Source organism: Oncorhynchus gorbuscha, linkage group LG26 (assembly GCF_021184085.1).
Source record: "Oncorhynchus gorbuscha isolate QuinsamMale2020 ecotype Even-year linkage group LG26, OgorEven_v1.0, whole genome shotgun sequence".
Lineage (NCBI taxonomy): Eukaryota > Metazoa > Chordata > Actinopteri > Salmoniformes > Salmonidae > Oncorhynchus > Oncorhynchus gorbuscha.
Window position 1 is genome coordinate 20,666,983 of NC_060198.1, and position 144,179 is coordinate 20,811,161.

Sequence of the window (144,179 nt, forward strand, 5' to 3'; positions counted from 1 at the left end):
GTAGACCTTACAGTGAAATGCTTACTTACAATGCAGTTTTAAGAAAAATAAGTGTTAAGTAAAAAATAGATCAGTAAAAAATGTTTAAAAAAATAACAAATAGTTCAAGAGCATCAATAAAATAACAGTAGTGAGGCTATACGTCACATCTGCTCCTGCAACGCCCTCTACTGCTCATCCTGTGTCTACTTGATCTGCCGCCACTCCCCCAGTACCCTCTCCCTCTCCCTCTCCCTCTCCCTCTCCCTCTCCCTCTCCCTCTCCCTCCCTCTCCCTCTCCCTCTCCCTCTCCCTCTCCCTCTCCCTCCCTCTCCCTCTCCCTCTCCCTCTGTGTGTGTGTGTGTGATTGTGTGGGCGGAGACAGGTGTGCTGGAGTCAGAGCAGATCCCCACCAGCTACAACCTGTTCCATAATCAAGACCTCTACAAATACTCAGTCCTGCCACTTCCACGCTGACAGATCGTAATCTCTGCTCAATCAGTCTACGCTTCTAGCCGTTTGTTACGATTATATCCTGTTGTACCTGTTTTCCTTGCCTGACACTGTTTTCCTCTTCACTACAGTTCCGCCTGCTCTGACTCTGGTGCCTGTCTCCAGTTCCACGTCTCGTCATCCTGCTACTCTGTCCTGGATTCCCCACTCTACTTCTCCCTTGGATTCCCCTCTGGACCTGCTTACCCTGTCCCAACCACTCTAGCTCCAGCCTCAGCCTCTGCACATGGTATCCTCACCTGAGCTTCCCCTGGCCTGCTCCATCTCCCCCTTGTGTTTCAATAAATACCTTGGTTACTTCATCCCAGTCCCCTCGTCTGAGTCTGCTCTTGGGTTCCCCTGTTCCACTCCACTCCGGTGCACTGGTTAGTCAAGGTAATTGAGGTAACATGTATATGTAGGTAGAGTTAAAGTGACTATACATAGATAATAACCAGAGAGTAGCAGCAGTGTAACAAAGGGGGAGACACAATGCAAATAGTCTGGGTAGCCATTTGATTAGCTGTTCAGGAGTCTTGGATTGGATCTTGGATTAGGGGTAGAAGCTGTTAAGAAGCCTTATGGAACTAGATTTGGTGCTCCGGTACCGCTTGCCGTGCAGTAACAGAGAGAACAGTCTATGGCTGGATTCTTGGACAATTTTTAGGGCCTTCCTCTGACACCGCCTGGTATAGAGGTCCTGGATGGCAGGAAGCTTGGCCCCAGTGATGTACTCTCCCTATTAAGATAATTTATGACCGAGCCAAGGCCATCCTGTGTAGATAAGCCTTCTTGCCAGTCTGGCTATAAGTTCATTCATTTCTACCATGGTACAGACAGTCATTGTTCTAATTCGTGATTATATTTACACACATTATATTCAGTACTAGGATTAAAAATAAAATTCATACATATACAGTAACATAATAGTATTCTGATTAGTACATATACAGTAACATAATAGTATTCTCATTAGTCAGTCCTGATTGAAATGTATACATAATTAGTCATTATTGATAAAAAATTCCTTTAACACATATCTGATATTGGCAGAAGGCTTAAATTCTTGTTAATCTAACGTCACTTTCCAATCTACAGTAGCTATTACAGTGAAAGGATACCATGTGACTGTGCGCAAGGAGAGTGTGCAATTTTGAACCTGAAAAATTATTCATAAAACAAATTAGGCACATTTGGGCAGACTTGACACAACATCTTGAACAGAAATGCAATGGTTCATTGGATCAGTCTAAAACATTACACAGTGGCCAAAATCTGAATTGCACCTGGGCTGGAATAATACATTATAGCCTTTCTCTTGCATTTCAAAGATGATGGTACAAAAAAATACAAAATAACGGGGTTTTTTCTCTTTGTGTTATCTTTTACCAGATCTATTGTGTTATATTCTTCGAAATTCCTTTCACATTTCCACAATTTTCAAAGTGTTTCCTTTCAAATGGTACCAATAGTATGCATATCCTTTATTCAGGGCTTGATCTACAGGCAGTTAGATTTGGATATGTCATTTTAGGCAAAAATTGAAAAGAAAAGTTGTTTTACTAAAAAATTGTTTCACGAAAGTAAGAGTCAAACTGAAAATGCTTGATAGATAATTAAACAATGTATAATTTGTTATTCAATACATGTTGTTTGGATTTGACTGTTTGCCTGAAAGAAAATACATTTTACCCTGTAGCATTCTAAGGAGGCATGGTCAAATTTGACAAAGGTGTTCTTTTAGGATAGTTATAATGGAAATTACGCAACTTGTTATGCAACAGCCAGTTGTTTCAACACATTTTTATTAAGTAACTAGTTCCATAGCCTTTTTTTTTTGCTTACTCAACTTTTCAGTCCAAGTGTTACCTGAACTAAAAAAAATGTGTTGGCCAAACTTATCTCCAACTTGAGAAATCGTAGGCCAAAATTAAGTTAACTTAAAATGATTTGTTTGCTCAAATTGTGTCATATGTTCATTCAACTACAAATGATTATTCGGGCATTTTACCTAAAAATGGCAGTGGAACTAGTTACACACCCATAGTGCTTTTAACATGCAATGATTACATACATGATTACATTGTGCATATTCATTTAGACAGTAATTCATATTCAACATTGGATTTGAAATCACCACATCTTGGTTTACAGTATTCCAATCTTCCTGCTTTGTAACTGTGTCAATTACTGATTTCACCTGTATTGCTAGACTTTGCACTTCAAAGTAAATGTTAAAAGTACACTCACAAAATATATTTTATTTATCATAGTGATTAAAGGAGTAACATTAAAACAGAGCAATATGTCCCACCAACATTAGACTATACAGAAAACCTAACGTTGCAGAAAAAAGTAAATCAAATCAATAATGAGATAATAGTCAGATTAAGTGGCAATTGTAACAGACATGGTGGCATAGCAGGAAGATCAGAATGTCATGTTGTTAGTTCAAATCCCTGTTGAGGAAATGTTAAATACAAATAATTGTATAAATGAACATGCACAAAGTAATCATGTGTGGGAAATATGTAAGTTTACATTATATGTTAAAAGCACTGTGTGCGTAACAGGTTCCCTGCCAGGTTAAGAAATCCCCTTCCCGGCACACAATGATTCCCTGTAAACAAATCTGTGCACCAAGAAGCAATTTGATTTTGATCACATTCATTTATTCAGTTTAAAAAAATGGATTTTAGTCAATTACTCAATCAAGGCAGGGTCCACCAGTTACCCATGTGGCCCCTTACCTATTCTCCTCCCCAATCTGATTATTAGCAGAGTGGCAGCAGGCTGCAGGCTGTCTACACTCATTGAGAGCGGGCTCCTAAGTCTTCCTGTGGTTGGCGGTCGCAGTGAAAAAATATAAATCATATACTGTATACCTAATAGATAATGTATATATTTCCATTACATATGACTGGTACTGTATGGTACATACAGTACCAGTCAAAAGTTTGGACACACCTACTCATTCAAGGGTCTTTCTTTATTTGTACTTTTTTCCCCTACATTGTAGAATTATAGTGAAGACATGAAAACTATGAAATAACACATATGGAATCATGTAGTAACTTAGAAAGTGTTAAACAAATCAAAACATATTTTCAACTTTAGAATCTTCCAAATTGCCACCCTTTGACTTGATGGCAGCTTTGCACACTCTTTGCCCACTCAGCTTTGCACACTCTTGGCTACTCTTGGCCAGGTAGCCACCTGGAATATTTTTCCAACAATCTTCAGGGAGTTCCCACTTTGCTGAACACTTGTTGGCTGCTTTTCCTTCACCCTGTGGTCCAACTCACCCCAAACCATCTCAATTAGGTTGAGGTCAGGTGATTGTGGAGGCAAGGTCATCTGACGCAGCATTCCATCTTCTTGGTCAAACTCTCCTCTTGGTCAAATAGCCCTTACACAGCCTGGAGGTGTGTTTTGGGTCATTGTCCTATTGGGAAACAAATGATAGTCCCACTAAGGGCAAACCAGATGGGATGGCGTATTGCTGCAGAATGCTGTGGTAGCCATGCTGGTTAAGTGTGCTTTGAATTCTTAATAAATCACTGACAGTATTACCAGCAAGGCACCCCCACATCATCACACCTCCTCCTCCATGCTTCACGGTGGGAATCACACATCTGTTCACCTACTCTGCGTCTCACAAAGACAAATATCAAATTTGGACTCATCAGACAAAAGGACAGATGTCTAATGTCCATTGCTCGTGTTTCTTGGTCCAAGCAAGTCTCTTCTTATTATTGGTGTCCTTTAGTAGTGGTTTCTTTGCAGCAATTCAACCATGCCTGATTCACGCAGTGTCCTCTGAACAGTTGATGTTGAGATGTGTCTGTTACTTGAACTTTGTGAAGCATTTATTTGGGTTGCAATCTGAGGTGCAGTTAATTGTTGATTTCTGAGGCTGGTAACTCTAATGAACGTATCCTCTGCAGCAGAGAATTCCTTTCCTGTGGCGGTCCTCATGAGAGCCAGTTTCATCACAGCGCTTGATGGTTTTTGTGACTGCACTTGAAGAAACTTTAAAAGTTCTTGAAATTTTCTGGATTGACTGACCTTCATGTCTTATGATGGACTGTTGTTTCTCGTTGCTTATTTGAGCTGTTCCTGCCATAACATGGACTTGGTATTTTACCAAATAGGGCTATCGTCTGTATACCAACCCTACCTTGTCATAACACAACTGATTGGTTCAAATGCATTAAGAAGGAAAGAAATTCCATTAATTCACTTTTAACAAGGCACACCTGTTAAATGAAATGCATTCCAGGTGACTACCTCATGAGCTGGTTGAGAGAATGCCAAGAGTGTGCAAAGCTGTCATCAAGGCAAAGGGTGGCTACTTTGAAGGATCTCAAATAAAAACACATTTTGATTTGTGTAACACTTTTTTGGTTACTACATGATTCCATATGTGTTATTTCATACTTTTCATGTCTTCACTATAATTCTACAATGTAGAAAATAGTCAAAATAAAGAAACCCCCTGGAATGAGTAGGTGTGTCCATACTTTTGACTGGTACTGTATATATTTATTTAAATTCAAAATGGTTGCCTCTTGGGCCCCCCATGAGACTGGGCCCAGGGGCTTCGACCCCAGTAAGCCCATGCATTAATCCGGCCTTGCTGGTTCCACAGCCTTTTTTTACGTAAGATGCCCAAATACATTTTTGGGGAGATAAATGTGCACCAAATCATTTTTTTGTGTTCAGGTAGGCCTAACACTTGGACTGAAAAGTTGAGTAAACCAACAAAAAGGCGGTGGAACCAGTTACTTAATAATAATTTGTTGAAAAAACTAGATTGTTTTCTTCATTATATAGTTCGAAGTCTAATAGTACCTTACTATTACATAGTAATAACAGAATAGTAATTGATTAATAGCCTATGGATTGCTTATAGAAATTAAGTGCTATATGCATGTGAAAGTAGGGCGGCAGGTAGTGTAGCTGTTAAGAGCATTGGGCAAGTAACTGAAAGTTTGCTGGTTCGAAGTCCCCGAGCTGACTGTGGAGGTCGGTCACTTAACTATAATTGCTGCTGTAAGTAAGAGCATCTACTAAATGACTAAAATGTCAAGTGTCATGGGATACATTTGCTTCATTGTTTACATTTTAATTGGGCCTAGTGACCCACTCTTTGATGGTATGCACGTAGAGTACAGACTGTGGCTCGCGATACAGAAGCTTCTATCGTATCTTCGCTTTTTACGCATAACCCCCATAGCCAATCAACGACTGTATTTAGAAGAGAAGCAAAGGTTGTCCAATGGAAAGAAATCTGCAATGTGAACAAAAGAGTGAAGACGCACGCACAGGGGGGCGTATTGGGGGGTGACATTGCCGTCAATTGCGCACAGCTGTCAGAATTCTAGTTCGCTTGGTCGACATTTTATCGTAGAGCCACATGCATGCAACTTTCTGGACTCCTTTTTTTGTGATTAATTTCTCAGGTGGGGAATTAATCTAAAACCAACAAATAATTGTATTCATCAACAATGTCTCTCATTGAGGAATACGAGGAAGGGGAATACGAGAGAGCACCTAAGCGTCTCAAGACGATGGATGTGGAGGAGGGGGAGGATTCAGATACAGCTTCCGCGGGGCTGCTAGGAGACGAAGAGGATGCTACGGGGACCCCCGGGGAAAACAGGGCACGGTGGTCAACAACAAAATATGGGTCTGGAAGAAAGGTGGGTGTAGACATAGCATTGCTCATTGTCTTGTGTACCTTAGATGCTTGGCTTGGAAAAAGAAAGTGACCATATTAAAATAAAAAAGTCAGTGTTGTTTCCTATCTCTCATACATTTATTGGGCAAGTGACAGTCTTCAATAAACTTTTTGGACTAGGATTGTCAGATGGGCAAATGATCCAGCCGCAGTTCTGAGCATCTTAAGGCTTCTTGATTATTTATGGCCTGATTTCCAATAATGACAATTTAGGTTTGTGTCAAATATATTATGCTAGAGCCAAGAAATGTTCTTCAGAAAGCATACAAAATACAAATGAAAGATGAAAGCATAGACTATAGAACGTGTGTGGAGTTGTGTACAGTTGCTCATGTCTATGAAAACACAAGACTTTAGAGTTCTCAACCGAACGAAGCACGCTATTTAACTTCGTTACCCCGTCATTTGATTTTACATTAGTGTCCCCGACAGTCTGGCGGTTTGAAATCTATTTTGTCTCAATAATAATGAGACAAATAATACGCAGGTTATCAGCGTTCATCATCAATTTAGAGACTGTCCCCGGAAGCAATGTATCCGTGGGTGTTTTGCTTAACCACATTTAGACAAACGCTATGAACTGGGGCTTAAGATATGTATAATTTGGATGAATGTCACTGTGAAGAACCATATCCCATTTTTCACCCAAGGCTAACATTGTTTCACCAAAGAGGATGACAGAGATGCTCACATTCACAGTCACAACATAATATTTTCCTCATAAATAAGTATTTACATGGTTATCTACATAAGTATGAACACATGTTTATCCACATGCTGAAATAGACTTCAAACCCCATGGTATTCTATATGTAGATTTGTGGTCTAGGATCCTTTATGAGAAATACAGGAGGGTTTGCTCAGGATTCCAAATCACACATGCTGCATCAGGTCCATCTTCAGAGAGAGCTGTAAGAGAAATGTAACCATTTGAATACAGAGTGAGTACTGGTTGAGCACTGCTTATCTGGATGTATTAGACCTTCGCTGCTTATTGTGAAGTCACAGACAGTGCTGTCACTCGTCCAATCTACCGAAAACACACACTCTTGTGCAAACTGTGGACCAGTACCTTTGTGTCCGTCCTGGCATTTCTTAAAGACCCACAGTCTAAATAAATTAAACATTAATTTTACATATGTGTGGCCTAGTCCTGGAGTAAAAAGCATTCTAAATGGAGATTTTCAATTGAAAAGGCTTTTTAGTCCAAGACTAGACCTAATCTGTGTCTATAAACCTGGCTCAAATATTCTCAATCTTGGATTTTGGATATCCCTTCCCCAAGCTGTTGCTGTAATATGATAATGTAATCTTAGTCAACCTACCTCATAAAATAAGGGTTAATAAAATAAAATAGATTTTTGTGTACTTTGCCTTGATGGTCATTTGGTCATTTAAGAAAAAGTCCAATCAAGAGGGAACACTCTTCCTCTTTGGCGTGCTTTTACACATCACACACCTCGCCTGTGTTCAACAGTAGCATGGTAACATGTTTGTCTCCCTTCCTCTTTTGATAGATTGTCCATTAAAGGATTATCAATAAGGGTCCAATCAAGGGGAAACAATTTCCCACCATGGCATAACATATGACATCACACCCTCTCATGTGTTTAACAGTAGCACGTTGTTACGGTTACCTCCGCTCCTCTTTTAATAGCCTGGCTGTTAACGGATTATCACCAGTACCCTCTGGTAACGGATTGTCTATCATTTTTTATTGACACAAGGAAGGTGGAAGTGGAGACTTCCGATATGGTTTAATTCGCTACACTTTTATTGGTATATCAATCTCCTACTTAGCTTTGGAACAATATCTCCTCAGTATATCTCCTCAGTATATCTCCTCAGTTTGGGCAGTGACAGAGGCTGCATATCAAGGCCCTGGTCAAAAGTAGTGCATTATATAAGGAATAGGGTGCCATTTGGAATGGAGCCAGACAAGCACATCGAAAGAACCCTGGTGGGCGACGGTAGGCTTTATCGTGGCCCAACAGAACATTAACATGTTTATTATGTGCCTAGCAATGAGGCTCGTTGGTGTGTTTGATAGGGAGAGATAGTTTGAAGTGCAGTTTGCATTCTTAATTGTATCCCATTGGCATATGCAAAGAGGGAATTACATTGTGGTCTCTTGGATGGTAGTAATGCCACTACTGGCGCGACGCTAGGCACTATCTCATAAAGCCAAGGGCCCTGGCTGATAAACATCTGGGTGCGCGGCAAAGCTTGGTTCAGATGCCGGGATGAATCTCTGAGTCATTGTATGAGTCCCAAATGGCAAAATATTCCCTTTATAGTGTATTACTTTTGACCAGAGCCATATGGACCCTGGTCAAAAGTAGTGAACTATATAGGGAATTAGGGTCCCATTTGGGTTTCCGTGTTTCAGTGTATAAATAACCGTTTGGCATTTGTGGGCAAAAAAACAAAGCAATTTTTGCATTTTGTGACTCGGAATTAATCATTTCCACAAAATATTAGTATGTTACAAATGTTTGCTCATACCAGTGTGACGAAAGCCTCATCTTTGGGCTGCATGGAACCTGCTTTCGGAGATAGGACTGTGGTCGTTTGGCTAAGAAATTAGCTTCAGTGTGGAACTGGGTGGCACAGCTCTGGGTGAACTTTGACTGGGACTATATTCCAATATCCATACTAACTATGGACATTAAATCGAACACTAGAAACAAATATTTTCCCCTGTACACATGTAATTATTTTACTGTAAATTAGTTTGACTGCCTTCCTTCAAATCAAAAATCAAATCAAATTTTATTTGTCACATACACATGGTTAGCAGATGTTAAATGCGAGTGTAGTGAAATGCTTGTGCTTCTAGTTCCAACAATGCAGTGATCACCAACAAGTAATCTAACTAACAATTCCAAAACTACTGTCTTATACACAGTGTAAGGGGATAAGGAACATGTACATAAGGATATATGAATGAGTGATGGTACAGAGCAGCATACAGTAGATGGTATCGAGTACAGTATATACATATGAGATGAGTGTGTAGACAAAGTAAACAAAGTGGCATAGTTAAAGTGGCTAGTGATACATGTGTTACATAAGGATGCAGTCGATGATGTAGAGTACAGTATATACATATGCATATGAGATGAATAATGTAGGGTAAGTGTCATGTTTTGTCTTATATTGTCTTGTCATTTTGCTTTCCCTTCTGTTCGTTTTCCCCCTGCTGGTCTTGTTGGGTTCGTTCCCTTTTTTCTCTCTCCCTCCCTCTCTCTCTTCTCTCTGTCGTTCCGTTCCCGCTCCCAGCTGTTCCTATTCCCCTAATCAATCATCTGGTCTTTTCACACCTGTTCCGTATCTTGCCCTCTGATTAGAGTCCCTATTTCTCCCCTTGTCTTCCGTTTCTGTCCTGTCGGATCCTTGTATATTGTTCACCGTGCTGTGTCTTTGTCTCGCCCTGTCGTGTCGTGTTTCCCTCAGATGCTGCGTGGTGAGCAGGTGTCTGAGTCTGCTACGGTCTGTGCCTTCCCGAGGCAACCTTCAGTTTATGGTCGAGTCTCCAGTCTGTCCTCGTCATTACGAGTGGAATTGTTTTTCATGCTTTGTTTACCGCTCCGATTTGTCTAGGAGTATTGCATATTTCCTTTACTGGATTAAAGACTCTGTTTTCGCCAAGTCGCTTTTGGGTCCTCATTCACCTGCATAATAGAAGGATCCGACCAAGAATGGACCCAGCGACTATGGATTCTCTCTACTCTACTCTCGAGTTCCAGGGAGCGATGCTCGGCAGACACGAGCAGGAATTGTCTGCTGCTTGGCATGCCGTTGAGACCCTGGCCGCTCAGGTCTCCGACCTCTCAGGACAGTATCAGAGTCTTCGTCTCGTGCCACCAGCTACTTCCGGGTCTTCCGAGCCTCCGGAACCTAGGGTTAATAACCCACCATGTTATTCTGGGCAGCCCACTGAGTGCCGCTCCTTTCTCACCCAGTGTGATATAGTGTTCTCTCTCCAACCCAACACATACTCAAGAGAGAGAGCTCGGATTGCCTACGTCATATCACTCCTTACTGGTCGGGCTCGGCAGTGGGGCACAGCTATCTGGGAGGCAAGCGCTGATTGTTCTAACAATTACCAGAACTTTAAAGAGGAGATGATAAGGGTTTTTGATCGTTCAGTTTTTGGGAAAGAAGCTTCCTGGTCCCTGTCTTCCCTATGTCAAGGTAATCGATCCATAACGGATTACTCTATAGAGTTTCGCACCCTTGCTGCCTCCAGTAACTGGAACGAGCAGGCGTTGCTCGCTCGTTTTCTGGAGGGACTCCACGCTAAGGTTAAGGATGAGATTCTCTCTCGGGAGGTTCCATCCAGCGTGGATTCTTTGATTGAACTCGCTATTCGCATTGAACGACGGGTAGATCTTCGTCACCGAGCTCATAGAAGAGAGCTCGCGTTAACTGTGTCTCCCCTCTCTCCGACACTACCATCTTTCCCCACTGACTCAGGTGTTGAGCCCATGCAGCTGGGGGGTATTCGCATTTCGACTAAGGAGAGGGAACGGAGAATCACCAACCGCCTCTGTCTCTATTGCGGTTCCGCTGGTCATTTTGTCATTTCATGTCCAGTTAAAGGCCAGAGCTCATCAGTAAGCGGAGGGCGACTGATAAGCGCTGCTAGACGGTCCTCTCCGTCAAGTACATGTACTACCTTACCGGTCCATCTACGCTGGACCGGATCGGCAGCTTCCTGCAGTGCATTAATAGACTCTGGGGCAGAGGGCTGTTTTATGGACGAAGCCTGGGCGCGGGAACATGACATTCCTCTCAGACAGTTAGGGAGCCCACGGTCATGTTTGCCTTGGATGGTAGTCCTCTCCCCAGTATATTATATGAAACACTACCTTTAACCCTCACTGTATCTGGTAACCATAGTGAGACCATTTCTTTTTTGATTTTTTGTTCACCTTTTACACCTGTTGTTTTGGGTCATCCCTGGCTAGTGTGTCATAATCCTTCTTTTGATTGGTCTAGTAATTCTATCCTTTCCTGGAACGTTTCTTGTCATGTGACGTGTTTAATGTCTGCTATTTCTCCTGTTTGTTCTGTCCCCTCTTCTCAGGAGGAACCTGGTGATTTGACAGGAGTGCCGGAGGAATATCATGGTCTGCGCACGGTCTTCAGTCGGTCCAGAACCAACCCCCTTCCTCCTCACCGGTCGTATGATTGTTGTCCTGATCTCTTCAAGAAGCGTTTTGCATCCGCTCCTATCCTTGTTGCACCTAACGTCACTAAACCGTTTATTGTTGAGGTTGACGCGTCGGGGGTGGGCGTGGGAGCCATTCTGTCCCAGCGCTCCGATACTGACGATGGGGTCCACCCTTGTGCGTATTTTTCTCATCGCCTGTCACCGTCGGAACGTAACTATGATGTGGCTAACCGCGAACTGCTCGCCATCCGTTTAGCCCTAGGCAAATGGCGACAGTGGTTGGAGGGGGCGACCGTTCCTTTTGTCGTTTGGACTGACCAAAGGAACCTTGAGTACATCCGTTCTGCCAAACGACTGAATGCGCGTCATGCTCGTTGGGCGTTGTTTTTCGCTCGTTTCGAGTTCGTTATTTCTTATTGCCCGGGTACTAAGAACACCAAGCCTCATGCTTTATCCCGTCTCTTTAGTTCTTCTGTGGCTTCTACCGATCCCGAGGGGGATCCTTCCTGTTGGGCGTGTTGTCGGGTTGACAGTCTGGGGAATTGAAAGACAGGTTAAGCAAGCACTCACGCACACTGCGTCGCCGCGCGCTTGTCCTAGTAACCTTCTTTTCGTTCCTGTTTCTACTCGTCTGGCTGTTCTTCAGTGGGCTCACTCTGCCAAGTTAGCTGGCCATCCCGGCGTTCGGGGTACGCTTGCTTCTATTCGCCAGCGGTTTTGGTGGCCTACTCAGGAGCGTGACACGCGCCGTTTTGTGGCTGCGTGTTCGGACTGCGCGCAGTATAAGTCTGGTAAATTTTTTTCTGCTTCTGCTCCTGGTCTTGCTGGGTCTCAGTCTGTTCCCTGCCATCGCATCTCTCCTGTTCTTGTTCCTGCCCTTGCTGTGTCTCAGTCTGTCCCTAGTTGTTACTCTCCTGGCCTGTTTGGTCCTGTTTGCTCTAAAGCTTTCAGTTCTCTACCCGTGTCTCATTTTTTTTAGAGTAGTACCCTAGTTTCCCTTTTTATCGTTTTTCGTTACGGTCCTGAGGAGAGGAGTTGGGTTCTTTCTCGGGACGTGCTGGACCGTTTGTGATCTATGATTTCCTCCGTTGCCGCCAGTGTTCCTCCTCGAGAGCGCCAGGAGGCGCTCGGTGAGTGGGGGGGTACTGTCATGTTTTTGTCTTATATTGTCTTGTCATTTTGCTTTCCCTTCTGTTCGTTTTCCCCCTGCTGGTCTTGTTGGGTTCGTTCCCTTTTTTCTCTCTCCCTCCCTCTCTCTCTTCTCTCTGTCGTTCCGTTCCCGCTCCCAGCTGTTCCTATTCCCCTAATCAATCATCTGGTCTTTTCACACCTGTTCCGTATCTTGCCCTCTGATTAGAGTCCCTATTTCTCCCCTTGTCTTCCGTTTCTGTCCTGTCGGATCCTTGTATATTGTTCACCGTGCTGTGTCTTTGTCTCGCCCTGTCGTGTCGTGTTTCCCTCAGATGCTGCGTGGTGAGCAGGTGTCTGAGTCTGCTACGGTCTGTGCCTTCCCGAGGCAACCTTCAGTTTATGGTCGAGTCTCCAGTCTTTCCTCGTCATTACGAGTGGAATTGTTTTTCATGCTTTGTTTACCGCTCCGATTTGTCTAGGAGTGTTGCATATTTCCTTTACTCGATTAAAGACTCTCGCTTTTGGGTCCTCATTCACCTGCATAATAGTAAGTAACATTATATAAGGTAGCATTGTTTAAAGTGGCTAGTGATATATTTACATCATTTCCCATCAATTCCCATTATTAAAATGGCTGGAGTTGGGTCAGTGTCAATGACAGTGTGTTGGCAGCAGCCACTCAATGTTAGTGGTGGCTGTTTAACAGTCTGATGGCCTTGAGATAGAAGCTGTTTTTCAGTCTCTCGGTCCCAGCTTTGATGCACCTGTACTGACCTCGCCTTCTGGATGATAGCGGGGTGAACAGGCAGTGGTTCGGGTGGTTGATGTCCTTGATGATCTTTATGGCCTTCCTGTAACAACGGGTGGTGTAGGTGTCCTGGAGGGCAGGTAGTTTGCCCCCGGTGATGCGTTGTGCAGTCCTTACTACCCTCTGGAGAGCCTTACGGTTGAGGGCGGAGCAGTTGCCGTACCAGGCGGTGATACAGCCCGCCAGGATGCTCTCGATTGTGCATCTGTAGAAGTTTGTGAGTGCTTTTGGTGACAAGCCGAATTTCTTCAGCCTCCTGAGGTTGAATAGGCGCTGCTGCGCCTTCTTCACGACGCTGTCAGCTTCACGACGCTACACTCTGTTTTCAAAGTAAATGTGTTTTTATCACATTTTCTGTGGAAAGTCCTAAAGTTGTATGGTTTGTTTAACTTTGCAATCAATGGTTTCTGTTTGGCATACCTTTAAAGTGGAAAAGTCAGAGTGTCAGTGTCATTCTGTTACCGTAGAATTGCCCATTTCTAAAAAGAGGGGCTGAACCCTCTGTCTCTGCCTCCTTCTGACATCCTGTCAGCCTGAGGCAGACTGAAGTATACCAACCAGTCTTTGTCTTGGCCTGTACCTGTATAAAGTATGCCGATTTGCATTGAAAGTGATCCAGTGTTGTCTTCGGTCAATATAAAATCTCAAATCGTATGCTTTTATCCTGTCATAAAGATGTGTATCAAGGACAGGCAATCGTTAGAAACACACAAAAACTACATTTGATATGAGATAAAGGAAACTCCAAGGGTTTCATGTTTGACAAACCAGCAATCAACACTGTCAAAGGCTGAAGAACACATCTGTGTGTTGTCCTGTTCTCTCAGCTTGTTTTTCACATTCCCCCACAAGGTAGTTACAAAGCAAGCATCTGTTGACCTCTGAAGAAATACTACTACCTACGACAGATGCTGAAGATGGCAAGATGGTTTATTTTAAAGTGGTTGTGGCTCTCTATCTCTCTCTTTACCTGTCTGTCTGTCTGTCTGTCTGTCTGTCTGTCTGTCTGTCTGTCTGTCTGTCTGTCTGTCTGTCTGTCTGTCTGTCTGTCTGTCTGTCTGTCTGTCTGTCTGTCTGTCTGTCTGTCTGTCTGTCTGTCTGTCTGTCTGTCTGTCTGTCTGTCTGTCTGTCTGTCTGTCTGGCTGTCTGTCTGTCTGTCTGTCTGTCTGTCTGTCTGTCTGTCTCTCTCTCTCTCTCTCTCTCTGTTTCTCTCTCTGTCTGTCTGTCTTTCTCTCTCTGTCTCTCCTAAATTCATTGAGCTGTAGTGGAAAGGCTTAATGCTCCCAGGGTGGTGTTTGAAGTGAATCCGAGACATAAGTTTAATTATTGTCAGTTCTATCTTCTTCTTCTTCTTCTTCTTCTTCTTCTTCTTCTTCTTCTTCTTCTTCTTCTTCTTCTTCTTCTTCTTCTTCTACCCTGCTGACAGGCTCTTAAGCAGATTCCCACTGTGCTGATGTTATCAGGAGTCACTTAGGAGCTTATAAATTCAACTCAGTCGAGGCCTGAAACAAAATTCTCCACCTGTCCCCATTCTCTTTCAGTCTCTCGATCTATCCTCTCTTCCTTTTACTCCAGGAGCTTAGCTGGCCCCATAAATGTCAAGCAGTGAGGCAGCTATGCCCGCTGTGAATGCCTTTCTGTGGACACTGTCAATATTTTCTATTTGATATAAATCTATATTGCTCCCAAATCAGTAGGGAAAAAGAGGTATACCAGTCTAATCCCAGAACTGTTTGTGCTCTGTAGCCAACTCCTATCACTAGAAAAGCAGGGCCTCGAGGGACCCCACTCTCAGCCAATGAGCATTCATTTTGACTGCAACATTCAAACAGTGTAATAGATACATTTCATATATGCTATTTGGTTGTGTTTATGAAGGTATTGGGTAACATTAGAATAAAAAATATATATATATTTCAAAGAACACAATAGCATTTTTATTAGTTTACTGTAGGCTATCTGCTACCACATGCTCATATGTGTAGTGCATGGAACAGTGGTTATTCTTGGAAAAGGGATATTTTGAAATAGAGCTCATCTCTTACATTTTGAGACTTATTTTCTACGGTTAGTGTTTTGGAAACTGGAATCTGCTCTTTCTGATGCTATATAGAAATCAAAACATCTTACCTTCGTGTGACTCTGTAAGAGGATTTGATGCTCCGGGGGAAAAAATGACCTCTTGTACTCTTAAAATTGCTAATACAGTTTTTTTTGATTGCTTAAGCACGATTTTCAAAACAGGGCCCGTGTTTTCAAAACACTACACACAATTAGCACAACCACACACCCAATTAGCAAAACACTACAGATCCTTTGCAAAAGTAAACACTCTTGTAAAAACTATACACTTCTTTTTAAAAACCACACTTTGTTACAATATGAAACACACACGTTTCACATTACTATACTCTGTTTGCACGAGTTACACTCTGCTGTGATAAACCTAAAACACTTTTAGCACTTCTACTTCCATATGATTAGAGTAGGCTACTATCAACAAAGTACAAATATAATGTAAATTCACCAAACACTACACAAGACCAATGTTGCAGACTGAAGAAACTCATTTATTTCTCAACACGCCCAAAATGTTGACATGGAGATTCATAATACTGTAACCAAATGTCACTTTACGTATTGTAAGATCAAAAAAATCAAATAAAAAATAACTAGACATTGTCTCTTCGCCTAGCTGGATCTGGCCAGAGAATTTCATCAACATCGCAGGCAATGTTGTCATTAGCAAGACACCTTGGAAAGAAACGTCTTGAATGACCAATCCATCCTTGCATTGCTGCTACCTCCATCTGGTCACAGGCCTCCTCCATGGCTTGGATGAGGGGTACCTCAGCCTGGAGACGGAGATCATATACCTTCCACCGCCATGCTGAGAAAAACTATTCTATAGGGTTGAGGAATGGAGAGTATGGTGGAAGATATAGGACGGTGAAATGTGGATGTTGCTGAAACCAGATCTGAACCAGACCAGTGCGGTGGAAAGACACGTGTCCCAGACAACAATGTATTGCATATGATCGATTTGTGCAATTGGTCCAAAAATGTAAGTATGAGTGCTGTGTTGTAAGGGCCCATATGGGCATGGCTTTGGAGGACCACATTCTGTGTAATGGCTGCACAGTGTTATATTACCCCCACGTTGCCCTGGGACATTGACTATAGCCCTGTGGCCAATGAGGTTTCTTCCCCTCCTTCGTGTTCTCGTCAGGTTGAACCCAGCCTCAACCCTAACCCTAACCCTGACCCTCAATCCTGTGTAGAGAAAAACTCAGTATACAATAGTACAGTAATTTCACAGGAAAAGGTAACGGAAGTGCGGATAGTGCATAGAATACAGTACTGTAAGCAGTTACTGAAACCGTGCAGATGTTTTTGATATGATGATATTTTTACAATACCTATTTTCCAGTCTAAATGTTCTCATCACACTTGCCACTGTATATCGGCTTAGATTTGGCTGTACTCGCAGTCCAGCCTCCCTCAGCGTCAGGCCGTGGTTGACAACGTGGTCAACCAATGTTACCCGGATCTCATTTGTCAGATTTGGTCCTCTTTGAGCACCTTATTATCTTCCTCTTCCTCCCCTTCCTCCTCCTCCTCGTCTTCCTCGTTCTCTTCCTCAGTCTCCTCGTCGTCCTCCTCGTTCTCCTCATCCTCCTCATTCTCCCTCGTCGTCCTCCTCCTTGTCCTCCTCCTCCTCCTCCTCCTCCTCGTCTTATTCTTTCTCTGACTCTTTCCATTGTGTTTGAAGACCGATGAACTCACCTGCTGCTTTTTATAGTGCTTATACACCTGATTGGTGTGTCTACAATTAAGCAAACGAGTGTTTGCACACCTGATGACTGTGTTGAACCAATTGGTTGGACGGTGTGGTAATTTGACAGTTAGTGCTTTGGTATTGCAAGGACGTGACTTCATGATAGATTTTTGTGTGTAATGTATGTTAAGTGTGTTTAGTGTTTTGCAAATCACTGTGCGAAGAGTTTTGCAACAAGTGTGAGGTTGACAATGTGCTTGTAGTTGTGCAAATATGGGCTTATGTTTTGCTTCTTGAGTGTTAGGTTTTGCTAATAGTGTACTACTTTTAATTTTAGTGTGTAAGCAATCCCAAAAAACTGTAACACAAATTCTGTTAGCGATATCGAAATTCTAAGAACATACCTGTGTGAAATAGACTTATTTAGGGAAAGTCGAGTAAGGTGGGGAGGGGATGACTTTAATAAGAGATATTTACATTTTAAATTAATATGTAGTCAACATTTTGTGCTTCTAGTGCTATGTCCGTGCTTCTAGTGCTATGGCCGTGCTTCTAGTGCTATGGCCGTGCTTCTAGTGCTATGGCCGTGCTTCTAGTGCTATGGCCGTGCTTCTAGTGCTAAGGCCGTGCTTCTAGTGCTAAGGCCGTGCTTCTAGTGCTATGGCCGTGCTTCTAGTGCTAAGGCCGTGTTTCTAGTGCTAAGGCCGTGCTTCTAGTGCTATGTCCGTGCTTCTAGTGCTATGGCCGTGTTTCTAGTGCTAAGGCCGTGTTTCTAGTGCTAAGGCCACGCTTCTAGTGCTATGGCCACGCTTCTAGTGCTATGGCCACGCTTCTAGTGCTATGGCCACGCTTCTAGTGCTATGGCCACGCTTCTAGTGCTATGGCCACGCTTCTAGTGCTACGGCCACGCTTCTAGTGCTACGGCCACGCTTCTAGTGCTACGGCCACGCTTCTAGTGCTATGGCCGTGCTTCTAGTGCTATGGCCGCGCTTCTAGCGCTATGGCATGACAGCACAAAGAGATCTGGGACCAGGCTACAGGTGTAATGCCACAAAAATACACATTTTGAAACCTAGTTGGTGAAGATGTCTGTAAAATTGAGATCGTCTAAAGCTATTGTACCTAAAACACGAAAACAGTACTACTGTCCAATTGAAGAGTGTAACAAGGACTCAGAGGCTTGTGCTGTGAAACGTATTCCCATTGGAAATCACTGTGCAAACAATTGAAAAGGCAAACATTAACAGACGACTGTAGTAGAGGGAGAGAGGGATAGGATTTTTGCGGGTGGCTTTGTTGACCGACTCTCCTCATTACCAGGATAAGGCTGTGTTTCTCTCTGTCCAACTCGCCCTCTCTTTTGCAGAGGCCTCCCCGTCTGTCTTAGGCCTCTCCCTTCCTCTCGTTCTCCATCTCCTTTTCACTCCCTCCCTTTCTCTATCCCTCTCTCTATCCCTCTCTCCCTCCCATGAACACAGTACAGCAGTAGTTGCAGCGTCCTAGCCAGAGTATGCCCCAAGTTCCATTAAGCTAGAGCTTGATCAAACCACTGCTGTGAGACACGGGGAATTAGGGTGGGTCAGAGTCAGGTCACCCTTCCAAGACTGACATGATGATGTTCTAGGAAATACTGGTTAAGATCTCTGTTGATGGTTGTAAAGCTTGAAATGTCGGCATTCAATAAATAAGTGATACTCTGCAAGAGCAATGAGAGAGAGCTTCTTTTCTTTGAACTATTATTCAATGTTTCCTAGCCTACACACCTACAAAGCAATGCCTAGATGTAAAATTGCAGTGCAGTTCACTTATAGGAAATGTTGTTTCCTGACTTGTGTTCATAATATACATACAGTGGTTTTTGTGGCCATTGGCCATTTTCAATGGTGCCAGTCCTAACAAAGAAACATGGTAAATCTATTGAGGTAATACTGGTACACCAAAAATGGTTCTACAGCAATTCAATGGTAACATTAGTATTGGCTGCTATGATATACAGTACATTTGGAAAGTATTCAGACCCCTTGACTTTTTCCACATTTTGTTACTTTACAGTCTTATTTTAAAATGGATAAAACATTTTTTTTAAATCCTCATCAATCTACACACAATACCCCATAATGACTACATTTTTGCAAATGTCTAAAAAATAAAAAACTGAAATATGACATTTACATAAGTATTTAGACCCTTTATTCGGTACTTTGTTGAAGCAACTTTGGCAGGGATTACAGCCTCGAGTCTTTTGTGTATGAAGCTACAAGCTTGGACCCCACTCCACCATAGTCTTAGTCCGCTTTTGTGGCCTCCTAGGAACGGCGACCCTTGTCGCTAACCTAGGACTGGCAACCCTACTAAAGGGCCCCACTGGAATGAGGGGCAGCTCCGGATTGAGGGGCAGCTCCAGACTGAGGGGTAGCTCAGGACTGAGGGGTAGCTCAGGACTGAGGGGTAGCTCAGGACTGAGGGGTAGCTCAGGACTGAGGGGTAGCTCAGGACTGAGGGGTAGCTCAGGACTGAGGGGTAGCTCAGGACTGAGGGGTAGCTCAGGACTGAGAGGTAGCTCAGGACTGAGAGGTAGCTCAGGACTGAGAGGTAGCTCAGGACTGAAGGGTAGCTCCTGTCTGGCTGACGGCTCTGGCAGGTCCTGGCTGGCTGACAGCTCTGGCAGCTCCTGGCTGACTGACGGCTCAGGACAGACTGGCGGCTCAGGACAAACGGGAGACTCTAGCAGCTCAGGACAGACGGGAGACTCTAGCAGCTCAGGACAGACGGGAGACTCTAGCAGCTCAGGACAGACGGGAGACTCTAGCAGCCCAGGACAGACGGGAGACTCTAGCAGCCCAGGACAGACGGGAGACTCTAGCAGCTCAGGCCAGACGGGAGACTCTAGCAGCTCAGGACAGACGGGAGACTAGCGGCTCAGGACAGACGGGAGACTAGCGGCTCAGGACAGACGGGAGACTCTGGCGGCTCAGGACAGACGGGAGACTCTGGCGGCTCAGGACAGACGGGAGACTCTTGCAGCTCAGGACAGACGGGAGACTCTTGCAGCTCAGGACAGACGGGAGACTCTTGCAGCTCAGGACAGACGGGAGACTCTTGCAGCTCAGGACAGACGGGAGACTCTTGCAGCTCAGGACAGACGGGAGACTCTAGCAGCTCAGGACAGACGGGAGACTCTGGCGGCTCAGGACAGACGGGAGACTCTGGCGGCTCAGGAAAGACAAGGCGCACTGTAGACCTGGTGCTTGGTGCCAGTACTAGTGGTACTGGGCCGAGGACACGCACCTCAGGGCAGGAGGAACAGGAAGAACTGGGCTCTGGCGATGCACAGGAAGCACGGTGCGGGGGGCTGCCACCTGTGGGCTGGTGCGTGGAGATGGCACCGGATAGACTAGACCGAGAAGGCGCACTAGAGATCTGGAGCACTGAGCCTGCCCAACCTTACCTGGTTGAATGCTCCCCGTAGCCAGGCCAGTGCGGCGAGGTGGAATAGCCTTCACTGGGCTGTGCAGGCGAACCGGGGACACCATGCGTAAGGCTGGTGCCATGTATGCCGGCCCGAGGAGACCTACTGGAAACCAGATGCGTAGAGCCTGCTTCATGGCACCTGGCTCGATGCCCACTCTAGACCGGCCAATACAAGGAGCTGGAATGTACCGCACCAAGCTATGCACACGCAACGGGGACACCGTGCGCTCCACCGCATAACACAGTGCCTGCCCGGTGCAACGCCCTCTCTCTCCACCCACGGTAAGCACGGGGAGCTGGCACAGGTCTCCTACTTGACTTCGCCACACTCCCCGTGTGCCCTCCCCCAAGACATTTTTGGGGCTGCCACTTGGGCTCATACCGGTGCCTCTCTGCTTCCGCTGCCTCCAGCTCTGTTTTGGGACGGCGATATTCCCCTGGCTGTGCCCAGGGTCCTTTGCCATCCAGAATCTCCTCCCAAGTCCAGAAGTCCTTTGATTGCTGCTGCTGTCCGTTACCACGCTGCTTGGTCCATTGTTGATGGGTTATTCTGTCACGATCGTTGTATGGAGTAGACCAAAGCGCAGCGTGGTTAGAATACATTCTTCTTTATTAATGAAGAACATGAAGAACACTTAAACAAAAACAATAAAATGTATAAGATGAACGTGACCGCTATATAAACAATGTGCTAACGTGCAACATAACATAGAAAATAACCCACAAAATACCCAAAGATGGCCTAAATATGGTTCCCAATCAGAGACAACGATAAACAACGCTAAACAATTGAGAACCAATCTAGGCAACCATAGACCAACATAAACACCTAGATGAAAACAACCCCATAAATATACTAAAAACCCTAGATAGTACAAACACCCTTAGAATAAGAAAAAAACACACATATCACCCATGTCACACCCTGACCTAACCAAAATAATAAAGAAAAAAAAATACTAAGGTCAGGGCGTGACACTTCTCTGCAGATCTTCTCAAGCTGTGTCAGGTTGGATGGGGAGCGTCAGTGCATAACTATTTTTAGGTCTCTCCAGAGATGTTTGATCGTGTTCAAGTCTGGGCTCTGGCTGGGCCACTCATGGACATTCTGCGTTGTCTTGGCTGTGTGCTTAGGGTTATTGTCCTGTTGGAAGGTGAACCTTCGCCCCAATCTGAAGTCCTGAGCACTCCAGAGCAGGTTTTCATCAAGGATCTCCCTGTAATTTGCTCCGTTCATCTTTCCCTTGACCCTGACTTGTCTCCCAGTCCCTGCAAGCTGAAAAACATCCCCACAGCATGATGCAGCCACAACCTTACTTCACCACAGGGATGGTGCCAGGTTTCCTCCAGATGTGACGCTTGGCATTCAGGCCAAAGAGTAACATTTTGGTTTCATCAGACCACGGAATCTTGTTTCTTATGGTCTGAGAGTCCTTTAGTTGCCTTTTGGGAAACTCTAAGTGAGCTGTCATGTGCCTTTTACTGAGGAGTTGCTTCCATCTGACCACTCTACCATAAAGGCCTGATTGGTGGAGTGCTGCAGAGATGGTTGTCCGTCTGGAAGGTTATTCCATCTCCACAGAGGAACTCTGGAGCTCGGTCAGAGTGACCATCGGGTTCTTCCTCCCTGACCAAGGCCCTTCTCCCCCTATTGCTCAGTTTGGCTGGACGGCCAGCTCTAGGAGGAGTCTCGGTGGTTCCAAACTTCTTCCATTTAAGAATGATGGAGGCCACTGTGTTCTTGGTGACCTTCAAGGCTGCAGACATTTTTTGGTACCCTTCCCCAGATCTGTACATCGACACAATCCTGTCTTGAAGCTCTACATACAATTCCTTCAGCCTCATGGCTTAGTTTTTTATCTGACATGCACTGTCAAATGTTGGACCTTGCATAGACAAGTGTGTGCCTTTCCAAATCACGTCTAATCAATTGAATTTACCACAGGTGGACTCCAATCAAGTTGTAGAAACATGTCAAGGATGATCAATGGAAACAGGATGCACCTGAGCTCAATTTCGAGTCTCATAGCAAAGGGTCTGAATAGTTATGTAAATAAGGTATTTCTGTTAGTTTTTTATACAGTTGCAAAAATGTTTTAAAAAACTGTTTTCGCTTTGTAATTATGGGGTATTGTGTGTAGATTTTTATTCATTTTAGAAAATCCTGTAACTTAACAAAATGTGGACATAGCAAGGGGTCTGAATACTTCGGAATACTTTCTGAAGGCACTGTACGTGGTGTTGGATGTTGTCTGGCTTGTGGCCACCCTCTTCCTTGAAACCCCCTTTATAACCATACAGCGGCTGGTCTGGCAACTCTCTCAACGCAAATCAAATCAAATGTTATTTGCCACATGCTTTGTAAACAACAAGTGTAACTAACAGTGAAATGCTTACAACAGTGAAGATAGAAATAATAGAAAAGTATTAACACATTAAGAAAAGTACTAATAAATACTCAATGAATAATGATAACTTTGCTATATACACTGGGTACCAGCATGACTTCAAGGCTCCCCGACCTCCATCCCCTTCCCTCCTGCACCCCACCCCCACTGGAGTCGCAACATTAAACTTTAATGAAGACAGACAGGGCAACAGAGGTAATATGGAGCTGCGCTGGACTTCTGGACTTTCCAGAGAACTGGAAAGATAGGTGGCCAAAGGAAGTGTTGGCTTTGGGGATCACCAGTGAAATATACCTGCTGGAGTGTGTGCTATGGGTGGGTGTTGCTATCATGACCAGTGAGCTGAGATAAGGCGGGGTTTTACCTAGCAAATACTTATCGATGAGCTGTAGCCAGTGGGTTTGGCGGCGAATATGTAGTGAGGGCCAGCCAACGAGAGCATACAGGTCCCAGTGGTGGGTAATATATGGGGCTTTGGTGACAACTGATGGCACTGTGATAGACTGCATCCAGTTTGCTGGAGTAGAGTGTTGGAGGCTATTTTGTAAATGTCATCGAAGTCAAGGATCGGTGGGATAGTCAGTTTTACGAGGTTATGATTGGCACCATAAGTGAAGGAGGCTTTGTTGCGAAATAGGAAGCCGATTCTGGATTTCATTTTGGATTGTAGAGTTTACAGTCTAACCAGACACCTAGGTATTTGTAATTGTCCACATATTCTAAGTCAGAACTGTCCAGAGTAGTGATGCTAGTCGGACAGGCGGGTGCGGGCATTAATCGGTTGGAGAGCAGACATTTAGTTTTACTAGCATTTAAAAATAGTTGGAGGCCACGGAAGGAGTATTGTATGGCATCGAAGCTCGCTTGGAGGTTTGTTAACACAGTGTCCAAAGAAGGGCCAGATGTATACAGAATGGTGTTGTCTGCATAGAGGTGGATCAGAGAATGCTGTGCAGCAAGAGCAACATCATTGATATATTCAGAGAAAAGAGTCGGAGAATTGAACCCCCGTGGCACCCCCATAGAGACTGCCAGAGGTCCGGAAAACAGGCCCTCCAATTTGACACACTGAACTCTATCTGAGAAGTAGTTGGTGAACCAGGCGAGACAGTTATTTGAGAAACCAAGGCTATTGAGTCTGCCGATAAAAATGTGGTGATTGACAGAGTCGAAAGCCTTGGCCAGGTCAATGAAGGCGGCTGCACAGTACTGTCTATTATCGATGGCGGTTATAATATAGTTTAGGACCTTGAGCGTGGCTGAGGTGCACCCATGACCAGCTCGGAAAACAGATTGCAGATTGCATTTGTAAGTCGCTCTGGATAAGAGCGTCTGCTAAATGACTTAAATGTAAATGTAAATGCATAGTGGAGAAGGTACGATGGAATGGTCGGTGATCTGTTTGTTAACTTGGCTTTTGAAGATTTTAGAAAGGCAGGGCAGGATGGATATAGGTCTATAACAGTTTGGGTCTAGAGTGTCTCCCCCTTTGAAGAGGGGGGTGACCGCGGCAGCTTTCCAATCTTTGGGGATCTCAGACGATACGAAAGAGAGGTTGGAACAGGCTAGTTATAGGGGGTGCAACAATTTCAGCGGATAATTTTAGAAAGAGAGGTTCCAGATTGTCTAGCCCAGCTGATTTGTAGGGATCCAGATTTTGAAGCTTTTTCGGATCATCAGCTGTCTGGATTTTGGTGAGGGAGAAGCAGGGAGGGCTTGGGCAAGTTTCTGCAGGTGGTGCTGAGTTGTTGGCCGGGGTAGGGGTAGCCACGTGGAAAGCATGGCCAGCCGTAGAGAAATGCTTATTGAAATTCACAATCATGGTGAATTTATCGGTGGTGACAGTGTTTCCTAGCCAGTGGGCAGCTGGGAGGAGGTGCTCTTATTCTCCATGGACTTTACAGTGTCCCAAAACTTTTGGGAATTAGTGCTACTGGATGCAAAGTTCTGTTTGAAAAAGCTAGCCTTAGCTTTCCTAACTGACTGAGAATATTAGTTCCTGACTTCCCTGGAAAGTTGCATTTCGCGGGGGCTATTCGATGCTAATGCAGAACGCCACAGGATGTTTTTGTGCTGGTCAAATGCAGTCAAGTCTGGGGTGAACCCATACAGTATCTGTTCTTAGTTCTGCATTTTTTTTGAATGGGGCATGCTCGAAGCAGGATGTGCTCGAAGCAGAGATACATTTACAACTAATTTACATTTTGAGGAGCCTTTATTTATATATAGTAGCTGTTGGCATTTTGTCAATACAACTTAGCATTTTACAATGCAAGAACACCAAACAGAGAAGATGAGGGGATTACAGTTCATATGATGTTATTGCTGCTGACTTATTTATACATTTGTATTATCTTCTTTGATTTCCTGTTTGGGGAAAGTACTGCATTCATATTGTAAATTTAGAAAGAGAGAAATAATTAAATAAATAATTCGATATGAGGGTATATTGCCACCCGGCTAAATCCTGTCCGAATGATGAACCAGCCGGTTCTCGAGATTCCTCATCCAGGTGTGACTTTGGTAGTAGTGGCAACATGCCATAATGTAACCCACTGTGAGATTGTTTGGCCGAGCCCTTCCCTTCACTATCATCATCACTCCCAAACGTGTTTATGTATTTCTTTTTGTTTTTTTTGTTTTTGTTTTACATGACAGAGATAGTGAAGAGAGACAGGAAAGTGTGGGTGCGGTGCAAACTAAATTCAAACGCCGACAACTTCATGTCATATCTTAACTTACTGCAACTCGCTGTTGGCTGGGCTCCCTGCCTGTGCCATTAAACCCCTTCAACTCATCCAGAACGCCGCAGCCCGTCTGGTGTTCAACCTTCCCAAGTTCTCTCACGTCACCCCGCTCCTCCGTTCTCTCCACTGGCTTCCAGTTGAAACTCGCATCCTCTACAAGACCATGGTGCTTGCCTACGGAGCTGTGAGGGGAACGGCACCTCAGTACCTCCAGGCTCTGATCAGGCCCTACACCCAAACAAGGGCACTGCGTTCATCCACCTCTGGCCTGCTCGCCTCCCTACCACTGAGGAAGTACAGCTCCCGCTCAGCCCAGTCAAAACTGTTCGCTGCTCTGGCCCCCCAATGGTGGAACAAACTCCCTCACGACGCCAGGACAGCGGAGTCAATCACCACCTTCCGGAGACACCTGAAACCCCACCTCTTTAAGGAATACCTAGGATAGGATAAGTATTCCCTCTCCCCCCCTTTAAGATTTAGATGCACTATTGTAAAGTGACTGTTCCACTGGATGTCATAAGGTGAATGCACCAATTTGTAAGTCGCTCTGGATAAGAGCGTCTGCTAAATGACTTAAATGTAAATGTAACTTGACCAGTTTCTCACAGCAGGAATGTATGTACTCACTATTGTGTCTGCTAAATGACAAAAATGTAAATGTAAGAAAATATTCCTGCAGTAACAGGAAATGTTAATTTTCATTTGGATTATAATTCATGGATATTTTGGTTGATCCATTTTTCGTTTTAAGGTGGAAATTACTAACTTTAAAAGCCTTTTTAAAACTCTAATACACAACAAGTTTGCATTTCCTGCAGGGCAGGAAAATTATCTGCAACAACAGAGCTGAATCTGTACATCAAGTAAACCTGTACATGTGCTCTGAAGACGGCAGCAACAATTACAGCTAGACCAATCCAAGCCACTGTCTTCACTGTTTCTGTCAGCCTCAAAACAATGGACCAACATCATCAAAGTCTGACAATCAATAATCAAGTAAATGCTTAGCATTTATTGGCCCTTTCAGCTTGAAGTGCAATCGGGCTACATAATGGCATGTCTGACTTTGGCTTAAACTGAGTAAGAGACGGACACACCTCACTGGCCCTTCTGAAACATTTGGAACATTAGTTTATTTTGAATAGCTGCCTTTCAAATGGCTGTTTCAGTATGGTTCCAACCAGGGTTCGAAGCAGGGTCTCTCGTGTGTCACAAGACTGCTAGCTCGTGAGCTAAAGCCAAGGCTATTCATTAGCTCGGGAAGTTAACACAAATCCTCAGGCCTCTGGAAAGGTTAGTCATCATGTGAGCATGGTTTCACCTCATTACACCTTCACTCATCTAGTAGTAAAGGTCCTCTTCACCTTTTCCCTACTGTATGTTTTAGACAGCGTTTGATGAGAATAATAATCGTTTTGTTATCTCTTCGTGTGATTAGGGTGATTATGCGTTTGAGTGATTAAAAGCACTCATCTGATATGTAAAAATATGAGAATTAATATTCCACCACATCTGTTGACAAGTTTGGCCCTTTTTAACATTGGCATAATTATAGAACATTTGCATTTCAGACAGACCTGCAAGCCAATGATGTTACCCAAATTAAAATCGGACGATAGTTTTTTCTTTTGCGATAAGTGAAAGGCACATTCCACTGAGGCATATGGCTAGTGTGTGTGCGTGTGTATGTGTCTCTGTGTGTGTAGTGTTAGGGTGTATGTGAAGCATGTTCTCTCTAATGCTAAGTAGTTTATTAACCTCACACTCAAAAGGTATGCTGATCAGTGGGGACATTATTTAACTTCAAGGTTGAAGGTGAAATTCTCAAAGGAGCAATGGTATGTATTCACTCTGAATACATTGAAAGCAAAGAGAGGAAAAGCAATATGGTAGTAGAATTAAATTCATAGAAAAGTGTCATATTCAAACAGCAGTGTCGGGATTTTTTCAATCCATGCAACTGGAATCTTTACACAAAAAAATCAAGATCTCAGATCTTGGATCACACCCCCTCGCCCCACCCATATAATCTTACCATGATCTAAAAGGCAAAACTGATCCTATGTTAGCACTCCCAGACCCTCTCCGAGGAGGTCTCAGGGGGATTTGAATATGCAGAATAACTTACACCTGTACAGGTTACCCACTTGTACATACAGTGAAACAAGACTATATACAGTATAAGCACGCTCAAATAGTTATTATTATTATCATACAGGCCCTGGTCCATCAGATAGGACCTATGAACAGTTATCATGTTTTTCAAGAAATGTTCTGTCAAAGGTCGATGATCAATTTCATGGTGAATATGGTGATTGTGACAGGCCTTCACAGATAACGACCTTGAATGATTAAAAAAAATACACACATTGATTGCAATGCACCGTGCGCACCGCAGTCTATTTAAAGCCTAGTTTTTGCATGTGCCAAAACCCCACATTTTCATTGTGCGGACAACATCCCAGAAACAATCCAAAAGCCTGCAGCCTTGTGAAATTAGGCTTCCCCTTTGACGCGCACAACGTTAAAACAATATAGAAAAAGCGATGAGGGGAAAGAAGTCTCTGAAGATCATCAAAGCGGGTGAAAATTCCTGCCCAATGTCAATGTGTCATTTTAAAAGTAGGGCATAGAATCCAATCATATCCATATTAATAACCTCTGTGGCTGCATGGGTGAGAAGGAAATGAGAGAGAAGGTGTACATCCCCAATGGCACCCTATTCTCTGCACTACTTTTGACCAAGGCCCATAGACAGAAAGGGCACGGGCAGCTGGATGAGGGGCATATTTTATGCCTTTCTCTTGTCGTTTGATGATGGTAACCACCCATGCTCTTTTCTTTTATATATTTTATTTTACCAGGTTAGTCTAAATATAATTCAAAATCTATTTTACAAGAGAGACCTGGCCGAAATAGTAGCACACACAGTTTCAGACACTTTTACAACATAGAACACAAAGCACTACAGTTTAAAAACATACATTTACACATTGAGCAGCAAGATGGTTTGGGGAGGTGTGGAGCAACTAGGTTTAAATGTATCTCTGGTCAAATGGGAGCTGTCTCAGTTTGGCCTTATTCATAAAAACGTACCAAGACCAGCCCACTCTCATACAGTGATGAGTTCTAATTTATTGGATGGTGCTCTACCTTCAAGTGGGCGAAAGTCCAGCAATGACAACCTAACCCCTAACCTCTAACCCCTTGCACTAATGCTAGTTAGCATTGTTGTATGTATGTATAGGTGCGTGTGTGTCTATTACATTGCAGGGTTGTGTGCTGTCCCTATTGCCCTCCAGGTGATTGTTTGAGAGAATAGCCATCTATTTAATGAAGAAGGATACAAATAATAGCCTCCAGTATTAACTCAAAGGACGTTAAGCATAGGGATCACACTATAGCCCTTTCTTGAGTTGTGTTTGTGTCTGCTGTGGCCTTAGCCTGATGACGCTAACACGGTTTGAACATTGTTGATTACCGTGGTTGCGGAGGGGAGTCGACATTGGCCAATGCAGTGCAGTATTTCGAAGGCATCCCTAAGTGATGTATTGTGCATGATATTGCTTGCTATGCCCACACTCTGCAGTTCTGGGTTGAGGAGTTGAAAGAGATTTGGCTGTCTCTCTGTGTGTGTGTGTGTGTGTGTGTGTGTGTGTGTGTGTGTGTGTGTGTGTGTGTGTGTGTGTGTGTGTGTGTGTGTGTGTGTGTGTGTGTGTGTGTGTGTGTGTGTGTGTGTGTGTGTGTGTGTGTGTGTGCGCGTGCGAGAGGCACACACAAATGCCAAAATATCTACTTACATTTTTGGGGGAAGTGTCTTTAATTGAACCAAACGAACAATGGTCTTTTCTCATATGAAAGACTTGAAGCAGACCTCTGTTCTGTTTGTATATTGTTCTGTTTGTACATCCTTAGTTTGTATATTTCATGAAGGAGTTTTAATGGAAAGATATTGGGATTCTGGAAGTCACATTGCCAGAGGCACTTACCAGAGTGCCTGAAACACTAGTGGAATTCATAAGTGTCTGCGTTCTCCCTTTACCTGAAAAAACACAGATAGGAACCGGGAAAGAACAAAAGCTTCAAAATGTCTTCTTGTCTCATCTTCTGGCCTCTGGAATTCTGCCTGAAATACGTATTTGTCCAAAGCAGGAAAGATGGTTGGGTTCAATATCCTGTGCATGGTGCAGACCTGGGCTCAAATACTATTTGAAATCCTTTGAAATACGTAATCTGTGCCTTATTGAGCTTGCCTAAAAAGTAACACAATGCAAATAGTCCGAGTGGCCATTTGATAAATTGTTCAGCAGTCTTATGGCTTGAGGGTAGAAGCTGTTAAGGAGCCTTTTGGGCCTAGACTTGGCGCTCCGGGGACCACTTTACCATGGAGTAGCAGAGAGAACAGTCTATAACTTGGGTGACTGGAGTCTTTGACAATTTTTTTGGGCCTTCCTCTGACACACCTAGTATGTAGGTCCTGGATGGCAGGAAGCTTGGCCCCAGTGAAGTATTGGGCCATATGCACTACCCTCTTACGGTCGGATGCCCAGCAGTTTCCATACCAGGCAGTGATGCACCGGTCAGGATGCTCTCGATGGTGCAGCTGAACGTATGTGACACAGTGGCATCAGACAATAAGGAGGCTGAGGAGGTTTGTTGCACGACAGGTGGCTAGGAAGCTAAATAAAATATTTAACCAGGATTGTTTTAACAGAAAAGGGGCTCTTCTGAACCCAACTGGCGAGCAGAATAATTTAATATGATGGGGGTGTTTAATATGTCCGCTGTGTCATGTTTGTCATTTATTATCATGTCTTGTCCCTGTGCTCCCCATTCTATTCGTTTCCCTCTGCTGGTCTTATTTGGTTCTTTCCCTCTTTCTATCCCTCTCTCTCCCCCTCCCTCTCTCACTCTCTCGCTCTCTCTTCTCTCTATCGTTCCGTTCCTGCTCCCAGCTGTTCCTATTCCCCTAATCATCATTTAGTCTTCCCACACCTGTTCCCGATCCTTTCCCCTGATTAGAGTCCCTATTTATTCCTTTGTGTTCCGTTCCTGTCCCGTCGGTTCCTTGTTTAGTATTCACCATGCTGTGATTGCGTATCGCCCTGTCCTGTCGTGTTTTTGCTGTGATTGTGTATCGCCCTGTCCTGTCGTGTTTTTTGCCTTCATCAGATGCTGCGTGTGAGCAGGTGTCTCTGTCAACTACGGCCTGCGCCTACCCGAAGCGACCTGCAGTCTGTGGCCGCTTCTCTTGTTATTCCCCTCTACAGACTAGAGGATTTCTGTTATTCCCTGTTTGGACTTGAATAAACTCTGTTTCTGTTAAGTCGCTTTTGGGTCCTCTATCACCTGCATGACAGAAGGAACCGACCAAGGAATGGACCCAGCGACTTCAGACGCTCGTTACACTGCCGTCAAGATCCAAGGAGCTATGCTCGGCAGACACGAGCAGGAATTGTCTGCTGCTCGCCATGCCGTGGAGAACCTGGCCGCTCAGGTTTCCGACCTCTCTGGACAGTTCCAGAGTCTACGTCTCGTGCCACCTGTTACTTCCTGGCCTGCCGAGCCTCCAGAACCTAGGGTTAATAACCCACCTTGCTACTCCGGGCAGCCCACTGAGTGCCGCTCCTTTCTCACGCAGTGTGAGATTGTGTTCTCTCTCCAACCCAACACATACTCTAGAGAGAGAGCTCGGGTTGCTTACGTCATTTCACTCCTTACTGGCCGGGCTCGAGAATGGGGCACAGCTATCTGGGAGGCAAGGGCTGATTGCTCTAACAAGTTCCAGAACTTTAAAGAGGAGATGATTCGGGTTTTTGACCGTTCAGTTTTTGGTGGGGAGGCTTCTAGGGCCCTGGCTTCCTTATGCCAAGGTGAACGGTCCATAACGGATTATTCTATTGAGTTTCGCACTCTTGCTGCCTCTAGTGAGTGGAACGAGCCGGCGCTGCTCGCTCGTTTTCTGGAGGGACTCCACGCAGTGGTTAAGGATGAGATTCTCTCCCGGGAGGTTCCTTCAGATGTGGACTCTTTGATTGCTCTCGCCATCCGCATAGAACGACGGGTAGATCTTCGTCACCGGGCTCGTGGAAGAGAGCTCGCTTCAACGGTGTTTCCCTGCTCCGCATCGCAACCATCTCCCTCCTCTGGCTTTGAGACTGAGCCCATGCAGCTGGGAGGGATTCGCATCTCGACTAAGGAGAGGGAACGGAGGATCACCAACCGCCTGTGCCTCTATTGCGGAGTTGCTGGACATTTTGTTAATTCATGTCCAGTAAAAGCCAGAGCTCATCTGTAAGCGGAGGGCTACAGGTGAGCGCAACTACTCAAGTCTCTCCATCAAAATCCTGTACTACTTTGTCGGTCCATCTACGCTGGACCGGTTCGGGTGCTACATGTAGTGCCTTGATAGACTCTGGGGCTGAGGGTTGTTTCATGGACGAAGCATGGGTTCGGAAACATGACATTCCTTTCAGAGAGTTAGTAAAGCCTACGCCCATGTTCGCCTTAGATGGTAGTCATCTTCCCAGTATCAGATTTGAGACACTACCTTTAACCCTCACAGTATCTGGTAACCACAGTGAGACTATTTCTTTTTTGATTTTCCGTTCACCGTTTACACCTGTTGTTTTGGGTCATCCCTGGCTAGTATGTCATAATCCTTCTATTAATTGGTCTAGTAATTCTATCCTATCCTGGAACGTTTCTTGTCATGTGAAGTGTTTAATGTCTGCCATCCCTCCCGTTTCTTCTGTCCCTACTTCTCAGGAGGAACCTGGCGATTTGACAGGAGTGCCGGAGGAATATCATGATCTGCGCACGGTCTTCAGTCGGTCCCGAGCCAACTCCCTTCCTCCTCACCGGTCGTATGATTGTAGTATTGATCTCCTTCCGGGGACCACTCCTCCTCGAGGTAGACTATACTCTCTGTCGGCTCCCGAACGTAAGGCTCTCGAGGATTATTTGTCTGTGTCTCTTGACGCCTGTACCATAGTGCCTTCTTCTTCTCCGGCCGGGGCGGGGTTCTTTTGTTAAGAAGAAGGACGGTACTCTGCGCCCCTGCGTGGATTATCGAGGGCTGAATGACATAACGGTTAAGAATCGTTATCCGCTTCCCCTTATGTCATCAGCCTTCGAGATTCTGCAGGGAGCCAGGTGCTTTACTAAGTTGGACCTTCGTAACGCTTACCATCTCGTGCGCATCAGAGAGGGGGGACGAGTGGAAAACGGCGTTTAACACTCCGTTAGGGCATTTTGAGTACCGGGTTCTGCCGTTCGGTCTCGCCAATGCGCCAGCTGTTTTTCAGGCATTAGTTAATGATGTTCTGAGAGACATGCTGAACATTTTTGTTTTTGTCTATCTTGACGATATCCTGATTTTTTCTCCGTCACTCGAGATTCATGTTCAGCACGTTCGACGTGTTCTACAGCGCCTTTTAGAGAATTGTCTCTACGTAAAGGCTGAGAAGTGCTCTTTTCATGTCTCCTCCGTTACTTTTCTCGGTTCCGTTATTTCCGCTGAAGGCATTCAGATGGATTCCGCTAAGGTCCAAGCTGTCAGTGATTGGCCCGTTCCAAGGTCACGTGTCGAGTTGCAGCGCTTTTTAGGTTTCGCTAATTTCTATCGGCGTTTCATTCGTAATTTCGGTCAAGTTGCTGCCCCTCTCACAGCTCTTACTTCTGTCAAGACGTGTTTTAAGTGGTCCGGTTCCGCCCAGGGAGCTTTTGATCTTCTAAAAGAACGTTTTACGTCCGCTCCTATCCTCGTTACTCCTGACGTCACTAGACAATTCATTGTCGAGGTTGACGCTTCAGAGGTAGGCGTGGGAGCCATTCTATCCCAGCGCTTCCAGTCTGACGATAAGGTTCATCCTTGTGCTTATTTTTCTCATCGCCTGTCGCCATCTGAGCGCAACTATGATGTGGGTAACCGTGAACTGCTCGCCATCCGCTTAGCCCTAGGCGAATGGCGACAGTGGTTGGAGGGGGCGACCGTTCCTTTTGTCGTTTGGACAGACCATAAGAACCTTGAGTACATCCGTTCTGCCAAACGACTTAATGCCCGTCAAGCTCGTTGGGCGTTGTTTTTCGCTCGTTTCGAGTTTGTGATTTCTTACCGTCCGGGTAGCAAGAACACCAAGCCTGATGCCTTATCCCGTCTGTTTAGTTCTTCTGTGGCTTCTACTGATCCCGAGGGGATTCTTCCTTATGGGCGTGTTGTCGGGTTAACAGTCTGGGGAATTGAAAGACAGGTTAAGCAAGCACTCACGCACACTGCGTCGCCGCGCGCTTGTCCTAGTAACCTCCTTTTCGTTCCTGTTTCCACTCGTCTGGCTGTTCTTCAGTGGGCTCACTCTGCCAAGTTAGCTGGTCATCCCGGTGTTCGAGGCACTCTTGCGTCTATTCGCCAGCGCTTTTGGTGGCCGACTCAGGAGCGTGACACGCGCCGTTTCGTGGCTGCTTGTTCGGACTGCGCGCAGACTAAGTCGGGTAACTCTCCTCCTGCCGGTCGTCTCAGACCGCTCCCCATTCCTTCTCGACCATGGTCTCACATTGCCTTAGACTTCATTACCGGTCTGCCTTTGTCTGCGGGGAAGACTGTGATTCTGACGGTTGTCGATAGGTTCTCTAAGGCGGCACATTTCATTCCCCTCGCTAAACTTCCTTCCGCTAAGGAGACGGCACAAATCATTATTGAGAATGTATTCAGAATTCATGGCCTCCCGTTAGACGCCGTTTCAGACAGAGGCCCGCAATTCACGTCACAGTTTTGGAGGGAGTTCTGTCGTTTGATTGGTGCGTCCGTCAGTCTCTCTTCCGGGTTTCATCCCCAGTCTAACGGTCAAGCAGAGAGGGCCAATCAGACGATTGGTCGCATACTACGCAGCCTTTCTTTCAGAAACCCTGCGTCTTGGGCAGAACAGCTCCCCTGGGCAGAATACGCTCACAATTCGCTTCCTTCGTCTGCTACCGGGTTATCTCCGTTTCAGAGTAGTCTGGGTTACCAGCCTCCTCTGTTCTCATCCCAGCTTGCCGAGTCCAGCGTTCCCTCCGCTCAAGCGTTTGTCCAACGTTGTGAGCGCACCTGGAGGAGGGTGAGGTCTGCACTTTGCCGTTACAGGGCACAGACGGTGAGAGCCGCCAATAAACGCAGGATTAAGAGTCCAAGGTATTGTTGCGGCCAGAGAGTGTGGCTTTCCACTCGCAACCTTCCTCTTACGACAGCTTCTCGTAAGTTGACTCCGCGGTTCATTGGTCCGTTCCGTGTCTCCCAGGTCGTCAATCCTGTCGCTGTGCGACTGCTTCTTCCGCGACATCTTCGTCGCGTCCATCCTGTCTTCCATGTCTCCTGTGTTAAGCCCTTTCTTCGCACCCCGTTCGTCTTCCTCCCCCCTCCCGTCCTTGTCGAGAGCGCACCTATTTACAAGGTACATAAGATCATGGACATGCGTTCTCGGGGACGGGGTCACCAATACTTAGTGGATTGGGAGGGTTACGGTCCTGAGGAGAGGAGTTGGGTTCCGTCTCGGGACGTGCTGGACCGTTCACTCATCGATGATTTCCTCCGTTGCCGCCAGGATTCCTCCTCGAGTGCGCCAGGAGGCGCTCGGTGAGTGGGGGGTACTGTCATGTTTGTCATTTATTATCATGTCTTGTCCCTGTGCTCCCCATTCTATTCGTTTCCCTCTGCTGGTCTTATTTGGTTCTTTCCCTCTTTCTATCCTCTCTCTCCCCCTCCCTCTCTCACTCTCTCGCTCTCTCTTCTCTCTATCGTTCCGTTCCTGCTCCCAGCTGTTCCTATTCCCCTAATCATCATTTAGTCTTCCCACACCTGTTCCCGATCCTTTCCCCTGATTAGAGTCCCTATTTATTCCTTTGTGTTCCGTTCCTGTCCCGTCGGTTCCTTGTTTAGTATTCACCATGCTGTGATTGCGTATCGCCCTGTCCTGTCGTGTTTTTGCTGTGATTGTGTATCGCCCTGTCCTGTCGTGTTTTTTGCCTTCATCAGATGCTGCGTGTGAGCAGGTGTCTCTGTCAACTACGGCCTGCGCCTACCCGAAGCGACCTGCAGTCTGTGGCCGCTTCTCTTGTTATTCCCCTCTACAGACTAGAGGATTTCTGTTATTCCCTGTTTGGACTTGAATAAACTCTGTTTCTGTTAAGTCGCTTTTGGGTCCTCTATCACCTGCATGACACGCTGAACCGCATGCATGATTGGAGAATGATCCAGAACCATTTTTTTTTTATTTTTTATGAAAGTGTGTCAAACTTTTGGCATATGGAGACTTCATGGCGTAATTTTTTGGTTGTAAACTGGTTCTGGTTGAGAAGACCTCACATAACCATATTGCAACCAATTACTACTACAACTACTACAGATTATAAGAACTACTACAACGTAATGGTATCTACGTTTAGGAACCAATTCATGTTATGTCTTTGTTATATCTGTATATGACTCTCTATATCATCTTCAAATTCACTTTCAAATGTGGTTATGCAGTCTCTACTACCCGCCTGCCAGGTTTGCTCAATAAAACAATGTCAATTGTTCATGACCAAAATATATCAATTCAAATGTGGTTTCTTGCAGTAGAAGACATTTACATTTACATTTAAGTCATTTAGCAGACGCTCTTATCCAGAGCGACTTACAAATTGGTGCATTCACCTTGTGACATCCAGTGGAACAGTAGATGCACTTTACAATAGTGCATCTAAATCTTAAAGGGGGGGGGGGGGTGAGAGGGATTACTTATCCTATCCTAGGTATTCCTTAAAGAAGAGGAGCCTTGTTTTCATATCATCCCCAGAAAAGTAATTGCTTTTGACAAAATAAAGCCAAAGATACTTCACACTACTTGTACCTCCTGATTTTCTTCCATTCTATCCGACAGCCGAAAGGGAATCTTCATCTAACATTTCTATTTACACTCTACACTAAGGATGTATCTCAAATGGCACCCTATTCCCTATATAACACACTACTTTTGACTAGAGCCTTATGACCCCTGGTCAACAGTAGTCCACTTGGGACGCAGAGGCTGAGACAATAATCAGAATGGTTCAATTAATGACGACTCTCGAAAAACGGCACTAAAACAAATGTTCCCCCGTCAGATTGTTTGTTCCGTGGAACCCTGGCTGTTGGCGAGATAAATTATGCATTACCTCTGCCTTGTTAGCCACGTTTGTGCAGAGTTTGACCTGGCAAATGTTTACCGCTCTTGTTCAGCGGTAGCAGACAAGGCCAGGTTTAATGAGAACATTCTGGAAGAGAAGGAAGGAGAAAAAAATGAGAGAAGAGGAACCCGGTTTAGTTATTGGCCCTCGATCAGCAAAACCAAAACGCCTGTTAGTTGCAAGTCAACGGGGGCCTAGAAACTAAGTACCAAGCCAGGGATGATCAGTATGTATGTTAAAATGGAAATTATACATCAACATCCGTCCTTGATCGCAAATGTCACTGAAAGGGATTGTCACTGCTTGTCACCCCCTTACCCCTCATTCCTACAAAAAAAGCTGAGATCCTGTTGCTATGGAGGGGAGGGGAGCGGGGGATGGTACTTAATGCCCTTTGCCGCGGTCGTGCCGCGAGTATGAGATACCTGTTCAACTGTCATGTCCACTCTGTTCTATCTGATAGTGGTGGTGGTGTGTGTGCATGAGGGGTATGAGGGGGGACAGCAACACTCAGGGGTCCTAACCCTAAAAAAGTCAAGAAGATGTTCTTCGCTCAGCAGAAACATGGTCGTCTCGCCTGGCACGGGCAATAAAACCCCGACCCCCTACTAGTGTCATGTGAAACAAACTGCCACAGTGATTAATGCCACAAGCTTTACGGTTGTCAGGAATGTTTCACTGATGACCTACAGCTGGTATCTCCCTCCTCTGCTGCTCTGGTCCCAAAGACTAATTCTAACTTTATTGTTTTGAGACAGTTAACTGCTTTGAGACAGTTAATGCCTTATAAAAGGCTGTGTTCCAACTTCCGACTCAACCCTTTGGTCTGAGTAGATTCGGTTGGTGACGCTCAACCTGGCCCGGATGGTGACTGACTCAGCAGAAAACCACATCCTGCCAGTGAGACGAGAAGTCGTGCTTCAGCAGGTGAGCACAGAGTCGGAACGAAGAAGTAACACTGTACGGTTTTCGATGCATTTGGGCTGGTGGGCCGTATAGTTAGAGAAAGTATTGGATATTTGTGGCTCGAAGTTGATAATCTGTTGGTTTCTAGATTGGTTCCTCTCTAATGAAGTACTCTACCGTTGATTTTATGGTGTAGACACACACTCTCTCACATATACAAACATACACACACATAACCTGGCACACTCTTTCTCTCTCTCGCACGCACACACGCACACACGCACACACACGTACGCACGCACGCACACACACACGCACACGCCCACGCACACGCACACGCACACGCACACAAACAGTATGTCAACCCTGTATCTGGCCTACAGTTACACAACACTGTTAAACATGTGTCTTTTCTCTGACAGAGCCCTGTTCTCCCTAAGTTGCTCTTTGAGTGTCTGCATCATTCTAAATATAACATGTATGAGTGGAGAAGAGATATGTGATGCTGACACCTGATGTTAAAGGGTACACTTTGCTTAGAAGGCTTCTGGAGAGGTTAGTTGTTTTTGGGGACGGTTAGTCAAATTATTCTGTATTGAACCCTGTAACACCTAAATCTGTAACACCTAAAAAAGACTAATCAAAAGTGTGCGTGTGTGAGGATTTTATGTGAATTGTAAAAAGTGGTTCTTGAGATGTACTTTGTGGCAGGCAATGGTTATATCTACACTAGAATGGTTTTAAAGTGTACTTTAAAGAACCTTCATGAGAGTTATCCCAAAAGGTTTGCTCAAGCTGCGACAAACCAAAGTGTCTGTGCGTGTATGTGTTTAGTGTTGGCAGATGGTTGTCTCTCAGGTTTTGTACTGTGTTGTGAGATGAGGGTAAATTGGCCTCAAAAGCCTTCAATTCAGTTGCCGGAAACAAGGTCGCTGTCTGCATCGAGCAAAAAAAGCTCTCGTGCTTTTTCTCATGCTAAGGTGTTAGTGGCAAAGCTTTGGAAGTTTGACATTTTGTTATTTCGTTGTTTTTTTTACCATTTTGAGTGAGATGATTTTCCAACATCAACTACCAGCATTGTTTAAACAAACCAAAAAAGGACTCCTGAATTAGCGGATCTTTCAGAAGACACAAAGTTACTATTTCAACATCACAGGGAGTAAAGCATGTACCCCCTAGCTTCAGAAAAAAATGTAATAAAATAAACAAGACACTTGCCAAGAATATCACTCAATAGTATTGGCAGGGCATTGTTCTGCAGAGTGTAAGCCAGAGGGACATGGCTTGCATAGCAGTAGAGGTGGATCAGCCTTTGATGTAGCTACGTTTCAGACTAAACTGCAAACAGAGCTGCGTAGATGTGTATCCTGTGTGTGGCCGGCGAGGCCCTCTGCCGCAGCATGCTTCTGGATGCTGTTTCACACCCGCAGCAGCAGTAGCTTGTGACTGCGGTTGAGTCGGAATCAGTGAGAATTGTCATTATCAGCTACTGTGGGAGAGGAGTGAGACATTCACATGTGGACAAAAACAATTTATGTATCTCTTTGGAAACGCAATCGTCTGATCCAGCGGTCTTATCCAATGTGTGTGTGTGTGTGTGTGTGTGTGTGTGTGTGTGTGTGTGTGTGTGTGTGTGTGCATTAAACTTTTGTGACATTGCATTTTATCGCCTCGGCTGGCTGCAGTGGGGTATTTGCTGGATTAATGGGATGAATCGTTGCTCCGAGACCCCCTTTCTTGTGGACAGAACTTTTGCTCACGTTTCCTCAGTGCTATTTTTAAAGGAGGGAAGAGGCAGACTGAAAATGTAATTTGGTGAAAATAGCTTTGGGCGTGGGACTGACAAAAGGGGCCACGGTCTGTCGAGGTGTGAGAGAGAGGTGAGTGAGTGAGTGAGTGAGTGAGTGAGTGAGTGAGTGAGTGAGTGAGTGAGTGAGTGAGTGAGTGAGTGAGTGAGTGAGGAAATACAGACAGAGTGAAAGACAGGGAGGAGGAGGAGGAGGAAGAAATAAAAACAAAAGACAGGAAGAGTGTATAGATAGTAAGAAAGAAAGAAAAAAATGAACAAGGAAATAAAGAAATGGAAGAAGGAAAGATACAGAGAGATACTTTCAACTTTGAAGACACCCTTGAAAGTTTGGGTAGTTAAAGTAGTGGTAGGTATGCCTGACTGTGTTCAAGTGCAGGCATCAAAAGAAGACAGCTCAGATATTTTCCAAATAGCAACTGCTCGAGAGCCAAAAGGTGGCTTTGAAATAGTTTATATGCTTAATTTTACCACAGCGAAAAGCACACCACTTATTCTATTTTTTCCTTTACCACTGTGACAGGCGACAGTTTTGCATGTTTTTTTCCCCACTCTCCAATATCCTGAGCATTAAAACAGATCACCAGGATATGAATATATCAATGTCTTTTTGTTGAGCTACATGTTGAATTGAAGTTCTTCTTCAGACAAACACTGTCCATGGATTGTGGTTGTCATTTCTAGGGCTTCTTTGAGTTATTTCCAGGGATGTTTGTCTGTGTCCTGTTTCTCTACACTTTCACTCACAAACTCCCGTCATGGATTTAAAAGCTAATGATCGGTGTAAGCATTGGCTGTAGGGAATTTCCATCCTCGTTAAATCCATGGAAGAAAGTGTGCAAGTACATACTTCGGAAGAAGGGTGCTGAATTAAAAAAAGAATTAGCCTTTATTTAACTTGGCAAGTGAATCGGGACACAGCCTATCTAGGGCTGGGGGTAATAATGTGGTCAATTGTAAATTAATCTCGTTTTATTAAGCACAGTGACTGTCTGCGAGGATTCAATTTGTCTCTGTGTCTGAAGTAGAGCGGTGTGGGGCTCGGCATTGTCCCAGAGCGCATAGAGGACTAGACCGGAGGAATTCATTGTGAAGGACAGCTCCCGTAATCAACAGTCATGGGCTTCTGGAAGAGCTAGCGTTGAACGAAGAAGAGGGCCAAGCAATTGGTTGCCTCGGACGTGCTGTGGTCCTTGTCGATGCGGTTTCTCCAAGCCGGGCTATGGTGGATACAAGGGGATACAAGGCAGCCCAAGTTGTTTTAAGAAAACGAGAGACTGGATGTCAGACAATCTGTTTTGTTGTAGAGCAGACGCTTTGCAGTCTGATTACAATTACTGTTAGCTTATTTTCTTATGTACTATAGCTCCAGTCTCATCAGGGTGACTTGTTTCTTAATTTAGACAAATTATATCCATTTGGAAGATTATACGAATGGATGCTATAACCTGTTCACTGCAGCTGCTGTTTTTTTGGTTCATTGTGATTATGAAAAAAATCTAATTACTTAAAATCTGGCTGAGGTCATTCATTCATTTTGAAGGGGTTTTATTGTAATTTCATATTGGTCTCCCCAATTTTACACCTCTCGTTTCCTAGCGACCTTTAGTGGATAATTACTTTTAATTTGGTTCTTTTTTATGTGCTTTGCATCATTGTTTGTAATCCTTTTTCCAATTTAATTGGAGGCTAAGAAAAGAATGTACAGCGTTCAATTCGCAGATTAATTGTGTAATTTTTAGGTATTGGCTTTTGCTGCATTTTCATGGTTCATCTGTGCAGCATATAAGCAAAACTTTTATTTTATATTTCAACATACATATTTGAATGCCTGAATAGCCAGTCCAACATGAATGTATCAGTGAGCGTTCAAATATGTTCCCTCTACTTTCATGAATTTTCAAACAGAGCTTTCAAAGATGTTGCGCAACAATTTACAAAGTGATTTGAATGCTCTGCAAGTTGCTATTTCAGAAGTCCTTCCCCCTAAAGATTTTCATCATTAGCATATTTTCTTCACTTTGAAACAAGTGTGAAGGGTGGGTGAATTGTGAAGCCACTGTATGAATTAACAGCCTGTGCTGTGATTTAATAACATCCAGCTGCAAGACAAGGGGCCACAGTCTGAAGGCTTGCAGTAGAGTTGGGTATAAATTATGTTTACATTTAGATTGTGTGACAGACCATGATATACTGTACAGTGCATTCGGAAAGTATTCAGATCCCTTTTTCAGATCCCTCTTTTCCTTCTTCTAATCGGTATATGTCTTTGCTTTTCGCTCTTTCACCTCTGCTGGACAACGGCCCCTCTGAAAATCAGTAGTTCTACTAAGAGGGCCTCAAGTTGTTCACCTAAAATGAATGAATGAAGTACAGTGCATTCGTCTGTCAGGTTGGATGGGGAGTGTCGCTGCACAGCTATATTCAGGTCCCTCCAGAGATGTTCGATTGGGTACAAGTCAGGGCTCTGGCTGGGCCACTCAAGGACATTTAGAGACTTGTCACGAAGCCACTCCGGCATGGTCTTGGCTGTATATGCTTATGGTCGTTGTCCTGTTGGAAGGTGAACCCTGTGTGCTTAGGGTCGTTGTTCTGAGCGCTCAGGAGTGGTTTTTCATTAAGGATCTCTCTGTATTTGCTCCGTTCATCTTTCCCTCGATCCTGACTATTCTCCCAGTCTCTGTTGCTGAAAAACATCCCTACAGCATGATGGATGGTGCCAGGTTTCCTCCATATGTGACGCTTGGCATTCAGGCCAAAGACTTATCAGACCAGAAATCTTGTTCCTCATGGTTTGAGAGTCCTTTATGTGCCTTTTGGGAAACTCTAAGTGGCTTTCATGTGCCTTTTACTGTGGAGTGACTTCTGTCTGGCCACCCTACCATAAAGGACTGATTGGTGGAGTGCTACAGAGATGGTTGTCCTTCTGGAAGGTTCTCCCATCTCCACAGAAGAACTCTGGAGCTCGGTCAGAGTGACCATTGGGTTCTTGGTCACTTTCCTGACCAAGACCCTTCTCTCCCGATTGCTCAGTTTGGTCAGGCGACCAGCTCTAGGAAGAGTCTTGGCAGTTTCAAACTTCTTCCATCTAAGAATGATGGAGGCCACTGTATTCTTGGGGACCTTCAATGCTGCTTCACAAGATCTGTCCCTCGACACAATCCTGTCTCGGAGCTCTACGGACAATTCCTTTGACCTCATGGCTTAGGTTTTGCTCTGACATGCATTGTCAACTGTGGGACCTTTTATAGACAGGTGTGTGCCTTTGTAGAAACATCTCAAGGATGATCAATGGAAACAAGATGCACCTGAGCTCAATTTCGAATCTTATAGTGAAGGGTCTGAGTACTTATGTAAATAAGGTATTTCTGTTTTTTATTTGTAATACATTTGCTAACATTTCTAGAAACCAGTTTTCAATTTGTCATTATGGAGTATTGTGTGTAGATTGATGACATTTTTTTATTCAATCCCTTTTAGAATAATGCCGTAAAGTAACAAAATGTGGAAAAAGTCAAGGGGTCTGAATACTTCCCGAAGGAGCTGTATTTGCTTGCCGGTCTGTAAGTGGCTCTCGTATCAAAGAATCTGAAGAGGCGGAATTTACTTAGGCCTCAATAATGAGTGAAAAAAGAAAAAGAAGATGATTGAAGTCATTCAAACCAAACCAAATCAAACATTGCCACAAAACACAAACAAATTCACTATAAACATTCAGAAAAGAGTGTTAAGGGATTGACAAGAGAACATGCCGCGATTTCACTCCGTGTGCACCCCAAAAGCATGTCAAAGGCGCTCAGTGCCAATGCTGACGATAACTTTGATGTTTGGTTACATTTACATTATGTTAAACCTTCTTGGCTGTGAAAGCGGCCTTCTTATGTATCCATGTGGTATACCTCATTTGACCTTTCAACCCAATTTGACCGGTGTCCACCCCTCTCTCCTCCAGGACAATGGGGAGGATGCCCACAGGATTGCCCCCTCTCCGGTGGTCCACGTGCGGGGGCTCTGTGAGTCAGTGGTGGAGGGGGACCTGGTGGAGGCCCTGGAGAAGTTTGGCAACATCTGGTAGGTGATGTTTCTTTTTGTCTGTTCTGCTTTGAGGGACAATCCTTTGCCTGATTTCCATTACATGGATGCATGTGCGTATGATTATTTTAAATGTACTATAGAACGGTAGTCCATTACATAACTGTATTCATAGTTCAGAGTGGCACTTATTGTAACTGAATTTTCACTTACCAGGAAAAGCCAACTACTAAATCACTAAACATGTCAGTTAGGATTCTCATACTATTCTGCGTCTGAGCAGCTCACTGATTGAATGCATCAACAGAATGTATTGAGATGCATATTCTTTCCCTGTTTGCAGTCTGATATTTTTTCTCCAACAAAGCCAGTAGGATTGTGACTCTTAGTCCTCTTCGAATACAACTCCCTTTTTCTGGATTTTTATCTCCCATTAGCCATTTCTTCAGTGTTGGAAATCCATTTTTGATGCATTTAAATCAGTGGTTCTTAACCTTGTTGGAGGTACTGAACCCCAACAGTTTCATATGCGCATTCACCGAACCCTTCTTAATTGAAAAAAAATCTAATTCAAAACATAGGTATATATTTGACTGGTGCACAAAATGAACCGTGCATCAACATCACTGTGTTCAAAGAACAAAATCATCAAAACATTTTCACACAGATTATCATTTTCACACAAAAACAAAAACATAATAATGAATATTTACTGCAAATCAGTTTGACTTCTGCTGTATCCTTTCAGAGACCAGTTCAGAAATGCGCGGCTTCACCTTGGCAAGTGCCACTCTCATGTCATTTTTGCAACAAAGTCTGTTCCTTTTCTTCGTTTTTATGTCCAGCATCCTCGAAAAGGATTGCTCGCAAAGATATGTTGTAACAAACGGTATGAAAATCTCCAGAGCTTTCTTAGCAATAACAGGGTACGCTACCATTTGTTGACACCAAAACATTGAAAGCGTTGTTGTTCTGAAAAGTTGCTGTTTAACCTGGCTCTGCTGAATTTCAATGATTTCATCGAGGTATTCATCATTGACATCTGTTGTCTCAACACTAAACGTGAACGGCTGTCTCACCCATGCTGGATATGACTCTCTTGTAGGGAAGTATCCGTCGAGAGACTTTGCAAGCTCATCTAAGTGCGTGGCAATTGCTTGCTTCAGTTCAGCGGGTACAGAAATGTCTCCGATTCCAGATACATCTTCGATCTTACTTACACAGTCGTCCAGCAGGGGAAAGTTTGCGAAGTTATTGTTCTCTGTTCGTCGTTTCCATAACAGTAGCTTTTTTTGAAAAGCCTTCAGGTTTTCCTCAGCTTCGATGATGTTGACTCCACCACCCTGCATCTTTTGATTGAGAGCTGCGAAGATATCTGCCATGTATGCTAAAATGAGAATGAACTCAGAATTTTTTAAGCAATCTGCATGACAATGTTGGTGCTCTTGCAAAAACAGGGCTAATTCCACACGCACGGCAAAAACACGATTCAGCACCTGTCCCCGGGATAACCACCTAACGTTAGAATGGTACAGAAGTACCTCGAATTCAGAGCCCATTTCTTTACACAGCTCAAGAGACTTTGAAGAAGTCATCCACAAGTTTCTTCACATCGGCTGCCTTGGTTGTTGTTGTAAGAGGCTTACAAAATAAAAATTATTCCTTTATCACGTCGTCTTTCACATAGCGCACGAATACAGCAAGCTGGCTTAGATTGGAAACGTCTGTGGTCTCGTCGAGTTGAAGGCTGAATTTTGCCAGGCTTGAAATCAGATCTGCAACTACTTGAGCCAAGATGTCTTTGCTCATGTTCTCTATTCTGTCGCTGATGGTGTCATTTGAAAGAGGAATTTGGGATAACTTAACTTCGGCCTCTTTTCCCAGCATGATATTCGCCATCTTCAACACAGCTGGTTTTATGAGTGTTTCACCAATGGTGTGTGGTTTGCCCTGCTTTGCGATCAGGTAAGCAACTTCGTACGATGCTGTGAGGATCGGTTTGTTGATGGGTACAAAGCCGAGAACAGGCAGAGTAGCCTTTTCATCGAATCTGGCTCTCTTCACCTTGAATTCAGCGAGCGTTGTGTTCTTGTATTTTCCATCTCCATGCAGCTTAAGGAAGTGTTCTCTTAGTTTTGAAGGTGCTAGACTAGAATTGCTCAACTTGGCATTGCAAATCATGCAGTTAGGACACTGACTCCCATCACGTTCGGTTATACATGTAAATCCATATTGTACATATTCGTCCGACCACTTTCTTTTTTTGCTCGACATAGTAAGTATGAAGGGATTAAAATATTAAGAAAGAAATCACAAGACGTACCATCACCACAGTCATAAACTGACCGCACCAAATTCCCTGCAGCACAGATAGGCCAAGCGATGTAGCGTGATCACCTGCAGCCAATGATGGCCAAGCGGAGCGTGTCATCACGAATCATATGAATCGGATGTTTGTCTTGACCTCCGCCGAACCCCTGAGACCGACTCACCGAACCCCTGGGGTTCGATCGAACCCAGGTTAAGAACCACTGATTTAAATGCAATAACAATCTCTCGGGTTATCATATTTCTCGTAGAACAAGGACCATTAAGGGCTTGGAAAACGTTGTTTGACATTTAGGACCTGTATTTTTAGCTCATGTCTGTCCTCTAAATTGCCTGCTTTTATCATCAGACCACACGTTTACCCAAAGGGTATAACTGCTCCGGGGACAAACATATGATTCTCTTATTGCCTGGGGAAGCCTCATTTGGGGCACTCACACAACAGTGAATACACAGCAGAGGCTTATTTGCAGAGCCACTTCACGTTCACTTAGAGAATCTAAAAAAAATGATTTGAAGTTGAGGTGAATTTCGGTGAAATTTGGTAAAAGACAATGACCCCGTAGACACACTCAAGTTGCACAACTGAAATACAATGCATTCGACACAACGCTTGTAACACAAGGGAGAGTTTTTCTGCGCAAAAGTATTGATGCACGCATTTTCTGGAGACACCGCACAATGGTTGTGTAGACTTTTTTTATGTAGACAAACTCTCCATTATATCACAAACATAGCAGTTGTATCACAACTGTAACGGCGTTCGTCTGTTGTAAGAAGAGAGTCAGACCGAAATGCAGCGTGTAGGTTACTCATGACTTTAATGAAATATATCACGGTATGAAAGATTAGTGGAATCTGTGTGGGTTGCTGGACAGGTAGGATGACTGACAGTGAAGGTGAACAGGTGGTCACGTGTCAGGTGACAGAGGAATGTATGAGACTGAGGCAGGAATTCCTTTAACCATAAAGTGGTATATTTACTGGTAGTCTGTGCTGCATCACAAAAGAAACAAATAACATGTATACAATCAAATTCATAATCAAAGATCAAATCATAGCAGTCATTATTAACAATTCACATTACACAATATGTTTGAAGCGTGCGCTCCAAGCCGCGCTCCGCGGTGATAACTATAAACAATAACTGAATGGCCCACTCTCCCGATCACCACAGATCATTCAGATGAAAGGTAAGAGTCGGTGGACTTACGTGGATTCATGGACGCACAGAACTTCTGGATCAGATGGATTTAGGGAAGAGAAAGCAGCGAGATCAGGCGATGGCAATTTCCTCCTTTTATGGAGTTGAGATCTGTAGGACATTTCCACCTGACCTAATTAAAGCGCCCCTGGCCCAGCTGAGTAAATGGCAATGAATTAAAGGAGTATTCCACCAACTCCATGGGCCTTTTCTACACAGTACATGAAATAACTGAATAAATACAAAAACAACAAATGGAACGTGAAACCTATTACAGCCTATCTGGTGAACACTACACAGAGACAGGAACAAACACCCAACAAAATACAAAGCGAACTCAGGCTACCTAAATACGGTTCCCAATCCGAGACAACGAGAATCACCTGACTCCAATTGAGAATCGCCTCAGGCAGCCAAGCCTAACTAGACACACCCCTAATCATACACAATCCCAATTAATACAAACCCCAATACAAAACACAACATATAAACCCATGTCACACCCTGGCCTACCCAAACATATACCAAAAACACAAAATACAATGACCAAGGCGTGACAACAACCATTGTGTCAAATGTGTACGGGGCCAATATGGCTGTGATTATTGTAAATATCTCCCTGCCACCATCCATCCTAGTGTCACTTGATATTTATGTAACCTGTGGAGTATTATGGGATGTGGATTTGATTGCAAGGACTTGACTTGTGCGCTGGTAGAGTATGTTCCCCGGTGATGTAGTCGGAATTTAAATCGGGCGACGGTATTTTTAGGTTGGTGTAATATCGATATACTGTATGTCCCTCCGAGTATGCCATAGGCAGACATATTGGGACACGGTCAACATGAGCTGTCAGCTCCACTCAAACAGTGGCCTCAAGGACAGCATTCACATTATAATGATGGGGAGGCTTTATTGTGCAATGCTATTTATGAAGGTGGAGTGTGCTCTGTCTGCAATTTAAGTAGTGCATTATCATGCAGTTGTAATATAGGGATGACCACCTGATAATATCTTAGAATCCCAATCATCCAAACCAGCCATTCTTAGTAGATAATGTAAGATACTAGCTAGATGAATAGTTGTTGACTGTAAAATAAAGCATAACCTCTTGCGACGTGCAATCCCGGATCCGGGATCGTAATCATAGCCTCAAACGAATTAGCATAACGCAGCGGACATAAATACCACTAGTAACTTTTCCTATTCATGAAAATCGCAAATGAAATGAAATAAATATATTCAAACACAAGCTTAGCCTTTTGTTAACAACACTGTCATCTCAGATTTTCAAAATATGCGTTACAGCCAACGCTAGACAAGCATTTGTGTAATTTTATCATGGCATAATGCTATGCTAGCTCTGCTGGCAGCAGGCAACATTTTCACGAAAATAAGAAAAGCAACCAAATTAAATAATTTACCTTTGAAGAACTTTGGATGCTTTCACTCAGGAGACTCCCAGTTAGATAGCAAATGTTCCTTTTTTCCAAAAATATTATTTTTGTAGGCGAAATTAGCTCCCGTTTGTTCATCATGCTTGGCTGAGAAATCGACCGGAAAATGCTACCACTACAACGCCAAACTTTTTTCAAAATTAAAAAAAGACGTCACAATGCTGTAGACACCTTGGGGAATACGTGGAAAACGTAAGCTCATTCGTAGCTCATTCACAGCCATATAAGGAGTCATTGGCATGAGGCGGTTTTAAAAAATGCGGCACTTCCTGGTTGGATTTTTATCTGGGTTTCGCCTGTAACATCAGTTCTGTGGCACTCACAGACAATATCTTTGCAGTTTTGGAAACGTCCGAGTGTTTTCTTTCCAAAGCTGTCAATTATATGTATAGTCGAGCATCTTTTCGTGACAAAATATCTTGTTTAAAACGGGAACGTTTTTCATCCAAAAAATGTAATAGCGCCCCCTAATGCATAACTGGATAACCAGGGGGACATTTTATTTTAACTTATGTTGAACTCTTTCTAGTTCAACAAAAATAGAATGCGTGGCCCTAACAAGCAAAAAGGCAGTAACTGCTCATAGCATTAAACTGAGAAAAATGGCTTTTATTTACCTTGGTTTTGTCACGCCCTGACCTTAGAGAGCCTTTTTATTTCTCTATTTGGTTAGGTCGGGGTGTGATTTGGGTGGGAATTCTAGTTTTTCTATTTCTTTGTTGGCCGGGTATGGTTCCCAATCAGAGGCAGCTGTCTATCGTTGTCTCTGATTGGGGATCATACTTAGGCAGCATTTTTTCCACCTTTAGTTTGTGGGATCTTGTTTGTGTGTAGTTGCTTTCTGCACTGCATGTAGCTTTACGCTCATTTTTGTATTTTGTTGTTTTTTCGGTGTAATTTAAATAAAAGTAAAATGTACGCCTACCACGCTGCACCTTGGTCCAATCCATCTCTAAACGATCGTGACAGGTTTCACAGTAACTTTATGCAGTTACTGCTAACATGACCCCCATTATCTCCAAAACACAATACAATAGAGGCAGGATAATTGTCCACATGATTAAGCATGTATTTTATGTAGCAAAAATGACGTTAACTCATTTTTGACCAAATGAGCAGTTACTGCCTTTTTGCTTGGTAGGGAAGAATATCAGCACCTCAAGAGAGGTGAGAACTTAAAAAGAGTTTGGTTTCTATCTGGCGTCTCCACACATGTTGAGTTACAAAGCAATTACCTCAGTGTGGTTTGAGAGACAAATCGAGGACAAATCATCATACGAGCATCTACTTTTATTTTACCATCACTGCATTGTCTGTATAAGAAAAACATTGAGATATCTAACTAGGGAATTGAGGAGCTAAAATTGAACATGGGGTCACTGAGTGAAACACTGGCTAGGTCTTCAGTGTATGAATGTTTTCCGTGGCAGGATGTAGATGATTCCTGAATGCTGATTCTGATCGATACAATTGTTGCCAAAGACTTGTTGCTTACTAATTCTAAAGTTGAGGATGATAGTATGGTTATGGATTGTGGATTGTACATCAATGGAAAAATGTGTCTTCCTTATAGGGAGTTTTTTCCTTTTGCTTGCTTTGGGGGGCTATGCCAGGTAAAAGCATTTTGTGACAAAGGTTGTTGTAATATCCCCCCCCCCCCCCCCATTGATTGAGAAGTAAAAACATGGATTGTTGCTTGACACTCATCAAATGTCTGTAACATGACTGAAACAAGGTTTGTTGATTGATTTATTGATTGACTGAATTTATTAGATCATTAAAAGTATCAGGCTGCTCCAGCCGGAGCCAACATTACATACATAAAACATGATTGAGAATAAAAACACATTAAAGCCATGAAGTTTACTTCCATTGAGGTCCTCTTTGGCAGCAAGATGACAGGTAGTTTCCAGGTAGTTTACACAAACACTGTTTTCGACAGATATTACATGTCCGTCTGATTTGTTTGTCGAAGGTTGCACAGCATCCAATAAATAGGGAAACCTTTTCTCTGTCATGAGACAAAATGACGAAACTCCCACAACAATCATGTGCCTTATATTCACATTTCATGCTAAGTAGCTATCAACATTTCCTACATTTTGTCAGTCACTAGAGATCAGCCTCGATGTTGCGGTGGGTTACTAATTGTGTCTTTGTCACTGGGTCTTCATTTGACAGCTACGTCATGATGATGCCGTTCAAGCGTCAGGCGCTGGTGGAGTTTGAAGCCATGGAGAGTGCCGATCAGTGCGTGACATGCGGGGTCAACGAAGCTGTCTACATTGCCGGCCAGCAGGCCTTCTTCAACTACTCCACCAGTAAGAGAATCACGCGGCCAACTAATGCCGATGACCCCAGTAGTGGCAACAAAGTCCTGCTCCTCTCCATTCAGAACCCCCTCTATCCCATCACCACTGTAAGTTCATGAACTTCATGCCAGTTCAGTGCAATGGTTGAGTTTACAATGTTGACAATATTTGTGTTCAGTATGGTTTAGTTGACGATTGTTTAGTTTACAATGGTTTAGCTTTCAATAGTTTAACTTACGGTAGTCAACCCACTGGGCACAAGCTGGTTAAATCAATGTTGTTTCAATGTAATTTGTCAACATCTTGTGATGTGGTATATGTGAAAAAATACATTGGATTTGAAAACAGTCATGAACTGTCATCAACTGTCGTTTTGAGGGGTTACATTTGAACCACAGGATTATGTCATCATGGTAACCAATTTTCAACGTAGACAAACCTTGTATAAAATATGTTGGATTTTTACCTTTCAACAACATCAGATCTTCAACGTAATATCCACAATAAGAAAAAAAACAATAGGCTGGGCAGCTGCTCCTACTGGACAGTTAATCTATCTACAGCTATTCCTTCTGTCCCATCCAGGTTTTTAACCAAACCCAGGTTAGCATTAATATTTGTCACTGACTATTACCATAATATAATAATATATATACCTTTTAGCAGATGCTTTCATTCAAAGCAATGTACAGTCAAGCCTGCATAAATTTTACATGTGGGTGGCCCAGGGAATCAAACCCCCAATCCTGCCGTTTCAAGCGCCATGCACTACCAACTGAGCCAAACAGGACCACTTCATTGGCGCCGCATGTCACGGCCTGTCGGCACTCTCCATGGCGTCGAACGCCATCATCATGACATAGCTGTCAAAGGAAGAACCAGTGACAAAGGCACAAATTAGTAACCCACCGCAACATCGAGGCTGATCTCTGGTGACAGACCACATTTAGAAAATGTAGATAGCTACTTAGCATGAAATGTGTTTATGGGTTCAGAGATTACAACTATAGAATACGGCACACGATTGTCATGCAAGTTTAGAGATTCTGTCTTTACCAAGGTGCTATCGTGAGAGTGATTGTTGAAATCTCATTGTTGCCATCGAACTCATTCCAAAGGGTAGGTTCACAGAGGAAATTAAATGTAACCATACTTTATCAATCATTCTGTATATCATCAATGAGGCTCAAGCCCAGGATTCAACAAAAAATAGACAATACATATAGGCATCAAGCTTTGGTTGATTTGAAATGGAGTCTACGAGTGTCACGCCCTGGCCTTAGTTATTCTTTGTTTTCTTTATTATTTTGGTTAGGTCAGGGTGTGACATGGGGGATTTATGTGTTTTTGGCTTGTCTAGGGGTTTTGTATGTTTATGGGGCTGTGACCCTTTCTAGGTAGTTTTGTATGTTTATGGGGCTGTGACCCTTTCTAGGTAGTTTTGTATGTTTATGGGGCTGTGACCCTTTCTAGGTAGTTTTGTATGTTTATGGGGCTGGTCCCGTTCTAGGTAAATTGTATGTCTATGGTTGCCTAGATTGGTTCTCAATTAGAGGCAGCTGTCTATCGTTGTCTCTGATTGGGAACCATATTTAGGCAGCCATATTCTTTGGGTATTTTGTGGGTGATTGTTTCCTGTGTCAGTGTTTGTGCCACACGGGACTGTTTCGGTTAGTTCACGGTTATTGTTTTTTGTGTTCATGTTGAGTTTTTCGTATTAAAAACCATGGACACCTACCACGCTGCATATTGGTCTGATCCTTGTTTCACCTCTTCAGAGGAAGAGGAGGAAGTCTGCCATGACAATGAGTTAAACTGTATTTAAAGTGAATTTAAAGTATGATTTGATTTAGTCCTATTTTTTACATATATTGGTTTGGTTGAACTTGAGACGTGAATCCAATTAATTATTAATATCAATTAATAATTTGTTGACAAACTGGAATTGAAGCCAAACTAAGTGGCACAGATATCCAAGCAGATGATGCATCTCCTTCAAATGTTGATATCTGGTTGTGTTGACAACCAAACACAATTCAATATCACTTTTGCAATACGGTAAATAGCCTATTAACTTGTCGACAAGTTAACAAATTATCATTTGGATACACGTCACCATTTATACCAAAAATAAAAGTTAAAGAATAGGATTAAGCCAGATGGAACTATCCAAGCAGTTGAGACTGTAACGTCCAAAGAGTGAGTGTGTGTGTGGAGTCAGGCGCAGAGAGCCAAGGATACGGGAAAAAAACACAATATGTCCAACCAATAAAATGTACAAATAGGTGACTCCGAAACACAGGCGTAAAACACCACCTAACATACACACTGGTCAAAAACGGACAGCGGAAAACCCACAATAACAAACACCATAATTTAACAGAAGCAAGCCCGCACAAACACAAGCGGGCTAATCGAACTTAAATAACACCAACCCAACAAGGAAAAAGTGAAAACAATTAGACAAAACCAAACGAAAAGGGAAAAAGGATCGGTGGCAGCTAGTAGATCGGTGACGTCGACCGCCGAGCGCCACCCGAACGGGAAGGGGAGCCACCTTCGGTGATATTCGTGACAGATATATATCCTTTAAATGTTGATATTTAGTTGCATTGTCAACCAAACACAATTCAATATTACCTTTGTAAGACAGTAAATAGCATAATGTTAAAGCTATTTTGCAAACCAATAAAACAGTGTTTATTCAACCTTAAAATGAGTAGCACATCCATGGCTACATTATGAGGTTACTGTAACAATAAATGTCTTCTCATGTAATCATAGAAAGCATTCAGGGTCGTAGATCTGTATAAATCTTTGCAATTGCAATAATAATCTGTACAAAAACTCGGCATCGATCCACCATGTACTTTAATGTCATCTCAGGTAACGACAATCCAGGTCATGTGGTTGTGCTATTAGATCAAACACAGTGATAACACATTAAGTTGTGTTACTTGCGACTAGCAAACCCGTATCCGGGAGCGTAATCATAGCCTCAAATGCATTAGCATAACGAAACTTTTCCTATTCATAAAAATCGCAAATGAAATAAATATATTCAAACACAAGCTTAGCCTTTTGTTAACAACATTGTCGTCTCAGATTTTCAAAATATGCGTTACAGCCAACGCTAGACAAAGCATTGTTGTGTAAGTTTAGCATGGCGCAACTTTTCCTATTCATGAAAATCGCAAATAAAATAAAATAAATATATTCAAACACAAGCTTAGCCTTTTGTTAACAACATTGTCATCTCAGATTTTCAAAATATGCGTTACAGCCAACGCTAGACAAGCATTGTTGCGTAAGTTTAGCATGGCATAATGCTATGCTAGGCTCTGCTGGCAGCAGGCAACATTTTCACGAAAATAAGAAAAGCAACCAAATTAAATCATTTATCTCAAGAACTTCAGATGCTTTCACTCAGGAGACTCCCAGTTAGATAGCAAATGTTCCTTTTTTCCAAAAATAATATTTTTGTAGGCGAAAACTTTTTTCAAAATTTGCTCCATAATATCGACAGAAACACGGCAAACGTTGTTTAGGATCCATCCTCAAGGTGTTTTTAACATATATTTTCGATAATATATCCGTCGAGGCAATTGTTTTCTCATAAGAAGTGATTGGAAAAATTGCTACCTCAGTATTTTACGTGAGATTTTCTCAGGGAGACACCATGTGACCACTTGCCAAATATGGTCCCTTACAGCTATTCTCCAATGGAAATGCATAAAAAGACGTCACAATGCTGTAGACACCTTGGGGAATGCGTGGAAAACATAAGCTCATTAGTAGCTCATTCACAGTCATATAAGGAGTCATATATTGGCATGAGGCGGTTTCAAAAAATGCAACACTTCCTGATTGGATTTTTATCTGGGTTTCGCTTGTAACATCAGTTCTGTAGCACTCACAGACCACATCTTTGCAGTTTTGGAAACGTCAGAGTGTTTTCTTTCCAAAGCTGTCAATGATATGCATAGTCGAGCATCTTTTCGTGACAAAATATCTTGTTTAAAACAGGAACGTTTTTCATCCAAAAATTAAAATAGCGCCCCCTATATCCAACAGGTTAAACTAAATATATGACATTGTATTCCCATTTGAACTTTGTTGTGCTTTTAAATGGTTGAAGCACAGTGAAAACACATTTAGGTGAAAACTAAACCAAAAATCAGACATAGATTTTCCATTAGAATTTGGTTGTGCTTTTAGGGTTAGGGTTAGGGTTCTCTGGTTGAAAGCATAGTGATAACACATTGGGAATTAAACAAACTTTTGGCTGTCTTTTTGAGTGGGTGAAAATAGGTTGGAACCACATTGATCAACGTATCTACCAAATATCACCCAATTCTCCACGTTGAAATGACATGGTGTGTCCAGTGGGAAGCTTGCAAGGATTTTGTTCACAATGGTTTCGTTTAGGATGGTTTAATTTAAAATAGTTTATTGGTTTGGCTTACAATGGTTTCAGTCTTAATTCATGATAGGTTTGTTTATGATGGTTTAGCTAACCATGGTTTAGTTTATCATGGTTTATTACACAATGCCATGGTTTAACTTATGGTCTTTTAGCAAACAATGGTTTAGTTTGTCATGGTTTAGTACACAATGCCATGGTTTAGCTTATGGTATTTTAGCTTATGATGGTTTAGTTCATGATGCAATGGTTAAGTTTGCGATAGTTCAGCAATGGTAGTTCACAATAGTTTACAATGTTTAAGTTCACAATGGTTTAACTTTACAATGGTGTTGCTTACAATGATTTAGTTTACAACACTTTAGCTTGGATTTCCTGAAAGCCTTGTAGCTAATGTGGTATGTGATTTATCTCGGCAACCCAGCAGCTCAGCCACAAAACGTAAAGTCTAAAATGTATGTTTAACTGACAGCCAATCTTCTATCCATGAACAAATATAATTAAAAGAAGCAAGAAGAAATTAGTTTCTACTTGTGGTGTCGGTCTGGGTCATCTAGAAAAATACCACACGAACTACTAAGCGTTTAGGAAACTGTTCCTAATTATTGTGTTCATTACAGCATTAGTCAGAACCCAGTCGTTGCTCTTCTGTCTTCTAGGATGTTCTGTACACAGTCTGCAATCCCATAGGCAACGTGCTGCGCATTGTCATCTTCAAACGCAATGGAATCCAGGCCATGGTGGAATATCCTTTCTGGAGTCAAGCTGGGCTACTGCAGGCGTGTGTGTCCGTGCATGCACGGGTGGGTTTGTGCCGAGGATGCATGTAGAGTGGAAGCATGTGCATGTGTATTGATTCAAGAGTCTGTCTGTATGAGTGATTTTGCGTAAGTGTCTGTGTATGTCTCCCTGTGGGTTTGTATGAGTATGCACACCTGTATCAGTATGTCATTTTGGAGTGGGAAACAAGCTGTCAGTCAGTGCTGGCCCCACACACAAACGCACTCAGGCTGTAAAAAGCTTCAGAGTAGAGGAGCAGAGCCCACTCCACTCGACCGGGTCCTCGAAAGCACTGAATCAGCATGAGCAGCATTCCAGCGGACGAGATGGCCCTTCATCAAATATGGATGACTGTCTCTCGGCATCACACACACACACTCTTGGCACACACACACTTCGCATGAATAAACACCTGACAGCACTAGCGCTCACTTATATGTCGGAAGCAGTGTGTGTGTGTGTGTGTGTGTGTGTGTGTGTGTGTGTGTGTGTGTGTGTGTGTGTGTGTGTGTGTGTGTGTGTGTGTGTGTGCGTGCGTGTGTGTGTCTATTATGGTTTGCACACCTCCAGTATGTGTAGTGGGTTAGTGGCCATATTTCAACACAGTTTTCATTATGCAAGTCTTATATCAGATTAACATCCTATGTAATAATTAGCATGTTGTAGGCCAGTCAGTGCATGCAGTTCTGGAGTGTGAACCACATTTGTGTTCAGTTTTTGTATCTTCTTGGAAAAATTATCAACAATGGGAGTTTTTAACTGATATACTGAAGTACTGATACTGTTCCCTTATTTATAATCACATTGTAACGCAATGGGCAGTTGTTTATATTTACTGTCTGGCATTGTAAGACATTTCACTTTGTCTCCAAGTTGGCTCATTATGTGGATCATGTACAGCTATCAATCAAGAGTTTCTTGCTAATGTTAACACTAGGAGCAGAGATTGGCCAATGGGAATTCAGGAGACAAGGGATTGTTGTCACTGTTGTTTCAGGTTTGGGTTTTATGGGAGATGGATGCTTAAAACCCCTGTTTTATTGCCACTGGGATGTGGTTGCCGCGGCAATGGGGGTTTCTAAGGTGCTCTGTGTTGCATGTGTGTTTGATCTGATCTGTGTGTGTGTGTGTTCCAATGGGTGTACCATCACATAATGCATTTTATCATATAATATTTGAAGACAGGCTCAACAAGAGATAAATAGAAAGGCAATTTCGCCCACCTCAATTAGATTTCAATTCAATTATATTTAACAGAGACATTTTGGACCTTTTTTAGGTTTGTATAGTGCATTTGACTTTTACTACCGAATTTGCATAACGATCTACTCGTCTGCAAGCTGGAAGCAGAGCAGCTTGAAAAGATGTCATGATGTTGGAGACTACAGTCACTACTCAGCTACACTAGAGTAGCTGTAATCAGCACAGTCATTGCCAATAAGGTTATAGAATAGGGCCTCGTTCAAGTACTCTTAAAATGAATCCTTTCTTCCTATCTTCAACTAATTACTGATCTGACATGAATGGATTGATGTAAGCAAGCTTTCCATTGTAATTGCACCAGTTATGCCTTGTCAGATGAGGGATTACTGACAAGGAAGCGAAGGAGGAGAATGTATTCTAGGAGGATTCGAAAAGGACCCTATTCTATAAACTAATCTGCAATTTCAATTGCTGAGCTGATTACAGCTTCTCTGAAGCAGAACTACATTGGGCTGAGTGACCCAAGAGTATGCGAACAGCCTTAGTCGTCTGCAGGGTGGCTTGTAGTTCTTGCTCCATCTCCTATGTTATTGCCTTCTGGTCATTGTGATTCTTTGCCAAACAATGTTTTGAATTCCAATGAGATCCTCCCGGTTGCTCTTCCTTAATGGTGTCGCCACGTTCGAAACTGTCAAAAACGCCCAGAAGGCGAAATCGGCTCTCAACGGAGCAGACATATACGCCGGCTGCTGCACCCTGAAGATCGAATACGCTCGGGTAAACACACACACTCACAAACCCACATACACACACAGTGCTCACACACACTCCACCAGGATCCCTGTGGACCCCTAACACACATGCAGCGGTGCTCTGCTCTCTCTCCCCATGCAGCCCACGCGACTCAACGTCCTCCGCAACGACAATGATAGCTGGGACTACACCAAGCCCTTTCTCGTCAGGCGAGGTACGATATCCTTCCTTCTCTGCTGAATCTCTTCCTGTACTAGGGTCATATTCATTAGGTAGCAAACTGAAGAAAACAGACTGGAACAAGGAGAGACTACATGGACTTGTCCAATAAGAAACGCTCATTTTAGATCTCTGTTGCAAAACGTTTTAAACCATCCTCCGTTGCATGCTCTAATGAATACAACATTTGTGTGTGCGTTGTGTATGTCACTTCTGTTTTACAAAGAGCTGAAATTAAAATATGTTGAGCAGAGAAACCATCAAATCTGTAGCCATGGTTGTCAAACCATTTCAAAACCCTTTCAACCTTCACACTTCTACAGACCCATAATCAGTTGAAATGAGCTGTGACAAGAAATGAGTTCCGCCATTGTGGTTTTACATTCGTTCCTTAAAGATCGGTCATGAATCTCAATTTGAGAGTTCGTCTGTTGTTTTCTCTTCAACATTAGGCCTCAGTCTTTGTCCCTGCCTAGTCTTCTTCATTTCCTAACTAAAATGAGTCAAAATAGCCTCTCTGTTAAAAAAATATTTTTTCTTTCAGTCATTTGCACTTGTGCCATCAACGAATCTTGGTAACATACATATCCTTTTGTTTTATGTATTAATTGCCAATAGAAATGTCAGATTTAGCTGTTTACCACTTCCTGTGCGTGTAGTGTTGTAGCTTGCTGTTGCTTTAACGCCTCCTACTGCTCAGTGCTGCAGGTCAGAGTGGCTACGGCCCAGTCGTCAGTACAGGGTTTCCCAAACTCATCATCAAGCTTTGATTATTTGAATCAGCTGTGTAGTGCTAGGGCGAAAAACTAAACGTGCACCCAGGGGGGCCAGGACCGAGTTTGGGAAACCCTGGCCTAGTAGTACCTTCACGTTTTAATCACAAATGGTATTTTATCCACTAACCCCAACTTTCCTTATCCAGATATCAAATGTTATTAGTCACATGCACCGAATACAGCCACCTTACACCTTAAGCACCTTACATGCAGATGTGTTTACGTACTTAGTTAGGAAGAGAGACATCTGATTGTGTATACATGCTCTAAGAAGCAATTCAATATTTTATTGCAACCAATCAATCACATTTATTTTATAAAGCCCTTTTTACATCAGCTGATGTCACAAAGTGCTGTACAGATACCCAGCCTAAAACTCCAAAGAGATTATAACAGTACATGATCGTTCTTCCAGACGTTCATAGATGACCAACAGGGTCAATAGTTTAACACCTCAGGAGTAAATGTTAGTTAGCTTTGAAACCCAATGACATTTCAAAAAGGGGCAAATCGTTTTTAGGACAAGCTTTTGTCATCATTGTGATCAAATCAAATCAAATGTATTTATATAGCCCTTCGTACATCAGCTGATATCTCAAAGTGCTGTACAGAAACCCAGCCTAAAACCCCAAACAGCAAACAATGCAGGTGTAAAAGCACGGTGGCTAGGAAAAACTCCCTAGAAAGGCCAAAACCTAGGAAGAAACCTAGAGAGGAACCGGGCTATGTGGGGTGGCCAGTCCTCTTCTGGCTGTGCCGGGTAGAGATTATAACAGAACATGACCAAGATGTTCAAATGTTCATAAATGACCAGCATGGTCAAATAATAATAAGGCAGAACAGTTGAAACTGGAGCAGCAGCACAGTCAGGTGGACTGGGGACAGCAAGGAGCCATCATGTCAGGTAGTCCTGGGGCACGGTCCTAGGGCTCAGGTCCTCCGAGAGAGAGAAAGAAAGAGAGAATTAGAGAGAGCATATGTGGGGTGGCCAGTCCTCTTCTGGCTGTGCCGGGTGGAGATTATAACAGAACGTGGCCAAGATGTTCAAATGTTCATAAATGACCAGCATGGTTGAATAATAGTAAGGCAGAACAGTTGAAACTGGAGCAGGAGCATGGCCAGGTGGACTGGGGACAGCAAGGAGTCCTCATGTCAGGTAGTCCTGGGACATGGTCCTAGGGCCCAGGCCAGTTGAAACTGGAGCAGCAGCATGGCCAGGTGGACTGGGGACAGCAAGGAGTCATCATGTCAGGTAGTCCTGGGGCATGGTCCTAGGGCTCAGGTCCTCCGAGAGAGAGAAAGAAAGAGAGAAGGAGAGAATTAGAGAACGCACACTTAGATTCACACAGGACACCTGAATAGGACAGGAGAAGTACTCCAGATAAACAAACTGACCCTAGCCCCCGACACATAAACTACTGCAGCATAAATACTGGAGGCTGAGACAGGAGGGGTCAGGAGACACTGTGGCCCCATCCGAGGACACCCCCGGACAGGGCCAAACAGGAAGGATATAACCCCACCCACTTTGCCAAAGCACAGCCCCCACACCACTAGAGGGAAATCTTCAACCACCAACTTACCATCCTGAGACAAGGCCGAGTATAGCCCACAAAGATCTCCGACACGGTACAACCCAAGGGGGGGAAACCCAGACAGGCCGACCACAACAGTGAATCAACCCACCCAGGTGACGCACCCCCCCAGGGACGGCACGAGAGAGCCCCAGCAAGCCAGTGACTCAGCCCCGTAACAGGGTTAGAGGCAAAGAATCCCAGTGAAAAGAGGGGAACCGGCCAGGCAGAGACAGCAAGGGCGGTTCGTTGCTCCAGAGCCTTTCCGTTCACCTTCCCACTCCTGGGCCAGACTACACTCAATCATATGACCCACTGAAGAGATGAGTCTTCAGTAAAGACTTAAAGGTTGAGACCGAGTTTGCGTCTCTGACATGGGTAGGCAGACCGTTCCATAAAAATGGAGCTCTATAGGAGAAAGCCCTGCCTCCAGCTGTTTGCTTAGAAATTCTAGGGACAATTAGGAGGCCTGCGTCTTGTGACCGTAGTGTACGTGTAGGTATGTACGGCAGGACCAAATCAGAGAGGTAGGTAGGAGCAAGCCCATGTAATGCTTTGTAGGTTAGCAGTAAAACCTTGAAATCAGCCCTTGTTTTGACAGGAAGCCAGTGTAGAGAGGCTAGCACTGGAGTAATATGATCAAATGTTTTGGTTCTAGTCAGGATTCTAGCAGCCGTATTTAGCACTAACTGAAGTTTATTTAGTGCTTTATCCGGGTAGCCGGAAAATAGAGCATTGCAGTAGTCTAACCTAGAAGTGACAAAAGCATGGATTAATTTTTCTGCATCATTTTTGGACAGAAAGTTTCTGATTTTTGCAATGTTACGTAGATGGAAAAAAGCTGTCCTCGAAATGGTCTTGATATGTTCTTCAAAAGAGAGATCAGGGTCCAGAGTAACGCCGAGGTCCTTCACAGTTTTATTTGAGACGACTGTACAACCATTAAGATTAATTGTCAGATTCAACAGAAGATCTCTTTGTTTCTTGGGACCTAGAACAAGCATCTCTGTTTTGTCCGAGTTTAATAGTAGAAAGTTTGCAGCCATCCACTTCCTTATGTCTGAAACACATGCTTCTAGCGAGGGCAATTTTGGGGCTTCACCATGTTTCATTGAAATGTACAGCTGTGTGTCATCCGCATAGCAGTGAAAGTTTACATTATGTTTTCGAATAACATCCCCAAGAGGTAAAATATATAGTGAAAACAATAGTGGTCCTAAAACAGAACCTTGAGGAACACCGAAATGTACAGTTGATTTGTCAGAGGACAAACCATTCACAGAGACAAACTGATATCTTTCCGACAGATAAGACCTAAACCAGGCCAGAACATGTCCGTGTAGACCAATTTGGGTTTCCAATCTCTCCAAAAGAATGTGGTGATCGATGGTATCAAAAGCAGCACTAAGGTCTAGGAGCACGAGGACAGATGCAGAGCCTCGGTCCGATGCCATCAAAATGTCATTTACCACCTTCACAAGTGCCGTCTCAGTGCTATGATGGGGTCTAAAACCAGACTGAAGCATTTCGTATACATTGTTTGTCTTCAGGAAGGCAGTGAGTTGCTGCGCAACAGCCTTCTCTAAAATCTTTGAGAGGAATGGAAGATTCGATATAGGCCGATAGTTTTTTATATTTTCTGGGTCAAGGTTTGGCTTTTTCAAGAGAGGCTTTATTACTGCCACTTTTAGTGAGTTTGGTACACATCCAGTGGATACAGAGCCGTTTATTATGTTCAACATAGGAGGGCCAAGCACAGGAAGCAGCTCTTTCAGTAGTTTAGTTGGAATAGGGTCCAGTATACAGCTTGAAGGTTTAGAGGCCATGATTATTTTCATCATTGTGTCAAGAGATATAGTACTAAAACACTTGAGCGTCTCTCTTGATCCTAGGTCCTGGCAGAGTTGTGCAGACTCAGGACAACTGAGGTTTGGAGGAATACGCAGGTTTAAAGAGGAGTCCGTAATTTGCTTTCTAATAATCATAATCTTTTCCTCAAAGAAGTTCATGAATTTATCACTGCTAAAGTGCAAGTCATCCTCTCTTGGGGAATGCTGCTTTTTAGTTAGCTTTGCCACAGTATCAAAAAGGAATTTCGGATTGTTCTTATTTTCCTCAATTAAGTTAGAAAAATAGGACGATCGAGCAGCAGTAAGGGCTCTTCGGTACTGCACGGTACCGTCCTTCCAAGCTAGTGATGTCGCCAGATTTACTTTAGATACAGTATAACTTTATATTGAGGGGAGAGCACTAACATTTTAGCAAGCTAACATTAGCATTGCTAGCTATTTCTGGCAAATATTTGTAGCTGATGACAAAATTGCCATCTCTCTAAAACAAACGTGACGACAATAATGGCAAAGTTGTTTTCTACAAATGATTTGTCTACTTTAGAAATGTCATCGTATTTCCAGGCCACTATAATGTACATTTGATTAAACAGTCATTAGCCCCCGTTTCGAAAGACTAGGCATAAACAATCAGACATCAATATGCTGCAGTATCTGTAGAACGTTCGTTGATAACAATGGCAACGGTGTGACTGAGTGACGGAAGTGCAACCCATGAATATGCCTCCACTTCTATCAGTCTGTCCTTGAATAAATCTTTATGGAAACATTGGCTGTTTTTATCTAATGCAGCAAGTCTTTGAAAAATGAAAACATTCATCCCTTTGCCATGGCCATGGTAGCCTACATTGCATGGTACAAATGCTGACACAAAATATTGAAATACAATGAGCAAGCTCATGTCCTTGGATTTGTCAGTGCTGAGTAGGCCCAGAGAATAAAGCAACATCGATGAAGGGCTATTGCTAATCCCCCCCTCCACGCCCCTTTAATCTTTCATTTGGTCATCAATCTATTTTACAACTCAATCGGTGAAAACATCATAGAATCTGATAATAACAGACCTTGACTTTGCTGAGCCTATTCCCCTGTCCCTTTGCTGAGCCCACACCAATGAATCAATGCATATTAATTTGATATACAATTATACAGTGCATTCGGGAAGTATTCTGACCCCTTCCCTTTTTCCACATTTTTGTTACGTTACAGCCTTATACTAAAATTGATTCAATTGTTTTTCATTTTCCGCAATCTACGCACAATACCACATAATGACGAAGCGAAAACAGGTTTTTAGACATTTTTGCAAATTTATAAAAAAATAAAAACAGAAATACTTTATTTACATAAGTATTCAGACCCTTTGCTATGAGACTCAAAATTGAGCTCAGGTGCATCCTGTTTCCATTGATCATCCTTGAGATGTTTGATTAGAGTCCACCTGTGGTACATTTAATTGATTGGACATGGTTTGGGAGGGAGACACCTGTCTATATAAGGTCCCACAGTTGACAGTGCATGTCAGAGCTAAAACCAAGCCGTGAGGTCGATGGAATTACCGGTAGAGACATGATTGTGTCAAGGCACAGATCTGGGAACGGTACCAAAAAATGTCTGCAGCATTGAAGGTCCCCAAGAACACAGTGGCCTCCATCATTGGGTGGCAGGGTAGCCTAGTGGTTAGTGTTGGACTAGTAACCGAAAGGTTGCAAGTTCGAATCCCCGAGCTGACAAGGTACAAATCTGTCGTTCTGCCCCTGAACAGGAACCCACTGTTCCTAGGCTGTCATTGAAAATAAGAATTTGTTCTTAACTGACTTGCCTAGTAAAATAAAGGTAAACATTTTTTTTAATTAAAAATTAAATCATTCTTAAATGGAAGAAGTTTGGAAAAACCAAAGACTATAGCTGGCCGCCCGTCCAAACTGAGCAATCAGGGAGAAGGGGCCTTGGTCAGGGAGGTGACAAAGAACCCGATGGTCACTCTGACAGAGCTCAAGAGTTCCTTTGTGGAGATGAGAGAATGTTCCAGAAGGACAACCATCTCCGCAGCACTCCACCAATCAGGTCTTTATGTGGTCAGATGGAAGCCCCTTCTCAGTAAAAGGCACATGACAGCCCACTTGGGGTTTTCCAAAAGGAACCTATAGGACCATCTCAGACCATGAAAAACAAGATCCTCTGGTCTGAAGAAACCAAGATTGAACCCTTTGTCCTGAATGCCAAGCGTCACGTCTGGAGGAAACCTGGCACCATCCCTACAATGAAGCATGTTGGTGGCAGCATCATGCTGTGGGGATGTTTTTCAGCGGTAGGGACTGGGAGACTAGTCGGGATCGAAGTAAAGATGAATGGAGCAAAGTACAGAGAGATCCTTGGTGAAAACCTGCTCCAGAGCGCTCAGGACCCCAGACTGGAGTGAAGATTCACCTTCCAACAGGACAACAACCATACGCACACAGCCACGACAAAGCAGGAGTGGCTTTGGGACAAGTCTCTGAATGTCCTTGAGGGGCCCAGCCAAAGACCAGACTTGAACCCGATCAAACATCTCTGGAGAGACCTAAAAATAGCTGTGCAGCGATGCTCCCCATCCAACCTAACAGCTTGAGAGGATCTGCAGAGAAGAATGGGGGAAACTCCCCAAATACAGGTGTGCCATGGTTGTAGCATCATACCCAAGAAGACTTGAGGCTGTAATCACTGCCAAAGGTACTTCAACAAAGTACTGAGTATAGAGTCTGAAAACTTATGTAAATGTGAATATTTCCGGGGGGATACATTTGCAAAATGTTCTAAAAGCCTGTTTTTTTTCTGTGTCATAATCGGGTATTGTGTGTAGATTGATTATTTAATCAATTTCAGAATAAGGCTGTAACATAACAAAATGTGTAAAAAGTGAAGGGGTCTGAATACTTTCTGAATGCACTGTAAAATAGCGTTGTCCCCACACCAAATATTATAACATTACAATGCTCAATAAAAGACAACCCTTGGTCTCTGAATTTGAAGCTCTCATGCTTTAACAATATGAGGTGCCATAGATAGACTACAGCCCATAATTATATTCATATAAATGGGAGCATGGTTTTTAACCAAGCAGAAAGCCTGCCTTGTGTGACTTGGGCTTGATTAAACATCCGTTGGACGGTGTAATTGACATGCCAGTCCCGATTCCCATTCTCTCTCCACAAATGGAGGGTAAACTGTCATGTTTTGTCTTATATCATCTTGTCATTTTGCTTTTCCTTCTGTTCGTTTCCCCCTGCTGGTCTTATTAGGTTCGTTCCCTTTTTCTATCCCTCTCTCTCCCCCTCCCTCTCTCTCCTCTCTCTATCGTTCCGTTCCTGCTCCCAGCTGTTCCTATTCCCCTAATCATCATTTAGTCTTCCCACACCTGTTCCCGATCCTTTCCCCTGATTAGAGTCCCTATTTATTCCTTTGTGTTCCGCTCCTGTCCCGTCGGTTCCTTGTTTTGTATTCACCATGCTGTGATTGTGTTTCGCCCTGTCCTGTCGTGTTTTTTGCCTTCATCAGATGCTGCGTGTGAGCAGGTGTCTCTGTCTACTACGGCCTGCGCCTACCCGAAGCGACCTGCAGTCTGTGGCCGCTTCTCTTGTTATTCCCCTCTACAGACTAGAGGATTTCTGTTATTCCCTGTTTGGATTTGAATAAACTCTGTTTCTGTTAAGTCGCTTTTGGGTCCTCTATCACCTGCATGACAGTAAACAGTGTCTTATCACCCACAAGCCAGGGCTGCTTTCCAATCGATCGCCTTGCCGTATATTGGATTTGAAGGTCTGTTTGACTTTGACGGCGTCAAGGACTTTTTGCCATGGAGCTGAAGATGTGTGGTCAGCTTCCAATTGTTTTTATTGACCAGAGGAAGGAGACAGAGAAGCAACTAGAAAAATAGCAAGAGGCTGAAAATAAACTGCTGTCATGATAAAAGGCTGAATAATAATGAATTGGAAGCTCTTTAGTGCAAGCAGAGAGAAATTCAAATAAAACAGCACCACACAAGCCTCTTGAGCCGCAGACGTTAAATTTAAATCCTAATCAGCTTGCATTTTGGGGAAATTGAAATGCTGTATTCGCACTTGAGGCCCTTAACATATCAGATGCTCTTCAAAAATAATTGTTCGGTGTATATACAGTATCTTATTATACAAACATAGAGAAGGACAGTGTGTAAAGAGATGTAATTCTTCTCATCAGAATCACATAGCAGTTTATGGATGTTGTCTTTCAAACCCCTTGTTCGTTCTTTTGAGTACATTGCCTCGAAGGTACTCAGGGACATTGCCTCAAAACACAAGTAAAGTCTAGAAGTGTATTCACACCTGCAGGGGACGTGCCTTATTAAACATTTAGCTAAGACACGAGAGAGACACGTCATGTGTGTTCCACACATCTCTTACCCCTTATCTGTAAAGTAAGATACAATTTCGATAGATTTATCCCAACTACTGGGATGACGTCATTGTCAGAGGCCTCTCTCTCTCTGTCTTTCTCTCTCTCTTTCCTCCTCACTCTCTCCCACAGTCTCTCTCTTCCCCCCTCTCTTTCTCTCTCTCTGTCTTTCCCTCTCTCTCTTCCCTCCTCACTCTCTCCCACAGTCTCTCTCTCTTCCTCCCCCCTCTCTCTTTCTCTCTCTCTGCCACTCTGTCAGGTGAATAGCGAACCTGTCGGCTCAGTGCAAGCATCAAGGTCACTCCTCCTCCTCTCCACTTTCTTTGTGGTTTCTGTACAAATATGGCAACCCACCAATCCCACCGGTTCCTGCCAGCCTAACTACTCGTTTTGTACCAATTAGCTTAGCCCTGCATGAGCTCGGTCCCCCGTGACCCGCGGGAGCTGGCGAGAGGATGGCATGCGTTCTTTTAACTCAGCGCCGCGCCGCACCTTCCATTTATGTCTGTGTAGCACCAGTTCTCTCTCGCATTGTTGATGTTAGACTTTGAAAAAAGGATGCTCAAATGATGTAAGACAGGTTGAGTCATTGCACTGAAATGCTTCATATAGTAGTCTGTAACTTCATTGGGATACGTTACATAAAAACGAATATATTGCATATGCTTCAGTCTTAGTTCGACAGCACCTAGAGTGTGTTTTTCTGCGTCTCTGCCAGTAAGCTGCATTGGGGAAAAGACTGAAAATACGCTTGTCTTTGTTCTGTTAGTCCTTTTCCTGGTGCACAGTAAGAAGATTAGGGTAGAAGGGTGCTTTATATACCTTTTTTCATGTCAATGCATTTTCCCTCCTATCTGGGTCAGCGTTTCCATTGAACTGTTACTCTGATATTTTAACGGTCATTTTAACACACCTCTCTTCCCCCCCAAAAAACACTGTTTTATTGTTCCTCTGAAATTCACCCAAGCTCAGTCAGCCAAGGAAGAGAAATGTGTCATTTGAAGTACAATGCCAAATTTGAACCAAAAGTGTATAGTTTTGTTGTTATGCCAATTACCAAACGTGTTAAGCAGTGTCTAGATTTGCTGTTACTAAATCGAATCTGCTTGCGTAGTGTGGTTTTATGGCTTTCAGTCATTCCTAGGCTGGCGTGCAAATGTGCCAATGTGTAGGTGTGTATATGTGCTTGTGTATTAGTCTTGTGTGTGTTGTCCTATGTGTGCATGACTGTGTCTGTTAGTCCCCATGTGTGTGTATCTGTGCGTGTCTATGCATTTTGAGTGGATGGATGTGCATATGGCACCTAGTGGCATTGTCACTTTACATTTGTCTTACACTGTGTATTCTGTCTGTGTTGCAGAGCGAGGGAAGGGGAGACAACGCCAGGCCATTCTGGGAGAGCATCCGTCCTCCTACAGCGACAACGGCTATGGTCAGTGTCGCTCACATTCGCTGCCTCTCTTTACCCCTCCCTCCCTCGCTCTTTCTCTATTTTTGTCTCATGTCTCTCCTGCCCTCACTAGGCTGGACAATAAAATGAGTCAAAATTCACCCAAGGCTGGAAAATGGCAAAAGAACGTTGGCTAAGCTGGAATACTTGTGCGGGCCTATAGTAGATGAAGGGAATCAAATGTTCCCAGAGCCTCTTCTGACTGGAGTGACGCTTGGAATTCCATTTTGCCTAAATGACTCCAAAAAATGTCCCAGCTGCTTTGTCGTATTTTACCACAACAATCTGTTATTTTAATTTTACCACAACAACCTGTTCTGAAAAATAACAACTCGGGTAGAAAGTAAACATCCACACCTCGATGATGCCAAGTGTGCTTATGTTTGTGTAACGAGGAAGTTGGGAAAAATTGCTACTTTTGACTATTTCTGTTCTAGTGATCGATGACAGCAGAGTACGCTGCCCAACTTTATGTAATTAGAAAGAGGAGATTATCCTGATTCAAATGGTGTCCGATTTGAAAAAATCTAAATATGGACATTGTGAGATTTCTGGCGAAATATACCAGCATGCCTCTCCATAGGAAAACAATGGGGGGAGCTCAGCGTTCCAAGGGCAAACGGTATTTCAGAGCTAGCTTTTGATGACAATGGACTACGCTGCCCAGCCTTACATAATTAGAAAGAGGAGATTGTCATGATTCAAATTGTGTCCAATTTGAAAAAATCAAAATATACACATTGCAAGATATTTGGCAAAATATACATACATACCTACATTTCCCTATAGGAAGCAATGGGACGACTTCAGAGTTCCATGAGTCATTTATTGTTGTTGTTTATATTTGAACTATCAGCAAGGTGGGCAGGTCTCATTGCCAACCATAGCAAAGCAGGCATTGTGACGTAGAACAATAGGCAATATTGTTCTACGTCACAACAATAGGGAATAGAACATTCGGAAGGCGAGTTGGTGCCATGGTGCTCAATAGAACAATAGGACCTGGCAGGGTGAAAAATGCCATAAAATAAGGCCTGTTTTTTCGTGATTACTTCAAAACTACGGCAAGCAGCTGGGACATATGGTAAAATTATGAAACTGGGCTCCACGTTAGATGCAATTAACTCATTTTTATCAGAAAAAAGGATTACAAAAAAAGCATAAAAATGTAATGTGTCCAGCACACACACACGTACACACACACACACACACACACACACACACACACACACACACACACACACACACACACACACACACACACACACACACACACACACACACACACACACACACACACACACACACACACACACACACACACACACACACACACACACACATTTAACATTTACATTTACATTACATTTAAGTCATTTAGCAGACGCTCTTATCCAGAGCGACTTACAAATTGGTGCATTCACCTTATGACATCCAGTGGAACAACCACTTTACAATAGTGCATCTAAATATTTTAAGGGGGGGGGGTGAGAAGGATTACTTTATCCTATCCTAGGTATTCCTTAAAGAGGTGGGGTTTCAGGTGTCTCCGGAAGGTGGTGATTGACTCCGCTGTCCTGGCGTCGTGAGGGAGTTTGTTCCACCATTGGGGAGCCAGAGCAGCGAACAGTTTTGACTGAGCTGAGCGGGAACTGTACTTCCTCAGTGGTAGGGAGGCGAGCAGGCCAGAGGTGGATGAACGCAGTGCCCTTATTTGGGTGTAGGGCCTGATCAGAGCCTGGAGGTACTGAGGTGCCGTTCCCCTCACAGCTCCGTAGGCAAGCACCATGGTCTTGTAGCGGATGCGAGCTTCAACTGGAAGCCAGTGGAGAGAGCGGAGGAGCGGGGTGACGTGAGAGAACTTGGGAAGGTTGAACACTAGACGGGCTGCGGCGTTCTGGATGAGTTGTAGGGGTTTAATGGCACAGGCAGGGAGCCCAGCCAACAGCGAGTTGCAGTAATCCAGACGGGAGATGACAAGTGCCTGGATTAGGACCTGCGCCGCTTCCTGTGTGAGGCAGGGTCGTACTCTGCGGATGTTGTAGAGCATGAACCTACAGGAACGGGCCACCGCCTTGATGTTAGTTGAGAACGACAGTTTGTTGTCCAGGATCACGCCAAGGTTCTTAGCGCTCTGGGAGGAGGACACAATGGAGTTGTCAACCGTGATGGCGAGATCATGGAACGGGCAGTCCTTCCCCGGGAGGAAGAGCAGCTCCGTCTTGCCGAAGTTCAGCTTGAGGTGGTGATCCGTCATCCACACTGATATGTCTGCCAGACATGCAGAGATGCGATTCGCCACCTGGTCATCAGAAGGGGGAAAGGAGAAGATTAATTGTGTGTCGTCTGCATAGCAATGATAGGAGAGACCATGTGAGGTTATGACAGAGCCAAGTGACTTGGTGTATAGCGAGAATAGGAGAGGGCCTAGAACAGAGCCCTGGGGGACAGCAGTGGTGAGAGCGTGTGGTGAGGAGACAGATTCTCGCCACGCCACCTGGTAGGAGCGACCTGTCAGGTAGGACGCAATCCAAGCGTGGGCCGCGCCGGAGATGCCAAACTCGGAGAGGGTGGAGAGGAGGATCTGATGGTTCACAGTATCGAAGGCAGCCGATAGGTCTAGAAGGATGAGAGCAGAGGAGAGAGAGTTAGCTTTAGCGGTGCGGAGCGCCTCCGTGATACAGAGAAGAGCAGTCTCAGTTGAATGACTAGTCTTGAAACCTGACTGATTTGGATCAAGAAGGTCATTCTGAGAGAGATAGCAGGAGAGCTGACCAAGGACGGCACGTTCAAGAGTTTTGGAGAGAAAAGAAAGAAGGGATACTGGTCTGTAGTTGTTGACATCGGAGGGATCGAGTGTAGGTTTTTTCAGAAGGGGTGCAACTCTCGCTCTCTTGAAGACGGAAGGGACGTAGCCAGCGGTCAGGGATAAGTTGATGAGCGAGGTGAGGTAAGGGAGAAGGTCTCCGGAAATGGTCTGGAGAAGAGAGGAGGGGATAGGGTCGAGCGGGCAGGTTGTTGGGCGGCCGGCCGTCACAAGACGCGAGATTTCATCTGGAGAGAGAGGGGAGAAAGAGGTCAGAGCACAGGGTAGGGCAGTGTGAGCAGAACCAGCGGTGTTGTTTGACTTAGCAAACGAGGATCGGATGTCGTCGATCTTCTTTTCAAAATGGTTGACGAAGTCATCTGCAGAGAGGGAGGAGGGGGGGGGGGGAGGAGGATTCAGGAGGGAGGAGAATGTGGCAAAGAGCTTCCTAGGGTTAGAGGCAGATGCTTGGAATTTAGAGTGGTAGAAAGTGGCTTTAGCAGCAGAGACAGAGGAGGAAAATGTAGACACACACACACACACACACACACACACACACACACACACACACACACACACACACACACACACACACACTCCCTCTCTCTTTATCCCTCTCATTCTGACTCATCTCTCTTTCTCTGTCTCTCACTCCCTCTCTCAGCATCACTCTCGATCCCTCTCTTTCAGTCTCCTCATCTTTCTCTTCTTCCACCTTTCTTTCTCCCAGTATCTCCCTTTCTCTGTATCCCCCTCTGACTCATCATCTCTTTCTCAGAATCTCTCTTTATCATTCTATCTGTCTCACCACATCTACAGTATCTCTTTTCTTTCCCATCCCTCTCTTAATCCATCCATCCATCCATCTCTCTCTCTATGTGACTGTCATTGTGCATCTGGTTTTTGGGTATCCTGTAATTAAGCTCCAACACCCACAGACACTTACATCTGAAGGAGGTGGTGGAGGTTGGATGGATGGATGGATGGAAAAACAGGGGGGAAGGGGTGGTCTCTGCATATGTGTGTGTGTCATACAGTCATTGGTGTGCGTGAGTCTGTATATGTGTGTCAGGAGTTTGGAAAGAGCGTAATGATGTGATGTGAGCGGCCGCTCTTGAAGGCACTTGGTAATTAGCCAGATCTGCAGGGGAAACTGGGTGCAGTGGTGTAGAAAATGGTCTAGGACTTTTTTAGTACTGCTGGAATTGTTTATCCTACTTCATGGGGGGCTGGGAGCTGAGGGGGAAGTTTGCACTGTCATCTCAACCATCCCCAATAAGGTCATCCTATGTCTGTGACAGCTTTTTCTTGTTCTTTCTTTCTCTATCTCTCTCTCTCTGCCCCCCTCGGTCTCTCTCTGCCCCCTCTGTCTCTCCCTTTCTCACACACTCTTTCTCTCACTCTATTTCTTTCTCTCCCTCACTTTCTCTCTCTTCCCTTCTCTATATTTTGTCTCTCTCCCTCTCTCTTTCTATCTCTCTCTCTTTCTCTCCTGCCCCCCTCTCTCTCTCCATCTCTCTCTATCCCCCTACCCTCATCCCCCTTTCTATTTCTCACTTTCTCTCAGTCTTATTCTCTCCTTCTCACTCTCTCTCTCTCTCTCCCACACTCTCCAGGGTCACACTGCCCCCTGCTGCCCCTGCCCAGAAATAACAGGTACAAGAGGAGCTCTCCCCATGACGCCCAGGAGGTGGTTGCCTACCCCCTGCCCCAGACCTCCTCCTATATGGGCCACGCCTCCAGCTCGTCGGTCGCCATGGTGAGCGGCCTGCACCCAGCCAAGATGAACTGCACCCGCATCTTCAACCTCTTCTGCCTGTATGGGAATATTGAGAAGGTCAGTGTCGGCGTCTGTTTTCTCACGAGATGAAAGCTAAAGCTACTGGGATTCAAAAAACATAATTAATTTCAAAGTTATAAAATGGATGTATCAATCCTGGATTGCTTCTTTACATGAGAGGGCTGAGGGCAATAGAATGACAGCTAGTGTGACTAGGGGGTGGATGCAATCAAGTTGCCATGGCAATCTTTATGCTGTAGCTTTGGTTACAGAATTACTGCCAGCAACCTACCACTTTGATTCAATTGAACCTTGATTGAACCAATTGAACCTTGACCTGTAATATGTTTTAGAGTGAGACTTCTTTCATTTGGTCTCTGTATTAACGTGGATAAAAACAAAAGTGTGCTTAGTGATTAGTTGACAAATTTAATCAAGTAATACAAAACTAACCCAAGGTCAGCGTCACCTAGTAGAATATCAGAAGGTCTGTACGGATTCACAGTGATGCCATTCGGTCTTATTAACGCCCCAGGTGAAGTTTATGAAGAGTGTCCCGGGCACCGCACTGGTAGAGATGGGAGATGAGTACGCTGTGGACCGATCCATCACACACCTCAACAGCATCAAGGTGTTCAGCAAGAGGCTCAACGTCTGGTGAGGATGCTACATGTTTCACCTTTGATCCCAACTCCCTGAACCCTAGCTTGATGAGCGTGACATTCATCTTTCCTCGATTCCTCACGTCCTCTCTCCTTGCCTCCTTCTCAAAAGCACCTTGGATCTTCTCCTCAAATGCGTTTTGAGAAGGAGGCAGGAAGAGAGGACACAATGCCATCCTTTGAAAGAGAAGGCTATTACCGTCATCATTATCATCAATTTGTTGCTTAGCAAGTTTTGGTTTTGGGAATCTTCAAAGCGCTAGGAAAAAAGCACAGTGGAGGTGCACAAAGGCCTTATTCGTCTCGACAGCGTTGGCTGTTTAAAGGCTCTGTGTGGGTTGCGTTGAGTTGTCCTATTGAATTGGCAGCCTCCATCCATCAGAATAATGAATTGCCTAAGCTGCTAGATCCAGACGAGTCTTTCCTTCAGCTCCGCTGGGATTCAACCCCGCCGTAAGGAATTCAAACAGCATTTCATTATGTTGGCGGACAGTCCACCAGTTACTGACTGCATACCCAATCTGAAGACATTGCTGCAACATGTGGGGCATTGTTTGTAACATGCTATATGTTGTGAAAGAGATGGATGTCGTGGCATGAAATACATATTTTTCTTATAGCATGCTATAAACCATGCCCCAAATAGTATAGCATGTTACAATACAAACAATTGCCCGAATAATTATAGCATGTTAAAAATGGCGCTGCCATAGCCATCTCTAGGCCTCTGAATGAGAGACTGCATAGCATTGAAAAACTTAAAGGGCATTTCATAAATCCCCTTCAACCCGTTGGGAGTTAGTCTCACAGCACTAAGCCGATACATACCTAACCTCTCGCTCCCCTCGGCCCTTGAGAGCCAATTTGTTATTAGAGGGTCAAGACAGTTTTTTTATGTTTACTCTTCCTGTCCCTATCTGTACCTCTGCATAAACCCCATTTAATGTGCTTCCTTTTTGTTCACCCACTATAGGAGGAAACATAGAATTACATATAGATTATCTATGGCTGCAAATCTAGCAGCTGTGTTCCTCTCCCATCTACATATCTATCTATTCATCCCTCCCTCCTTCCCTTCCTTGATCTTTCCCTCCCTCCAGTGTATCCAAGCAGCATGCGGTCATCCCCAGTCAGGTGTTTGAGCTGGAGGACGGCAGCAGCAGCTACAAGGACTTTGCCATGACCCGGAACAACCGCTTCAGCAGCGTGGGCCAGGCATCCAAGAACATCATCCAGCCGCCTGCCGCTGTGCTGCACTTCTACAATGTCCCGCCCTGCATCACTGAGGACGAGCTGCATAGGGTGGGTGTGGAGGGGAGGGAAGGGGGGAAGGGGTGGCTGTTTAGGCTGGATTGGTGACTGATGTCTTGAGAGGTGGGAGGTGGGGGTAAGGAGAGGTTGAACCCTTTCTATAGTGGAATTAAACATTTTGGATGACCCTGATAATGGGTAGAGAAGACACAAGCAAGTGGGGAGATAGTTCTTAACATTTTAATAAACAGTCATTCAAATCTTTGCATTATGTCAAGTTATTTGGCACCAGAGAGACAATAGCCCAGTGGGCCTCCAAGACCAGGTTTGAATAACACTGGCCTGTAGAAGCCTATTTCTTGTCCAGTGTTGAGATTCATATCATAACATCGCCATCTGGTGGATAATATATACAACACACTGAATTAATCAATGTTGATGCAATAGTTGAACCTTTTCTGTTGTGTGCTTTATGTTTAGTTATGTACAGAGCATGATGTTCCCGGTTTCATCAAGTTCAAAGTCTTTGATGCAAAACGTGAGTGCTCATTTCATTCATTATATTGGACTAAATGGACATTATATAACATGAGTCAATTCAGTAGAGGTACTAGTCATAGACATTCAGCTCTGTTTCTAAATAATGTGTCAGCAACAGCTAGGCACCTAGATTATAAATGTAATTAATAAGGAATAATATAAATAGATTAATATTATTCTACTATGACTGATATGAATAGACCATTATGAATGATTTTCCTATAAATGTTTCTAAATGCTTTCTAAATGCTTTCCCACTCCCTTCTAGCCAGCTCAAAAACTATCTCAGGCTTATTCGAATTTGACAACAAGACACATGCTGTGGAGGTTCTAACAGTCCTCAACCACCACCAGATCAGAATTCCAAGTAAGTACTGTGTCCTGCTCCGGAGAGAATGACATCAGAATGCTTGCTTCAATAACAGAAAAAAAAGAGCGAGAGATGATGAGAGAATGATAGAAACAGAATGGGTCACAAGGCAGTAGGCTGGATTCAAACCTATGCCAACACCACGTGTGCCAGAGACTGCAGCCCAAGAAAACCTCTAGAACACCCATGCCACCTCCTCTGTCTCTTTTAAGTGACATCTTCGAGACATTTAACATGGTTCTGACTGCAACTATCCACCCCAAAAATAAATAATAAGGTTGATGTCCGCCCCCCCCCCCCGCGAAAATCTAATTAGAATAATACACATTTCCCCATCAAAATCCGTCAGTTTCAGCTAGAGAGATATCAGTTTTTTTTGCATTGGATGCATCTCAATCCACCGTGTCCGCCTATGTCGCAATTCCGCATCTGCAGTGAAAGGTGACAGAGCAAGAGCGGTGTTTGTCAGAACATGAGACATCCCAAAAATCTGTCTTCTCACAAAATGTACATGTCAGTGTTTGCACTAGGATGCCCATAGGCCTCACAATACTCGTCTGAAGGTCCCCGGTACCAGTTGAAAAAATGTATGGAAGAGCACATGACTTGGACATACAAGACGAACTGGCACAGAGAGACAGGAAACACAGGGATAAATACGCTGGCACAGAGAGACAGGAAACACAGGGATACATACACTGGCACAGAGAGACAGGAAACACAGGGATAAATACACTGGGGAAAACAAGTGACACCTGGAGGGGGTGGAGACAATAACGAGGACAGGTGAATCAGATCAGGGTGTGACAAGTACTGTATATGGAGACTGTTTAATGCCAAAAAATATGGGGTTAAATACATGTCAAAATAAAAATAAATGTTTCCTGATATTTCTTATTTCTTTCAGATGTAGGAGAGACATTTTAGAAAAAAAACATTATTTTTATATTTTGGGGGGGGACTGTCTGTTGTTCCATGTAGTGAATCTGTTAATAAATGCGTTTGAGAGGGCATTATGGCCCAAAATAGTTTTCATCAAATATATATAGCAATATTTATTTGGGATACTTCAAGGGGTCATAAAATGCTAAATCAATAGCTAAATGATTCTTGGTATGACCTTCTTAAAACGAATACATATAGCTTAGTAGAACCCCCCCCAGTTTAGACAGGGCTTAAACTTTTTAGTGCCAAAAATAAGAGGTTAAATACATATTTTTAAAAAAAAATGTATATATAAACGTTTCCTGATCTCTCTTATATCTCTCAGATATAGGAGAGACATCAGAACAAACATCCTTTTGATATTTTGTTGGGACGATCTGTTGTTCCGTGTAGTGAATCTGTTATTCAATGCGTTTGTATGGTGTAATAGCAGTAAGGCCTCAAAAAACAATTAGACATGAAGGGGTCCTAAAATCATAAATCAAATAGCTAAATGATTCTTGGTATGATAATTCCATATAACTTAGCTTAGTGGGAACCCCCCCCCCCCTTATCAGTTAACAAAACAACTATACTACCTAAGCATAATGTTAATAATCAATAGCTGACTAGCACAGTCTGATTGCATAGAACCCCCCCCCAAAAAAAGTATAAGATAGTTGAAATGTATATGTTAACATTAATTCTGATACTGTAGGCCACATCTAAGGCTGTGTTTAGACACTAATTGGTATTTTGACCAATCACATCAGATTTTTTCACCAGATCTTTTTCAGTGCTCATTTGATTGCCAAAAAGACCAAATAGTGAGAAAACATTTTTGGGGGGGAATTTGGCTGCTCGTCTAAATGCAGCCTAAGTGACTTTCATTGTAAACCGTTTTTTCACTCAGATTTGAACCTTATAGAGGACATCATGTTGGAGGAAGTATCACTAGCCTGTAGCATGGAATAAAGCTAGGTAGTAATGCTAGCTTGTGCATGTCATTAAGAGGTGCTTATCTTCACTCCATGCGACAGGCTGCATTACACTTCTTTTGAGGGGTTTCCCTAATAAAACTCCAACAGTCGTACTGTAGGTTGGTGGAAATTAGGCTGAATAATAAACTGCATTTATCAATCGGACTCCATTATTATGTGAATAAATGCAATAGACTGTCTGGAGGATCTAGCACGATGGTGAATCATTGCATCACCGACTCAGTATGACTATAATGAACGTGTGTCTATCTTGCACCGTTATGCAATTACTAAGAGGCTAGATACAAATAGCTAGTCCTCGCGAGCGATGTTCAAGCATTCATTTATTGAGGCAAGCAGCTCAGGGATGTCAAGTTGGTACCCAAGCATGTGCTATGTGTTTAGTGTAATTAACAACGATCAAATGAAAGGCAAATAGTCAATCAAATAATTACTCTGTAAAACGAGGAATGCATTTACTCAATTCAACTAATACAATGTATTAGTCATGAAATAATTGACACTCAAACATTTACAGTGTACATGAAATACATGATACAGTACAGAATGACACAGAGTAAATGATTATCCCCAATAGGCTAAGACTTAACGTGGTTACACATGTCGTCAGTTCAGAATAATCTCGAAAAGAAAAAAAACTATGTGTGTCTGATACACATACGAGCTTGGTAGCAAGTTCTCAAAGTATGAGCGAATTCTGTCATGTTTTGTCATATATTGTCATGTCTTGTCCCTGTGCTTTCTCTTCTATTCGTTTTCCCCCTGCTGGTCTTATTAGGTTTCTTTCCCTCTCTCTCTATCCCTCTCTCTCTCTATCCCTCTCTCTCTCTATCGTTCCGTTCCTGCTCCCAGCTGTTCCTCATGCTCCTAACGACCTCGTTTACTCTTTCACACCTGTCCCCTATTTTGCCCTCTGATTAAGTCTCTATTTCTCTCTCTGTTTCTGCTTCTGTCCTTGTCGGATCCTTGTTTGCTGTTCGCTGTGTACTTGTTCCGTCCTGTCGTGTTTTTGCCTTCATCAGATGCTGCGTGTGAGCAGGTGTCTCTGTCAGCTACGGCCTGCGCCTACCCGAAGAGACCTGCAGTCTGTGGCCGCTAATCCTGTTATTCCCCTCTACAAACTAGAGGATTTCTGTTATCCCCTTTTGGACATTTCCTGTTAAGGATTCAGGATTTGCTATTTTTCTGTCTGGACTTGAATAAACTCTGTTTCTGTTAAGTCGCTTTTGGGTCCTCACTCACCGGCATAACAGAAGGATCCGACCTAGAATGGACCGAGCGACTACGGATTCTCTCTACTCTGCTGTCGAGTTCCAGGGAGCGATGCTAGGCAGACACGAACAGGAATTGTCTGCTGCTCGACATGCCGTTGAGACCCTGGCCGCCCAAGTCTCCGGCCTCTAGGAGGAGATTCACAATCTCCGACTCGATCCACCGGTTACCTCCTGTGCTTCCGGGTCTCCGGAGCCCAGAATTAATAACCCACCGTGCTACTCTGGGGAGCCCACTGAATGTCGCTCGTTCCTTACCCAGTGTGATATAGTGTTCTCTCTCCAGCCCCACACGTACTCCAGGGGTATTGCTCGTATCGCCTACGTCATATCTCTCCTTACTGGACGGGCTCGGGAGTGGGGCACGGCTATCTGGGAGGCAAGGGCTGAGTGTACTAACCAGTATCAGAACTTTAAGGAGGAGATGATACGGGTTTTTGATCGTTCTGTTTTTGGGAAAGAAGCTTCCTGGTCCCTGTCTTCCCTATGTCAAGGTAATCGGTCCATAACGGATTCCTCTATAGAGTTTCGCACTCTTGCTGCCTCCAGTAACTGGAACGAGCAGGCGTTGCTCACTCGTTTTCTGGAGGGACTCCACGCTAAGGTTAAGGATGAGATTCTCTCCCGGGAGGTTCCATCCAGCGTGGATTCGTTGATTGAACTCGCTATTCGCATAGAACGACGGGTAGATCTTCGTCACCGAGCTCGTGGAAGAGAGCTCGCGTTAACTGTGTTCCCCCTCTCCCCGACACTACCATCTTCCCCCACTGGCTCAGGTGTTGAGCCCATGCAGCTGGGGGGTATTCACATCTCGACTAAGGAGAGGGAACGGAGAATCACCAACCGCCTCTGTCTTTATTGCGGTTCCGCTGGTCATTTTGTCATTTCATGTCCAGTTAAAGGCCAGAGCTCATCAGTAAGCGGAGGGCTACTGGTAAGCGCTACTACTCTGTCCTCTCCGTCAAGTTCCTGTACTACCTTGCCGGTCCATCTACGCTGGACCGGTTCGGCAGCTTCCTGCAGTGCATTAATAGACTCTGGGGCGGAGGGCTGTTTTATGGACGAAGCCTGGGCTCGGGAACATGACATTCCTCTCAGACAGTTAGGGGAGCCCACGGCCATGTTCGCCTTGGATGGTAGTCCTCTCCCCAGTATATTATGTGAAACACTACCTTTAACCCTCACAGTATCTGGTAACCATAGTGAGACCATTTCTTTTTTGATTTTTCGTTCACCTTTTACACCTGTTGTTTTGGGTCATCCCTGGCTAGTGTGTCATAATCCTTCTTTTGATTGGTCTAGTAATTCTATCCTTTCCTGGAACGTTTCTTGTCATGTGAAATGTTTAATGTCTGCTATTCCTCCTGTTTCTTCTGCCCCCTCTTCACAGGAGGAGCCTGGTGATTTGACAGGAGTGCCGGAGGAATATCATGATCTGCGCACGGTCTTCAGTCGGTCCAGAGCCAACTCCCTTCCTCCTCACTGGTCGTATGATTGTTGTACTGATCTCCTCAAGAAGCGTTTTACATCCGCTCCTATCCTTGTTACACCTGACGTCACTAAACAGTTCATTGTCGAGGTAGACGTGTCAGAGGTGGGCGTGGGAGCCATTCTGTCCCAGCGCTCCCATACTGACGATAAGGTCCACCCTTGCGCTTATTTTTCTCATCGCCTGTCGCCATCGGAACGTAACTACGATGTGGCTAACCGCGAACTGCTCGCCATCCGTTTAGCCCTAGGCGAATGGCGACAGTGGTTGGAGGGGGCGACCGTTCCTTTTGTCGTTTGGACTGACCATAAGAACCTTGAGTACATCCGTTCTGCCAAACGACTTAATGCGCGTCAGGCTCATTGGGCGCTGTATTTCGCTCATTTCGAGTTCGTTATTTCTTATCGTCCGGGCACTAAGAACACCAAGCCTGATGCTTTAACCCGTCTCTTCAGTTCTTCTGTAGCCTCTACCGACCCCGAGGGAATTCTCCCTGAGGGGCGTGCTGTCGGGTTGAATGTCTGGGGAATTGAGAGACAGGTAAAGCAAGCACTCACTCACACTCCGTCACCGCGCGCTGGTCCTAGGAACCTTCTTTTCGTTCCCGTTTCTACTCGTCTGGCCGTTCTTCAGTGGGCTCACTCTGCCCAGTTAGCTGGCCACCCCGGCGTTCGGGGTACGCTTGCTTCTATTCGCCAGCGTTTTTGGTGGCCTACTCAGGAGCGTGACACGCGCCGTTTCGTGGCTGCTTGTTCGGACTGCGCGCAGACTAAGTCCGGTAACTCTCTTCCTGCTTCTGCTCCTGCCCTTGCTGTGTCTCAGTCTGTCCCCAGCCACCGCATCTCTCCTGGTCCTGTTCCTGCACTTGCTGTGTCTCAGTCTGTCCACAGCCACCGCCTCTCTCCTGTTCCTGGTCTTAGCCTTGCTGTTTCTCAGTTTGTCCATAGTTGTTACTCTCCTGGCCTGTTTGGTCCTGATTGCTCTAACTCTTACAGTTCTCTACCCGTGTCTCATTTTTATAATAGTAATTGCACTAGATTCCCTCTTCATCGTTTCCCGTTACGGTCCTGAGGAGAGGAGTTGGGTTCTTTCTCGGGACGTGCTGGACCGTTCGTTGATCAATGATTTCCTCCGTTGCCGCCAGGGTTCCTCCTCGAGTGCGCCAGGAGGCGCTCGGTGAGTGGGGGGGTACTGTCATGTTTTGTCATATATTGTCATGTCTTGTCCCTGTGCTTTCTCTTCTATTCGTTTCCCCCTGCTGGTCTTATTAGGTTTCTTTCCCTCTCTCTCTATCCCTCTCTCTCTCTATCCCTCTCTCTCTCTATCGTTCCGTTCCTGCTCGCAGCTGTTCCTCATGCTCCTAACGACCTCGTTTACTCTTTCACACCTGTCCCCTATTTTGCCCTCTGATTAAGTCTCTATTTCTCTCTCTGTTTCTGCTTCTGTCCTTGTCGGATCCTTGTTTGCTGTTCGCTGTGTACTTGTTCCGTCCTGTCGTGTTTTTGCCTTCATCAGATGCTGCGTGTGAGCAGGTGTCTCTGTCAGCTACGGCCTGCGCCTACCCGAAGAGACCTGCAGTCTGTGGCCGCTAATCCTGTTATTCCCCTCTACAAACTAGAGGATTTCTGTTATCCCCTTTTGGACATTTCCTGTTAAGGATTCAGGATTTGCTATTTTTCTGTCTGGACTTGAATAAACTCTGTTTCTGTTAAGTCGCTTTTGGGTCCTCACTCACCGGCATAACAGAATTCACTCCCCTCTTAAACAAATTCAAGCGGGAACGTACCCCAACCTGAATTAACACTTCGTAACACTTTGCTAGTGAAAACAAAAGGTAGGAACAACACACCCAGATTCTTATTTAATCAACTCTAATCAATGTTAATGTTATGACCGTTAAACAGGAATGTGCCTGATAACCCATTAACCCAATATAAAAAATGTTATCTCTTTTTTTTAATTGAACCATTATTTAACAAGGCAAGTCAGTTAAGAACAAGTTCTTACTTACAATGACGGCCTACCCCGGCCAAACCCTAACCCGGACGACGCTGGGCCAATTGTGCGCCGCCCTATTTGACTCCTAATCACAGCCGGTTGTGATACAGCCTGGAATCAAACCAGGGTCTGTAGTGACACCTCTAGCACTGAGATGCAGTGCCTTTATAGACCTCTGCGCCACTCGTGAGCTGTCCAGTTACTTTAAAAATACAGAAAACATCAAATGCAATAAGACATCAAAATGGGCAGCTCTTTATAAGCTCTTGAAACAAACCAAACACTACAATTTAATTCACACAGTAACAGTTGTCACTCCTCTTCTGATATCAGTGACCCCAGGACGTCTGTGGAAACGTTTCATCCTGGAGATTGCCACGGTGAAGGTGTGGCTCTCTCTTGTGAGATGCAAATATACATCCGGACAATGCCAGATAGAATCAACATGCCAGGCTAGCCGCTAGACGCCTCTTCCTCACTGGCCTTCATCGTTCACATTTGTTCACTTTCTCTATTTATCGACTACAATACAAGTTCAATACATTTTTATTTTATTCTTCCCTTGTGTTCCTCCCCTTCACTGCAGTTATTCACCTTCACACTGGCTGACAACACAAACAAAAGCCAATTGACAAAACAAAAATGGAATCCCCCCCCAAACACCTCCATTATGTTCTTTCATTATTTGTTTTTGTGGCAGAGGAGGAACATTGCAGGAGAAAGCTTTGTTTTCTCTAATAATAATGGCTTTCATACAGAGAGCCTCACGCCATAGTCTCTTAGTGGGTGGCAGGCCTAAGTTTCCAGTTAGCTGAAAAAATTCTGAATACAGAATATAAGGAGTAACCCCTTGAGGCAACACAACACACACACAAACACTCACTCCATCATTTGCTCACTCACACATAATATTCAAATACATTTATACTGTCTCTGCACAGCCGCGCACCTACTCACATGCAAGCTGCTGCTACTCTGTTTATATTATATCCTGTTGCCTAGTCACCTTACCCCTATACATATCTACCTCCATCACTCCAGTATCCCTGCACATGTAAATATGATATTGGAACTTACTTTTTAAATATTTCCTGTATATAGTATGCTTCATTGTACTTGTGCATGTGACATTAAAACTTGATTCTTGAAACATGATCCTGACTAGTATACCAGGCATTCAGTTGAAATGTTGATACATAAAGAGACATGACATATTATAAGCATTATTATAAGACATTATAAAGGCTTGTGAATGCTTTTTTTTATTTTTATTATTTCACCTTTATTTAACCAGGTAGGCTAGTTGAGAACAGGTTCTCATTTGCAACTGCGACCTGGCCAAGATAAAGCATAGCAGTGTGAACAGACAACACAGAGTTACACATGGAGTAAACAATTAACAAGTCAATAACACAGAGAAAAAAGGGGAGTCTATATACAATGTGTGCAAAAGGCATGAGGAGGTAGGCGAATAATTACAATATTGCAGATTAACACTGGAGTGATAAATGATCATGTACAGGTATAGATATTGGTGTGCAAAAGAGCAGAAAAGTAAATAAATAAAAACTGTGGGGATGAGGTAGGTGAAAATGGGTGTGCTATTTAATAATAGATTATGTACAGCTGCAGCAATTGGTTAGCTGCTCAGCTAGCTGATGTTTGAAGTTGGTGAGGGAGATAAAAGTCTCCAACTTCAGCGATTTTTGCAAATCGTTCCAGTCACAGGCAGCAGAGTACTGGAACGAAAGGCGGCCGAATGAGGTGTTGGCTTTAGGGATGATCAATGAGATACACCTGCTGGAGCGCGTGCTACGGATGGGTGTTGCCATCGTGACCAGTGAGCTGAGATAAGGCGGAGCTTTGCCTAGCAAAGCTTTGCCTAGCCTTGTAGATGACCTGAAGCCAGTGGGTCTGGCGACGAATATGTAGCGAGGGCCAGCCGACTAGAGCATACAAGTCGCAGTGGTGGGTAGTATAAGGTGCTTTAGTGACGAAACGGATGGCACTGTGATAAACTGCATCCAGTTTGCTGAGTAGAGTGTTGGAAGCAATTTTGTAGATGACGTCGCCGAAGTCGAGGATCGGTAGGATAGTCAGTTTTACTAGGGTAAGCTTGGCAGCGTGAGTGAAGGAGGCTTTGTTGCGGAATAGAAAGCCGATTCTTGATTTGATTTTCGATTGGAGATGTTTGATATGGGTCTGGAAGGAGAGTTTGCAGTCTAGCCAGACACCTAGGTACTTATAGGTGTCCACATATTCAAGGTCGGAGCCATCCAGTGTGGTGATGCTAGTCGGGCATGCGGGTGCAGGCAGCGATCGGTTGAAAAGCATGCATTTGGTTTTACTAGCGTTTAAGAGCAGTTGGAGGCCACGGAAGGAGTGTTGTATGGCATTGAAGCTCGATTGGAGGTTAGATAGCACAGTGTCCAATGACGGGCCGAAAGTGTATACAATGGTGTCGTCTGCGTAGAGGTGGATCAGGGAATCGCCCGCAGCAAGAGCAACATCATTGATATATACAGAGAAAAGAGTCGGCCCGAGAATTGAACCCTGTGGCACCCCCATAGAGACTGCCACAGGACCGGACAACATGCCCTCCAATTTGACACACTGAACTCTGTCTGCAAAGTAATTGGTGAACCAGGCAAGGCAGTCATCCGAAAAACCGAGGCTACTGAGTCTGCCGATAAGAATATGGTGATTGACAGAGTCGAAAGCCTTGGCAAGGTCGATGAAGACGGCTGCACAGTACTGTCTTTTATCGATGGCGGTTAAGATGTCGTTTAGTACCTTGAGTGTGGCTGAGGTGCACCCGTGACCGGCTCGGAAACCGGATTGCATAGCGGAGAAGGTACGGTGGGATTCGAGATAGTCAGTCACCTGTTTGTTGACTTGGCTTTCGAAGACCTTAGATAGGCAGGGCAGGATGGATATAGGTCTGTAACAGTTTGGGTCCAGGGTGTCACCCCCTTTGAAGAGGGGGATGACTGCGGCAGCTTTCCAGTCCTTGGGGATCTCAGATGATATGAAAGAGAGGTTGAACAGGCTGGTAATAGGGGTTGCGACAATGGCGGCGGATAGTTTCAGAAATAGAGGGTCCAGATTGTCAAGCCCAGCTGATTTATACGGGTCCAGGTTTTGCAGCTCTTTCAGAACATCTGCTATCTGGATTTGGGTAAAGGAGAACCTGGAGAGGCTTGGGCGAGGAGCTGCGGGGGGGCCGGGGCTGTTGGCTGAGGTAGGAGTAGCCAGGCGGAAGGCATGGCCAGCCGTTGAGAAATGTTTGTTGAAGTTTTCGATAATCATGGATTTGTCGGTGGTGACCGTAACAAGTAGTAAGCAATGATACCTGCAGGCTACCTCCCCTGTGATCTAGGAAATCTATGGAACAAATGTTGCTACCAAGTGTTTATCAAAGTTAACTCATTGATCATGTCTCTTTTAAAAAACACTCTGTAACACTTAATAAGTTGTCCTTTTATATGGAGTGAATCTTTCAGAGTCTTTCGCTGGCTAACTTACTGCCTCTGCTTCATTAAATATCCCACCAGGGCATTGCTCAAACTGACTCTAGTGTCAGCACATGATTATTTAGAGCAAATGTTCATACACACACACACACACACACACACACACACACACACACACACACACACACACACACACACACACACACACACACACACACACACACACACACACACACACACACACACACACACACACACACACACACACCTCAAAGTAAATGTATAGAGTTAAACATGTGTGCAAGTCATGTATTTTCTACCCTCTCCTCATCCCTTCTTCCTCTTCTGTCTTTCTTTGCAGATGGTTCCAACCCTTACACCCTCAAGCTTTGCTTCTCCACTTCCTCACACCTCTGAGACCTGGTAAACCAAGATGGCCGCCACACTAGTTTGCCATCAACAAGGGGAGAAGCGGATAGGGGAGAAAGGAAGAACACCCAACAAAGGAGAACAAAAGAAACAACGCAAGGGTGGTTAGTCAACACACTTTTTCGGACCTGAGAATGGAAAGGCGGGTGTTAAAAACACTCAAGATCATTTCTCCCCCTCATATGAACTATTTTAATGGATTCTTTTTTTATGTCTTTTTTCCTTTATTTACAAAAACTATTTGAAGGAGCTGCAAGTGGTTGGGCTGACAGTTGTAACTGACAGAGGGAGAGGAAAGCCCAACTATGCATCCTGGCAGGGCTGCTTACTCTGCACTACAATTGATTTGACATTTCCTGTGCTGACTTGACGAGGGCCGAATTTGACTTCTGTCTTTTTATTGTGTGACCTATTTTAGTGGTCAAAAGACAGTGGCCTACGTTACGTTTTAATTCCTAAGCTGATGTCGATGGCCAGTGGCCAGTTTTACAACTTTCAGACGATTCCCAAAGTTGGACCATGAGAACTGTATACCCAGTTTTTCCCCTATATTAGATTCTTCCTTAGGCGGGATGCAAAAGCCCTCGAAGCAACATCTAGGGCAGCTGGGATAAAAATTACAAATTGAAGCCAATGGAGGGCAAATCATTTTAGGCGGTGGAGGGCTGCTCTAGCTAGGGGAAACACTGGTGGAAACTAGTGGAAATGTGCGTGCCTAACTGCAATATAAGAGATTACTCAGTGTTTGTAAATGAACAACCAGTCCATATTATAGTGTACATATATATGTATAGCAGTTGAGTGGGTGTCCGGGTGCTATGTTAATAAGAGCAGTTCCTCATGGAAAAAACACAATTTTACATGTGAATTGTTCCAAGAAAACACATGTGAAATCATATGATTTTCCACATGTGAAATCATGTGTTTTTTCTGTGTTTCTACATTTTCTCTGTCGATGGTCCTCTTCTTTGGAGGACCATTTGAATTCAAACTAAAATGAACACTTGAGACTTGTGTCAGAAGTCGGTGTCAGCTTACACTCTGATGGTCAACAGCAACCCGCCATGTCGGTCCCTGGATCTAGGGTTGGGAAACACTGAATCAGAGGGGTGAAATACTCAGCCACTACGACACGTCTGTCTTCTCTCAAGACAACATTTTTTGAAGAGGACATTTGCTTTTCCCAAACTGTGTTTCAAGAATTCCAAACACTGAAGGTCCATGCGGGTTGTATGTATTTAGTGTTCCCAGTTATACTGTGTCTCCATGTTTGTACTTGGCACACCACGACCACGTCTGAAGAATTCACTGTGAGCATGTGCAGAAATTAAAACATTTGCCAGTCGATACACAAGAAGGTCATTTTATTCCCATTCCAATAGGTGCTTATCCATTTAGAATACTATTATATACCCAGTTCCGGTAACACTTTGCAATAAGGTTACCTTTAAGGGGTTATAGTTTATTTAATATTGAATTAAACTTTTATAGAAAATTCTATCACTACTAAATGCCATTTGAACAATGAGAACAGTGAGTCTTTTTGAGATTTCTGTTGCTTTGTCATGTTTCATCATACAGAGAGTGAAATTCATCAGTTTAGCAAGGTCAAGGTAGGACTGTCAGTTCCTCATTAGAATTTGGTGTCCTGACGTCTGGGTCACAGGGTTATGGGAAACACTTTTACACTTCAGACTGCTTTAAGTTATGTGTAAGCAATTAAGCAGGCAAATCATATTATGATTACAAGCAAAAATTATTTTAGGATATAGTCGTCGTCCATATTGGTCGCATCTTGGCATCCGGCTGGTCCTCACAGTGAAAAGGTTTGCAAAGCATCTTGCTTGAAAAAGCAATTGCCAAACTATCTGTCTATATACCGTACATTCGGAAAGTATTCAAATACCTTGACTTTTTACACATTTTGATAACGTTACAGCCTTATTCTAAAATTGATTAAATATTTTTTCCCTCATCAATCTACACACAAAACAGGTTTTTAGAAATCTATTAAAAATAGAAAACTGAAATATCACATTTACATAAGTATTCAGACCCTTTACTCAGTACTTTATTGAAGCACCTTTGTCAGTGATTACAGCCTCGAGTCTTCTTGGGTATGACGCTACAAGCTTAAAACACCTGTATTTGGGGTGTTTCTCCCATTATTTTCTGCAGATCCTCTCAATCTCTGTCAGGTTGGATGGGGAGCATCGCTGCACAACTATTTTCAGGTCTCTCCAGAGATGTTCGATCGGGTTCAAGTCCGGGCTCTTGCTGGGCCACTCAAGAACATTCAGAGACTAGTCCCGAAGCCACTCATGTGTTGTCTTGGCTGTCTGCTTAGGGTTGTTGTCCTGTTGGAAGGCGAACCTTTGCCCCAGTCTGAGGTCCTGAGCGCTCTGGAGCAGGTTCTCATCAAGCATCTCACTGTACTTTGCTCCGTTCATCTTTCCCTCGATCCTGACTACGGTAGTCTCCCAGTCCCTGCCGCTGAAAAACATCCCGGTTCCAGGTTTCAGGTTTCCTCCAGACATTGGCTTGGCAGATTCAGGCTTGGCATTCAGGACAAAGAGTTCAATCTTGTTTTCATCAGACCAGATAACCTGGTTTCTCATGGATCTGAGAGTCATTAAGGTGCCTTTTGGCAAACTCCAAGCGAACTGTCATGTGCCTTTTACTGAGGAGTGGCTTCTCTTCTGGCCACTCTGCCATAAAGGCCTGATTGGTGGAGTGCTGCAGATGGTGGTCCTTCTGGAATGTTCTCCCATCTCCACAGAGGAACTCTGGAGTTCTGTCAGAGTGACCGTCGGGTTCTTGGTCAACTCCCTGACCAAGGACCTTCTCCCCGATTGCTCAGCTCTAGGGCTTGGTGGTTCCAAACTTCTTCCATTTAAGAATGATGGAGTCCACTGTGTTCTTGGCGTCCTTCAATGCTGTAGAGGTTTTTTGGTACGCTTCCCCAGATCTGTGCCTTGACACACACCTGCCTTGGAGCTCTACAGACATTCCTTCGACCTCGTGGCTTGGTTTTTGCTCTGACATATACTGTCAACTGTGGGACCTTATATAGACAGGTGCGTGCCTTTCCAAATCATGTCCAATCAATTGAATTTACCACAGGTGGGCTCCAATCAAGTTGTAGAAACATCTCAAGGAGGTTCAAAGGAAACTGGATGCACCTGAGCTCAATTTGGAGTCTCATAACAAAGGGTCTGAATACTTATGTAAATAAGGTATGCCTGTTTTTTATTTTGATTACATTTGCAAAAATAAAATTTAAAAAACGGGCTTTGTCATTATGGGGTATTGTGTGTAGATTGAAACATTTCTGTAATCGATTTAGAGTAAGTCTATAACGTAACACAATTTTGAATAATGGAAGGGGTCTGAATATTTTCTGTACGCTGTAGCTCTGAGTTACATTATCCAGAACAGTGATTTCCAGACATTTCCTTGAGTTCCCCCAGTTCCATGTATTTGATCTATTCCTGTACGAGCATACCTGATTCAACTGATCAACTAATTATAACGCTCGTCGTGGGAATGAGGTGAGGACCAAAGCGCAGCGTGGTAAGTGTTCATCATTATATTTATTAAACAGAGAACACTAAACAAAATAACAAAGGAGAATGAAACGAAACAGTTCTGTAAGGTGACATACACATAACAGAAAACAATCACCCACACCACACAGGTGGGAAAAGGCTACCTAAGTATGATCCTCAATCAGAGACAACGAACGACACCTGCCTCTGATTGAGAACCATACCAGGCCAAACACAAAACCACAACATAGAAAAAAGAACATAGACTACCCATTTAACTCACACCCTGATCATACTAAAACAAAGACATAACAAAAGAACTAAGGTCAGAACGTGACAGTACCCCCCCCCCCCCCAAGGTGCAGACTCCGGCCACAAATCCTGTACCTATAGGGGAGGGTCAGGGTGGGCGGCTGTCCGCGGTGGCGGCTCTGGGGCTTTGGCGTGGAACGTGGACCCCACTCCATCATAGTCTCGGCCCACTTACGTGGCTCCTTGGGAGCGACGACCCTCGCCGCCGACCTCGGACTGTGGAGGGCCCCGATTGGACGGGAGATTCCGGCAGCACCTGACAGGCGGGAGACTCCGGCGGTGCCGGAGTGAAGGGTGATTCCGTCTGCACCGGAGTGAAGGGTGATTCCAGCAGCTCCTGACTGACAGGCGGCTCTGGCAGCTCCTGACTGACGGGCGGCTCTGGCAGCTCCTGACTAACGGACGGCTCTGGCAGCTCCTGGCAGACGGGCGGCTCTGGCAGCTCCTGACGGACGGACGGCTCTGGCAGCTCCTGACTGACGGACGCCTCTGGCAGCTCCTGACAGACGGGCGGCTCTGGCAGCTCAGGACAGATGGGTGGCTCTGGCATTTCAGGACAGACAGGCAGCTCTGGCAGCTCAGGACAGATGGGAGACTCTGGCAGCGCTGGACAGGAGGGAGACCCTGGCAGGGCTGGACAGGCGGGAGCACCTGGAGGAAGGAGATGGAGAGACAGCCTGGTGCGTGGGGCTGCCACAGGAGGCCTGGTGCGTGGAGGAGGCACCCGGATAGACGGGACCGTGGAGGCGCACTGGAAGTCTCGAGCACCGAGCCTGCACAACCTTACCTGGCTGGACACTCCCCGTAGCCAGGCCAGTGTGGCGAGGTGGAACAGACCATACTGGGCTGTGCTGGAGAACCGGGGACACCGTGCGCAGGGCTGCTGCCATGTACCCCGGGCCGAGGAGACGCACTGAAGACCAGATGTGCTGAGCCGGCTTCATGGCACCTTGATGCCCACTCTAGCCCGGCCGATACGAGGCGCTGCGATGTAACACATCAGGCTATGCCTCTGCACCGGGAACACCGTGCGCCTCACGGCATAACACGGTGCCTGCCCGGTCCACCTCTCTCCCCCAAGATTTTTTGGGGGCTGCCTATCGTCCCAGCTGTGCTGCCGTGCTGCCTACTCATACCACCACCGCTCAGCTTTCTCTGCCTCCAGCTCTGCCTTGGGGCAACGATATTCCACAGCCTGTGCCCAGGGTCCTTCTCCGTCCAGAATCTCCTCCCATGTCCATGAGTCCAGAGATTTCTGCTGCTGCCCGATACCACGCTGCTTGGTCCTTGGTTGATGGGTGATTCTGTACTAACGGAATCCTCAACCTCTGGGTGAGTCCACTATCTATAAAGTTCCCAGCTGCGCCTGAATCGACTAGCACCTTATGCTGGAGAGAATGAGAACATTTGGGGAAACAAATTAATAAAAACATGTGACCAACAGGAAGCTCTGGGTGAGTGTGGTGCTGACTCACATGGGGTGACCGAGAAGTGTTCCACCCCGCACTAAATAAAAACGTGATTATTGTAACGATCGTCGTCCTCGTCTGAGGAGGAGTAGGAGAGATCGGACCAATGCGCAGCGTGGTGCATTTGAATGAGAATGAATACAAAATACAAAAAGAACAAGAGAATCAAAATGAAAACCGAAACAGTCCCGAATGGTGCAATCACTGAAACGGAAAATATTCACCCACAAAACACAGGACCCCTGCAGCACCATAGTACTATGGAGTCAGCAGGAGCAGCGACCACCCTTCTTCCATCGATGGAGGAGCGTGTCCTTCATCATACGTCCATCCTCCATCGCATCGGATCGGCGATGGATCAGATGATGGAGAGGATGGACCGATAGGAGAGGAGTAGTCTCCCTACTTCCCCTCCAACTCCCCCACCTACAACGCTACAACCAAGGTCCGGAACTCCAGCGTGAAGTCCTGTGCGCTCCTCGTCTCCTGCCTGAGATGGAACAATCTCTCACCAGCCGCTCGGCCCTCCGGAGGGTGGTCGAACACGGCCCGTAAGCGGCATGTGAACTCCAGGTAGTGGCCCCTCGCCGAGTCGGGCCCGTTCCAAATGGTATTGGCCCACTCCAGGGCTGTACCCGTCAAGCAAGAGACGAGGACGCTCACACTCTCCTCGTCCGAGGGAGTTGGCCGAACGGTGGCCAGGTAAAGCTTGAGTTGGAGCAAGAATCCCTGGCACCCCGCCGCCGCTCCATCGTACTCCCTCGGAGGCGCAAGACAAAGTGCGCTGGTTCCGGATACTGCTGGAGGAGGTTGTAGCGTTGTAGGTGGGGGAGTTGGAGGGGAAGTAGGGAGACTACTCCTCTCCCATTGGTCCATCCTCTCCATCATCTGATCCATCGCCGATCCGATGCGATGGAGGATGGACGTATGATGAAGGACACGCTCCTCCATCGATGGAAGAAGGGTGGTCGCTGCTCCTGCTGACTCCATAGTACTATGGTGCTGCAGGGGTCCTGTGTTTTGTGGGTGAATATTTTCCGTTTCAGTGATTGCACCATTCGGGACTGTTTCGGTTTTCATTTTGATTCTCTTGTTCTTTTTGTATTTTGTATTCATTCTCATTCAAATACATTATGGATACGTACCACGCTGCGCATTGGTCCGATCTCTCCTACTCCTCCTCAGACGAGGACGACGATCGTTACAATAATCACGTTTTTATTTAGTTGAATCAGGGATGCTAGTACTGGAATAGATCCAATATGTGGAATAGTGGCGGGTCCTCAAGCAGAGGTTTGTTAAGCACTGAGGCTGGTACTTTGGGAGAGGTTTGTGAAAAAATGATCTAGAGACCATCCATCTGTATCTCTGCTCTGTATTCAACTATAACCACGGGGACCCATGGTAGTGGCTCCTGCCCGGCTGCCCCTCTGGTCTTGGGATCTTGAGGAGATGTACGGGGAGTAAACACAGCTGTGTCCCGAAAAGACCAAACCCACTCTGCATGTGCTTCAGTGATGCATGAAAAGCAACCTTCTGGCCTCCCTTATTTCCCTCTCTTCTCTTTTTCACACTTCCCTGGCTGTAGCAATCCCTGTTTTTCTCACCAGGGTCATATTCACTAGGCACAAATGGAAGCCATCAGACTGAAATCCGATGCAACATATTTAGCTATATTTTGCACTAATGTATATGACCCAACTGTGGGAGCCTGAGATTGGAAGATCTGTCTCTAAATGAACCTCAACCAAATATTGTTGTTGACAGCACTAGGTCTTTGTACATTTCTAAAATTATAAAGGCCTAGTGCCAAAAATGTGTTTTTTTACACTTGCCCTGGCACTAGGAAGTTAGCAGCAGTCATGGGGAGCAGGTCGATTCGCATTCCAGTGCTGGTTTTTGAGTTATATCCTGGGCTCCCCCCACGGCGTTGAGAGAGTAGCCTAGCTAGCCTATAGTGTGAGTAACCCAAATGGGCTACTAATGTGGCGTGACTTCGTAGGCTATGCTTGACCCCTTTGAAATTTAAAGATGTATTCAATGTACACATAGAGAGCAGAGACAAGATGAGGAGTGAGAATAATTACTCTTCTTATTTTTTATTTTACCTTTATTTAACCAGGTAGACCAGTTGAGAACAAGAACAAAATATCAAGTAATCAGAAAACCAAGACAGCTAGTCCGGGAAAGATTTATCAGGAAATATTCACAAGCATGTGTTTGCGGGAAAAATAAGCTGACGTTCTCATTTACAACTGCAACCTGGCCAAGATAAAGCAAAGCAGAGTTGGGATGGGATAAAGTGCAGTCAATAACACAATAGAAAATCTGTATACAGTGTGTGCAAATTAAGTAAGGAGGTAAGGCAAAAAAATAGGCGGGCGGGCGGGTGTGGGCAGTGATAGGTTGAAGAGCATGCATTTAGTTTGACCAGCATTTAAGAGCAGTTGGAGGCCACGGAAGGAGTGTTGTAATGACATCGAAGCTCGTTTGGAGGTTTGTTAACACAGTGTCCAAAGAAGGGCCAGATGTATACAGTGTGGTGTTGTCTGCATAGAGGTGGATCAAAGAATCACCCTCAGCAAGAGCGACATCATTGATATATACAGAGAAAAGAGTCAGCCCGAGAATTTAACCCTGTGGCACCCACATAGAGACTGCCAGAGGTCCGGACAACAGGCCCTCCAATTTGAAGAACAAATTCTTATTTTCAATGACAGCCTAGGAACAGTGGGTTAACTGCCTATTCAGGGGCAGAATGACAGATTTGTACCTTGTCAGCTCAGGGATTCGAACTTGCAAACATTTCAGTTACTAGTCCAACACTCTAACCACTAGGCTACCCTGCCACCTCTATCTGAAAGTTCAGTGATTTATTCAGAAGTTCTCTTGAGCCATCAGAGAGAGAGGGGAGAGAGAGAGAGAGAGAGCGAGGGAGATTGTGGCTTTCAGTCACCCGTATCATAGAAACTCTCCTCTGTAGAACTCTGTGGCTTACTTTTTTCAGAGTTGATTTTCTCCCTCAGGACCTCACTGGAGTATCAAAATCTCACTACACACAATGCAGATGAAGAAAACCATCAACTCTCTTTCCCTCTGTTTACCTGTGGCACCTTACTCCTAATATACAATCACAATGAGTTCCTGAAACCATCAGGTTATTACTTCAGAAAACTTTTGGTGAATATTAATTGTTGATGGTGTGTGTGTAACCCTTAAAGGGGCATTTTACTCCAAATAAAAATATATATACAGTACCAGTCAAAAGTTTGGACACACCTACTCATTCCAAGGTTTTTCTTTATTTTCACTATTTTCTACATTGTCGAATACTAGTGAAGATATCAAAACTATGAAATAACACATATGGAATCAAAAAAAAGTGTTAAATAAATCAAAATATATTTTATATTTGAGATTCTTCAAAGTAGCCATTTGCCTTGATGACAGCTTTGCACACTCTTGGCATTCTCCAGCTTCATGAGGAATGCTTTTCCAACAGTCCTGAAGGAGTTCCCACATAAATGCTGAGCATTTGTTGTCAGCTTTTCCTTCACTCTGCGGTCTAACTTATCCCAAACCATCTCACTTGGGTTGAGGTCAGATGATTTTGGAGGCCAGGTCATCTGATGCAGCACTCCATCCCCCTCATTGGCAAATAGCCCTTACACAACCTGGAAGTGTATTTTGGGTCATTGTCCTGTTGAAAAACAAATGATAGTCCCACTAAACGCAAACCAGATGGGATGGCGTATTGCTGCAGAATGCTGTGGTAGCCATGCTGATAAAGTGTGCCTTGAATTCAAAATAAATCAGAGATAGTGTCACCAGCAAAGCACCCCAACACCATCACACCTCCTCCTCCATGATTCACAGTTGGAACCAACAACAACAACATGGTCCACCCACACAGATAGTGTGGTGAGGAAGGCGCAAGCTTCAGGAGGCTGAAGAAATTTGTCTTGGCACCTAAAACCCTCACAAAATGTCCACAATTGAGTGCATCTTGTCACCGCCTGGTACGGAAACTGCACCTCCCGCAACAGCAGGGCTCTCCAGAGGGTGGTGCGGTCTGCACAACACATCACTGGGGATAAACTACCTGCCCTCCAGGACACCTACATCACCCAATGTCACAGGAAGGCCAAAAAGATTATCAAGGACAACAACCACCCAAGCCACTGCCTGTTCACCCCGCTATCATCCATTATAGGTGCATCAAAGCTGGGACCGAAAGACTGAAACACAGCTTCTATCTCAAGACCATCAGACTGTTAAACTTGCACATAAGAGGCTGCTGCCTATATACATAGACTTGAAATCACTGGCCACTTTAATAAATGGAACACTAGTCACTTCAATAATGTTTATATATTTTGCATTACTCATCTCATATGTATATACTGTATTCTATTCTACTGTATCTTAGTCTATGCTGCTCTGACATTACTCATCCATATATTTATGCATTCTAAAATCAATTCCTTTTGTTAGATTTGTGTTACTTGTTAGATATTACTGCACTTTCGGAGCTAGAAAGACAAGTATCGCTACACCTGCAATAACATCTGCTAAACACATGTATATGACCAATAAAAGGTGATTTGGTTTGATTTGACGTGTGGAGATCATCCGTTCACCTACTCTGCGTCTCACAAAGATAAGGCGGTTGGTACCAAAAATCTCAAACTTGGGCTCACCAGAGCAAAGGACAGATTTCCACCGGTCTAATGTCCATTAGTCGTGTCACTTGGCCCAAGCAAGTCTCTTCTTATTATTGCTGTCCTTTAGTAGTGGTTTCTTTGCAGCAATTCGACCGTGAAGGCCTGATTCACGTAGTCTCCTCTGAACAGTTAATGTTGAGATGTGTCTGTTACTTGAACTCTGTGAAGCATTTATTTGAGCTGCAATCTGAGATGAAGTTAACTCTAATTAATTTATCCTCTGCAGCAGAGGTAAATCTGGGTCTTCCTTTCCTGTGGAGGTTCTCAGGAGAGCTAGTTTCAAGAGCTTGATGGTTTTTGCGACTGCACTTGAAGAAACTTTCAAAGTTCTTGAAATTGTCCTGGATTGACTGACCATGTCTTAAAGAAATGATGGACTGTTGTTTCTCTTTGCTTATTTGAGCTGTTCTTGAACTTGGTCTTTTACCATATAGGGCTATCTTCTGAATACCACTCATACTTTGTCAGAACACAACTGATTGGCTCAAACATATTAACAAGGAAAGAAATTCCACAAATTAACTTTTATCAAGGCACACCTGTTAATTGACTACCTCATGAAGCTGCTTGAGAAAATGCCAAGAGTGTGCAAAGCTGTCATCAAGGCAAAGGGTGGATACTTCGAAGAATCTCAAATTTAAATAGAAACACTTTTTTGGTTATCACATCATGTGTTATTAGTTTGGATGTCTTCACTATTATTCTGCAATGTAGGAAATAGTAAAAAAATAAAAAACCCTCAAATGAGTAGGTGTGTCCAAACTTTTGACTGGTACTGTATATTTTTCATTAGTACACTTTTGATACAGTCCAACATGTCAATCGTTCAAGTTTTTAAGATATGACTTTCATCCTACTGGACCCAGTTTTTTTAAACATTTAATCCATACCAAAATAATTGTGTGTTGTCTAAATCCTGATCCCCCAATAAATTAACTTCCCCCGATATTTTGGACACAGAAATAAAAATATTTTGTCCACGTCATGAGATTATACGACAGCCAAGCCAACACCTTACACCAAGCGGTCCAAACCTGAAAGAGGTTGCAAGGTTTTGGGTTAAGGTTGTTACATTACCCCCATTCTTTCGGGAGCGTGTGTTCATACGCTCCTCTATAACAAGTTCCTCATGTGTACATGCCTCTCTGCAGGGAAACTCAGGTCGCTGGCGTAAAAGGTAAACACCCTATGTTTTGCGCCGACAGGGTTAACCCACTTGGTGGGGATTGTAAACGTGGATCATATAGCAAGGATCGCTACGATATCTAGAACATATAAAGACATTCTCAACCTTACCTTAAACATGGATTCTTCTTATTTTACACCCTATTGGCTTCTGCTAGTTTTTGTCAGCCCTTTGAACAGTCAGCTTAATCTTCACTGGCCGGAGGCAAAAACGCACCTGTGTCGTGACGTGACTATCTTTAATGCGATGACTTCTATTTATCAAATAATGACCTACAACGTTTAATTATTACTCGATTACATTAACCATGTAACAATTAACTCATTTGGAATTTGGGGCACCACTGGAAGAGTTGTTTACAGAGTTACTATCTCCTGACTTAAACTCTAAAGATGATCTAAATATCTCTTACATCAATAACAGTCCATTATTAATTATTATCTCATCTGTTTGATTCTGAACTTCGCATAATTGTTGGGTATCTGCATGAACCCTAACCTAAGTGATGAAGTGATGAAGGCCAGCCTTCTGGAGTCGCCTCTTCACTGTTGACGTTGAGACTGGTGTTTTGCGGGTACGATTTAATAAAGTTGCATGTTGAGGACCTGTGATGTGTCTGTTTCTCAAACTAGACACTCTAATGTATTTGTCATGTTGCTGAGTTGTGCACCAGGGCCTCCCATTTCTCTATCTATTCTTGTTAGAGCCAGTTTGCGCTGTTCTGTGAAGGGAGTAGTACACAGCGTTGTACAAGATCTTCAGTTTCTTGGCAATTTCTCGCATGGAATAGCCTTCATTTCTCAGACCAAAAATAGACTAACGAGATTCCGAAGAAAGGTATTTTCTTCTGGCAATTTTGAGCCTGGAATCCAACCCACAAATGCTAATGCTCCAGATACTCAACTAGTCTAAAGAAAGCCCGTTTTATTGCTTCTTTAATCAGAAGAACAGTTTTCAGCTGTGCTAACATAATTACAAAAGGGTTTTCTAATGATCAATTGGCCTTTTAAAATGATAAACTTGGATTTTATTTTTTTAATTTTTATTTCACCTTTATTTAAACAGGTAGGCTAGTTGAGAACAAGTTCTCATTTGCAACTGTGACCTGGCCAATATAAAGCGTAGCAATTCGACACATACAACAACACAGAGTTACACATGGAATAAACAAAACATACAATCAATAATACAGTAGAACAAAAGAAAACAAAAAGTCTATATACAGTGAGTGCAAATGAGGTAAGTTAAGGAAATAAATAGGCCATGGGGGCGAAGTAATTACAATATAGCAATTAAACACTGGAATGGTAGATTGGCAGAAGATGAATGTGCAGGTAGAGATACTTGGTGTGCAAAGGAGCAAAATAAATAAATAAATACCAGTATGGGGATGAGGTTGTTATGCAGGTGAATGAGGACCCAAAAGTGACTTGGCGAAAACAGAGTCTTTAATCCAGTAAAGTAAATAATCAATCATAAAGCACAATTCCACTCGTAATGACGAGAACAGACTGGAGACTCGATCATGAACTGCAGGTTGCCTCGGGAAGGCACTTGACCGTAGCAGACTCAGACACCTGCTCACCACGCAGCATCTGAGGGAAACACGACACGACAGGGCGATACAAAGACACAGCACGGTGAACAATATACAAGGATCCGACCGGGCAGAAACGGAAAACAAGGGGAGAAATAGGGACTCTAATCAGGGGAAAAGATAGGGAACAGGTGTGGGAAGACTAAATGATTGATTAGGGGAATAGGAACAGCTGGGAGCAGGAACGGAACGATAGAGAGAAGAGAGAGAGGAAGGGAGAGAGAAAAAGGGGAACGAACCTAAAAAGACCAGCAGGGGGAAAACGAACAGAAGGAAAAGCAAAATGACAAGACAATATAAGACAAAACATGACAGTACCCCCCACTCACCGGCGCCTCCTGGCGCACTCGAGAGGAATCCTGGCGGCAACGGAGGAAATCATCAATAAGTGAACGGTCCAGCACGTCCCGAGACGGAACCCAACTCCTCTCCTCAGGACCGTAACCCTCCCAATCCACTAAGTATTGGTGACCCCGTCCCCGAGAACGCATGTCCATGATCCTACGTACCTTGTAAATAGGTGCGCTCTCGACAAGGACGGGAGGGGGAGGGAAGACGAACGGGGGTGCGAAGAAAGGGCTTGACACAGGAGACATGGAAGACAGGATGGACGCGACGAAGATGTCGCGGAAGAAGCAGTCGCACAGCGACAGGATTGACGACCTGGGAGACACGGAACGGACCAATGAACCGCGGAGTCAACTTACGAGAAGCTGTCGTAAGAGGAAGGTTGCGAGTGGAAAGCCACACTCTCTGGCCGCAACAATACCTTGGACTCTTAATCCTACGTTTATTGGCGGCTCTCACAGTCTGTGCCCTGTAACGGCAAAGTGCAGACCTCACCCTCCTCCAGGTGCGCTCACAACGTTGGACAAACGCTTGAGCGGAGGGAACGCTGGACTCGGCAAGCTGGGATGAGAACAGAGGAGGCTGGTAACCCAGACTACTCTGAAACGGAGATAACCCGGTAGCAGACGAAGGAAGCGAGTTGTGAGCGTATTCTGCCCAGGGGAGCTGTTCTGCCCAAGACGCAGGGTTTCTGAAAGAAAGGCTGCGTAGTATGCGACCAATCGTCTGATTGGCCCTCTCTGCTTGACCGTTAGACTGGGGATGAAACCCGGAAGAGAGACTGACGGACGCACCAATCAAACGACAGAACTCCCTCCAAAACTGTGACGTGAATTGCGGGCCTCTGTCTGAAACGGCGTCTAACGGGAGTCCATGAATTCTGAACACATTCTCGATGATGATTTGTGCCGTCTCCTTAGCGGAAGGAAGTTTAGCGAGGGGAATGAAATGTGCCGCCTTAGAGAACCTATCGACAACCGTAAGAATCACAGTCTTCCCCGCAGACAAAGGCAGACCGGTAATGAAGTCTAGGGCGATGTGAGACTATGGTCGAGAAGGAATGGGGAGCGGTCTGAGACGACCGGCAGGAGGAGAGTTACCTGACTTAGTCTGCGCGCAGTCCGAACAAGCAGCCACGAAACGGCGCGTGTCACGCTCCTGAGTCGGCCACCAAAAGCGCTGGCGAATAGACGCAAGAGTGCCTCGAACACCGGGATGACCAGCTAACTTGGCAGAGTGAGCCCACTGAAGAACAGCCAGACGAGTGGAAACAGGAACGAAAAGAAGGTTACTAGGACAAGCGCGCGGCGACGCAGTGTGCGTGAGTGCTTGCTTAACCTGTCTTTCAATTCCCCAGACTGTCAACCCGACAACACGCCCATAAGGAAGAATCCCCTCGGGATCAGTAGAAGCCACAGAAGAACTAAAAAGACGGGATAAGGCATCAGGCTTGGTGTTCTTGCTACCCGGACGGTAAGAAATCACAAACTCGAAACGAGCGAAAAACAACGCCCAACGAGCTTGACGAGCATTAAGTCGTTTGGCAGAACAGATGTACTCAAGGTTCTTATGGTCAGTCCAAACGACAAAAGGAACGGTCGCCCCCTCCAACCACTGTCGCCATTCGCCTAGGGCTAAGCGGATGGCGAGCAGTTCGCGGTTACCCACATCATAGTTGCGTTCAGATGGCGACAGGCGATGAGAAAAATAAGCGCAAGGATGAACCTTATCGTCAGACTGGAAGCGCTGGGATAGAATGGCTCCCACGCCTACCTCTGAAGCGTCAACCTCGACAATGAATTGTCTAGTGACGTCAGGAGTAACGAGGATAGGAGCGGACGTAAAACGTTCTTTTAGAAGATCAAAAGCTCCCTGGGCGGAACCGGACCACTTAAAACACGTCTTGACAGAAGTAAGAGCTGTGAGAGGGGCAGCAACTTGACCGAAATTACGAATGAAACGCCGATAGAAATTAGCGAAACCTAGAAAGCGCTGCAACTCGACACGTGACCTTGGAACGGGCCAATCACTGACAGCTTGGACCTTAGCGGAATCCATCTGAATGCCTTCAGCGGAAATAACGGAACCGAGAAAAGTAACGGAGGAGACATGAAAAGAGCACTTCTCAGCCTTCACGTAGAGACAATTCTCTAAAAGGCGCTGTAGAACACGTCGAACGTGCTGAACATGAATCTCGAGTGACGGTGAAAAAATCAGGATATCGTCAAGATAGACAAAAACAAAGATGTTCAGCATGTCTCTCAGAACATCATTAACTAATGCCTGAAAAACAGCTGGCGCATTGGCGAGACCAAATGGCAGAACCCGGTACTCAAAATGCCCTAACGGAGTGTTAAACGCCGTTTTCCACTCGTCCCCCTCTCTGATGCGCACGAGATGGTAAGCGTTACGAAGGTCCAACTTAGTAAAGCACCTGGCTCCCTGCAGAATCTCGAAGGCTGATGACATAAGGGGAAGCGGATAACGATTCTTAACCGTTATGTCATTCAGCCCTCGATAATCCACGCAGGGGCGCAGAGTACCGTCCTTCTTCTTAACAAAAAAAAACCCCGCCCCGGCCGGAGAGGAAGAAGGCACTATGGTACCGGCGTCAAGAGACACAGACAAATAATCCTCGAGAGCCTTACGTTCGGGAGCCGACAGAGAGTATAGTCTACCCCGAGGAGGAGTGGTCCCCGGAAGGAGATCAATACTACAATCATACGACCGGTGAGGAGGAAGGGAGTTGGCTCGGGACCGACTGAAGACCGTGCGCAGATCATGATATTCCTCCGGCACTCCTGTCAAATCGCCAGGTTCCTCCTGAGAAGTAGGGACAGAAGAAACGGGAGGGATGGCAGACATTAAACACTTCACATGACAAGAAACGTTCCAGGATAGGATAGAATTACTAGACCAATTAATAGAAGGATTATGACATACTAGCCAGGGATGACCCAAAACAACAGGTGTAAAAGGTGAACGAAAATTCAAAAAAGAAATAGTCTCACTGTGGTTACCAGATACTGTGAGGGTTAAAGGTAGTGTCTCAAATCTGATACTGGGAAGATGACTACCATCTAAGGCGAACATGGGTGTAGGCTTGTCTAACTCTCTGAAAGGAATGTCATGTTTCCGAGCCCATGCTTCGTCCATGAAACAACCCTCAGCCCCAGAGTCTATCAAGGCACTGCATGTAGCACCCGAACCGGTCCAGCGTAGATGGACCGACAAAGTAGTACAGGATCTAGATGGAGAGACCTGAGTAGTAGCGCTCACCAGTAGCCCTCCGCTTACTGATGAGCTCTGGCTTTTACTGGACATGAATTAACAAAATGTCCAGCAAGTCCGCAATAGAGGCACAGGCGGTTGGTGATCCTCCATTCCCTCTCCTTAGTCGAGATGCGAATACCTCCCAGCTGCATGGGCTCAGTCTCTGAGCCAGAGGAGGGAGATGGTTGCGATGCGGAGCAGGGAAACACCGTTGACGCGAGCTCTCTTCCACGAGCCTGGTGACGAAGATCTACCCGTCGTTCTATGCGGATGGCGAGAGCAATCAAAGAGTCCACACTTGAAGGAACCTCCCGGGAGAGAATCTCATCTTTAACCACTGCGTGGAGTCCCTCCAGAAAACGAGCGAGCAGCGCCGGCTCGTTCCACTCACTAGAGGCAGCAAGAGTGCGAAACTCAATAGAGTAATCCGTTATGGATCGATCACCTTGGCATAGGGAAGCCAGGGCCCTAGAAGCCTCCCTACCAAAAACTGAACGGTCAAAAACCCGAATCATCTCCTCTTTAAAGTTCTGGTAATTGTTAGAGCAATCAGCCCTTGCCTCCCAGATAGCTGTGCCCCACTCTCGAGCCCGGCCAGTAAGGAGTGAAATGACGTAAGCAACCCGAGCTCTCTCTCTAGAGTATGTGTTGGGTTGGAGAGAGAACACAATATCACACTGGGTGAGAAAGGAGCGGCACTCCGTGGGCTGCCCGGAGTAGCAAGGTGGGTTATTAACCCTAGGTTCCGGAGGCTCGGCAGGCCAGGAAGTAACAGGTGGCACGAGACGAAGACTCTGGAACTGTCCAGAGAGGTCGGAAACCTGAGCGGCCAGGTTCTCCACGGCATGGCGAGCAGCAGACAATTCCTGCTCGTGTCTGCCGAGCATGGCTCCTTGGATCTCGACGGCAGTGTTACGAGCGTCTGTAGTCGCTGGGTCCATTCTTTGGTCGGATCCTTCTATTATGCAGGTGAATGAGGACCCAAAAGCGACTTGGCGAAAACAGAGTCTTTAATCCAGTAAAGTAAATAATCAATCATAAAGCACAATTCCACTCGTAATGACGAGAACAGACTGGAGACTCGATCATGAACTGCAGGTTGCCTCGGGAAGGCACTTGACCGTAGCAGACTCAGACACCTGCTCACCACGCAGCATCTGAGGGAAACACGACACGACAGGGCGATACAAAGACACAGCACGGTGAACAATATACAAGGATCCGACCGGGCAGAAACGGAAAACAAGGGGAGAAATAGGGACTCTAATCAGGGGAAAAGATAGGGAACAGGTGTGGGAAGACTAAATGATTGATTAGGGGAATAGGAACAGCTGGGAGCAGGAACGGAACGATAGAGAGAAGAGAGAGAGGAAGGGAGAGAGAAAAAGGGGAACGAACCTAAAAAGACCAGCAGGGGGAAAACGAACAGAAGGAAAAGCAAAATGACAAGACAATATAAGACAAAACATGACAGAGGTAGGTAGATAGATGGGCTGTTTACAGATAGGCTAAGTACAGATGCAGTGATCTGTAAACTGCTCTGACAGAGATGTGAGTCTCCAGCTTCAGAGATTTTTGCAATTCGTTCCAGTCATGGGCAGCAGAGAACTGGAAGGAAAGACGACCAAAGGAGGAATTGTCTTTGGGGGTGACCAGTGATATATACCTGCTGGAGCGCGTGCTACGAGTGGGTGCTGCTATGGTGACCAGTGAGCTGAGATAAGGCGGGGCTTTTCCTAGCAGAGACTTGTAGATAACCTGTAGCCAGTGGGTTTGGCGACGAGTATGAAGCGAGGGCCAGCCAACGAGAGCGTACAGGTTGCCATGGTGGGTAGTGTATGGGGCTTTGGTGACAAAACGGATGGCACTGTGATAGACTGCATCCAGTTTGTTGAGTAGAGTGTTGGAGGCTATTTTGTAAATGACATCACCAAAGTCGAGGATCGGTAGGATGGTCAGTTTTACGAGGGTATGTTTGGCAGCATGACGAAGGATTCTTTGTTGCGATATAGGAAGCTGATTCTAGATTTAATTTTGGATTGGAGATGCTTAATAATGTGAGTCTGGAAGGAGAGTTTACAGTCTAACCAGACACCCAGGTATTTGTAGTTGTCCACGTATTCTAAGTCAGAGCCATCCAGAGTAGTGATGCTGGATGGGCGAGCAGGTGCGAGCGATCGATTGAAAAGCATGCATTTAGTTTTATTTGCATTTAAGAGCAGTTGGAGGCCACGGAAGGAGAGTGGTATGGCATTGAAGCTAGTCTGGTGGTTAGTTAACAACAGTGTCCAAGGAGGGGCCAGAAGTATACAGAATGGTGTAATCTGTGTAGAAGTGGATCAGAGAATCACCAGCAGCAAGAGCAACATCATTGATGTATACAGAAAAGTCGGCCCGAGAATTTAACCCTGTGGCACACCCATAGACTGTCAGAGGTCCAGACAACAGGCCCTCCGATTTGCCACACTGAACTCTATCAGAGAATTAGTTGGTAAACCATGCGAGGCAATCATTTGAGAAATGATGTCGAGTCTGCCAATAAGGCTGTCGAGTCTGCCAATAAGAATGTTGTGATTGACAGAGTCAAAAGCCTTGGCCAGGTCGATGAATACGGCTGCACAGTAATGTCTCTTATCGATGGCGGTTATGATGTTGTTTAGAACCTTGAGCGTGGCTGAGGTCCACCCATGACCAGCTCTGAAACCAGATTGCATAGCAGAGAAGGTACGGTGGGATTCGAAATGGTCAGTAATCTGTTTGTTAACTTGGCTTTTGAAGACCTTAGAAAGACATGGTAGGATATATATAGGTCTGTAGCAGTTTGGGTCTAGAGTGTCACCCCCTTTGAAGAGGGGGATGACCGCGGCAGCTTTCCAATCTTTGGGAATCTCAGACGATACGAAAGAGAGGTTGAACAGGCTGGTAATAGGGGTTGCAACAATTTTGGCAGATAATTTTAAAAAGAGAGCGTCCAGATTGTCTAGCCCGGCTGATTTGTAGGGGTTCTGGGGACTTTACAGTGTCCCAGAACTTTTTTGAGTTAGTACTACAGGATACAAATTTCTGTTTGAAAAATCTTGCCTTAGCTTTTCTAACTGCCTGTGTATATTTGTTCCTAACTTCCCTGAAAAGTTGCATATCACGGGGGCTATTCGATGCTAATGCAGAGCGCCACAGGATGTTTTTGTGAGGGTCAAGGGCAGACAGGTCTGGCGTGAACCAAGGACTATATCTATTCCTAGTTCTACATTTTTTGAGAGGGGCATGCTTATTTAAGATGGTGAGGAAGGCACTTTTAAAGAATAGCCAGGCATCATCTACTGACGGGATGAGGTCAATGTCATTCCAGGATACCCCGGCCAGGTCGATTAGAAAGGCCTGCTCGCAGAAATGTTTCAGGGCGCGTTTGACAGTGAGGAGGGGTGGTTGTTTGGTCGCAGACCCATTACGGATGCAGGCAATGAGGCAGTGATCGCTGAGGTCTTGATTGAAAACAGCAGAGGTGTATTTGGAGGGCGAATTAGTTAGGACAACATCTATGAGGGTGCCCGTGTTTACTGATTTGGGGTTGTACCTGGTAGGTTCATTGATCATTTGTGTGAGATTGAGGGCATCAAGCTTAGTTTGTAGGATGGCCGGGGTGTTAAGCATGTCCCAGTTTAGGTCACCTAGTAGCACGAGCTCAGAAGATAGATGGGGGGCAATCAGTTCACATATAGTATCGAGGGCACAGCTGGGGGCAGAGGGAGGTCTATAGCAAGCGGCAACAGTGAGAGACTTGTTACTGGAAAAGTGAATTTTTAGAAGGAGAAGCTCAAATTGTTTGGGTACAGACTTAGAAAGTAATACAGAACTCTGCAGGCTATCTTTGCAGTAGATTGCAACACCGCCCCCTTTGGCAGTTCTATCTTGGTGGAAAACGTTATAGTTAGCAATGGAGATTTCAGGGTTTTTGGTGGGTTGGCAGAGTGTGCTAAAGCAGTGAGTAAAACAAACTTAGGGAGTAGGCTTCTAATGTTAACATGCATGAAACCAAGGCTTTTACATTTACAGAAGTCAACAAATGAGAGCACCTGGGGGGTGGGAGTGGAGCTAGGCACTGCAGGACCTGGATTAACCTCCACATCACCAGAGGAACAGAGGAGAAGTAGGATAAGGGTACGGCTAAAGACTATACGAACTGGCCGTCTAGCACGTTCAGAACAGAGAGTAAAGGGAGCAGGTTTCTGGGCACGATAGCATAGATTCAAGGCATAGTGTACAGACAAAGGTAAGGTAGGATGTGAGTACATTGGGGGTAAACCTAGGCATTGAGTAATGAAGAGAGAGATATATTCTCTAGAGATGTTTAACCAGGTGATGTCATCGCATATGTAGGAGGTGGAACAACATGGTTGGTTTAAGGCATATTGAGTAGGGCTAGAGGCTCTACAGTGAAATAAGACAGTAATCACTAACCAGGACAGTAAAGGACAAGGCATATTGATATTAGAGAGAGGCATGCGTAGCCAAGTGAACATATGGGTCCAGTGAGTGGTTGGGCTGGCTGGGGACACAGCGATTCAGACCGTTAGCAGGCTAACAAGTTAACAGTTAGTAGGCCGGAGCTAAACAAGCTAGCAGCTAGTAGACCAGGGCAGGCTAGCAGTTAGCAGGCCGGGTTAGCAAGCTTGCTTGTGCAGACATTTAGAAACAAAACATGCCAATTTAAAAAATAAGCCACGGGAGATTTTTGAGCAAGAATTAAGACGACTTTGGAGTAGTAAGATATGTATAAAAGCAACAGATACCATTCCTAAGAAGGGGCTAGAAGCATCTTATATGGTGAGCTACCGAGTGGCTAGGACAGGCAAGCCCAATACTATTGTGGAGGACTTAATTCTTCCTGCTGCCACGGATATGGCTGGGACAATGCTAGGGGAGAAGGCCAAAAAAACTATACAGACACTCTCTCCATCAAACATCACTGTTTCACGATGCATCAGTGACATGGCAGGAGATGTTTTGAAACAATTATTGCTTTGCAAACAAGCCAGTCAATTCTATGCATTACAGTAGGATGAGTCAATAGACGTGGCACAGGCCTGGCACAGCTCCTGGTATATGTCCGTTAGGTTTTTGGGGGGGTCAATTAAGGAAGACATCCTCTTCTGCAAATTACTGGAAACCAGGACACCAGGAGAGGATATTTTTAACGTACTGGATAGCTTTGTGACATCAAATGGACTTTGGTGGTCAAGATGTGTTGGTATCTGTACTGATGACGCAAAAGCCATGACAGGGAGACATAGTGGAGTGGTAACGTGCATGCAAGCAGTTGCTCCCGACGCCACTTGGGTACACTGCAGGATCCACCGAGAGACACTTGCTGCCAAGGGAATGCATGACAGCTTGAAAGATGCTTTGGACACAGTGAAAATGGTTAACTTTGTGCATGCACACAGTCACCAGTTGTAAGGTGTTTCTTCCGACACATTGGTGCGGCTGGCTTCCGGGTTAAAGGGGCAGTGTCAAAAAGCAGTGCGGCTTGGCATCGTCGTGTTTCGGAAACACGACGCATGGCTCTCGACCTTCGCCTCTCCCGAGTCTGTACGGGAGTTGCAGCGATGGGACAAGACTGTACCTATTGGATATCATGAAAAAGGGGTAAAAAGTACAATATATGATTATGATTTATTTTCAGGGTCGTGGTCATTAGGCACCAAACAGAAGAGAATGGACTGAAACAGGCAGGGAATAGCTGATGAGCACATCCCTGATGTCTTTTATCTTTGAGTCCCCCCTCCCCCGCTTCAGGCAGTGGAGCAAGGACATTAATACTTGGGGTAAAACATACTCCTCTGACCTACTTCAGCCTACCCCAGGATAACTCGTATCTGTCTTGTGATCAGAGTGTTATCAGGCCATATCTCAACCCTGTCAAATGGCAGCATGCAGATTCGAAGCAGTCTTCTATGTCCTGCCAATGCCCCTGTAAATAAATAAACATGTGTCTTCACTGCAATGGAGAACGACTTCCCCTTCTTATTGAAGCCACGGAAGTGCAAGGCCGACCGTGGTACTGCAGGTATTGTTAGCAGATAACAGGATCCTCATTATAGTGAATGGAAAAATTGCAATATTCGTGTAAATAACATCTTTTTTTAAGACAGTCATGGTACAATATTTACCAATATTTGCTTCTGATACACCAGATGTATGTCCTTGAACCAATTATTTAAAAATAACACAGAAGAAGTTAATTTATAATATATATAGTTGCTAATAGCAGGCTGCAGTACCCCGGTCGGCCTTCTACTTGAGTTACTCAATGACAAGGGGCAACACTGAGCTAACCTGCAACTTCACTTCCTGGAGTAGCTCAAACTACGCATGTTATGTCTACATGAGACGCCATCTTAATCAACTTCATTTGGCTTCAGTGCGGAATTTACTTTTCACATAGGAATGAATGATGTCGCGCGATTGATGGCTTTGTCCATTCATATATATACAGTCATCCCTTCACTAGGATGCTATTTGAATGTTTTAGGACCAGTTTCTCAGACACAGATTAAGCCTCGTCCTAGACTAAAAAGCATTGTCAACTTAGAATCTCCATTGAAATAGCCATTTAGTTCAGGCCGAAGCTTAACCGGTGTCTGGTTAATGTATAATATAATGTATAATATATGCCATATAGCCTATATATGCCATATATTGTTTGTATGTGTGTGTTTCAGGATGGATTCCTGAAATTCCCCCCTAAGCAGCTGATTGGTCGGCCACATCAATAATTGGAGCTGACCTCGCCCTCTCGTCAGAGGATACAGCTTTATCCCATTAGACTCCTTCTCCAGTTGTGTCCTGTGTTGGTTGTTGTTGAGAGCTGAGGGTTATATCATATGTTGGTTGTTTCTCAGAAAGAGATTTGGTATGTACTATGTTAGTTGTTGCTGAGAGAGCTGATGGTTATGTTCTGTGTTAGTTTATTGCTCAGTCAGATAGAGCTTACTTGATGTACTGTGTTTCTCAAGTTTTTTTGGGTGAAATTGTTTGTAATATTCTGTTTAATTTGTTCCCAGGGGGAAAGGGAAGGCACCTAGGGAGTGATGGCGCCGACAGAGAGGCCGCCTCGCTTCGCGTTCATAGGAAACTATGCAGTTTATTGTTTTTATACGTGTTATTTCTTACATTAGTACCCCAGGTCATCTTAGGTTTCATTACATACAGTCGAGAAGAACTACTGAATATAAGAGCAGCGTCAACTCACCATCAGTACGACCAAGAATATGACTTTCGCGAAGCGGATCCTGTGTTCTGCCTTTCACCCAGGACAACGGAATGGATCCCAGTCGGCGACCCAAAAAAACTACTTTGTAAAAGAGGGAAATGAAACGGTCTTCTGGTCAGACTCTGGAGACGGGCACATCGTGCACCACTCCCTAGTATACTTCTCGCCAATGTCCAGTCTCTTGACAACAAGGTTGATGAAATCCGAGCAAGGGTAGCATTCCAGAGGGACATCAGAGACTGTAACGTTCTTTGCTTCACGGAAACATGGCTCACTGGAGAGACGCTATCGGAGTCGGTGCAGCCAGCTGGTTTCTCCACGCATCGCGCCAACAGAAACAAACATCTTTCTGGTAAGAAGAGGGGCGGGGGCGTATGCCTTATGGCTAACGAGACGTGGTGTGGTCACAAAAACATACAGGAACTCAAGTCCTTCTGTTCACCTGATTTAGAATTCCTCACAATCAAATGTCGACCGCATTATCTACCAAGGGAATTATCTTCGATTATAATAAAAGCCGTATATATTCCCCCCAATCTGATTCCACACTCCAAGACTGCTTCCATCACGTGGACTGGGATATGTTTCGTATTGCGTCAGACAACAACATTGACGAATACGTTGATTCGGTGTGCGAGTTCATTAGAACGTGCGTTGAAGATGTCGTTCCCATAGCAACGATTAAAACATTCCCAAACCAGAAACCGTGGATTGATGGCAGCATTCGCGTGAAACTGAAAGCACGAACCACTGCTTTTAATCCGGGCAAGGTGAGCGGAAACATGACCGAATACAAACAGTGTCGCTATTCCCTCCGCAAGGCAATCAAACAAGCTAAGGGTCAGTATAGAGACAAAGTAGAATCTCAATTCAACGGCTCAGACACAAGAGGTATGTGGCAGGGTCTACAGTCAATCACGGATTACAAAAAGAAAACCAGCCCCATCACGGATCAGGATGTCTTGCTCCCAGGCAGACTAAATCACTTTTTTGCCCGCTTTGAGGACAATACAGTGCCACTGACATGGCCTGCAACCAAAACATGCGGCCTCTCCTTCACTGCAGCCGAGGTGAGTAAAACATTTAAACGTGTTAAGGCTGCAGGCCCAGGCGGCATCCCCAGCCGCGCCCTCAGAGCATGCGCAGACCAGCTGGCTGGTGTGTTTACGGACATATTCAATCAATCCCTATCTCAGTCTGCTGTTCCCACATGCTTCAAGAGGGCCACCATTGTTCCTGTTCCCAAGAAAGCTAAGGTAACTGAGCTAAACGACTAACGCCCCGTAGCACTCACTTCCGTCATCATGAAGTGCTTTGAGAGACTAGTCAAGGACCATACCACCTCCACCCTACCTGACACCCTAGACCCACTCCAATTTGCTTACCGCCCAAATAGGTCCACAGACGATGCAATCTCAACCACACTGCACACTGCCCTAACCCATCTGGACAAGAGGAATACCTATGTGAGAAACCTGTTCATCGACTACAGCTCGGCATTCAACACCATAGTACCCTTAAACTCGTCATCAAGCTTGAGACCCTGGGTCTCGACCCCGCCCTGTGCAACTGGGTACTGGACTTCCTGACGGGCCGCCCCCAGGTGGTGAGGGTAGGCAACAACATCTCCACCCCGCTGATCCTCAACACTGGGGCCCCACAAGGGTGCGTTCTGAGCCCTCTCCTGTACTCCCTGTTCACCCACGACTGCGTGGCCACGCACACCTCCAACTCAATCATCAAGTTTGCGGACGACACAACAGTGGTAGGCTTGATTACCAACAACGACAAGACGGCCTACAGGGAGGAGGTGAGGGCCCTCAGAGTGTGGTGTCAGGAAAATAACCTCACACTCAACGTCAACAAAACTAAGGAGATGATTGTGGACTTCAGGAAACAGCAGAGGGAACACCCCCCTATCCACATCGATGGAACAGTAGTGGAGAGGGTAGTAAGTTTTAAGTTTTAAGCCTCTTCAACCTCAGGAGGCTGTAGAAATGTGGCTTGACACCAAAAGCACTCACAAACTTCTACAGATGCACAATCGAGAGCATCCTGGCGGGCTGTATCACCGCCTGGTACGGCAACTGCTCCGCCCACAACCGTAAGGCTCTCCAGATGGTAGTGAGGTCTGCACAACGCATCACCGGGGGCAAACTACCTGCCCTCCAGGACACCTACACCACCCGATGTTACAGGAAGGCCATAAAGATCATCAAGGACAACAACCACCCGAGCCACTGCCTGTTCACCCCGCTATCATCCAGAAGGCGAGGTCAGTACAGGTGCATCAAAGCTGGGACCGAGAGACTGAAAAACAGCTTCTATCTCAAGGCCATCAGACTGTTAAACAGCCACCACTAACATTGCGTGGCTGCTGCCAACACACTGACTCAACTCCATCCACTTTAATAATGGGAATTGATGGGAAATTATGTAAAATATATCACTAGCCACTTTAAACAATGCTACCTAATATAATGTTTACATACCCTACATTATTCATCTCATATGTATACGTATATACTGTACTCTATATAATCTACTGCATCTTTATGTAATACATGTTTCACTAGCCACTTTAACTATGCCACTTTGTTTACATACTCATCTCATATGTATATACTGTACTCGATACCATCTACTGTATCTTGCCTATGCCGCTCTGTACCATCACTCATTTATATATCTTTATGTACATATTTTTTATCCCCCTACACTTGTGTGTATAAGACAGTAGTTTTGGAATTGTTAGTTAGATTACTTGTTGGTTATTACTGCATTGTCGGAACTAGAAGCACAAGCATTTTGCTACACTTGCATTAACATCTGCTAACCATGTGTATGTGACAAATACTATTGGATTTGATTTGATTAGGCAAGAGGCCCACGGGCGTACATAACCCGTAGTATTTACTGTCTATACACACTAGGTAAGACCTGGGCGGACCCCTCTGTATTTTGGTTAGCGCACCAGGTGGTGCTAAGTTAGGTAAGTAGTGGGTAGGCAGGTAAGGTAGGAGAGGGGGCTTTGACATTTACTTTCTTTGGTTCCGTTCAGCCACTTCTCCCCATATTTACCATGTGAAGGAAGCAATAAATTCCCAGTAAATGGTCAATTCTCTGCCTTGTCATCCTTACTCACACCTACAGTCCATACCTCTTTCACTCCACGGGGAGTTGAGTTGTAGCAGGGTGTTGCGTTCCCTCTTCCTAGAGGCGTGCGTAACATAGCCACACTTTACCCAATTCAATTTACAGTGAGCCATAGGAGTTGGCTCTTCAGCACAAACAGCAACTTGTGCTGATATTGGATCAGATCTCCCTAGTCTTATTATTTATAATCTAAAATGCAAAACTAATCCTAAATCAAAGCTCCTACTCTGAGACGCTTGTTTCATACCACCCCAGGCTCGTAGGCTGAGAAAAGGGGCTTAAAAAAGTGTACTAACGACTAAGGTTTGAAGGCTGTACACTATGTCCCTGGAACCCTAACACCATGTCTTAGTTTTACACAGGTCCCTGCAGAGTTTTGCAGTATTGCTTAACGAGCTAAAACCAGAGCCTCAGCCAGCTCTGAGGTCATTAGCCAAGCAAGATCAATAGGGAGCTACTGAAAATAAAAAATATATAACAGCAGGGAAAGTGTGGCACTCCATGTTGCCCTCATCACTTCAGCAGACCTGTGTGCATTCCAAATGTCACCCTGTTCCCTGCATAGTGCACTATTTTTGACCATTTGGGACACAATGTTGGTATTGATCTCTTACCGGTCCGCTGTATATCACTCTCCTAATGAACTCACCCATGTACCAAAGGTCACAGATAAATACTAGGCCATGAGGACTACATTTTACTTCCCCAGTCCATGTGACCAATCCTCTCGGAGGAAGACGGAAGATGTCTCTGTTATTGTGTTGGACTTCAGAGACGGAAGTCCAGAAAAAGTATGTTTGGCTGGCTGTAGTGTTTTAAACTTTAAAGGGTGTTCCACTTGTCTGAAGTCCTATCCCTGATGCAGATATATTTCACTTACTTAGGTATTTGATAATATTGTGTTTTGTCAGAATCATAGTATGACACTATGTATACTACAATATGTGCACTATAATCACACTATAATCACACTATGATGATACCCTATTCATTCTGAAAATATGTCTGAACCAGTGTTCACCCTAATCCAATTCATATGACAAAAATGGTATTATGTTATATAACAACAAAATTAAACTGACCAAAATTAACTAACTTTTCATAAATCTAATCAAATATAATATACAGCAAATTACAGTAATCACAGACATGTTGTTGCAAATGATTGTCTAATAATGATGAGAATGGTTTCAAATATACAGCTACAGACGTTTTGTGAATAATACTGCTATACATAAATGTTATCTACCCAGATTCAGATTCAACGCTGGCCAGTTTAATGCCTCAGAATGTGAAAATCAACTGTAATTTCATGAGATTAGATTTGATTAGTCACATGCACAGGGTCGCAGATTTAGTTGCAGGGTACAGGGAAATTCTTAAACTCAGAGCTCTATGTGAATGAAACAATAAAGAAAAATATATATAAATTAATAAATTGTATTTTTAAATACATATTTACAACTGTAACAATGATAAATGTCCATTGGGGTGGGGGCAGGATAAATGTCCGTTACTATTAGTAATAGCTGTAACATGAAAGTGGTGGCCATTAGAATGGTTCCCCCAGGTCTAATCGATTCTCCCTGTCCATAAATTTTATCTCAACGGCGTTTGAGGCCTCTGTAAGTAAGCATTTGTGTGCTTACCTTGGTAAATGTCTTTGTGTGTGTGTGTGTGTGCGTGCGTGCGTGCGTGCGTGCGTGCGTGTGTGTGTGTGTGTGTGTGTGTGTGTGTGTGTGTGTGTGTGTGTGTGTGTGTGTGTGTGTGTGTGTGTGTGTGTGTGTGTGTGTGTGTGTGTGTGTGTGTGTTAGTCCTTCTGTGTGGGTGTGCGTGTGTATCAGGACAGCTCCGGGCCTTGACATTTCTCGGTATGATTCAATCACCCTCACTTGCCCAGGTCAGGCTCCTATCACATGACATGGGCACAGGGCTTCCTAGTGCCCCAGGCCACTCAGAGACAGGAAAACATGTGAACCGAGTCAGCACTGTGTGAAATGGCTTTCATTACAGTTCAAATCTCTATTTTCCACCACAGAATGGCCTGTGAAAACACCCTGTTCCTGGGTATGTTCCCTAGTCCAAGGAGGAAACTGACATCGGCGAAGGTCAACCAGAGGGCACTGATGCTAGTTTTTTTGCTTTAGACACAAAATGTGATGTTATTGATGTGTTCCAAGGGTAGGATGATGGGGTATATTGATATGATCACTGATTGGTGTTTATTGACAGTTGTGTTGCTGTGTGATCTTTGGGTACAATGTTGAACTTGTTTATGACCATATATGGGCTTACAGTGCATTTTGTTACGTTACAGACTTATTCTTAAATGAAAGGAGAAAAAAATGTCCTCATCAATCTACACACAATAATCCATAATGACAAAGCAAAAACAGGCTTTTTGAAATGTATGCAAATTTGTTAAAAAAATAAAAACCTGAAATATCACATTTACATAAGTATTCATACCCTTACTCAGTACTTTGTTGAAGCACCTTTGGAAGCGATTACAGCCTTGAGTCTCCTTGGGTGTTTCTCCAATTCTTTTCTGCAGATCCTCTCAAGCTCTGTCAGGTTGGATGGGGAACATCGCTGCTCAGGTATTTTCAGGTCTCTCGCTCGGTTTCAAGTCCGGGCTCTGGTTGGTCCACTCAAGGACATTGTGACTTGTCAACTCCTGCGTTGTCTTGGCTGTGTTCTTAGGGTTGTTGTCATATTGGAAGGTGAACCTTCGCCGCAGACTGAGGTCCTGAGCACTCTGGGGCAGGTTTTCATCAATGATCTCTCTGTACTTTGCTCCGTTCATCTTTCCCTTGACACTGACGAGTCTCCCAGTTCCTGCCTCTGAAAAACATCCCCACAGCATGCTTCACCGTAGGGATGGTTTTGGCCAGGTGATGAGCGGTGCCTAGTTTCCTCCAGACGTGAACCTTGGCCTTCTCCCATCTCCACAGAGGAACTCTGGAGCTCTGTCAGAGTGACCATCGGGTTCTTGGTCACCTCCCTGACCACGGCCTTTCTCCCCCAATTGCTCAGTTTGGCCGGGCGGCCAACTCTAGGAAGAGTATTCCATTTAAGAATGATGGAGGTGGTCTCCCGGGTGGCGCAGTGGTTAAAGGTTGCTGTACTGCAGTGCCAGATTTGCCATCAGAGACTCTGGGTTTGCGCCCAGGCTCTGTCGTAACCGGCTGTGACCGGGAGGGCCGTGGGGCGACGCACAATTGGCCTAACGTTGTCCGGGTTAGGGAGGGCTTGGCCGGTAGGGATGTCCTTGTCTCATCGCGCACCAGCGACTCCTGTGGCGGGCCGAGCACAGTGCGCGCTAACCACTGTGTTTCCTCCGACACATTGGTGCGGCTGGCTTCCGGGTTGGATGCGCGCTGTGTTAAGAAGCAGGTTGGGTTGTGTATCGCAGGACGCATGACTTTCAACCTTCGTCTCTCCTGAGCCCATATGGGAGTTGTAGCGATGAGACAAGATAGTAGCTACTAAAAAACAATTGGATACCACGAAATTGGCGAGAAATAGGGGTAAAAAAAAAGAATGATGGTCACTGCAGATATTTTTTGGTACCCTTCCCAAGATCGGTGCCTCGACACACCTTCCTGTCTCGGGGCTCTACGGACAATTCCCTCGACCTCATGACTTGGTTTTTGGTCTGACATGCACTGTCAACTGTGGGACCTTATATAGACAGGTGTGTGCCTTTCCAAATCATGTCCAATCAATTGAATGTACCACAAGTGGACTCAACATCTCAAGGATGATCAATTGAAACAGGACGCACCGAAGCTCAATTTTGAGTCTCATAGCAAAGGGTCTGAATACTTACATAAATTAGGTATTTCTGTTTTTTTTCCCTTCACATTTGCACAACATGATGCTGCCACCCCCGTGCTTCATGGTTGGGATAGTGTTCTTCGGCTTGCAAGCATCCCCCTTTTTCCTCCAAACATAACGATGGTCATTATGGTCAAACAGTTCTATTTTTGTTTCATCAGACCAGAGGACATTTCTCCAAAAAGTATGATCTTTGTCCCCCTGTCCCCACCCACTTTGTCCCCACCCACTGGAATAGTGATACAGTGAATTATAAGTGAAATAATCTGTCTGTAATTGTTGGAAGAATTACTTGTGTCGTGCACGAAGTAGATGCCCTAACCGACTTGCCAAAACTATAGTTTGTTAACAACATAATTGCAGAGTGGTTGAAAAATGAGTTTTAATGACTCCAACCTAAGTGTATGTAAACTTCCGACTTCAACTCTTAAAGCTCTTTAACTATTTGTTATTTTTATTTATTTTGTTGATTAAGGGCTTTTTTGTTATTACTTCACTGTAAGGTCTACTACACCTGTTATATTCGACGCATGTGACAAATACAATTTGATTTGATTTGAAGAGAGAGGCTAGAGTTGTGTAGCCGATGTAGCCGAAATATTTGCTAGATATCAAATCAAATCAAATGTATTTATATAGCCCTTTGTACATCAGCTGATATCTCAAAGTGCTGTACAGAAAACCAGCCTAAAACCCCAAACAGCAAGCAATGCAGGTGTCGAAGCACGGTGGCTAGGAAAAACTCCCTAGAAAGGCCAAAACCTAGGAAGAAACCTAGACAGGAACCAGGCTATGTGGGGTGGCCAGTCCTCTTCTGGCTGTGCCGGGTGGAGATTGTAACAGAACATGGCCAAGATGTTCAAATGTTCATAAATGACCAGCATGGTCAAATAATAATAATCACAGGCAGAACAGTTGAAACTGGAGCAGCAGCATGGCCAGGTGGACTGGGAACAGCAAGGAGTCATCATGTCAGGTAGTCCTGAGGCATGGTCCTAGGGCTCAGGTCCTCCGAGAGAGAGAAAGAAAGAGAGAAAGAGAGAATTAGAGAGAGCATACTTAAATTCACACAGGACACCGGATAGGACAGGAGAAGTGCTCCAGATATAACAAACTGACCCTAGCCCCCCGGCACATAAACTACTGCAGCATAAATACTGGAGGCTGAGAACAGGAGGGGTCAGGAGACACTGTGGCCCCATCCGATGACACCCCCTGACAGGGCCAAATAGGAAGGATATAACCCCACCCACTTTTCCAAAGCACAGCCCCCACACCACTAGAGGGATATCTTCAACCACCAACTTACCATCAACCCACTCAAGTGACGCACCCCTCCTAGGGACGGTATGAAAGAGCCCTAGTAAGCCAGTGACTCAGCCCCTGTAATATGGTTAGAGGCAGAGAATCCCAGTGGAAAGAGGGGAACTGGCCAGGCAGAGACAGCAAGGGCGGTTCGTTGCTCCAGAGTCTTTCCGTTCACCTTCACACTCCTGGGCCAGACTACACTCAATCATATGACCCACTGAAGAGATGGGTCTTCAGTAAAGACTTAAAGGTTGAGACCGAGTTTGCGTCTCTCACATGGGTAGGCAGACCATTCCATAAAAATGGAGCTCTATAGGAGAAATCCCTATAAGCCCATGTAATGCTTTGTAGGTTAGCAGTAAAACCCTGAAATCAGCCCTTTCCTTGACAGGAAGCCAGTGTAGGGCTAGCACTGGAGTAATATGATCACATTTTTGGGGGGTTCTAGTCAGGATTCTAGCAGCCGTATTTACCACTAACTGAAGTTTATTTAGTGCTTTATCCGGGTAGCCGGAAAGTAGAGCATTGCAGTAGTCTAACCTAGAAGTGACAAAAGCATGGATACCTTTTTCTGCATCATTTTTGGACAGAAAGTTTCTGATTTTTGCAATGTTACGTAGATGGAAAAAAGCTGTCCTTGAAACAGTCTTGATATGTTCTTCAAAAGAGAGATCAGGGTCCAGAGTAACGCCGAGGTCCTTCACAGTTTTATTTGAGACGACTGTACAACCATTAAGATTAATTGTCAGATTCAACAAAAGATCTCTTTGTTTCTTGGGACGTAGAACAAGCATCTCTGTTTTGTCCGAGTATAAAAGTAGAAAGTTTGCAGCCATCCACTCCTTGTGCTCGCCAGAGGTAGCCTGACTGCCATTAGGTAACGAGATGAGATCCTCAGACACATTGTGAGATCATATGCTGGCGCGGTTGGCCCTGGGTTCCTCCTAATGCAAGACAATGCTAGACCTCATGTGGCTGGAGTGTGTCAGCAGTTCCTGCAAGAGGAAGGCATTGATGCTATGGACTGGCCAACCTGTTCCCCAGACCTGAATCCAATTGAGCACATCTGGGACATCATGTCTCGCTCCATCCACCAACGCCACGTTGCACCACAGACTGTCCAGGAGTTGGCGGATGCTTAAGTCCAGGTCTGGGAGGAGATCCCTCAGGAGACCATCCGCCACCTCATCAGGAGCATGCCCAGGTGTTGTAGGGAGGTCATACAGGCATGTGGAGGCCACACTCACCACTGAGCCTCATTTTGACTTGTTTTAAGGACATTACATCAAAGTTGGATCAGCCTGTAGTGTGGTTTTCCACTTTAATTTTGAGTGTGACTCCAAATCCAGACCTACATGGGTTGATCATTTGATTTCCATGGATCATTTTTGTGTGATTTTGTTGTCAGCACATTCAACTATGTAAAGAAAAAAGTATTTAATAAGAATATTTCATTCATTCAGATCTAGGATGTGTTATTTTAGTGTTCCCTTTATTTTTTTGAGCAGTGTATATCCATTAATCTTTAAGAATATAATTTATAAATGATAAATGTCTCATGAGCTTAGTTCAACAGTCACTCCATGAGAACCCAAAATATAAGCTTGTTTTACTCCAATGTTTTACTCCAGAGACTGCAAGAAACCCTTTAATTATTGTGAAGATTATTGTTTCCCGAGTTCTTAGCTGTCTTGAAAGCACTGAAGTCGGAAGTCAGAGGTTTCAGATTTCCCAGTTGTTTTGAACGCAGCATTTATGTTTTCTGCTAACTCCCGATTTCATCACTACAAGCGTTATTTTATTGCCAGATACTCTACATGCCCATCTGCTGGATAGGCCAAGTGCAAAGAGTGACTGGTCGAACAGCCAATGGAAATGCACAATTGAAATGCCCACCCAGCCAGGCTCAGCAAAGAGAAAGAATGAGCGAGAGAGCAGGGTTGTACACCACAGTTACACATAGTTAAATGCAATACGTCATTCCAAAATGCTGACAAATGCTGACATTTAATCGATTACAAATTGCACGACCCTCACATGGATGAAATAAAAAAATACCAAACCCTTCCCCTGAGTGAAACTGAAAAAGCACGACCCTCCCCCATTTTCCTGTGACCATATTTTTACGAAGACCATTTGATTCTGAGCTCGTACATATACAGTGTGTATGTGAAAACTATTTCTAAGATGCATACTTTCAGTTTTTCCGAACTCACTTCACTTTCGCATACAGTGGGAAATTTGCGCATATTAAACACACCGCTGGAACACAGATGAAACTGTTTACATGTCCTAATAATTCGAAAGATTTCTCAGAAAACCAGATGTTCCAATTATTAGTGTGCATGTAAATGTACTAATTGACTTCAATATAAAAGGTCTGAGTGCTTTGATAGTGAACTGGCCAGTGCATTTGCAAGGACTTTTCCTACCACCACTTATTTGCATCACGTGGCATGCTCCACTTAGCTCGTACCACAAACTAATAAGGGTCCACGAAGATGCACGTTTGACTTTGTTTGGGACTGAAAAACATGTTTGTAGGCTTTAATCATTTAATCAATGACAAAAAAAGGATAGAGAACATGTTGGATCAATATGGGAAGACCACTGAGTCAATCTTTACTTCATTGACTGTTTTAACGTGTCCACTCAGTGAAGCGTGAAACATAATATTAAAATCCCCTGCATGCTTTGCTTTATGTACCACAGTTAAGGGGGTGAAGATGAATGTAGCCTAGTTATATAAATATGATGCTTTAGGTTGTTATATTGGTTCACATGTGCTTTCACTTGTTTTGATGGCTAATAATGGATTATACTGAGCTTGGCCTGTTTCTCTTTCAGTCCAACTGTGGAGTTGGTGATAAGTGACGTGGAGTTTAAATATTTCTGTATATTTTTATTTTACGTTCGCAGTCTGCCCATATATTTTGTGGGGGAAAAAATGGTCATCATTTTGTTCTAACCATTTACAAAAATGATACAATCTACATGGTTCAGTTTTTTATTTTATTTTATTTATTTCACCTTTATTTAACCAGGTAGGCTAGTTGAGAACAAGTTCTCTTTTACAACTGAGACCTGGCCAAGATAAAGCATAGCAGTGTGAACAGACAACACAGAGTTACACATGGAGAAAAAACAATTAACAAGTCAATAACACAGTAGGGGAAAAAAAGAAAAAAAAGAGTCTATATACATTGTGTGCAAAAGGCATGAGGAGGTAGGCTAATAATTACAATTTGCAGATTAACACTGGAGTGATAAATGATCAGATGGTCATGTACTGGTGTGCAAAAGAGCACAAAAGTAAATAAATATAAACAGTGTGGGGATGAGGTAGGTAAATTGGGTGGGCTATTTACCGATAGACTATGTACAGCTGCAGCGATCGGTTAGCTGCTCAAATAGCAGATGTTTGAAGTTGGTGAGGGAGATAAAAGTCTCCAACTTCAGCGATTTTTGCAATTCGTTCCAGTCACAGGCAGCAGAGAACTGGAACGAAAGGCGGCCAAATGAGGTGATGATCAGTGAGATACACCTGCTGGAGCGCATGCTATGGGTGGGTGTTGCCATCGTGACCAGTGAACTGAGATAAGGCGGAGCTTTACCTAGCATGGACTTGTAGATGACCTGGAGCCAGTGGGTCTGGCGACGAATATGTAGCGAGGGCCAACCCAGTAACTGGAACATCAACTGAAAAATGCATAAACTTCACATGGACAACTCAACCCTATATCTCTAACTATCAAATAGAACATACAATATGATGTTCATTAAAGATGTTGAATAAATTCAACGTATTTTCAGATCAAATATTATTTTGGCATTTGTGTGTGTGTATCTGCATGGCAAGAACAATGCCCAGTATCAGACCATAATAATCCAAACAAAAATCAGTCAGAAGGTTGAGGCTTTCAATCAAAGCACAAACAATGCTCCTACATCTTCCATTAATTCATGTAGGACCCTGCGGAAAAGCCACATCGTCTGAACTCGATAGAGACAATGGGAGGGGTTTGGGGTTTTTACGTCAGCTGAATTTGATTATTTTGAACGGGTCAAGATGGCGGAGAAGAGCGGGTTGAAGCATCGGAATCACTCTCAGCAAAATAGCGAAAACAGCACTTTCGAAGAAGGTATTATTTACCCTTAGTTTGTAAATTATATCTAAACAAATATAGTTAGGTTGTTTTGTGGGATTGACGATAATATCTCTGTTTCATTCTGAGCTAACGTTATCATGGACGAGGGAACGCTATCGAGTTCCAGTGCAGAGCATCCATCTCATTATTCGTTTCCTACTCAACATCACTTTTCAATTTTGGGAAGAACATGTTGAATTAAAATGAACGTCTTGATTGGGTCTGACTGAAACTAAATATTATGACAACCCAAATGTTTCAGTCCACAAAGTCAAAGCCTACCTAGCTGGGAATAATAAGTTAGCACTACACAATAAACTGGCTACTGACTGTTCCTTTTTGTAATGCTAGCTAGCTAATTTATGTTATCTGGCTGACATTTACGTCTTACTTGCTAGTTTTAGTAAATCCAGATAATCTTCGTTTTTTTGCCATCTAGCGAACTACCAGTATGTCTTGCCCCATTAGCCAACACTGCAGTATGTGAAGGCATGAACCACCTTATGTCAAAGCTAATGGTAATCTTCAAGTGTCAATGTCATTGTTCGATAGCTATTGGTAGCTAGCTAGCGTGAGCTTGTAAACTGCTAGCTAGCTATTATTATTGGCTAGTTTTAAATGAATGATCTAAGTACATGATGACCTGAATGACATGTGTTTTGTGTAACTAGCTAGCTATTTTAGTTGGCTAGCTGTCTAAATAGTTTGAGGTTTGTTAGAAGGTAACGCTCTAACGTTAGTCTACTGCAAACAGAATATCTAATTAGCTAGTAGCCTTGCCTACTTGGAATTAATTTGGCCAGCTAGACGTTAGTTAGCTGCTGTAGTAGCTGGTCTTATCTACTCTCTTACACAACCTCTCAAAAGGATTAACTAGCTAGTTTGCCTAGGCAGTTGACCATCAATGTTGGAATACTGTGCATTCTTGATACCTTAGCTTGCCAACTACTGTCATTAACTGTTTCAATACTGACTGCATGGAAGTAGGCCATTGCACTTTAACTGCTTCCACTATAAGCCCTAGAGATCAAGTTTGTTTACTTGCAGCAGTTGTTCCTGTAACCTTACCTAGCACTGCTGCATTGATGCACAAGTTTAGGGTAGTCTCGCATGGTGTGTTTTTGAACATTGCCAGCATTGGGGGTTGTAGGAATGGCTTGAGTTGAAGGGGATGTGAGCTTGAGCTCATGTTTTAAATGGATACTTTGGGATTTTGGCAGTGAGGCCCTTTATCTACTTCCGCAGAGTCCAATGACCTTCTGGATACCATTTTTATGTGTCCAGTATGAAGAAGTTAGAGGTTGTTTTGTGAGCCAATGCTAACCAGCATTGATTCACATAGACTTCCAGTCAATGTGTTAATTTTTACATTTACATTTAAGTCATTTAGCAGACGCTCTTATCCAGAGCGACTTACAAATTGGTGGATTCACCTTATGACATCCAGTGGAACAGCCACTTTACAATAGTGCATCTAAATATTTTAGGGGGGGTGAGAAGGATTACTTTATCCTATCCTAAGTATTCCTTAAAGAGATGGGGTTTCAGGTGTCTCCGGAAGGTGGTGATTGACTCCGCTGTCCTGGGGTCGTGAGGGAGTTTGTTCCACCATTGGGGAGCCAGAGCAGCGAACAGTTTTGACTGGGCTGAGCGGGAACTGTACTTCCTCAGTGGTAGGGAGGCGAGCAGGCCAGAGGTGGATGAACACAGTGCCCTTATTTGGGTGTAGGGCCTGATCAGAGCCTGGAGGTAATGAGGTGCCGTTCCCCTCACAGCTCCGTAGGCAAGCACCATGGTCTTGTAGCGGATGCGAGCTTCAACTGGAAGCCAGTAGAGAAAGCGGAGGAGTGGGGTGACGTGAGAGAACTTGGGAAGGTTGAACACTAGACGGGCTGCGGCGTTCTGGATGAGTTGTAGGGGTTTAATGGCACAGGCAGGGAGCCCAGCCAACAGCGAGTTGCAGTAATCCAGACGGGAGATGACAAGTGCCTGGATTAGGACCTGCGCCGCTTCCTGTGTGAGGCAGGGTCGTACTCTGCGGATGTTGTAGAGCATGAACCTACAGGAACGGGCCACCTCCTTGATGTTAGTTGAGAACGACAGGGTATTGTCCAGGATCACGCCAATGTTCTTAGCGCTCTGGGAGGAGGACACAATGGAGTTGTCAACCGTGATGGCGAGATCATGGAACGGGCAGTCCTTCCCCGGGAGGAAGAGCAGCTCCGTCTTGCCGAAGTTCAGCTTGAGGTGGTGATCCGTCATCCACACTGATATGTCTGCCAGACATGCAGAGATGCGATTCGCCACCTGGTCATCAGAAGGGGGAAAGGAGAAGATTAATTAATGTTAATGTTAGTTAGCAATTTCCTTCAAACTAATATAAAATTGTATTAAAATATATGGTATCCACAAGTTTCTTACTCTGGGGAAGTAGATAAAGGGCCTCTTGCTGAAATCCTGAAGTATTCCTTTAAGTTGGTTCTGCTAATGTGGACATAATTTGTACTTTTTGAAATGAGGCAAGGTCAGAGGTGTAGGAATTAAAACTTCTTGGAATTGTTAGGAAAAAAAATAAATGTTTCCATACAAGGAGAGAACTGCGTCTGACCATCCAACCAGGCATGGGAGATTAAGATGGCACATTTGTAAAAGGAAAGCTATTATTGGGATAGGGCAGGAGCCCATCTCCTGTGTCTAAAGTGTGAGGCTACTGTCTGGCTATCCAATTAAATGTTTTCCTATCCAATTTTCTCCCCATTTCCACCCTTAAGACCTAGGCCAAGCTTTTGAACCTCTTGGCTAACATTTTATGTGCTAGCTAGCTAGCTAGCTTAGTTGGAGCAGCCATTTAGCATAGCTTGCTCTCTCAACCAACATGCATATCCTGCAGTAATGACGACCTTAGTATGCTTTAATTTGTACTTAGACTGCCTACTGACTAGCAATACACTGAGTTCGTGAGTCCAGATATCATCCTAACATGGCATTATCTGTGACACAACTGTCTCAGTGGACAACTGCTGACGGAAGAGATCTCTGGCTATAGGATGGTGACTAGGATCAGCTTCCCCTCTCGCAATCCTGACCTTAACGATTAGTAGGAGAAATACCAAACTGACTCGAGAGCAATGTCTATGCAACTTCAGCCTACACTGATATCTGCGCATGCATCTGAACAGAGTGCTGATAAGTGAGCAAGAGAACATTGGCCTAAGTGAACAACATTGCAGGGCCTAGGTTAGCTCCATTTGACCTATGGCATGATTTTAACAGATTAGTGTCCCTACCCCATTGACGTTTACATTTAAAATTTGTAAGGTTAGTGTTTAGGGATGTCCCAAGAATCCTGCATAGCACTAACCTATTAAGAATGGTTGATTCCTCTAGAGTCTAGACCAGAGGTGGGCAAACTTTTTGACACACGGGCCACAATGGGTTCTAAAATTTGACAGAGGGGCCGGGCCAGGAGCATTTGGAGGGAGTGTTTGGGCCGGATATACTAAAGCATTAAATGTAGTGTGTGCAAACCTCATGGCACAGTAAGAACACTACAACCCAATTTATTAACTGTCTTTCAAATGTGAAAAATAGCCCTTATCAGTTAATAAATTTGTCTCAAGGAATATGCAAGATATGGCATTTACATACTATTTCGCAGATACTGGGAGGAGGAAATGTAAATAGATTAAAATAACATACGCACCGTGATTTATCAAGATTGCGTCTGTTTTTAATAAGTTTCAATCAAAGGTGCAAAGTTAAAGAAATCAACATTTATTGAAAAATGGAATCACTTTCAACATTCAAAACATATTATTACACAACGAAATACTCAAGCTCAATAATATCTACTTGTGTTAAACTCCGCAAAATCATGGATGGATTGTCCTGACCGCGCGCTCTACAAACTCGCCACGGACGCCCTCGCCTTCACGCGCAAACAGTACACGTGTATCGTGTACGCGTGAAGGCGAGGGCGTCCGTGGCGAGTGGAACGGTCGTTAAGACACTAACAGCAATTAAGGTCACAGTTATGAAAACCTAGGCCACTAAAGAGGCCTTCCTACTGACTCTGAAATACAACAAAAGAAAGATGCCCAGGGTCCCTGCTCATCTGTGTGTACGTGCATTAGGCATGCTGCAGGGAGGCATAAGGACTGCAGATCTGGCCAGGGCAATAAATTGCAATGTCCGTACTGTGAGATGCCTAAGACCGTGCTACAGGGAGACAGGACGGACAGCTGATTGTCCTCGCAGTGGCAGACCACGTGTAACAACACCTGCACAGGATCGATATATCCAAACATCACACATGGGGCGGCAGGGTAGCCTAATGGTTAATAGGGTTGGACTAGTAACCGGAAGGTTGCAAGTTCAAACCCCCGAGCTGACAAGGTACAAATCTGTCGTTCTGCCCCTGAACAGGCATTTAACCCACTGTTCCTAGGCCGTCATTGAAAATAAGAATTTGTTCTTAACTGACTTGCCTAGTTAAATAAAGGTAAAATAAAAAAAACATGCGGGACAGGTACAGGATGGCAACAACAACTGCCGAGTTACACCAGGAATGCACATTCCCTCTGTCGGTGCTCAGACTGTCCACAGTAGGCTGAGAGGGGCTTGACTGAGGGCTTATAGGCCTGTTGTAAGGCAGGTCCTCACCAGACATCACCGTCAACAATGTCTTATGGGTACAAACCCACAGTCGCTGGACCAGACAGGACTGGCAAAAAGTGCTCTTCAATGACGAGTTGCGTGTTTCTCACCAGGTGTGAGGGTCGGATTTGTGTTTTTCGTCAACGCAATGAGCGTTACACCGAGGCCTGTACTCTGGAGCGGGTTCGACGTCGACGTGAAGGGTCCGTCATAGTCTGGGGTGGTGTGTCACAGGTACCGATACAGTATGTATTGCAATTTTATTGCAATGGATGTTCCAAACAGGCTATTGATCACAGTCTTGGAAATAAGTGTTGGAAACATATTGGTTCACTATTTAAAACAATGGAGAACAAGCTATGAAGGAAGAATACTGGAGTTTTGGTGCAAGTACAGCCAAATAGCGCAAAAATAATACTGCAATATTATCAAAGCAATATGATGGTTTGTCAAAATTAATGTCCCTATAACAAGTTTTTTTCTTTTCTTGCCCCAGTCACTGCCTAATGCACACATGACTCCTTTCTATGCACACTGAAATTGCAAAATGCTTTCACAGGGCAATTCAGAGAAACCAAACAATAAGATTGTATTTTATAACTTGGCAATAGAACAAGCTATCAAATTATGCCCACTTGAACCAAATTGTGATTTATTATGAGTGGTTTTTGGATTGTATAAACAACAAATTGTGTGATGGTGGGGATGCTGGTGTTGTTCCAAACAAAACCAGTGTGCTTGCTGTAGTTCCTCAACGGCACTGCTAGGAGACCTCAAAAAGCATCTTATAGTTGAAGACTCTTGAGATATTTGAGTCACTCACATATTTGAGTCCTCTTGGCTGGTCCCCTGACGTTTGGCATGATAACATGTTGGTATATGAGCAAAGCGCTCAAAATAATGCAGCGTCTTCCTGAGCCATGAATTCGCTCTCATCCCGTACCTAGTCAGATCGTTCACATCACTTGCTCCTCCCAGCAGCATTGGCTTCCAGCTGCTACTTTGGCCAAACAAGCTTCTATTCTCTTCACGTCTATCCTCATAGGCTGTTAGAACCAATGGGTTCACATGTTTTATGAAAAACTGGGTCGGTTTTATGAAAAACTGGGTGGGTTTTATGAAAAACTGGGTCGAATCATGTTTTATGAAAAACTGGGTCGAATCAATCTTAAATCTTCCCTTCCCTCTGCTAACCCTTTTTCAGTTCAACTCCCCCTGTAATCTGAAAGCCATATTGCCCAGCCAGATACGGTGTAGGCCTAAACCCATTCAGTCCTTTCAGGACTCTGAAGGTGGTGTAGACCGGGACGGAGGCTAGTGATTACGCTTTCAAGTTCGTAATGCAGCCTAGCCAAATGGAGACATTGTGAATGGTCATCCTCTGGCTGTTACTCTAGATTAGGGTTCCTTGAGGGCTGCAGTGTGTAGGCTTTTGTTCCATTCCAGCTGTAACAATGCGACTCCAGGTGCGTTTAGCTAGTGCTGGTCACGAAGAAAGACCTGCACACACTTTGAACTCTCCAAGGCCGTGGATGCCCAATCCGGTGCTGCACTAGGTTTAGGCCTATGCCTACACAGACGTTTTCCGGCCACAGGATTCTGCATTGAACATGCTTTTTTAGTACAGGTTTAGGTTTGTCTAGGAGTTGTCCAGATGTTAGCTGCTGTGCCCTAGTCTGAAACTTGTGTTTAGTTTAACATTCTAATAGATGCCCATTGAGGTGCCCAATCAAGCATCCTTATTGCCCATATTAAGTCCACCAGGCTGTTTCGGTACTGCAGCACAATGGTCAGTGGTCAGTCAAGGCCATGGCTATGATGAACAGTTGCTTGTTGTGTAGATTTTTATCAAGTTATTCAATTAGCAATTAGCGCAAGACTGGTTGCTTTGCTCTTAAAACCCCTTAAATGTTACGCTCGTGTTATGCTGACCTAGTCTGAAATGACGGGGCTTTATTTGTCTTGCGTTCCGACTGGCTGGTGATGACTGCAGTGTCGTCTTCTGTAATGTGGTAAGGGTGGCTGCGTGTGCCCCTCATTATGGTCCCCCTCTCCCAATGGGCTGCCTGTCCTTGGGAGGAGCCCTCAGTCTTTATTAATGAAAGAATTTGGCAGGGTGATGTAGCGCTGGCAGGGCTGCACAGTCTGCCTGCTAGGTGTGTGTGTGCGCGTTTTTGTTCTAACTGCTCTAACCACTGTTTTTCATACCCCTTCGCAAACTGCTAACTTGGCAGCCCAGTTCCTGCCACTTTGTTTCCTGTTGTGCATTTCAGGGAGCGTATGGTACAGACTGTATTCTTTCAGATGTTTCACCCAAAGAGCAGCTCATCTATTCAGAGAATATCAGCATATATTGTAGTTCTTCATTGAATTGCATCCATAAAAGGTTAATGATAGTCATTTAGGCCTACTCATGATTACTGCTCTCCTATCGTTTGACTTGAATGTTGTTACTTTGGCATACTGACATGTCTGAAGTCAATAACCTTTGACATCAAAGCTTGTGACTTATGACTGGGACCCATTATTGATATGATTGCAGTCTGCTGTTTCTGATGTTTGAAGGGATGGTTCCCACAAATGAAATTATTTTAATCTCTTCCAAGGACCTTACTGGTGTGATCAGAGCGGGCGTCTCTCAGACATAGACTACCGGTCTAAACCACACCGTAGAAAAACGGGAAGCAGAAAGGCAACCAGACACACCAACTTGCTACTAGCTAACACTACATTTAGAAAACAAAATAATCTTTGACATCCCGGAATCTGCAGAGTACCTTTTTGATATTTTTAAATGGATATTATAGTTCCAAGATTTGGCCTTGTTCCATTAACCCAAGGTTTAGACTAGATAGGTTTAACATGGCTACATATTAGTCTTAGCATCATTGAGTGGAAAACGATGGCGTAATGGGTTAATATGCCCCCAAAATTTACACAGTTGAATTTATATTGTGGATGAACTAGTTGGCATATGCAGGTATCTCTGTGTAATATCCACTTTATATCTAACCAGTAACCACTTTCAGGTTTGAAATGGTTAAACTCTGATTTGGGAGGTTGACCTCTTAAGTTATAAATTGAGGACCTTTAATGATCCTAAACATCTCTCCCAGGTGAGCATGGGGTGGAGGATGTGCCTCATAAGATGAGCCCTGAGGAAGAGAAGGCCCTGTTGTCGGAGGAAGATACGTTGTCGGCCAGGCCGGTACAGATCGTTGTGGCTCACGAGGACGACCACGCCTTTGCGCTTGACGAGGCGGCGCTGGAGCGCATCCTGCTGCAGGAGCATGTGCGCGACCTCAACGTGGTGGTGGTGTCGGTGGCCGGTGCCTTCCGCAAGGGCAAGTCCTTCCTGCTGGACTTCATGCTGCGCTTCATGTACAACCAGGTGAGGCTATACACAGGTGTTCCTTGTACAGCCGACATGTACAATCAAGGCCTAAAATGAACTCCACCAGCCACTGTTAAAATGATTTTTTACTCAAATTACACCAACAAAACCCAGTAAAATAGATGTGTTGTAATGTATTACTAGTAATGTGGTACTTGATTTCATGTTTGTGACCCTATCACAGATTACCTTGGTAATGCAACGGATTCTGCCTGTGAGATTGAGTCTGACTAGAAGCTGCGTTGTCTTGTCTTTCCTTGCAATTGAAACAAACATAAGAGGTTGAACAAAACAATGTAAATAGCCAAGAAACACAAGGACAAAGTCTCACTTCGGTAGACTTTCATTCCAAGTAAATTAGACCTACTTTTATGCCTGTACCAGTGCTTCTAAAAATGTATTTTTCACTCAGCTCTTCACGTGTGCACCGCCCCCAGCCAGGCAGTGTTGCAACACTAGTTGGGATAGGCTATAGGATTCGTAGCTCTGACTTTTGCAATTTAATTTACCAGCTATGAAACGGTTTTGAAAACGGAAATATGCTACTGCAGCATTTATTTATCTATAAATGGGCTTTTATACATGACAGGAGAGGGAACACACAGGCTTATGTAATACATGTACATGTACTACATAAGAGAGACCACATAGGCATGCATTGTTACATGTAGAATTAGTTGTATTTAGGACACTTGGGGTCAGCTACATTAAGGCATATACAATTTAAAAACACTTAAGTGGCCGCATGTGTGTTAGTGTGCAGCCTATACGGACAACACACATGCTCTGACCCACCAGGTATGGAAATACACAGGAAAGCAATGAAAACACTGGCTCTCAACCCGCCAGTCTGGAACATAGTAGAATATGAGGCAGGGTTCAACGTTAACTTTTTTTGTTTGTTTGTTTGTTTTTTTGAGAGTAATCGGACCAAGGCGCAGCATGGTATGCGTACATTCTCTTTTAATGAATGAACACCGAACAAACCAACAAAATGAAACGACGTAACAACGTAAATTGATGTCAAACCCCTGTGAGAACAGTAGCACGGCTCATGTCACATGTCTGGTGAACTTAATGTGGGTCTGAGTGCTTTGTGACCTGTGGAATTTCGCTGCATTGAAGAGCTGCAACTGCGCTGTGAAATGATCCAGTGGCACTTATTGAAAATGTTGCCTGTGTTGGGCTACTTGGCAATGCTTTGGGACATCTGCTAACATGTGTCCTTTGAACAAGTAGGACTTTCAGGACACTCTATTGGCCCTGATAAAACATTTTACAAGGATGGACTTCAAACAAACTTGTTAGATGAAATCACACAACTAACCAGAAATTATACTTATCTTGAGTTGGAAAACATTGTCCTCATACTTTTCACTGAAAGTAAAACTGTTAAGAGCTGCGAGGAATTCATTCATGCTATTCATCGGACGCTTAGGGAGTCAACTTATCAGGATTTCTTCCACAACTTGCTAAACTCTTGTCAGTTAATTACCTTTCGCTGTTCATAACTTGTTTAGGGGGATTACCATAATCCGTTTGAGCTGTGCTTAAAGCTGATTTTTGGGTAGCACAATGCTTGGGACTGTGGCCTGCTTTTGTAAGAACTCTGCCCTTTATTCCGGGTATAAAGGCTGCTTTTGTGTGTGGCCCTCGGTTTGAGCGGGGATCACCATCAATAAGCAACTCAAGTATGCTAACAAACAGGAGGGTCTGGGTTAGGGGAGTTCAATCAGTAAAAATACCTAACCCCTAGACACTTCATGCATATCTGGAATACATCTGATGGGTATAAGCAGGTACTGTGGTATTTCTTGCCCTCTAATAGGCTTGGTAGGAACTGGACCATATTGCTCGCTTATACCTTTCAGGTTTACATGAATTGTCTAGGGGAAATGGCTGGAGGTTGTCTCTGGGCAAGGCCAGAGAGGACTGCTTCAGTCAACCAGAGGTGTGGCACTGTAGCTACATGGCTCATATCATCTTCAATCTCCTGCTTTGTCCTCTTTGTCCTTTCAGACATCCTGCTCCTGGCTGGGTGGGCTCGAGGAGCCACTGACAGGCTTCACCTGGCGGGGGGGCTGCGAGAGGGAGACCACGGGCATCCTGGCATGGAGCGACGTGTTTGTGGTGGACAAGCCAGACGGGAGCAGGGTAAATACAAAGTTGCTTTTCCCTTGGATGGGCACAAATTCTCCCAACTAATGTTGAATTGCTTGATTGCGGCATATAGCTGGATTTATAAAACAGATTTACGAACTTTGATTTTGGAGTGCAATGTCCCTTTTAAAGACACGATTTCAAATTTACAGTTGTCCATTTGGTTATTTCAACTGATTTAATACCCCTTGATTGGTGAAGAATATGACTTTGTAATTGATTTATCCTTTCTCTGAAAGGTTGCGGTTCTTCTAATCGACACACAGGGGGGCTTTCGACAGCCAATCAACCATCAAAGATTGTGCGACACTGTTTGCGTTGAGCACCATGACCAGCTCTGTACAGGTATGACACTCCCCCTCAGTGTTGTGTACCGTTGTTATATTAAGGTATTCATTACTCGAAGTAGGGGAGTTCTACACTGTGCGTATGTTTAATTGCCATTATTGAAAAAATCAATAATAGGGAACTGGGTGACTATAGGCTGTTTGGACGATGAATGCCACTCTTGCTATACCCCTTTTGCCAGTAAGTATCAGGTTTGAGGAATTGAAAAATTAGACATTTTCCTGAGACATGCCTTGAGTGCATGTTAAATACAGTTTATGAAGTTGTATTGTCATGTGCTAGTTCTAGACTGACTGAATACCAGACTTTCCTCCTCCCCATACCAACTTTTCAATTCATGCAAAACATTGATTGAAAGTGTGATCTCTAGACTTTAGTACAGGTTATTGATGTTTTGATGATTTGTCACCCGTTAGGTTTACAACTTGTCTCAGAATGTGCAAGAAGATGACCTTCAACATCTCCAGGTGTGTGTGTGCACGTGTGTGTTTGGATTGTTTTGGACGGTGTACTTACAATCTTCAACACTGTTTTGGCCATGAGCTTTGGACATTGACCTCCATGAACAGATTTGAAAAGGATCTTTACATTGTTATATCATAGCTCTTCAAGGGGAAATGTCTACATGATATTCCTTTGATTATCATCCATGCAATTGGAACTATTGTACTTAGTAGGTCATAAGTAGAGCACTTGTATGGAAGTGTATAGCTGCTTCCTCCCTTGTTGAAGATACACAATGGATGTTTTTAATTGCTAAATGAACTTCAAATTGACTTGAAATGTGACTGTACAGGGTACCCCTTTTGGCTCGAGCACCCCTAGAAGCAAAAGTTATATATAGCCTCTCTAAAACCTACTCAACAGAAGACTCTTAAATGAGGCGTGTTACTGACATCACTGTCCTATTAGACGGCAAGTCAGCTGCAAGACTTCTCGTTGTTATTAATAGATTGTTTGACTGACTTGACCTTTTTAACGAGGACGTGGAGTATTACTCTGATTTATAGCTGACTTTTGTTTGTCCCTACCTAGCTCTTTACCGAATATGGAAGGCTGGCCTTGGAGGAAATCTATGAGAAACCCTTTCAGGTATTGTCACATTTTTCTGCTGCCTTTCCTGAATTAATGGCCTGCAACGCATTTCTCATTGGATAATAATGAAGAGGAGATTTGTAAGTAATTGTGATGGCGCTAATAGGCATCTCTAGTCTTATTTCAATATGGCTGCCATTACTTGACACTTTGTGAAAAGTCTATAGTCCTATAATATCTTCAATATTTATTCCTTAATTGCCTTCCACAACAGACTTTAATGTTTCTTATAAGAGACTGGAGCTACCCTTACGAGCATCCCTATGGCTTGGACGGAGGGAAGAGTTTCCTGGAGAAGAGATTACAAGTACGCATTTTTTCACTTGCTCCATTTGTTTTAAGAAAATCAGAGCTTTAACTTATCTGACATTTCAGGAACTAAAGCACTTACACACGTTCTAATTATGCATCCACTGTTCAAACAGTCTGGTTTGTTTGCGCAGTCGTGCCAACTCCTATGGACAATGGTATGATAACGACCAGCTGTACAGCACATGGAAAATAAAAGCTGCACACTTGGGTTCTGAAGGAATAAATGTAATGGAAGCCAACACTCCGACAGCTATGCTGCCTTCAGGGTTATAACACAACCCGATCTGAGACGGGGCTAATTCAAACAAATATTTGTCCAACCATTTACTTGAATAAGCAAGAGTCTCTCCACTGTGTGCAGGTGAAACAGAACCAGCATGAGGAGCTGCAGAATGTCAGGAAGCACATCCACTCCTGCTTCTCTAACATTGGCTGCTTCCTCCTGCCCCACCCCGGCCTCAAGGTGGCCACCAACCCCAACTTTGATGGCAGACTCACAGGTACGCTACGCTATAGGAAAAGGTTGCTAAATTACTAATTATTAAGATTGCACACCTATCTCTGAGAGCATGAACCATTGAGGGCCATCTCTATTTTAAAATAGTCAATTTCCTCTTTTACTTCAGTGTATTGACAGTTCATGGTGCTGCCCATGCTAAAACAGGCTTTAGTCAAAGTACCCCTTAGCCAACTCTGTCAATTCCAAATAAACCAGCACCTACCCCAAGGCACTCCTGTAGATCTGAAGCGATTGGATAGGTCTAAGCATTATGGTCCGATTTCTACCAAGGCAATCAGAAGGTAAGGTGAAGCAATTACCATAATGCTATATGCGTCCAATTATCTCATATCCAGGTGTGCATAGGGAACATGGTTCACTGTAGACTTGTATTCTTGGATTTTAGAAGAAAAGTGCTACATAAATGTGATCAAATACAATACAAAGGTAATCTTTCAAAGTTATAACGTGTTTGCCTTTATAGTTGCATTTAAGGTCAGATGGCGGTTGGTAAATTTTTCACTGGTTTAAAGGGGAAATGTCAACAGACCTTTTTTCAATAAAGAAATGCATTTCCCACTTGTTACTCCCTCTAGATATTGATGACGATTTCAAGACTGAGCTCGTCAACCTAGTGCCAATCTTGTTGTCCCCGAAGAACTTGGTGGAGAAAGAAATCGGAGGATCCAAAGTGACGTGCCGAGACCTTGTACAGTATTTCAAAGTAAGTCGATCGTTTCAAACATTCCTCCTGAGCTTATACCATGCCATCATTAGCCGGCTTCCACCCAGTGCCCTGAACTTAGTCACTGTCACTAGCCGGATACCACCTGGTTACTCAACACTGCACCTTCGGGGATGCTGCCCTATGTACATAGACATGGAATAACTGGTCACTTTAATGTTTACAAACTGTTTTACTCATTTTATATGTATATACTGTATTCTAGTCAATGCCACTTTGGCATTGCTCGTTCTAATATTTATGTTCTTTCCATTTGAGATTTGTGTGTATTATTAGATATTACTGCACTGCTGGAGCTAGGAACACAAGTATTTCGCTACACCCGCAATAACATCTGCTAAATATGTGACCAATAAAATATGATTTACTATATACCTCTCCTTTTTATACCTTTTTTTCCCCCTCCTATACCTTTGCTCTTTTAATACCTTCTTCTGAATTTTTTTGTTTTCTTTTTTTGGCACAGGCATACATGAAAATATATCAAGGGGAGGAGCTGCCTCATCCTAAGTCAATGTTACAGGTAATTAACTCTCCAGATAGTCAATGATACATTCCCCTAACAAATAACTGGATTGTGTTACGAAATGAAATGGAATATTTTGATACTGGGGTAAAACTGGGAGGTACTACCTGAATTTGTCCAATTTAAAAAAAAATGTTTTCTGTTGCAAAATGTTCTTGTAAATACAACTCTGAAGCATGCTCATGTTTTCACTTGTCATTGACCAAATGTATTGTGTAGCATGAACATTTGTGGCGTCCCAAATCCTTTTAGACCTTATGATACTGTTTATGTCACCTGGTCAATGAGCGATTAGCAAACAATACATGCTTTTACTCATGGGCGTGGGTAGGTGTGCCCCTTTCTGACCAAGATTTATCTATTTAGATGGCCCTTTGGGCTCGAACACCCCCAGAGACGCGTTACTTCTGGGGGTGCTCGAGCCCAAAGGGCCCTCTAAACACGTATTCCATATAGCCTCTTTAAAACTTGAGTAGAATTTCATGCGTATGTATAATTTTGATACACCAAAGGGACCTAATCTCAGGACGGCTGCGTTTTCCACTCTGCTTTCTTCCGCTGTCACCTAGGCAACGGCTGAAGCCAACAACCTTGCAGCTGTTGCAGGAGCAAAAGACATTTACAACAAAGGCATGGAGCAGGTAATTGAACAATTAACTTTCAGTTTTAAGCATCTGACTAATAAAAGCAGTCGAAGCGTTCACACCTGTGCAGATGAGATTTGGCATGTTACTAGCTACGTAATACTCGAGATTGATTCAGTTGTAAAGCTTTTTTTGTTAATTTAACCACATCTTAATTAAACGGCTGTAAATAGCTCTGTTTTTGCTCTCAGCAAAGTTGTGCCCTCCTAGCGCCTACATCGAGATATGTGATGACTCCTTGTAGATCTGAAAGGATTTTGTTGATTTAGTCCCGTGTATAGCACCCCTTTGTAGTCTGGTGTGCAAGATGTACACATTTAAATTGTTTCTTCTGTATTGCTCTATACTGAAAAAAAATATAAACGCAACATGCAACATTTTCAATGATTTTACTGAGTTAGTTCTGTGAGGGCATAAGCCCCCCCCCCCTCTGGGGAGCTAGGCACTGCCAATCAGAATGAGTTTTTCCCTACAAGGGCTTTATTACAGGCAGAAATACTCCTCAGTTTCATCAGCTGTTTGGGTGACTGGTCTCAGACGATCCCACAAGTGAAGAAGCGGGATGTGGAGGTCCTGGGCTGGCGTGGTTACACGTCGCCTGCGATTTTGTGAAGCTTGACTGTACTGCCAAATTCTCTAAAACAACAAGAGCCTGCTTATGGTGGAGAAATAAACATGACATTCTCTGTTAACAGCTCTGGTGGACATTGCAATTGGCATGCTGACTGCAGGAGTCTCCCTAAAACTTGAGCATATATATATGTGGCACTGTTGTGACAAAACTGCACAGTTTAATAGCCTTTTATTGTTCCCAACACAAGTTACACCTGTGTGTAATGATCATGCTGTTTATTCAGCTTCTTGATATGCCACACCTGTCAGGTGGATGGATTATCTTGGTAATGGAGAAATGCTCACTAACAGGGATGTAAACCAATTTGAGTGAAATAAGCTTTGTATGGAACATTTCTTGGATGTTTTATTTCAGCTCCCGTAACCAAGACTTTACATGTTGTTTTATATTTTGTTCAGTGTAGTTCTCCCAGATCTGAGGGGCAAAGAGATGTCTACTTAGAGGCTAGGGGTAGATTTGCGATCGGAAATGTTCTTGCATCTGTCAGATGCCCAGCCCATATGGGCTTATAAGACACTGAATATTCAATAAGTAAATGAGTTGCATTATGTGTGTCCCCCTCATAGCGAACTCTCCTTTCTCCCAGGTTTGTGGAGGCGACAAGCCCTACATGGCCCCCGATCAACTGGAGCGTGGCCACGCGAACCTGCTGCAGGTGGCGGTTAAACACTTTCGCTCGGTCAAGAAAATGGGCGGCGAGGACTTCTGCCGGTGCTACCAGGAGCAGCTTGAAGCAGAGCTGGACGAGGCCTTCACGAACTTCATCAAGCACAACGATGGCAAGAACATCTTCTACGCGGCGCGCACGCCAGCCACTCTCTTCGCTGTCATGTTCGCCATGTACGTGGCGTCGCTGGTCACGGGCTTTCTGGGTATCAACACAGTGGCCATGGTTTGTAATCTCATTATGGGTGTGGCACTGGCTGCACTCTGCCTATGGGCCTATGTGAAGTATTCCGGCGAGTTCCGCGAGGTGGGCAGCGTCATCGACCAGGTGGCCGAGACCCTGTGGGAGCAGGTGGGTGATCCGGGAGTGGAGGTTAGGGGGGAAGAAATGCCTGCGGCACGCACGTCTTTTGATCAGACTATTTTGCATGTTCTGTTTCTCTTTTGCTTGGGCTCTTTCACTCACTTCTATTTCTACGCCTCTCATCTCCCTTTTAATGTATACATTTTTTTCCCGCTCCCTTTCGCTCTTTTCCTTTCTACTCTCTTCCCTTTTCTTTTCCTGTCTCACCCCATCCTGCTTACTCTTTCAGAGTGTTTTCTCCCAAACTCTTTCTCCTGTTCTTTTCCTAACCTGTCTGGATGTGACTGAATGTGATTCACCAAAACACCTCTTTTCTCTTAAACCATAATTTCCTTATCAGCCCCAAATGTGGTTCCTTATCTGTCTTTGTCTCTCTGGTTGAACCCTGATACTTTACCCTTTCCCCAGAAGTGTGCACCCGCCACTTAAAATAAATGTATTCGTGTAAGCGTTGCCTGGGAGTTTCAACCATTGTTAAACCTGAGGGAGGGTGCAAGTGCACACTTTGGTAGAAGGGTAGAGAATTGGGATGCCTCTCTCACTACTTCCCCCACTAATTAGTGTTCCATCTTTTTTTTAAACTTTGTGCTTGCCACAGAGGACTCCACGAAAGGTGAGGTGGATGGAGGGGAAGAAAGGCTCCCATCTTTTGTCATTTTGGAGGCAAAAATACATCACTACTAATGTCATTAACATGGACACAATACTTCCCTTGCCTTGTTTTCAGATATTTTCCAAACTCTTTGAGGTGGCGAGGAGTCGAGTCCAGTTGGATTCCTTGATAACGACCCAGAGAACAAGACTGGCCTCCAACAACAATGTCAAGAAGAAAAACTAGCCCCTGCCGGTTTCCAGTGTCCATTTTTAGGACTATATATAAATGTATTCTTTTTTGATAGCTCATGGTCCCCATGCCATGCTGGTTTAGAATTTAAAAACTGAATTTTATACCTGGTTCTCACCACAAATGTAGAGTACAGGTTGGCACTTTCATGGTTGATTTGTTTTCTCATTACATGTTGAGGGGATTAAGAGGTTAAGGGTGGGTAGGGTGACATTGGGTGCTTAAGTTTTATCACGTGTGTGCATGATTAGCTGTCACGATTTCCATTTTTGGTATGGATGAACATACTAATGAACAAATTAAGCTTGCTTTCCTTGCTCCTTTCACTCCACCTCCAGTTGGTTTTATTCTATTTTTCCCCCACTTCCTTTCATTTGATGTCACCCCCTCTCCTCCTTTTGTCTTTCCCACCACTCTTGTCTCTCTCCCCAGGTGTTGAAGCCTCTGGGCGATCACTATAGGCTAACATTAGGCTGAGTGTGGTCAACAGTCTCTGCTTGTCTGAGCGAGCAGGTGTCGCAACACGCCAAGTTAGAGTAAATGAGTGACTGATGGTCCACTTCCCACACTAACATTGCCAACCTGCCCGTAGAACCAAAGTTTACAGCTTTACCCTCTGTAATTGGTCATAGCCACTTGTCACCTAACTCAGGCACCCAATGAGAAGGCGGCATTACGAGCGGTTAGCAGTGCAGGGAATGATGAGCCCGTCTCTTCTTCCTTGATCAGACTGCTCATTGGATGTCTTGTGAGATCCACCCCCCCCACCCCCTCATGGAAACTGATTGTTATAGTGACAGGACATTTTGTGGCAATTTATTTAAGCAGGACATTTTTCAGCTCAGTAGTTTGTGGTTGTCTGGGACAGGCAGCGTTTAGAGATCTGTTTAAACCACAATTTACTCGTCTTTTCTGTAAGAGCTTTCTTGTTTTCTTTCCCACTTGTCTGAGTGAATGGATAAAAATCAATGTAAGAACAACCACTGCCTGCTTATCAGTTCAGCATCACCCTCCCCTCACATCTCTCAACCAGTTGCTCTTAAGATGAATCATTTAGTATATTTCTATTCTAGTATTAGAATTGTTATTCTGTTGAAATTATTCCATCCAGACCATTACCACCAATGTGCTGTTTTGTACAGTTATTTTTTTTTCTCATCAAAAATGGGGCATGTGTACGAAATATACATATATAAATACATTTTCTATACCTTTTTTGTAGCTGGAAGAGCAATGGTTGTGGTAGGCCACTGTGCAGTTTACTGTATTTAAATGAATGATTTTGTGATTTGTGTATGTCCAATAAATTATTTTTTATATACATTTGTAAAGTAATCCACATTGAGCACTGCAATTCCACCCCTGCTGACAAATGTTTGTTAACTTAATTTGTCTTCTGTTGCAGTTTAAAGTTATTTCGTTAATTTATTTTTCAATACAAGATTAAAACAATACCACAGTATATGAAGTAATGCTTGCTTGGTCCGTTTGTACAGACCGAGGGGTACACATTCAGCAGTGTTGGGGTAGTGAACTACATGTAGTAATTTAACTAGAAGTACACACTTTTTTTTTTTGCAAAAGGGAAATAAAATATGGGTGACGTAGGTGATTACCTTTTGACATCAGACCTGCCTAATTCTAATTTGAAACAGTTTTAATAGCCTAAATTCCAGAATGACTCGTTCTTGCAATGTGTAGAAATGTCAGCTTTAGATAATTTATCAAGCAGTAGTTTGGATGTAGTGAACTACTTTTTCAAATGTATTGTTCTTAATGGTAGCTTAACTTCTCCCAGTGTGAAGAAATTAAGATACATATTCAGAGTAGCTTCCACAACACTGATATTCAGGCTGTACAACTGAGCAATGCATTTGACAATGGTTGTGACAACTGATATGCAATGTTTACATGGCCATTGATTGGTGTCTTCACAACACCTGTAATTTTTGTGCAGAAACTCCATTGTATCACAAGTTGTATGCACAGGAGGCTGGTGGGTGGCGCTATAGAGGGATGGGCTCATTGTCAGGGCTGGAATGGTGTCAAGTGTGGTTTCCATACGTTTTGTGTTCGATACTGTTCTATTCCATTCCAGCCATTACAATATGCTCATCCCACCAGCTTCCATTGTATGCCATTTGTACAAATTCGCTGTACAGGGCAAGAATGTTGACCCAGGGATGAGTACAATTTGGGAATGTAAATTGTCTTTAATTGTGGCTTCATGGTGTAATAGTGAGGAAGTTGATAATCTTCTCTATTTCTAGCTCCACAATGAGATGGGGTGCCGGCCAGCCTGCCAGCTTAGTGGAGTCTACCACTTGCACAGTCTGTAGTCAGCTCAGCTATCCCAATTGAGACCGTGTCTGATTCGATCTAGGTTGGGCAAAACTAAACATGGTGGTGTTTTGCTTGAGCAATCTCACTGGAATAAAGACCTACTCCATTCCTGTCATTATTGAGATTGTGATGTCTCACAATAGGGCTACTTCATGTTAGATCCCTCACTTTCAAGGCAGTCATAGTCAATTAACTAATCACTGATCAACACCTTGATGTGATTGACCTGACTGAAACATGCCTAAACCTGATAAATGTACTGTGTTAAATGAGGCCTCACCTCCTGGTTACACTAGTGACCTTGTCTCGCAGAGGTGTTGCTAACATTTATGACAAGTTATTTCTACTGTTTTACAGGCCTCCTGAGCTGTATACAGTGTTCCTCTCGGAGTTCCCTGAATTCCTATCGCACCTTGGTAGTCATGGCAGATAATAGGCACATTTTTGGTGACTTGAATATTCACATGAAAAAGTCCTCAGACCCAAACCAAAAGGCTTTCGGAGCCATCATCGACTCAGTTGGTTTTGTCCAACATGTCTCTGGACCTTCGCATTGCCACAGTCATACCCTGGATTTAGTTTTGTCCTGTAGATCAAAATGTTTTTCCTCATAATCCTGGACTATTGGACCACCATTTTATTATGTTCACAATCGCAACAAATAAGCAGCTTAGACCCCAAACAAGGATTATCCAAAGCCGTGCTATACATTCTCAGACAACTCAAAGATTCCAGACTCCCTCCACCTACCCAGGGATGTTGGATTACAGAAATTGGTTAACCACCTAACTGAGGATCTAAATTTAACCTTGCGAAATACCCTTGATGCAGTCTCCACCTAAAAACAAAAAATGGCCTCCCGGGTGGCGCAGTTCTAGCTGTGCCACTAGAGAACCTGGTTCGAGTCCAGGCCGTGACCTGGAGACCCATGGGGCGGCGCACAATTGGCCCAGCATCGTCCAGGTTAGGGGAGGGTTTGGCCGGCAGGGATATTTCTGTTTCATTGCACACTAGCGACTCCTGTGGCGGGCTGAGCGCAATGCATGCTGATAATGCATGCTGACACATTGGTGCGGCTGGCTTCTGGGTTAAGCGGGTGTTGTGTCAAGAAGCAGTGTGGCTTGGCTGGGTTGTGTTTCGACCTTCACCTCACAGCGTCAGCTGTGCCACCAGAGACTGGGTTCGCGCCCAAGCTCTGTTCGAAACTGGCCGCGACCGGGAGGTCCGTGGGGCGATGCACAATTGGCCTAGCGTCGTCCGGGTTAGGGAGGGTTTGGCCGGTAAGGGATATCCTTGTCTCATCGCGCACCAGCGACTCCTGTGGCGGGCCGGGCGCAGTGCACACTAACCAAGTTTTTTATTTTTTATTATTCATAATACAAAAATCAACTTACATTGCTACATCAAACATGTCTACATCAAACATGTCTTGCTACATCAAACCAAACACAGGTATTAACAGTGCTCAAACATACAAAAAATATAAATAAAACACAAAAAAGAAAATTTAAGTGCAATTACATTCACTCTGAAAATATCTTATTATAATGAGTCATGAAGATGTTATTCTTTTTGTTATTCACTAGGGTTAGTGTTTTAATAAGATAATTACATTCAATCAGAAAAATTGGTCATTTTGGTATTGAATTTTGGAATTTTTGTTTGTGTGTAAAGTATTTGGCAACAAGAATTTTAAAAATTAACAATCATTTCAGTGGTTTTGTTATCATTGCAATATTATATATTTTATGTTAAAATTATAGGCAGTGTTCATAATGGTAAATAAGTACTTTGCAAGGTTTTCCCAAAATTCGGACACAAATTTACATTCAAAGAACAAGTGAGACAGATTCTCACCTTTTTCACAGAAAACGCAGATATCAATAGCCACAAATTTGGACATCATATAATTACATATGCAAAATGTTGAAGTGCACTTCCTTAACTTTGTTTGGTATACAGTATTTGTAAGGTCTTAACCATGCATTTTTCCAGACAATGTCAGGATGTCCAGAAAAACGTTCCTCTCGGTGTAAGTTGGTTTTGTGAATGAAGAATTTGTCTTATATATTACAACAAGATTTCTCAAGTAAACGCCTTCCAATCTGAGTTCTGGATAAACTTTGTGATCATTCCCAAAATTAAGATTACTTTTCATAAGTGTAGTTAGACCACTTATACTTATTTTCCACCATAATTTGCAAATAAATTCATTAAAAATCCTACAATGTGATTTTCTGGATTTATTTTCTCATTTTGTCTGTCTTAGTTGAAGTGTACCTATGATGAAAATTACAGGCCTCTCTCATCTTTTTAAGTGGGAGAACTTGCACAATTGGTGGCTGACTCAATACTTTTTTGCCCCA

The 144,179-nt window shown here is 44.2% G+C and overlaps 1 protein-coding gene and 1 pseudogene across 2 annotated transcripts; both read left to right on the forward strand.

The window, feature by feature from the left end:
• The first annotated feature begins 5,820 nt into the window (after window positions 1–5,820).
• LOC124016308 (heterogeneous nuclear ribonucleoprotein L-like) lies at window positions 5,821–87,755 on the forward strand. 2 transcript variants are annotated; one of them, XM_046331855.1, is made up of 13 exons: window positions 5,821–6,176; window positions 43,586–43,704; window positions 50,836–51,073; window positions 56,049–56,134; window positions 58,053–58,149; window positions 58,267–58,339; window positions 68,318–68,389; window positions 72,830–73,050; window positions 73,529–73,650; window positions 74,756–74,957; window positions 75,387–75,444; window positions 75,715–75,813; window positions 86,334–87,755. In XM_046331855.1, the coding sequence occupies exons 1-13, from the start codon at window positions 5,982–5,984 to the stop codon at window positions 86,387–86,389; spliced, it is 1,638 nt and encodes a 545-aa protein (XP_046187811.1). In that variant the 5' UTR covers window positions 5,821–5,981; the 3' UTR covers window positions 86,390–87,755. The 2 variants fall into 2 exon arrangements, with proteins under 2 accessions (XP_046187811.1, XP_046187812.1); XM_046331856.1 differs by lacking the exon at window positions 86,334–87,755 and adding an exon at window positions 80,403–80,459.
• Window positions 87,756–122,442: 34,687 nt separating this feature from the next.
• LOC124015751 lies at window positions 122,443–140,938 on the forward strand (annotated as a pseudogene).
• The last annotated feature ends 3,241 nt before the right edge of the window (window positions 140,939–144,179 follow it).

Bases quoted from the DNA above. Each gene is read 5' to 3' on its own strand.
- LOC124016308 (XM_046331855.1), top strand. From the start codon at position 5,982: ATGTCTCTCATTGAGGAATACGAGGAAGGGGAATACGAGAGAGCACCT. The intron at 58,150-58,266 runs GTAAACACACAC...CTCCCCATGCAG, and splicing joins TGAAGATCGAATACGCTCGG to CCCACGCGACTCAACGTCCT. The intron at 73,051-73,528 runs GTCAGTGTCGGC...TTAACGCCCCAG, and splicing joins TGTATGGGAATATTGAGAAG to GTGAAGTTTATGAAGAGTGT.